This window comes from Tachypleus tridentatus, chromosome 10, assembly GCF_004210375.1.
Source record: "Tachypleus tridentatus isolate NWPU-2018 chromosome 10, ASM421037v1, whole genome shotgun sequence".
NCBI lineage: Eukaryota > Metazoa > Arthropoda > Merostomata > Xiphosura > Limulidae > Tachypleus > Tachypleus tridentatus.
This window is the reverse complement of record NC_134834.1, coordinates 78434377-78578555: the sequence shown is the minus strand read 5'-3', so window position 1 is coordinate 78578555 and position 144179 is coordinate 78434377. Positions and strand designations below refer to the sequence as shown.

At 34.2% G+C, this 144179-nt stretch overlaps 1 protein-coding gene and 5 long non-coding RNA genes across 11 annotated transcripts in view; 3 read left to right on the top strand and 3 right to left on the bottom strand.

Annotated features, from left to right (window-relative positions):
• The window catches only part of LOC143229660 (uncharacterized), a 39698-nt gene extending 9081 nt beyond the window's left edge, over nt 1–30617 (top strand). Inside the window, exons 2-3 of one of the 2 annotated variants that reach the window (XR_013015988.1) lie at nt 22331–22648; nt 30124–30617. This is a non-coding gene — a long non-coding RNA (uncharacterized LOC143229660). Of the gene's footprint in view, nt 1–22330; nt 22649–30022 lie in introns of both variants that reach the window. The other variant, XR_013015987.1, reaches the window with a different exon arrangement.
• A 10537-nt stretch (nt 30618–41154) lies between these two features.
• LOC143229658 (uncharacterized) lies at nt 41155–42694 on the bottom strand. The gene is made up of 2 exons (XR_013015985.1): nt 42052–42694; nt 41155–42004 (listed from the first exon to the last, which is right to left on the bottom strand). It is a non-coding gene; the product is annotated as an uncharacterized LOC143229658 (long non-coding RNA).
• A 197-nt stretch (nt 42695–42891) lies between these two features.
• LOC143229659 (uncharacterized) lies at nt 42892–52279 on the top strand. The gene is made up of 3 exons (XR_013015986.1): nt 42892–43022; nt 51344–51602; nt 51926–52279. It is a non-coding gene; the product is annotated as an uncharacterized LOC143229659 (long non-coding RNA).
• Nucleotides 52280–60714: 8435 nt separating this feature from the next.
• On the bottom strand, nt 60715–134305 carry LOC143229655 (uncharacterized). Of its 2 annotated transcripts, none has more exons than XR_013015981.1 (4): nt 132677–134305; nt 95617–95725; nt 86259–91901; nt 60715–61609 (listed from the first exon to the last, which is right to left on the bottom strand). It is a non-coding gene; the product is annotated as an uncharacterized LOC143229655 (long non-coding RNA). The 2 variants fall into 2 exon arrangements; XR_013015982.1 differs by lacking the exon at nt 60715–61609 and adding an exon at nt 84758–85353.
• Nucleotides 78704–132476, top strand: LOC143229654 (solute carrier family 2, facilitated glucose transporter member 1-like). 3 transcript variants are annotated; one of them, XM_076462264.1, is made up of 11 exons: nt 78704–78985; nt 113922–114020; nt 120737–121022; nt 121372–121542; nt 122436–122543; nt 124748–124836; nt 124962–125060; nt 126010–126222; nt 126888–126963; nt 127433–127560; nt 127960–132476. In XM_076462264.1, exons 1-11 carry the CDS (start codon nt 78836–78838, stop codon nt 128101–128103), a joined length of 1563 nt encoding a protein of 520 aa, XP_076318379.1. In that variant the 5' UTR covers nt 78704–78835; the 3' UTR covers nt 128104–132476. The 3 variants fall into 3 exon arrangements, with proteins under 3 accessions (XP_076318379.1, XP_076318380.1, XP_076318381.1); XM_076462265.1 differs by lacking the exon at nt 78704–78985 and adding an exon at nt 90653–90759; XM_076462266.1 differs by lacking the exon at nt 78704–78985 and adding an exon at nt 110057–110185.
• Nucleotides 134306–138374: 4069 nt separating the features above from the next.
• Nucleotides 138375–141712, bottom strand: LOC143228127 (uncharacterized). 2 transcript variants are annotated; one of them, XR_013015207.1, is made up of 4 exons: nt 141420–141712; nt 141117–141186; nt 140762–140830; nt 138375–138801 (listed from the first exon to the last, which is right to left on the bottom strand). It is a non-coding gene; the product is annotated as an uncharacterized LOC143228127 (long non-coding RNA). The 2 variants fall into 2 exon arrangements; XR_013015206.1 differs by lacking the exon at nt 140762–140830.
• Between the last annotated feature and the right edge of the window lie 2467 nt (nt 141713–144179).

Here is a 144179-nt window from a genome sequence, read left to right as displayed (position 1 = left end):
TTTTGGTCGGTTCTCTACTGACGTTCCATGTCTGTTAATGTTGATATAAATGCAATGTTTATTTTTTTGTTTTTGTTTTTAAAGGGAGAGCAATGATAGATTACATTGTTTGCTTTTTGACAACTGTCCTTCAACTCCTTATGCTTTTGTGTGTTATTTTCAGTTGGGTCTTTTCAATATTCAGTTGTAGTTGTCTTGGCGTTCTCCCAGTGCTCATCGCTTCTACCTTGCTCTTGTCGATTTTCATATTATATATCCTGCATTGCTTTTAGTTTACTGAGACGGTCTTGGAATGTTTTTGATTCTTTGCCGAATACGGCCTGATAGTTTCCATTTAAATAAATTCCGTTTATATATATTTGTTTTCCTCTGAGTACTCAAAAATACACTGTTCGCTTACTGGACCTGTCACAGGTTTGACTGTACGACAGGAATAAACACCTTTTATACCTTTCTATCGCTAAGCCAAAACAAAAACGCCTCATTGGTCACGTGGCAAAGCCATCTTTGGTATTTAGGCTCGAAATATAAAATATCATCTTTAAAATTCTTACAATTTAATACACCTAAATCTATGAAGAATTATCTCATTGCCATCTAACTTGTTGTAAAACAAATGTAGTTTGTCCTTGATACAGTTGAAAAAATCTTCCGATTAATTTATTTTTAATTTGTGCCATGGAAAACTCGGTAATAGTTAAATGATTCAATGTAATTAATTAAGTTAATACTGAAATAAAATAAGATTACTAAATTATTTAACGTGATTTACAGACATCATTATGTAATTATATAATATCATTACCTGAAGAGCAAAATAACCTTCTGTATTCACAAAATAGAATCTTTTTAATTACAATGCCATGAAAGATTCAAATTTATTAGTGTAAAATAAATTACATTATGTATTGCATTATTGTTATAAATATATAATACATAATGACAGTCTATATAAATACAAATTTATAACTTAGAATCTAATCTTATTAAAATATTGGACCTGACCTGTTAGTTGCATTTATTAAAAAATTCTAGTTGACTGGTTCTTTCATAACACTTCCGAGGAGATATCTGAGGTAGACATCTTTATTTATTTTCATATTAAATTTGAGTCTGCAGTCACTAAAACTTTTCATTTTAATCCTCGATTGTTTAAAGCTTTCCAAAAACAAAAGTATTCTATTTCATAAAGAGTTTATTAGATAATTCTGACAGACGTAAAGGAGGGTAGATAATTTTGTTCTTTGAAATGTATAGCCTAACACTATTTAATGGTTCATTAAATCATTTTCGTAATAGAATGTTGTATACGTTATATTAAGACGACTGTGAATATGCAACTCAGCAAGTCATGTGACTACCGCATCCAATAGAAAGTCGCAACGGAAGGGAATGTATCATAAATATATTTTTATATTATTTGCGTTTCTTAAAGAGTGCGTTGCCAGCGACAATTCACCCCCTTTAGAAAGGTGTGTAATAGTTCTTTCTTTTTTTTTTTTTTTTACACTCATGTAATAAATTGGTGCTCAGATCAGGAACATATAATTTCGAAGATGAGGGTATATCTTGTTCTTAATAATATTGAAAAACAAAGAAGGATGGATCAAGTTGTGTAACTGCGATCATCCATACAAAGACTTGCAACGGTTCCTACTCTGGAGTAAGCAGAGTGTAGAATCTTGTAACCCACGAACACAAAAACCAGTATCAGAAACCATTCATGCCACAGTAAATAATACTGTCGTTATCCCATACTAGATTGAAAATTGCGGGGTAGATAGATTTGTTTTCTACATGACACCTTTAAGATGGTTCCTTATGCAATAGAAATTACATTGCAGGGCTATATTGTTCAGATGCTCGTTCGTCGAACAGAGTGAGACTCCGAAATGACTGTAATCGCACCACTCAAAAATATTAATAAGTACTAACAACCGCTGTTGTTTTCTGAGCATAAAATTGCACACTGGGATGTATGCGATATCCTCACGGTGAGAAATTGAACTCTGGATCTCAGCGTTGTAACTCCGTAAACTAACCACTGACCCACTAGAGAACATATTAATGAATTAATTTCTAGGAAAAGTTGTATAGAATACGATTCATAGTTAAGATGCACAGAGTAATTGTACTGGAATGCCCATCTCTCCCTGATTTGTGTGTGCGCGCGCGCGTTATTAGATTATATTTTTAGTTTTTGTTTTTTAGTGATTCCTTTTAATGTGGAAAACACCTAGCTTTCAAACTAGTTATTAATTTAGAGCGTTTGTTTTTATATTATATATAGCAATTATTGGAAAATTAATAGTAACAAGATATACCACAAATTACCACACAAATGATGATTTGTGATTTTAATTATCGTTTGCCTTTCTGGGCTGGAAACTATACTGTCCACTCTACCTTAAACAAGCATGTTCCTTCCTGCTCCACGCCCATCTATCGACAGCTAGAACGATGAAATAGTGGATGAACAAGAGCCGCCCACTAGTTACACAAACTTTGAGCTACCAGATACATCGGAGATTACTTTTGATCCTTTTTGTCTAAAATAAATGCCCCAAGCAGTGGCACAGCGGAATGTCTGCTGGCTTACAAAGCAGGAAACCAGATTTCGATAACCGTGATGAGCAGAGCAGATAGTCCATTGTGTAGCCATGTGTCTAATTTAAAACAAACAAAGTAAAAGAAATAAAAAACAACCAGTATTGCTAGTTTTATAGAATACGAATTATTCGTTTATCTGGAATTAGTTTAATTATTTTAAGATTACTCATTGGTACGTTAATAAATAATAATTAACTTATTTGACTAAATTGTTATTCAAATAAAACAACACGTTTTGGTTTCTCGTGTGAGAATAAGAACCTAATACTTTCATTATCATTTATAGTTGAAATAAATTTAAATAATTAAATTTCCTCTGTAAAGTTTAAACTAATTTAATTGTTGTGTGAATACAGTAAGATTTTTTTCCGATTCCTTGAAGGTCTTTCAAAATTTACTTACTCTCTTGTCGTGGTATGTATTCGGCTGTGTTGAGAAAAAGTTGTTTTTTTTTTTTGTTTAGAATTTCGCGCAAAGCTGCTCGAGGGCTATCTGCGCTAGCCGTCCCTAATTTAGCAGTGTAAGACCACAGGGAAGGCAGCTAGTCATCACCACCCACCGCCAACTCTTGGGCTACTCTTTTACCAACGAATAGTGGGATTGACCGTCACATTATAACGCCCTCACGGCTAAAGGGGCGAGCATGTTTTGGTGTGATCGGGATTCGAACCCGCGATCCTCGGATTACGAGTCGAACACCTTAACACACTTTGCCATGCCGGGCCTATGAGAAAAAGTCAAGTACGATTTAGACATTTTCATTCCTTCTTTACGGTTATGGATGTTTACTGTCAAATACTATATTAATATTAAGAGATTAGAACATATTTTTATACATTGAGCTTTTTTCCCACTTTTCAGGCCATCTCAAATGCAATACCCATATCGGCACTGGGATTTAGATCTTTATAAACCTATGAAGCCTAGGTTTGCCTGGAGTTCTTCCTTCCTGTGCTTTTGTTAGTTTACCACTAAATAATCTTTTAGTTTGTAACATGGGGACCAAAGGTTATGCTATTACATTTACTCATGCCTCTTTCAAGATCATGTCCATGTATGGTAAACAAGAAAATATTCGATACGATGAATGCACTTTTCTTCGTTCGTTATTGCGTAAAAGTCACACCCACTACAAATAGCTATAATTGCGTTTCACATATATATTTTTTCATTAGTTTAATTACTGCGAGAACATTGTACATGAAATACCCTTGTCAATGCTCTCTAAGTTAAATAAACTGAGGATGGATATAGGCTTAGCTAAAGGTGGCCTTAATTTATATTTTATTTTTAATAGAGAAATTAATTGGTTAAAGGTGCCGAAGGCTGATTTTCTCATGTATGTAAAAAACGATAAAATTCACAAAATAGGTAATTTTTATGCCACTTTTTGAAATGTAATTCATAGAACTACACAAGGGTCTGTCAGGCAATGTTTGTATGTTTGAGTAGAAAGGCTGACGATATAGACCTTGGCATGTGGCAGGTTGCTGTTAATATTGCGTTCTTTATTGTTTGTAGCTTTTACACGAATGTGTTTAGTGTAGTCCAAGCTGAGAATGCGTATTATGTAGCTGGACGGATTATGTTTTTGTATACTTTGAGTATATCTTCGGCGGATGTTCCATGATTTTTGGTTGTTAGACACCTTATGTAGTTTGAACATTGCCAAACCTTTGCCTTTATGTTATTAATATGTTTAAGTCACGTTAATTTCTTATCGTAGGTCAGTCCGAGGAATTTATTTGATGTTGTCATTTGAACGAGGGTATCCTTCTTGCAAAGTTCAAGGAATATTTTTTTTTAGTTTTGTAAATAATATCAATTAGTTTTAGAAACCTTTGGTTTGATGCGGTATCTTTGACAGAATTTTACTATTCTATTCAACTGTGGTTGTAGACTGGTGGCAGCTGATTCTGGGATCGGTTCACTCTTCCAAATGGAAACATCGTTTGCAAATTGCGATGCATATCCATAATTTGGGTCGTCTAGAGACATATAATTAACATATATAATTAATAAAATAGAGCTAACTACCCATCCTTGAGAGGCACTTGCTTCAGGAGAGAAATACTCCTAGTAGGTTCTCTCTACATTAATTCAACATTTTGCATTTTCCAGAAAATTGTATAACCATCAAATAATGCCCGTCAGTTCTAAACTTTTGAGCCTGAGAACATTACAGAATTGCAGAACACGAGACAGTGTATTCTATTTTATCGAAGCTTATTACGATGGATTTAGTTAATCTAACTAGGCAATCTGTTATTTGTCTGAATTTTCTGAATCGGTTTTGTATTACCGGTAAGTTCGATGTGACTTCTCGATAAGTAGAGAGACTGTTACTCATTATTCGTTCTAGAATTTTTGGTAAGCAGCTGATCAGGTTGGTCATACGGTAACTACTCGGTCTGTTAATTGACTTTCGCTCGTTAAAGAACATTAATCCATTTGCTTACTTCCAATTGGAGTGTATCCAGAACTTAACTACAAGTTGAGAAGATTCAATGAGTGGCCAAATAGTCTCTGAGTACATATTTTTTGGATTACGGCTTAGCTATTGTCTGTCCCGGAGATTTGTTTGTTGTAACGTTTATATATTTTATCGCTTTTGCTTTTGTTATCTAGCGAGGTGTGTGGTCGTCTTCTGTGCCCTGTACATTTGTTGGGAAGAAAGGGTTATATATACATATCTAAGTTTTGTGCTGTGTGTTCGTTAAATTGGGTGCAGAAGTATATGTTCACGTCTGCATCTGTTTATATTTTAAACGTGTTTTGCAGGTATTGTTTGAATGTTTCCACTTTATTTTTGTTTGAATGTGCTGGTGTGTTGTTTATTGCAAGTACTGAATATCTTCGTGTTGTGTTTTCCACTGTTTCTGAACTGTTTTAGGTGTGTTTATATTGTTTCCATAATTCTTTTCTAAGTTGTTTTACCTCTGTTTTTACTTAGTTTCCGAGGGTGTTGATTCTGGTTTTGCTTGTCGGATCTCTGTTTTCCGTTTATTCTCGGAGTAGTTTTCCTTGTTTTTTAATCATGTTACTCATCGTTTTTTTTTAACTGGGAGTTATGTATGCTTCATTGTGATCGATTATGTTTAGGTATCGAATTACGTGCTGCCACGTGTAGTCACTAAGTGATCCTTTGACAACATGCTTCTTTTTGAAATGTATTCGTAGCATTGTTTGTTTGTTTTGGAATTTCGCACAAAGCTACTCGAGGGCTATCTGTGCTAGCCGTCCCTAATTTAGCAGTGTAAGACTAGAGGGAAGGCAGCTAGTCATCACCACCCACCGCCAACTCTTGGGCTACTCTTTTACCAACGAATAGTGGGATTGACCAAAACATTATACACCCCCACGGTTGGGAGGGCGAGCATGTTTAGCGCGATGCGGGCGCGAACCCGCGACCCTCGGATTACGAGTCGCACGCCTTACGCGCTTGGCCATGCCAGGCCACCGTATTCGTAGCAAGTTACTTTTTTGTAGTTTCAATTTTCTGTTTCAATCTGTTCGTTTCAACGGAGTGAGTTTGAGATTGAAGGCACGTGATTTCTATGTCATATTCAACGTTGAAGGAGGTACATTTACGGCTCATGATATTAGAGCGTATATATGAATGTAATATTTCGCTGGACTTATATTATCCGAATGATGTATGCGTCTGGAACTTCTCGTTGAAAATAACTATATCTGAATTGTTTAGGAAGTGTAGTAACTGTCTTTCATTTTGGTTCGTTTCTCTTCATCCAAAGAAACGGTGCTTACTGTTAAAGATCCCACCCCCCGACTATACCGTTTGTATTATGTTCATATATATTGGTAAACAATTCGTAGGTAATACATTTGTTTGGTGAGCATTATATTACTTGCTACCGTTATATTTTTTTCTTCTGGATATGTATCTATTGCTATAATCTATTCACAGTATATTAATTTAAATCATTTATTGATAAACTATGTTTGTATAATAGGATTATTCCCGTACAACATGTTCCCTCTTTATCCTATTCATATATGAATATCCTGATATTCTAAGTCTATTAGTGTTATAGAACATTATTTCAGCAAAGAACAACAAAACTGGGTTTGTTTCTTTGATAATGCTTTAAATATTATGTTTCTTGAAAGCACGAGCTTCTTGAACTATGAACTTGACACGAGAAAGTGCTCCAAAATGTATATGATTAGTTCAGGAATTTTTTATTTTTTTTTTAATTTCGCGCAAAGCTACACGAAAGCTATCTGCGCCAGCCATCCTTAATTTAGCAGTGTAAGACTACAGAGAAGACAGCTAATCATCACCACCCATCGCTAATTCTTGGGTTACTCTTTTACCAACGAAAAGTGGGATTGATCGTCACATTATAACGCCCCCACGGCTGTACTGTCACGATCAATCCCACTATTCGTTGGTAAAAGAACAGCCAAATGGTTAGAGGTGGATAGTGATGACTCTCTAGTCTTACACTGCTAAATTAGGTATGGCTAGCGCAGCTTTGGGCGAAATTCAAAATCAAACAAATTATACAAGATCAATTTTCTGTAATATAATACTCAGATGCGTCCGTAGCGTATCTCAAAAATATAATGAAACATAGACCATTTCTAAAATAACTTAAATGGTCACTTAGTTGAATATCATAATTTCAAATTAACTTTCTTACGAAAAAAATGTTAACGCCTTTTTTTATTAAAGGATGAAATTCTCAGATATTAATTTTTATGGTATATTTGTAAACTTGTTTGTTCATTCATTCCCAAACTTCTCCTTCAGTGTGAAAACTAGCAGAATCAAACTTAGCAGGTTGATTTGAAGTTGTCTAGGGTAAGGATGTTTTTATTTATATGGAAGGATGAAAGGTCCCATGAAGGTCACTCATCATGATCATGTCTAGGATTACTTTTTTCTGCATCAAATTTCGTGTTCGTGCCTCCCCCTCCACCCGAAAGCTGGTGTGCCATATTTGAAATTGTGTTCATGCCTTCTGTCACGTGCTACTTGGGGCTAAATGCAGCACACGTACTTAAGTACTACTGGCGAGTATCTTGGGGTAGCTGGAGAAGTACCTGGGGATAATGAAGGAACGGTCCTCTGTGAATCCTGAAGGGACTTTAATGCTGGCAACTTACAGGGAGCAGCACTTTATGTTATTTACAGACTGGTTAAGTACCGATCCACTAATACCTTTTCTAACAGCTCATCTTAAGAACTCACTATTAGTGTTGTTGAAAATAAGAAATCAATATATTTAATTTGTCCTTTCTTTTGTTTGTTGTCAAGCGTAAAGCTAAGGGATATATTGTGCCAACCGCAGGGATAGAAAGTCGATGATTACTGTTATAAGTCTTGAAACGTACGGCTGAGACATCAAGAGTTAAAAAGTGGATTTGGAGGATTTAGCTTATAGTGATGTGTACATGTAGATGTCGACTTCCTTTAAAGCTTTTCGTCTATAATAACAGCTTATATAGTTCAAAGTATTATAATAATGATTTTAAAATCAGGTCTTGTTTTCCGAAAAGGTAACACATTAACCATTAAAATTTTAGCAGACTATTTTTTTTTCGTTGGTGTTAGTTTCTTTGTTTCTAAAGTTATCTACCTTCTATGATTTGGTTATAATGTAATAAAGAAATGCAAAAACAAGAATATAGTAGAGAACAAATTAGATTTAGTATTGTTTGCTTTTCCGTGATACCATGATTTGGTAAATATGTGGGTGTGGATATATATATATATATATATATATATATATATATGTATGTAAAATGATTATTCTATTACTTTCTGATGGAGCTAATTCAATTGAAGATCTCAGAACTAGCTGCAAAATAATATTTACTATCTGAGTGGTTAGATTGTTTAGACATGTTTACTTAATACAAAGGACTGTACTGATAGTCGTGCATGTGAACTCAGTTGTTCAATAGCTATTTTACATCATATCCAAAATCAACATAGGTGAAAAATTGCAGTTTTTAGAAGGATTACAAGATTGATTTAAAAAAAAAACAACAACCATCAAGACAACACGAATCCTTTCAGTTTTTTTCTATATAACAACGTGCATTATAGGGATATTTCAGTTTTACCGTAAAGCGATCGATTTCCTTCTCTTGTTTCGCACAAAAACCAAGACGTCAGATGTAAGATGGCCGTCTCTTCACGTGTTTTGTTCATACAACTTTTCTTGAATAAACCTTCTCCTTCGAAAAGAAAGACCAGCAACGTAAATCTTTACGTCTTACGTTGTGCGTAGTACTTACGTCAATTAAGGATTTATGCATTGAGCAGTGTTTTAAAGTTTAGACCATATTTATCGAGCGCATGCTCAGTAACTTCACCTTGAACAGTGATAGAAAGATGTAAACTACAGGGAAATAAATACCTTTCATATATATACATTATATCTGTTAGTAGCTACAAAGTCCTTAGTGACCACCAATAATGATTATTGATAATAGGTAAGGAACGATAGGTACTTAAAGCGTCCATCTTTCTCTAAACACGCCAATGAAAATCACTATTTTTTTTTTATCTTGTCCAGTTTTTGATCCTTAGATATATTGTTGATTTCCCTCCGAAGAAAACTGTAATTTTATTTTCCATTACTTTTAGCTTTATATATTTATTGTTTTTTTTTTTTTCGTTTTTCAGCCATTCATATCCAGTTAACTAATTCGGTAGAAAGTTCTTAAGATTCGATTTTCGTGCCAAGACGACTTCCATTTCATACTGAGATGACACTGACTTAATTATTAATAAAACATGCACGTACATGTCAATAAATCCATGCAATGAATATACATGCAACATCAATTAGTTTTAACATGTATGCCCCTTGTCTTATTGTTGTGATACGCGAAAAGATTAAGTAGAACTGGTCAGAGCATAACCCTCCCAGTTTTACTATGTGTACTAAATTACAAGAAAGAACGTTACAATCTATTAAGGGCATGGAGAGAGTGGTTATGAAAAAGCTGTTTATAGTAAAGACAAGAAAATGTAAAACGAGTGAATTATCCTCTGAGAATGAAGTTCGCTTCTTCTTTGTGGGTATTTGGGTATGTTGAATTTTTGAAACCCAGGAGGTCGGGTGCACAAGACTTCTTCCTCCATCCCTAACTTACATGTCGGCTACTTTTCAGGGTAATGTTCATGTATTGTCTTGAGTTGCCCCTTTAATTAATTAATTTTTTTTATTTTATTTTTAAAATCTACCTATATATACAGGGTGTTCGAAAACTCACTGTGCACCTATATATTTATTAACAGACATGTTTCAATATAGAACACAGGAGGTAAATATGAATGACAATTATAAACAATGTTGAAAGTGACCCCCGTTGGCATCAATACAGGCCTGGATTCTTCTTATTTTGTTTCTGAACGCCACTATCAGTTGCTGGCTTGAAATAAACTGAATAAAATATGATTATAAAACTGCACAGTGACTTTCCGAACACCCTGTATATTTAACGGGAGAAAGAAATAAAAAGGAAAAGAGAAAGACTGAAAATAATAACAAAAATGTAAAAAATGAAGTTAAATAGTTTGGTTTAGGTTGTTTTGGATTTCCGCAAAGCTACACGAGATCCATCTGTGCTAGCCGTCCCTAATGTAATGCGGTGTAAGACCAGAGGAAGGCAGCTAGTTATCACCATCCACCGTCAACTCTTGGGCTACTCTTTCACTAACGAATAGTGGAATTGACCGTCACATTTTAACGCTCCCACGGATGAGTGAACATATTTAGCATAAATAAGTAAAATATAGGTCTGTAAGTTTTTGATGAATGTATCGTTTCTTAAAAGATCGTCAAAGATGCACTACTATCATATGATATTCCATAGAAAGCTGCTTGCGAAATTCTACACCTTGTAATGGTGGTATAGAAGGAAATACCCACGACAACTGTGATTGCCTACGTTGTGCCTTGGAATACGTTATTTCTTAAAATTGCTTGAATCAGCTTTAATCAATAGTGTATCACATTCTATTTAGGTTAAATGTAATAACCAGTGAACAGATCAACTAAAAGTGGCTTTCCTATAAGAATGTATATATTCAATACGGAGTATAATATTGGATATTACTCGTCTAAAAAGTTCTAATTAAAACTAAGTTATTTTATAACCATTCAACATGATTGTTCATTTACAACTACAAATATGTAGTTTTGTCATTTTCGCCTGATAAAGGTTAATCACATTTCATAAAAACGATATACCTGTGCTGATGAAGTGGTGTATCACCACCCACACAAGCTGTGAACGACAGGCGGCGGGTTTCAGATGAACATATTCAATTCACGGTAGATTCCCAATCATTAAGCAGTGTAAGTACTTATGGTCTCAAAAGTATTTCACGGCAATATTCGAGCAAGGATATTCGTATAGCAATATTGTTAAACGATGCATAACTAAAGTGAGGTTTCAGTTTTCTCCGTGTAAGAGGTAAATTTTGTACAGCAGAGCGTTTAGGATACCAAGGGTTTCGAAACGACATCCTAAGCCAATTCAAAGTAATACCCTAATCTGCAAAAAGAGAACTACGTTTACAAATGATAATCCTTTGTCTCGAAAGCCACTGCGGTGAAGGTTGGCATATCTCTTGATACCATTCACAAGACCAGAGGGGATCTTAGTATAGTGCATACTTCCACCATTCATCTCTTATCATATTCGGCCCTAAAGAAAAATCGAAAATATGGCCGTCGTTATCAATCGACACAGACCATCTTTGGGAAGACAGTGACGAATAATACATTACATGTTTCCACCAAATGTCATCAAACTACGACTTATTGTTTTTGATTGAGTTATATAGCAAAAACTAAAATATATGTTTCCCTATTAGAGATGAGAATTTTTTATATTTTAGTTACGTTGCTGAGACCTTGAACTTTGACCATGACCATTAATAAAATAAGCGCTTCTAAGTTGTTCATAGACGAAAGAATATTAACTTTCTTCTAAATCGATTCAGCCGTTGTTTTGTTTAGAAATCTTGCTGACAAAGATGAACACACCTACACACGAACAGAGATGAAAACAAACCTCCGTCACACCTACACACAAACAGGGCTGAAAACAAACCTCCGTCACACCTACACACGAACAGGGGTGAAAACAAACCTCCGTCACACCTACACACGAACAGGGGTGAAAACAAACCTCCGTCACACCTACACACGAAGAGGGGTGGAAAACAAACCTCCGTAACACCTGCGCACGAACAAGGGTGAAAACAAACCACCGTCACACCTACACACGAACAGGGGTGAAAACAAACCTCCGTCACACCTACACACGAACAGGGGTGAAGAAAAACCTCAGTCAGACCTACGCACGAACAAGGGTGAAAAACCCTCCGTCACACCTAAAAACAAACAGGGGTGAAAAACAAACCTCCGTCACACCTACACACGAAGAGGGGTGAAAACAAACCTCCGTCACACTTACACAGGAACAGGGGTGAAAACAAACCTCCGTCACACTTACACAGGAACAGGGGTGAAAACAAACCTACATCACACCTGCACACGAACAGCGTGGAAAACAAGCCTTCGTCACACCTACACACGAACAGAGGTGAAAACAAACCTCCGTCACACCTACACACAAGTAGGGGTGAAAACAAACCTCCGTCACACCTACACAAACTGGGGTGAAAACAAACCTCCATCACACCTACACAAACTGGGTTGAAAACAAAGCTCCGTCACACCTACACACAAATAGGGGTGAAAACAAAGCTCCATCACACCTACACACAAATAGGGGTGAAACATACCTCCGTCACACCTACACACGAACAGGGGTGAAAACAAACCTCCGTCACACCTACACACAAATAGGGGTGAAACATACCTCCGTCACACCCACACACAAATAGGGATGAAAACAAACCTCCGTCACACCTACACACAAACAGGGATGAAAACAAACCTCCGTCACACCTACACACAAATAGGGTGGAAAACAAACATCCGTCACACCTACACACAAACAGAGTGGAAAACAAACCTCCGTCACACCTACAAACAAACAGGGTGGAAAACAAACCTCCGTCACACCTGCACACAAACAGGGGTGAAAACAAACCTCCGTCACACCTGCACACGAACACGGATGAAAAAAACCTCCGTCACACCTACACACAAACAGGGGTGAAAACAAACCTCCGTCACACCTACACACGAATAGGGGTAAAAACAAACCTCCGTCACACCTACACACAAATAGGGGTGAAAACAAACCTCCGTCACACCTACACACAAACAGGGGTGAAAACAAACCTCCGTCACACCTACACACAAATAGGGTGGAAAACAAACCTCCGTCACCCCTACACACGAAGAGGGTGGAAAACAAACCTCCGTCACACCTACACACGAACAGGGGTGAAAACAAACCTCCGTCACACCTACACACGAACAGGGGTGAAAACAAACCTCCGTCACACCTACACACGAACAGGGGTGAAAACAAACCTCCGTCACACCTACACACGAACAGGGGTGAAAACAAACCTCCGTCACACCTACACACGAACAGGGGTGAAAACAAACCTCCGTCACACCTACACACAAACAGGGTGAAAACAAACCTCCGTCACACCTACACAGGAACAGGGGTGAAGAAAAACCTCCGTCAGACCTACGCACGTACAAGGGTGAAAAACCCTCCGTCACACCTAAAAACAAACAGGGGTGAAAACAAACCTCCGTCACACCTGCACACGAACACGGATGAGAGAAAAGCTCCGTCACACCTACTAACAAACGGGGGTGAAAACAAACCTCCGTCACACCTACACACAAACAGGGGTGAAGACAAACCTCCGTCACACCTACACACGAACAGGGGTGAAAACAAACCTCCGTCACACCTACACACGAACAGGGGTGAAAACAAACCTCCGTCACACCTACACACGAACAGGGGTGAAGAAAAACCTCAGTCAGACCTACGCACGAACAAGGGTGAAAAACCCTCCGTCACACCTAAAAACAAACAGGGGTGAAAACAAACCTCCGTCACACCTACACACAAATGGGGTGAAAACAAACCTCCGTCACACCTGCACACGAACACGGATGAGAGAAAAGCTCCGTCACACCTACTAACAAACAGGGTGGAAAACAAACCTCCGTCACACCTACACACAAACAGGGTGGAAAACAAACCTCCGTCACACCTACACACAAACAGGGTGAAAACAAACCTCCATCACATCTACACACAAACTGGGGTGAAAACAAACCTCCGTCACACCTACACACGAACAGGGGTGAAAACAAACCTCCGTCACACCTACACACGAACAGGGGTGAAAACAAACCTCCGTCACACCTACACAAAAATAGGGGTGAAAACAAACCTCCGTCACATCTACACAAAAATAGGGGTGAAAAGAAACCTCCGTCACACCTACACACAAACAGGGTGGAAAACAAACCTCCGTCACCCCTACACACGAACAGGGTGGAAAACAAGCCTCCGTCACACCTACACACGAACAGAGGTGAAAACAAACCTCCCTCACACCTACACACAAACAGGGAGAAAAACAAACCTCCGTCACATCTACAAAAAAAGGGTGAAAACAAACCTCCGTCACCCCTACACACAAACTGGGGTGAAAACAAACCTCCGTCACACCTGCACACGAACAGGGGAAAACAAACCTCCGTCACACCTACACACGAACAGGGGAAAACAAACCTCCGTCACACCTACACACGAACAGGGGGGAAAACAAACCTCCGTCACACCTACACACAAACAGGGGTTAAAACAAACCTCCGTCACACCTACACACAAACAGGGGTGAAACAAACCTCCGTCACACCTACACACGAACAGGGGGAAAACAAACCTCCGTCACACCTGCACACGAACAGGGGAAAACAAACCTCCGTCACACCTACACACAAACAGGGGTTAAAACAAACCTCCGTCACTCCTATACACAAACAGGGGTGAAAACAAAGCTCCGTCGCCTTTGTTGGCGGAAGTAAAAACGAAAAAGAATTTAACGTGAGTGACGAATGACATACTTAAAGCCGCACGTTGAAACCAATGGTTGTTTTCAGGAGAAAGATGGTTAAATAACTTGGAATCACAGAAATTTCATTCAACCAATAACCTGCCAGGTTTCGCGATGTAGCCACAATGGACTCATGGGCCTTTGTCCTGGTTAATTAAAGACGGTTTTGAAAGCCGACATCCACATATGATGAAAAATTGTGATCATAAGACTGAACACAAAAAACAATTAGACTAAAATACTACAGATCAATAGTGGTTGTATTGTTGTCGGAATTTTTAACGTTATAGCTATGACAAGGCAAAAGCCACTATTAAACATACTGTTAAACGTTCATTTCACTTCATTGCTATATGCGAATGAAACAGTCTAATACGAGGCTGAAAACACTTGAAATGGCTTTAAAACTGGAGAGTATGTTTGTTTAAACGAATTTTATTTTTGTACATCTTATGAAATGTTAATTAGGTGCTAAAATTGTACTGCTTTTTTATTACATGTTATGGACACTAAAACAAAGATATTGTTATCTAACAATTTAGGGCCGGTTGTGGCACAGACGTTACCATGTTAGACTTATTTTGAAGCTACTTGAGAGCTATCTGCGCTAGTCGTCCTTAATTTAGCAGCGTAAAACTAGAGGGAAGGCAGCTACACAGTTATCACCATTCACCGCAAACTCTTGAGCTACTCTTTTACCAACGAATAGTGGGATTGACCATATAATTATAACGTCCCCACGGCTGAAAGGGCGAGCATGTTTGGTGCGACCGGGGTTCGAACCCGCGATCCTTGGATTACGAGTCGAACTCATTAACACACTTGGCCATGCCGAACCGCCATGCTAGACACTGAATCTGTGGTTTACGTCTCTTTCCTTCAAAATCGTGCTCTGAAGTTCGTGGTTATGGTATAATAGTGACAGTTAGATCCCACTGTTCAATGAATCTTCCAAGAACGGTATATATTACACAATAAGTGCTTTTTGTTCATTGTCTATCTGTTTATTAATGAGAACGATTGTGTTTTGTGAATCAGGCAAGCCAGCGAAACGAAATCATCCAATAAGAAAGAACAAAAATACAATAAATCAATTATACTGTTTCTTGAATTTTTAACAATGATACAAAAGATGAGTATATGCTTCCTGACTATATAAAAGCTTGGAATAAAGAAAAATATATTGTTTTCTGACTACGTATCAAAGGATTCAGTAATATAAATATATCGTTTCCTGACTATGAAACAAGGACAAAAGAAAGCTTGTGCTGTTACTGATATGTAGCAAATAACTGTAGATAAGAAGATATTGTTTCTTTACTAGAAACAAAGATATAACAAAATATTTAATTCCTGATTATAAGGAAAAGTTAACAAAAACAATAATACTTAATTATGTTTGACCTTTCTAATTTTATAATTTTTACTTTAAATGCTAATTGTAATATATTTATTGTAAATAGTTTTACATTGTTAGCTCAACATATGTATTTAGAATTAATATAAATATTCTAGGTTAGTCTAATCTCGTAATATACTGTTTAGTTTTTCGCCGAAAAATATGATAACAGTGAAGGCATTCAACTGTTGAAACATTGCTTACTAATATTCATATTTAAAAGTGTAAAAAAACATTATCTAATTAGCTGTAGTCTTTATCACGTTCGTTTTTAGTTTTCCTCTATGTAGGTGGATCTGACTTAATATTAACTTGGGATGAATACTAAATAACGATCATTTGTTTACAAGGCTATAACATCTTTTAGCTGATACCAACAGTGGTTAACGTAAGTGCTATAAGAACTGGCCTTTCCATATGAAGATTTAAATATCATACAAACTTACGCCACTGTTAATGAGTTTATGTGAAAATGCAGTAAACGTTCAGTAAAATTTATAATCACAGAAGACAGTTTATATTGGGTTTCATAAAGAGTTAACTGGTTAATTTCAAGCCAGAAAGATAAGGTTCATAAACCCACTCCAGTGGATGAGATTTCCCAATCAGTCTTCAGTTCTCGCACCTTCCAGGCAGATGTAAGCTCGAAATAATCTACAGGTAATTACTACCCATCAGAATTCTGAAGACTCCTGGGACATAAAGCGATATCTTTCGTATGGGCTGCTGTAATCAATAGTTGCGAAAGGATAGCCATTAGTCTGTAGAACAGACTAGAGAAACTTTAGTTGGACGAAGAGATAGAGAAAACCCACGAGGATGGCAGAATGCTACGATAATACTTACTGCGTAAACATGTGAAATAGGAGACATATAACAATGACAGCGATATTAATATGTATACAACTATTAAATATGGCCCGACCAAAGTTGAATTCTAACAGTATATTCGTTGGTACGAAGAATGACTTCTCATTGTAAACTAACCAGTTTTTAACCTTTGGTTATGGTTATTTTGTTATATAAGAATTACGTTTTGTGAGCGTGAACAAAAAGCGTATTTAGATAAAAGCTATAAACGAGTTATGCGTGATGTTTTAATTAATTTTGTAAGGTTGGAAAATAGTCAGTAGATTTAATATTTCGTTGTTTTTTCTAACTAAGAAATCCAAACCCATTTTTTAAATATTTATTTTTTATTTTTTTAACTGATATCATTATTGGAAAGTCACAGTATGTTGTTCCTCTAATTCCCTATAATTTCACACCTATTCTAAAGTGCATATAAAACTAACCTTGGTTTGTTTGTTTGTTTGTTTGTTTGCTTTTGAATTTCGCACAAAGCTACTCGAGGGCTATCTGTGCTAGCCGTCCCTAATTTAGAAGTGTAAGACTAGAGGGAAGGCAGCTAGTCATCACCACCCACCGCCAACTCTTGGGCTACTCTTTTACCAACGAATAGTGGGATTGATCGTCACATTATAACGCTCCCACGGCTGAAAGGGCGAGCATGTTTGGCGCGACGAGGATGCGAACCCGCGACCCTCAGATTACGAGTCGCATGCCTTAACACGCTTGGCCATGCCGTGCCAACTAACCTTGGATAATATTACTATAATATACGTAAATTCATGATTCCTCAAATTATATCTCTTTTATCTCATTGTCCTTCTGTTTTGTTTGTTTGTTTTGAATTTCGCGCAAAGCTACTCGAGGTCTATCTGCGCTAGCCGTCCCTAATTTAGCAGTGTAAAACTAGAGGGAAGGCAGCTAGTCATCACCACCTACCGCCAATTCTTGGGCTACTCTTTTACCAACGAATAGTGGGATTGACCGTAACATTGTAACGCCCCCACGGCTGAAAGGACGAGCATGTTTGGTGTGACTATACAAATGTTACTTATTTTCCTTTTGGTATAAACATTTTTGAACACCTTGTACATGCCTCCAGTGGCACAGCGGTATGTCTGCAGACTTACAACTCTAGAAACTGGGTTCCGATATCAGAGCACATTTAGCCCTTGATTGGAAACGAGCAAAACAAAATTTTAATATATGTGTTTAAACAATGAACGCGAAAATAATACATACCCAATAAAAACTAGGTGAAATATTAGTTAACAAACAAAACTATTAGTAGGCGACCTTTCCACCGACAAATCTTCGTCAAGTTTTACTTATGAGTAAAACCAACCGAAAACATAACGAAAACATGATGAGAGACTATATTTGGGGGCAGGTAGGTGCAAGTGATTTACATTACTGTCGCAATTCTCGAAAAACTACTCGCATCTAAACATTTTTGTATAACTTTAGCATAAATACATGTAAATCTTGATTCATATGTTGTTTTATTCAGACCTCATGTGAATGAAAATGTGCAAATTTGCCCGTTTTTACATAGAAAATGGGTTAATTTCTAAATTTCATTATCCAGGTCACAAAAGCAAAGTTTGAAGGGAATAATGGCCATTTTCTGTACTTTTACAACATAAGCAATTAAGAAATAACACATACTATCCGGGAACAAAATGAGTGTTACATAGTGTAATTAGTTAAGTAATATAAAACTTATAAGCCTTACGAAGACATTTTGTTTTGAATTTTGCTCTTATCTTAAATAATAAAAAATATATCGAACTTTCATTTGGGTACGCGCATTTTGAAATATCCTGTATTAAGTAACATATACATATATATTAATATATACATATGATGTAATATACGTATTTTAAGTCTGAAATGTCTTGTGTGTGTCGTTGTGTATTCGTTACAAAATATGGCTGAAAACAAACTTTACTGCTCATTTTTTTATATCTTCAGGTTTCTTGTTCACCATATAACGTTACGTTTTAGTATTGTATACCAAGGGATACTATATGTACAGTATTATACATTTTAATCTTTAAAATAAAATTTGTCTCTTCAACAACGTTCGAATGATACGGATAAAAAAAATCGCAGCGTTCTGCATATCACGATTTATTTTGCTTCCATATATAATTTCTTCTCGCATTTAATGGTCTTGTTTACACCACAATAAACTGTTAGAGAATGCGATTATATATTCCTGCTATGGATGTGTGTTCCAAGCAGCCCATTAATATTTTCAAGACCCTAGGATAATCCGAGGGATTGGTAATTACCACCTTGGTAAATTAAACGTTGCACCATCAAACCATAAAGTAATGAATCTTTATGGATGCATATATGTACATGTGTATAGAGCACTGGCTTGAAATATATTGGTGTTAACCAAGTATCTTGAGTTATGTCTAGTTCTGCCTGTAATACATTTACTTAGATTGTATACGTGTTTTGAAGAAACGGTAGAAGGAGGTAGACAATTAAAGAACATGGAAATTCCAACTTATAGCTTTAGTTATTGTGTTTTATTTATTTACTTTCTGATTTTTGTTCTATTATTTTACACTTGTTCGTTCGTTCTATGACATTTATTGATTTATTTTATTATATTTATTTGTATAGTTTGTTTCTAAATTTCGCGCAAAGCTACTCGAGGGCTATCTGCGCTAGCCGTCCCTAATTTAGCAGTGTAAGACTAGAGGGAAGGCAGCTACTCATCACCACCCACCGCCAACTCTTGGGCTATTCTTTTACCAACGAATAAGGGGATTGACCGTCACGTTATAACGCCCTCACAGCTGAAAGGGCGAGCATGTTTGATGTGAAGGGGATTTCAACCCGCGACCCTCAGATTACGAGTCGAACGTCTTAACCCACCTGGCCATGCCGGGCCTATATTTATATAGACTGTGTATAGTCTATAATCTCTGTTTGTTTATTCTATAGCTTTTAAAGTTTATTTCAGTTGAATTCCTCTTCTTTTAAGGTGATAAGTAAACAACTTAAAGAAATAGTTATCTACGTTACAAACTCAAACTTAGATAATTATTAAAAGATTTGGTTTTATTATGATCAACGAATAGAACTGTCAGTCTCCCAAGAAGCTGACATATCTAGTTAGACACAAAGTATAGAAACGACTTTATGATATACACTGAATAAATAAATACCCACTTTCCTTAATGACGTTAGAAAATTTCTTTTATTTCCTAAGAAAGGAAAAGTCAAGTAAAAGTGTACATTGTTTCTACAGAACATAAAAAGTTTTACAGTAATACACCTTATTAAACTAATTACTTTTGTGTTTCTCCATTATGTAGCCACCTTATTTTTACTTTCTATCCAGTTAAAGTTGTATTTTGTATAGAACTAATCACTATCACAAACACTGTGTTCATTTGAATTTTTTGTTCTGGGTTTGATTGAAAACACTTGCAGAGCCATATTGTAGATTTTATCTTTAAGTTTTTGAATGTCACTTTGTTGAAGTAAAAACAGCTTTGTGTTTGACCAGTTTTCCGATAATTCTGTGCTAATGGCTCACAAGTTCTATACAACAAAATACCCTTCGCCAGCGTTCTATAACGGCTGCCTTTGTCTTACCTTTTCAATTTCGAATTGAAAAATTAATATACAAGCAATTCCAACATTTACTGTTTGTCAGTAAACTGAATATTTGTTTTAAGCCATTTTAAGAGTGTTGTTGTTTGATATTCAGCACAAAGCTACACAATGGACTATTTGTGCTCTGCCAATTATGGATATCGCAACTCAGTTTCTAGCGTTGCAACACCGCACATATACCGCTGTGCCACTGATGGGCCTTTTAAGAGTGGTACACTGTTCTGTTAAAATTGATTTTTATCCGATTTAGCTTTGTAGCTGATTTTCAACAAATAATCAGTAGCATCCGTCTTTCTTGATTCCAAGGGTACAAATACCACATTTGTTAGTTTAAAACGTTAGCCTGTGGTTTTGGTAAATCAAGTTAATATTATGATCAGTTGGATTATGAATACGGTAAAAAAATATGTTATGCTACTTGTTTCATTCTGAATAGTTTTCTCTCTGTCAATCGAAGCTAGTCTGATAAGTTTGTTTATTTGGGGAAATTTTACAAATATACACAAGAACTATGAGATAACCGTTTCTAATGTTATGCCGATATATTGGAGGAAGGTAACTAACTAGTCGATAGTTCTCATTCTAAATCCTTGTGCCATTCTAATCAAATAATGGGTTTGGACCATCATTCTTGTAACCCACCCACGATCCATAAGTGTGGAGCGAACTTTAGCTGCGGCATGACGGGAACCACACATCGATAGTTCGGTTTGTTGACAAAGGGCTACACTACGCTAATAAAAAGAGAAATCTATCGATTTGTTAAGACAGTTACCTTTTTCTCACATCTTCAATTAATAATATTAGATAACACAATATAAAAGTACCAGTCAAACATTTGAACCATCTTACATTGTTAAACCTTATGATAAAATTAAAACTACGGCATTGTGAAAAGACCAGAAAGAAGGCTTTCACTTCTCACCCAACAGATAGATACATTAACTTGAAATATATTATTTACTTACAAACATCTTTTGAGCTAATTACATTTCGCTAATTAAAAGCATAATTTACAGTTGTCGCTCATTAAGGAAAATCTGTCAGCTCACTTTTTTTTAACAGTTTTCTCATAAGAATGAAAACGACAGTGTTTTATAAAAGAAACCACATTTTAAATTCAAAAAAGTTGAAAAATAAAACTCGTTTTAAGCTCTGTTTTATTAAGATTTGACAAGAATAGAATTGATTCTCGCCAGAAAAGCTGAGAAAAAGTTAGAAGGTTATATATACTATATTATTTCTAAAACAAGCTACTCAAATAACCAGCATAGAATAAGAAATTCAATTTTTATATGAATGTTGTCTTATTTACCCACGCAGTGATTACGACTCCTTTCGGTGATAGTGTATACGTGCTTTTTGACCAGATATCTTTGGTTTTGTTTATTTCCTACGTAGAACCTACAAGTTGTTTTTGTTGTCATTTTCACATGATTGACATACCTTTTAGTTAGATTGTGCTTCACATGTGAAAAATAGCTAAAATCGTGATGTTCAGATAATGCGAAACTTAAGAGTATTTTCCTCTGCTGTGGAAGTTTAAAGCACTGTACGAAACAGTTATTATTCAAAATGTCGGTTTTTAATAACAACACGCACTTTGGAAAGCAGTGACTAATTCAACCTTACATGTTTCTGCTTGGTTCTTATATACGTCTAACAATCATTTTAGATCATGTTGTCTAAGATTAGAAGAAGGAAGAAACGCAGCTGTAGAAAAGAAACAAAATTAAATAACATTACTATGCTTTCTCTCGATTTCCTTTCAGACAGAACTAGCCAATCAGAAATGACAACGTACGTCAAGTATTCAGTGTGATAGTATACAACCTGGTAAGTCGAAAGTTCTAGGGGACACAAGCAGGAAGAAGGTATATATTTATAAAGTTATACAAGATAAAAGAGCCTCAATTTGGAGCTGCTATTCATCGTTCTATGTCTAAAAACTGGAGTCTAGGCTCAAAAGGAAGCGTGCCCTTCGTACTAACTCTTTGGGTTAACAATTCACATTAGCGGCGTTCGATACAGAAAGGAACTAAAAGCTTTCAGTTAACGACTGATGCTACACCGGAACCCTGCACTATAAGGTTGGTAGAACACATGCTACACCGATCATTGTGTGTAAACTGTACAGAAAATGATGCGGAGATAAGAATTGTTATACTATAACGCAATTAAGTTAAAACAGATTTTGGTCGAAGTAATCTTTAATGTTTAATTGAAATATATATATTTTTTAAAAAGTGAATTACTAGACATCAAAACTTTTCTATCTTTGCAAGCTCTAAGCTACTTATCTATTTTGTTATATTCCATCAAAGACTGATATATGTGAAACATGTTTGACTTATTTTATGTGCGGTAGTACTTCATAATAGGGATCGACAAGGATTTCCAAATGATTCATGCGCTGAAAAACAAAAACACCCTGCAGAATTTCCAAGCGAAAGAAGAACATTCAAAGTATTGGTTACTATGTATTATACGCATGTATATTAATAATACTCTAAATATGTCGCTAACGTTTCCAGTATAACAGTAAAAATTTCGAAAGCATCAACTTTTTAATCTACAACCTACGTGATCCCATCAGTGGAGTCAGCGCCTAGACAGAGTATTTCAGTAGTATGTCTTCAAACTTACAACTCTTGAAACCGGGTTTCGATACCTGTGGTTGGCAGAACACAGATAGCCCATCACTACAAGGTTTCTCCATCTTATTTGACTCGTCTATGGGTATACGCTGTTGATATTCCATTAAAAATACATGTATATATATATAAGTATATTATAAATACTAAACGTATCATGCACGTACCTAAGTATATTTTTTCAACCCAACGGATGGGGCTAAATATCGATGTATAGATTGTTTGTTTGTTTCTCAATTTTGCGCAAAACTACTCGAGGGCTATCAGCGCTAGCCGTCCCTAAGTTTGCAGTGTAAGACTAGAGGGAAGGCAACTAGTCATCACCACCCACCGCAAACTCTTGACCGAACGTTATACTGCCCCCACGGCTGAAAGGGCGAGCATGTTTGGTGTGACAAGGATTCGAACCCGCGACCCTCACATTACGAGTCGAGTGCCTTAACCACTTGGCCATGCCGGGCTTCCCGACTTTGACTGGGAAGTTTAGACTTGTTCATTTAGCTATAAGCATCACAATAACAATCAAAGTAGTGATTTAAAAAAAATCTATCCAACTAGTATCACCTAACATGTTTGCTAACTATTTTATTGCATAATCAGTTTTGTTTAGGATACTTTTATAGCAATTCTACTAGCAACCAACAACCTCTACTTTCCATTAAAATGTGAATTTTTTCCCCATTTTGTACTATGATAAAGAAATAAGTAAACATCAGTGAAGTGATTTTGGAAATTCTTAGCATAACCAGATGTGGAAGTGATTCCACAGCAGCTAGAGTAAGCTGGTTTTCACAAACAATATGACCTCTATATAGATCAGGGCTCTTTTTTTCTTATTAAAAAGATAGAAGTTTTTATTCATTAGTTTATTGTGTCGAATTGCACGCATTGATGACGCCTCATAGACAGACTGTGTATTTGCATAGATATGAGAATGTATGCGTTTAATTCAAAGTTATTAATAAGCGCTTCTACTTTCTGAAAAAATCTGAGGTAATCGAATATTTTTGCATGTAGAATTATTTACTTATTGATACATTTTCGTACTTATGGTGACTTTATGATAATAAAAATCGACCTAAATCTACAAACTCAGGCTATATTTTCTAGGCTTTATACCAGAAATGATACACTGCTGGCCAAAATCTTAAGGCCAATGAACATAAAGAAAAAATATGCATTTTGCGTTGTTAGACTCAACCACTTATTTGAGTAGATCTTCGAAAAATGAAAATAAGAAAAGGGAAAATAAAAGTAAAAAAACTTTTTAGCATTTAATAGGGAAAATGTGAACACTATGAAATTAGCTAAATACTAGCTGGTCAAAAGTTTAAGACCATACTGAAACAAAGCGCTAATCGGTAAACACGTAACGAAATTTAGTTATTTGTGTTCAAGCATTAGCGTTGTCAACATCTCCCATTGACATCTCCTGTGTTACATTGGGTAAAAACATGGCAAAGGCTAAAAAGTTGTCAGAGTTTGAACGTGACAGAATTATCGAGCTGCAAAAGCAAGGTATCTCTTAACATGCAATCGCTGGTGAGACTGGGTGTAGTAAAATTGCTGTTACAAATTTCTTAAAAGATCCTGAGGGATACGGAACGAGACTTTTAAGTGGTTGGCTCAAGAAAATTTTGCCGGCGTTGAGCAAGAGGATTCGACGGGTTGTCCGGCAAGACACCAGCCGATCATCGAGCCAGATTAAGGCCCTTATGGACGCAGAATGCAGCTCAAGAACAATAAGACGGCATCTACGAGAGAAAGGCTTTAAAAACTGTAAACGTCTTGAAAGGCCACGCCTCCTTCCACACCACGAAACAGCTCAGTTAAACATTGCTGAGAAGCACTAAACATGGGACGTAGAAAAGTGGAAAAAGATTTTGTTCTCTGATGAGAAAAAAATTAATCTGGATGGTCCAGATGGCTTCCAACGTTACTGGCACGATAAGGATATCCTACCAGAGACATTTTTATACGACACAGTGGAAGAGGTTCCATCATGATCTGGGGTGATTTATCCTTCCATGAAACGCAAACCAACGTGGCAGGGGTTCAGTTTAGAGAGAGAGAAATCGTAAGAGTTCTCTCTCCAACTGGGGTGTTCAGGAACGTTGTGGTTCCTCTGCGTCCCCTTTCGTCGAAGTTTATTGGATTTAGTTGTTTTTTTTTAATTTTCTTTTTCTTTTAAATAATTTTAGACTTTTTTTTTTGGGTGAAGGAGGTCACTTTTAATGTTATCCATTACCGAGGCAAAGGCAGCATCGGAGAAAACGGCCAGGTTCCGTCCCGAAAGGTAGATGTCAAAGTAAATATGAACAAGAACACAAACGACCCGAATCAGTGCCTGCCAATAAAGTTGCCTGGGCTGGGATCTGAAAATCCAACGCCTAAGTTTTTACTATGGGGGGAAACAGGAGTGCCCCGAGAAAAACTCCTTCCATGGAACAATGGAGCTTCAGGTTATAAAGGGGCGTCAAACAGCAGCTGGCTTCATTGGCATGTTGGAGAGAGCATCATTGTTGACTAAAGACTCTCGCTTGTGTGGAAATGACTAGATCTATCAGCAGGACAACGTTGCAATCCACAATGCCCGCAGGACAAAAGACTTTTTCATGGCGAATAACGTGATTCTTTTGGATCATCCAGCGTGTTCGCCCGAACTGAACCCCATTGAAAATGTTTGGGGGTGGATGGCAAGGGAAGTCTTTAAAAATGGACGTCAATTCCAAACAGTGCACGATGTTCGTGAAGCCATCCTCATCACTTGGAAAAACATTCAAGCCAGCCTTCTGCAAACACTTATATCAACCATGCCAAAGCGAATAATTGAAGTTATTTGCAATGACGGCCATGTTACTCACTACTGAGATCTCTTGTTGGACATTTCCTACCCTGTTTAGGACTTCTTTTTGGTATGGTTTTAAACTTTTAACCAGCTAGTATTTAGGCTAATTTCATAGTGTTCACATTTTCCCTATTAAATGCTAAAAAGGTTTTTATTCTCCCTTTTCTTATTTTCATCTTTTGAGACTCTACTCAAATAAGTGTTTAAGTCTAACAACGCAAAATGCATATTTTTTCTTTATGTTCATTGGTCTTAAGGTTTTGGCCAGCAGTGTATGTCTGTGATGTAACTTTGATATTTTACAGAAAACAAAAAGTAACTCTTGATATCAGGTTAAGTAATACCTACATGAAAACCTGTCGAGGGAAGGATGTGTAAGTAAATAGTGGATGGTAATAAATGGTAATAATGTAAAAAATCATAACTAGGTGAATATTAAAAATATCCAGAACTGGTGTGTATTTCAGAATTAAATGTTCGCAGACTTGTTGTCTTAGAGTTATGTTCAATATTTTATATTCTATTGTTAGCCAAAAAAACAACAACAAACTGTTGAGAGAAGTGGAAGACAAGTATATATGAAAGTTATAATGTTCTATTTGCTCTCCTGTTTCGTTAATTAGGTTAGGTTTAGTTTGTTTTTATTTTAAGTTGGGAAGACAGTAATAATAATAATTATGAACAAATGTGATGATATATGTAGTTTGTTTGGTGTGTAGTGTAAGGCTGCATAGTGAATCAACTGTGTTTTGCCCACTGCGGATTATAAGCACTCGTATCTACCGCTGAGCCACAGGGAATCATACAGATCATTACTTAACCATAAATTGATTTTCGGCTTTTAAATATTCATGAACGACTACATATTTCATGAAAATCGTAAATGGTGGAAGTTTTAAACATTACCTCCTTTCATAAAAACAGATTGGGTGTTTTGGTATCTTCAACATGGGTTGCGCATGCGTAGAAACCTTCATATTTTATATAACCGTTCCTACTTTTGAACAGTGAGTTTATCTCAGCGGAATAGGAAGATTGACTGTCATTTTTATAACGCACTCGCAACTAAAGTGCGAAGTGCATTTAGCTGCGTTTTGGGAACGGCTCCAGTTTGACAAGCTAACACAACTACGCCAAAAACAAACGTTTAAAATTTATATATATATATAATTATTTTACTGTCGTGGTAGTTAAATACCAGCTATATTTTATGGTATTGAGTATGAATTACCCTTTATTATACGCATTACGAAATATGATGCTTTAAATTTCTTATGTAAACGGGTCAAGAATACACTAAAAATATTTTTATGACAAATATATTTTAAGTTGTTAATGTGTACATTATTTAGAAGTAATAACTGTTCAAGTAGGACCCTTCTCAAATCTATTTCCATAGTTTTTTTTATTGCTATCTGAAACTAAAATATTCCACTACAGAATTAAAACATTTGTATGTGTATTAGGCAATAAATATAGTTTTTCCATCTTCAAGTTATAATGTGAAATATGGGGTTAACTTATCACTATAGTTTACTACGTATTTTTTCTAGTTAAAGTTGTTGGCCCAGCACGGCCAGGTGGTTAGGGCACTCGACTCGCAATCCGAGGGTCGCGGGTTCGAATCCTCATCACACCAAACATGCTCGCCTTTTCAGCTGTGGGGGCGTTATAATATACGGTTAAACCCACTATTTCTTAGTAAAAGAATAGCCCAAGAATTGGCGGTGGGCGGTGATTACTAGTTGCCTTCCATCTAGTCTTATACTGCTAAATTAAGGGCGGCTAATGCAGCTAGTCTTCATGGAGCTTTGCGCGAAATTCAAAACAAACTAAAGCAGTTAAAGCTGTAATAAAAATCTTTCAAATCATTCTTTGAGAGTTTTGAGGATGTAGCTGTAGTGTTTCTGTATAACATATGAGTACGAAAAGTTGTCAATTTCAGAACGAGTGACATAAAATTTACATATTTTTTGACAACGTTGAAATAAAATTACCATTTTACTAGAGACTAATGTGAAAGCTTTTATTACAGTAATTAGTAGATTATTATATGGTAGAGTTTACTATATTTAACATGTTGAACTGCACTGTACTTACCAAGCACGACTATATTTATTTAGTATTTAGGATTTTATGGTTTTTAAAATTTAGGATTTTACTGCAGTCAAAGTATAGAACTGTGTAGTTTTAGTATATGTAACTGTTTTGAACTTACATCTAGAACTGCGCCAGGTGGTTAAGGCATTCGACTCACAATCTGAAGGACTCGGGTTCTAGTCCCTGCCCCACTCAACATAGCTACTCTTTCAGATGCGGATTGTGATGACTAAGTTCCTTCTCCATAGTGTATGACTGCTAAATTAAGGACGGCTAGCACGGATGTCTTGTATAGCTTTGTGCGAAATTCACAAGAATCAAACATGTAGTACTGTATTGTATTTAACATGTATTCGTGTACTGCATTTAGTGTATAGGATTATTTTGTGTTTGATGCATGGTCCTAAATGAGTACACTGAGATCTAGGATGGTCATAACTTCTTTGCTGAGATGTGTGAAATTTTAACTAAATTTTATTAGAACAATACATAATAATAACAGAACGAACACCGTTATTACTAATTATTAATTTCACGATATGTTGTGTTTTACTTTATTGAATATATTAACACGTTATCATTTTTCCTTCAGCTATATTGAAAAAATGACAACAAAAGCTGTACTGTATTTGCATAACTCTATACATAGTGCATATGGTTATATCAAATATACGAAATAATAGGTTATGAAATTATAGCTTTCACTTAAAATCCATATTCATGATGCCCGTGATTTATAGTCATAAAATGAATTCACGCCTTATCTAGCAATACTGTGATCAGGAACTTCATTTTAAGGCTAATCTCTAAAAGTAACGCTGTCATAAACTTTATTTCGAGACCAATATTCTCTGTCAGTACTTCCAACTAATATCTCCTAATCATCCAAGGAAAGTGATTCTAGAAGGGCACGTGCACTTCTCACGCGGTCAGGGGCGTGGTGATTAAATAGTTGTAATTCAACAGCAATAACGTTTTCGCTAAGTATAATACGAAACTCGTCCATCATTTCTTTTCTACTAACTGAATAACGCTAATATTTTAAAGAAACAAAGAGGGGACACTAAAATGGAAATAATAACTTGTTTCTGTAATGACTTCGATTTCACGAAGTTTCCAAATCACCCAATAAAACCAGGTATATTTAACTGATAAGATTTTTAGCTTTCTACTCTTTGATCGTATAACGATGGAGTTCATAATTCAAGAAAGTTAGCTCCACTGCGTAGCGTTAGAGTTAACGTCTGTTATTAAAGATAAAATATGACAGGTTATTCAGAACGACAGCGCCTTATGGGACTTCTGTATCAAGTTATGACATGTTGTCGCTTTCATAACGACGAAGTTATCCATCACTACTTCTTTGAAACAAAGAGATTCCTCGACAATAATAAGACTACATTGTTGTACAATTATTGAATTGTTAAAAGGATTGTAATCACATTTTATCTTTTAGAAATAATACTCTTTATTTAATAGCAAGCTATCATAGATATTATAGTAATGAAACTTTAACATTCCTAAATTTTAGGGGTAAGTAAAATACTATACATATAACACAAATAAATGTATTCATACGAATGATAAACTATGATGAATAATATGAATACATTTATTTGTGTTTGGTAGCGTATTGCTTGCTATCATTTTTGCTCAGTATATTATAATTGTGATATATAATATGATTTCATTTTAACTTTAATATTACGAAAAACTGAAAACATTAATTTTTTTTCACTCTCTTTGTTGCCGTGTTAAACTGCGTAACCCCTCAAAATAAAAATATCAAAGGCACCTTTACAAATCCGGAACAGCTTAAGCTTTGAAAGTTCGGAAAAAGAAAACTTTTAATCTATTTGCAGAAATTTGAAGTTCCGGTTAATTCTATGACATGACACTTCCCGAATTCAACTTTATGCCTAGTTGAAAATTCTTGACGCCAAATGATATTTATTCATAACAGATGGAGAACACTGGATTTGGACTTTTTGGGTTGCAGTACTTATTGCCTGAAATATAAGGGTGGACGACATTTTGGGCTCTGGGCTGACAAAGGCCTCAACAGATAGACCGGATGTTCTTCCACTCCAATACCTCAAACAAATACAGCACACTACTTTCCCAATCTAGACGTAAAGATTAATGTGACGAAAAAAAAATCAAGCTAAACAATAGTTTCTTAAACATAATCGTATGTCAAAACGTTTCTGTGTGTCTTCTTACCAGTTAAGCTTCATTTAAAAATGAACATACACAGAAGTTTCTGGATTTCAAAATAATAACTCAAGCAGAAGATACTTCACTTGACTGGTTCGTTAAACTCCTTTATTTTGCTGTATTTTGCATGTGAATTAAACCAGTTCATTTGAATTGGACAGTGTCAGACACATATACATAATCTGTTCGTGAAGACATATATTAATTAATATTCATGAAGTTACCACGATTATTAAAACAAATCTTTTCTCAGTTTCGTGACATATCTGTTGAACTCATTCACACATCTTATATGCTTCAGTAATCTATTGCAAGATGGATAACAGAACACTTCACTTAAAGGCTCACGCTACCAAAGGGGTAGAATTTGTGTAGATTATCAAATGCGTTTATTTTTGGTCATCTTTCAGAGGCTCAGCATGGCCGGGTTGGTTAAGGCGTTCGACTCGTAATCTGAGGGTCGTAGGTTCGAATCCCCGTCGCACCAAAGATGCTCGCCTTTTCAACTGTGGGGGTTTTAGAATGTTTCGGTCAATCCCACTATTCGTTGGTAAAAAGTAGCCCAAGAGTGGGCGGTGGGTGGTTATGACTAGTAGCCTTCCCTCTAGTCTTACACTGCTAAATTAGAGATGGCTAGCACAGATAGCCCTCGTGTAGCTTTGCGCGAAATTTAAAACAATACTCTTTCAGAATACGTTTTACATTAAATACATCTATATCTTTTAGTATTCATAATTAACTTTTACATGCATTTGAAGTACAACATTTGTGTTTTCAACAAATCAATGTTAAGGATAATTTCGATACTATTTCCATTACTTTATGTTTCGTTTCAGTTTGTTCTCACAACAAGCACTAATCACATCAAGTGATGCTCTATACTTATACGTCAGCTAAGAGAGGAAAACTCTTGTTGTATTCAAATGAAGGATTGTGAATCACATCTGTTCTTTTGTTTGTACTTTAACTAAGTACAGACACATACTGACAAAATAATAATAATTCCAATCAGATTAAATTGGAGAAATTAGTATTTGCTAATTTTTTCGAAACGCGTGTTTCTACCAGACACTGAGGTTTCGACTTTATGAAAACGTGAAAAACGTAACCCAAAAAATATTCGTAATAAAAAAAAAAGACACAGATGTCCATAGAGGGCATGGATCAATGTGTGTCAAATAGAACACGTAGGTAGGTTCACGTGGTTGGAATTTTTATCATAGTCAATTTAAAGCTTTTTAGTTCAAAAGATGTTAGATCAACATACAAACTATATTAACAGCGTATGTACATAATATTTGAACTTACGTCATAAACGAAGTCAAACAGAAACGGGTAATAATAATAATATGCAATCATATCTTCGAAGAAGGGTATTAGGTTTGAAATAGATGAAAAGAAGCTACATCAGTTATTCTGAATTGAGAAATTAGCATTGGTCAGTACATGATCTATATATATATATAATGACCTCAAAGCTCGTGTTCTTTTGATGAACGGTCTCTTTGTCGTCAACGTTTTTCTCTATTTTCTCGAAACAGTTGACTTTGTGAAACGTTCCCGAAAAACTGTATAAAGTGCCCCTGAAAAGGAAAACGTATATATCCACTGCAGGTTTTATTATAGACCGGCACTCATCAATCAACAACGTTTTCTTAAAATGCACAAGAGAACGCCTTATTTAAAAAAAAAAAAAAAAATCAATAAAATTGTATGAATCTGCCACATTTGATAAAGTTTCTATTTTTAGATAAAACGAGATTCATATTTATTATTTAGGTATTTGATGTCAAAGAAACTAATATATCTTGCTGGTGCCACAGGTCTGCGAATTTAGGCTTCATAAAAGATGGTTTGGTTTTAATAAAAGATTTTTCATAATTCGGCTACGCAGATTCCGAAAATAATATTCTTTGTTTATCACACAAGAACTTTTTTTTAGAAATTAGGAAGAAAGAAAACTTCTTATTTGGACCAACTTATTATTTTTGTTAACAAACGTAATAATAAAAACTGTTCATTGTGGTTAACATCAGGATCAGTGAGGACCCGTATATTTGTTGTTGTCGAATTTATGTCTTTAAGTCTTAAAACTACATGCTGCAGTCTTTCTTTTATTTATTTCGTCTGGAGCATCATGTTTCAATGACCAGCTTACTTTCTCTCTCCCTCTCAGGGTCTTAATGAAACCTTTCCCCTCGTTATTCGCCGATAGCGCACAGACTTTCAGTGAAATAGTTGATATGTGAGGGTAAGAAACGGAGTTTCAAGCTCATGTCATAACTGAACTCTCTGAATTTAACGAGAGTGATATTCACAGTATTTTCGTAATTTGGATACTTATTGTTTTCTAAAAATCTGTTAATAACATCTTTAAGAACAATTCACGCTTCTATATCAAAATTTCTCATTGTCCTTTCGAACTGTACATCCGAAGTCAATTCTCTAATCTTAAGACCAACAAAAATTCCTTCTTTAAGTTTCACTTCTGAAAGAGCTGGGAATTGCCCACATAAACACTTGTCTTTGTCTTAGGCCCTTACAAGCTTCTTCGTCGAGCGAAGTGTTAAGAACAATTACAGAACACGATCTGCTGTGAAATACTCAGAAACTAACTCTTTGTAAACATCCTTCATTTTGAGCCAATAGTCTAGAAGGTAAGCAGCAAGTCAACAAGATCCGTTGCTTATATTCTTGTATGACAGAATAGAGGGATTTGACTCTTACACTTATAACTTACAGATGGCTCCAAAGTACGAAGTGTGAATTTTTCTTCTTCCTCTTCTATTGTTTGTTTGTGTGTGTGTGTGCTAATTGAATCAGAAAAATAGTTCACAAGACACGCAGTTCAATACACTAATGAGCCACGCTCGGCTCATGAAATACAACTAAATATTGTGATTCTTTGATTCTTAAGCTGCAGCAATCAGCTCTCTGTGCAAGGCTCATCACAGAGACAATAGAACCCGAATGTTATAAAACTCTCAGTTTTACCGATATGGCACGAGAGACATGTAAACAATTAAGTATGTAAATATAGTATTGTTTCACTTCAATCTGCAGAACAGAATTAGTTTTAATTGTTTACAGCTGACCGTTCAAAATAACAATAAGTATCTCTGATACATATGGCATTTCTACACACATAGGGTAAAGTAGAACTAATACAACCATCCATAAAGCAATAGATAGCTTCTACAACCGGATCTTGCTACAGATATCAACAAATAGAGTTGACTGGATTTGGAATGTCAAAAATTAAACATTCAAAGTAATTTAGTACCTTTTGTATATAAGGATTATACGCTATGGAAAAATAAAATACTGCTCTATGCATACTTAAAAAAATATATATACTTACACATATTTACCTAACTGAAAATGAAATTGAATATTTATTCTCTCTTGAGGTCCGGCAGAGCCAAGTGGGTTAAGGCGTTCGACTCGTAATCTGAGGATCACGGGTTTGAATTCCGGTCGCACCAAACATGTTCGCCCTTTCAGCCGTGGAGGCATTATATGTGACAGTCAATCCTACTATTCGTTGGTAAAAGAGTAGCCCAAGAGTTGGCGGTGGGTGGTGATGACTAGCTGCCTTCCCTCTAGTCTTACACTGCTAAATTAGGGACGGCTAGCACAGATAGCCCTCGAGTAGCTTTTGCGAAATTTCAAAACAAACAAACAATCTTCTGTTGTTGTTTGTTACAGTAGACCTGCCGTGATTTTTCCATGACATCAGGGCTTCTTCTAAAAACAGTCATGCCACTGCTCCCCATCATTTTGCCCAAGTTTTCATGAACTGATTACCGTCCGCACACTTAAACAGAATGTTGGAACTACAATGGCATATCAGAAATGTATATCGTCAAACTACATATCAGAAACGTATCTAGTCAAACTACATATCAGAAATGTATATCGTCAAACTACATATCAGAAACGTATCTAGTCAAACTACATATCAGAAACGTATATAGTCAAACTACATATCAGAAACGTATATAGTCAAACTACATATCAGAAATGTATGTAGTCAAACTACATATCAGAAATTTATATAGTCAAACTACATATCAGAAATGTATATAGTCAAACTACATATCAGAAATGTATATAGTCAAACTACATATCAGAAATATATAGTCAAACTACATATCAGAAATGTATACAGTCAAACTACATGTCAGAAATGCATATTGTCAAACTACATGTCAGAAATGTATATAGTCAAACTACGTATCAGAAATGTATAGTCAAACTACGTATCAGAAATGTATAGTCAAACTACGTATCAGAAATGTATAGTCAAACTACGTATCAGAAATTTATATAGTCAAACTACGTATCAGAAATGTATATAGTCAAACTACGTATCAGAAATATATAGTCAAACTACATATCAGAAATGTATATAGTTAAACTACATATCAGAAACGTATATAGTCAAACTACATGTCAGAAACGTATATTGTCAAACTACATGTCAGAAACGTATATTGTCAAACTACATGTCAGAAATGTATATAGTCAAACTACGTATCAGAAATGTATAGTCAAACTACGTATCAGAAATGTATAGTCAAACTACGTATCAGAAATGTATAGTCAAACTACGTATCAGAAATGTATATAGTCAAACTACATATCAGAAACGTATAGTCAAACGGAACTGTAATAATTCCAGATTATTTCCGCTATTTTTCTCGTGAAAACAAACGTAAGTAATTGAAGCATGAATCTTCTATGACTTCAAATCGCTCTTTGTTAGATTGTTAAAACTCAGTTCGCTCGGCATGGCCAGGTGGGTTAAGGCGTTCGACTCGTAATCTGAGGGTCGTGGGTTCGAATCGCAGTCGCACCAAACATGCTCGCTCTTTCAGCCGGGGGACATTATAATGTGACGGTCAATCCCACTATTTGTTGATAAAAGAGTAGCCCACGAGTTGGCGGTGGGTGGTGATGACTAGCTGCCTTCCCTCTAGTTTTACACTTCTAAATTAGGGACGGCTAGAGCAGATAGTTCTCGTGTAGCTAGCTTTGCGCGAATTTCCAAAAACAAACAAACAAAACTCAGCACCAGGAGATATGCCAACTTCGTCGAAATGACTGTTGGGGTTGTAGAGTTTCCTTTTGTAAGCACTTTTTGCACTTTTCACATGATGACGCTGGTTCTAGCTATGTGAATATTTTCATCCCATAGAAAACATTGACGTTTCATGTTTTCATAAAGTTGTGTTCCGTGGCTATGCGTTGCTTAAACATTTCGGAAAGATAATCATATACCCTTTCCACCCACTGTTAAGTGTTGGAGGTTTTTTCACAAGTTTATCCTACTCGTGGCAGGTTCTCAACTTGACCAGTGTAGATCGGCCCCTCATACTTTGGCAGGAACTTCGATTTAAACAATTAAACTCTGAACACAATAAAGAGCTCAACGACAAATTAAATTGGCGATGTTCAAAAAAATGAATTTCTCTTTAACCCGCTCGTGATATGGTACAACTAGATTAGCTAAAAATTTAAGCTGCTTTTGATTGGGTAAAGCTTAGTAAAGGTCGTTATATTGTCTTAACTCCTTAATAATAATAATAATTAAAAAAAGAGTGGTCAGCAAGCAAAAACAAAAAACCAAAAGCCCATTTTCTTTAATGGACAGGTGGTTAGGACGCTCGATGCGTAATCTTAGGATCGCGAGTTCGAATTTCCGTCACGCCAAACATGCTCGCTCTTTGAGTCACGTAGCTTTGCCATGGGGGCGTTATATATGAAGATCAATTCCACTATTCTTTGGTAAAAGAGTAGCTCAAGAATTGACAGTGGGTGATGGTGACTAGCTGTCTTCCTTCTAATCTTAAACTGCTAAATTAAAGCCGACTAAGGCGTAATAGCCATCATGTAGCTTTGCGCGAAAATTCAAAACAAACAAACAAAACAGCAAGCAAAAAGTACTTCAAACCAGTGGATCGCACCGTTAGACAAGACATGATGAGATGCAGGCCAGATTCAGTGCTGCTTGCTTCTATATACAGGACAGTTGTAGAATAATCCTCATATTCTAAGGAAAGTATAACTTGTTTACATTTCCTTAATGTATATCTGACCCAATGTAGACTACATGTTTTTAAAACGCATTAAAAATATAAAATTTATGAAAACGTCTTAGTCTCCTTGTAAAGATAAAAAAAACCAGTTTGTTTTCTTTTTTTGATAACCAAGTTTTGTTTCACTCTCGCGCGCCCTCTCCTTTTCTAATTCTTAGATTTCCACCAAACGATTTCTTTATTTCTACAGCATTTTCACATTTAACAAAATGTCTGAACCGATATAATATTCCGCGTGTTAAAGTAGAAACAGAAGAGAGGACCTACCAAATACTACGCTGCACACTGAATATTATTAACATCGTATACTTATAAAAAATAAAGACAAATATTGATTCTTCATATTAACTCGTTGCGTGATTTCAGAGATAAAATCTTTCGCTTCCTTTCACAAAGTACAGTGATAAACAAGCATACTTAGCAGAGAAACGAAAGCTCATAACCAGGGGTGCAGTATGCAAAATAAATTTGAAGGAAACCAGAGCGGTAGCAATTACACTAAGTAAGATCTGTTGGTTTTAGCCTTCTGCGGAATGTTAATTTATTTACTCTACAATAGTTCAAAGTTTTGTGCAAAAACAATTTTAATGTATATATATTACTTCGAATAAATTAGAGTTCAAGCAAGAAAGGCCAGTAAAACATTTTAGCAAAATACTAGATCTAAGTTTGTACCATTCTTTCGAGTCTAATTACTGAATATTCCTGCATAAAACTGAAAATATTACTTTAACAAATATCATTGGAAGCTACGGTATTTAGTGATAAACAATGAAATATGCAAGTCGCGACATCTGTGAGATGTGTCATATTTTCTAACAATATATATTTTAAATATTTACTTATGATTAGTTACCCTAAAAAATAGATATATTTAGTCTTTCTTAAAATGCTTTTAACCATCATGCAACGAGGTATAAGGAAAAGGAAATTGTCTCATAGTTTCAAGAACTTGTAAAACTAAATATCAGAACGGGATAAAAACGATATTAATAAGTTGATTAGGTTATGAAAATAGAAAACTCACCTTTCTGTATGTTTCGTGAATGTTATTATGTATTCTTTAACGAAAGTTACTTCTGTAGCCACCAAAATTCTGATAACAGTTAAGTTAATTAGCCCGAAATATTGCTCTTGTAAAGATTTATTTGTTTGAAATTCAACACGAAGTTACACAATAGGCTATTGGTGCTCTGCTCAGCCCGGTTTCTAGCGTTGTAAGTCTGCAGACATACTGCCGTTCCACCGGAGGAAGCTTTTGTGAAGGATTAATCAACCCATATTAAAATTATTTTAAATTCACTAATCAACAAGTCACTTAGCGACTGTTGCCGATATTAAGTCGCGGTAGAACGGGATGCATTACAACTTGGTTGGTATGAGATAGATAGTGGTGTGATACCACTGGAATTTGATGGCTTTTGGGTAAGTATATAACAGCTATTTTTGATTCAGAATATTCATACACTCAGATCATAAAGATGTATTGAAATCAGGGATATGGAACTTCTAAGAAGGAAATACTTACTGTGGTTAATGGCGTTGGGAAACAGGAATATTAATCAACTTGAGTAGAGAATTATCTAGACAGATCTGCAACAAGTCGTATCCCCACCGTGGTAAACAAAGTGTGGCAATCCGTAACAAGTAAAAATTCATGTATACAAAGGTGACAAAATCCTGCGAACAACAATACAAAATACTCAATAAGGATCTCTGTTTTGAAATGAGCACAATGCAATAGAGGTTCGTTAATACAGGGCTTTCCAGTCATTACCTCCCGTTCAACCTTTTCATACATCAAACATCTGGTGAATGGAACAGGTATTTATGCTACTTCATTTAAAAACATATAACAGCCAGGTTGCTGGACGCAGTGCCTATTGATATTTCTGTGTTATCGGACTGTTAAAATAGGCCCTGAGAAACTGTCCTCCTTATACACTAGATGGATTGTGAGACGTATGCAGGTATTAGTGACTTGCTTTAGACATAAAACCTTTTGACAGAGTATTTTGCAATGGAAAGTACGCTATAGAGATATTGTCAAGATGAACAGTCGTTACATGCATCATGACTGGATGTGGTTACATGGACTGTAACGAAGTGATGAGGCTACAAAATCACAAATCTCTTAATCACTCTTTATAAGAAATGTGAATGAAAACATCTTCGGTTAAAATGATTTTATCAGTATTACAAAGCCTTACAAACAAATCATATTCATAAAGAAACCATTTATTTATTTCTAGGTAAGTCTATAGGGACATTAATTTTACTCACAGTCAAAAAGCACTTTCTTGTGGGTCATTCATATAGGTGGGTGAGCTGAGACATTCAAGTAATACTTTATGTAAACCTATTTAATATTTATTTATTTTCATGTTACTAATTCATGACTTTTTAACCTTTTAATTGTTTTAAATGTAACAAGATAAAGAAAGAACTTGTTTGTTTTAAATTTCGCGCAAAACTACTCGAGGACTATCAGTGCTAGCCATTACTAATTTAGTAGTGTAAGACTAGATGGAAAGCGGATAGTCATCATCACCCACCGCCAACTCTTGGGCTACTCTTTTACCAACGAATAGTGGGATTGACCGTTACATTATAAAGCTCCTACGGCTGAAAGGGCGAGCATGTTTGGCGCGAGCGGGATTCAAACCCGCGACCCTCGGATTACGAGTCGAACGCCTTAACACGCTTGGCCATGCCGGGCCTAAAGAAAGAACTGAGGATTAAAAAAAAACTGTAATAAAGGGATCGTAAAAAGGTGAGTAAACAAAGCAGAAGAAACTGCGAAAATGATTTACTCAAACTAAAGCTACGAGCTGGGACAACGGTAAGTTTGAGGACTCATAACGCTAAAATCAGATGTTAGATTCCCATCGGTTGACACAGCAGATAGTCTGATGTGGCTTTGCTATTTAAAAAAAAACACTTTCACACTACAATAATCTCTCCTTGTTGATTTAGAATTACATTTTGTGGAGTCAAAATAGGGATTTGTATTTAGCGTAAATAATGTCTACAATATCTCCAGCCTTGTTCTCTTACTTTTTGCCCTCCCTATTTGCAGGTTTCTAATTCCCAGTTGTTTTATTTATCTTGTTTCTTGGCTTTGGTTATGCTTGACTACGGGCGAAGGATTACTTGATATGGTAGCTAACCTTGTACATCCTAATGATAATAAACATAGCTAGTAGCTAGGTGATACGGTTCATGATGATTTAGTGCATCTAATCATTAGTTGATCACATTAGTTAGAGATGTAAAATGTTAAGATGCGGTTGTAGATTAACACAGATATTTACTTGAGAATATATTGAGCATTTATAGTTTCAGCGTCTCTAAATTCATTTTATATATACACGTAACGCACAGCAATGTGAAAATATATGTCTGGACTCAGACACAAATCCCACTAAGCGCGTATAAATTATTACTGGTAGAAAAGCAGCTTCTTCCAGTAAAGCTGATACATCTGAAACATTGCTTTAAATAAACATTCGTGTCATTAAAGTGACTATTCTACGAATGTGAGTATTAAAATTCAATATGATTTGTATTGATTTTCTTTAGTCCTTCACTTTATACATATAGTATAGGGGTTGAGTCTCTAAAAACACCGATCATATAGTATACAAAGCATTGAGTATTCTACATATTACAGTTATTTAATGTTCATCTATTATTGGCTGGTAATTCCTGTTTCACCCAGTGCTTTTTTAAATGAACGTTTATGTAAGAATGTTAGCTTCAAGTGGCATTGATAACATTGTTTACACTAGAATTATGATGTTCGTTTTTTATTCAGCTTATACAAATTATGCCACTACCTTATTTAGTATTCTACAAAAGGTATAGATGCAATATACCAAGTTGTTTTTGTTGTAGGCTGGCAACAGAGTAAGATGAATTACAAACGGACCGTTTTGAGAGGATTTTCTTTTCCTTGTAAGTCTAACATGCGTGATTTATTGTGCCTTTTAATGTATGTACAGCCTTAGCAGTCGATAGTAAAGGTTTTAAGGTGTTGCTTGAACTGAATCTTTAATTTTTAAAGTGTTTTTTCCAGAACCTTCTATTAGGGTCACGTGCAATTCCTTGTGATTTCTATTATGAGGCCCGGCACGGCCAAGTGGGATCGCGGGTTCGCATCCTCGTCGCACCAAACATGTTTGCCCTTTCAGCTGTGGGGGTGTTATAATGTGCGGCCAATCCCACTATTCGTTGGTAAAAGAAGTAGCCTAAGAGTTGGCGGTGGGTGGTGATGACTAGCTGTCTTCCCTCTAGTCTTACACTGCTAAATTAGGAACGACTAACACATATATCCCTCGTGTAGCTTTGCGCGAAATTCAAAACAAAACAATTCTATCATGAACCACGGTGGTTAAAGGACTATTGTAAATTTTTTGTTTTAAATCTAATATTAAAGTACTGTCGTGAATTAGGACTCTAAATAATCTTAGAACTGACATACGTTTGTTTAACGCAAACATATAACTATAACGTATGTTAAAGCACGAGGAAACACACACAAACAGTGCTTTTACGTTACAAGTAGTTAATAACAACAACAAACAAAAACGGTCAAATCGACTAGTAACTTGATGAAAATTCGTTTGAAATTTAAGATATCATGGAAAAAAATACTGTCAGTATCTGTCGCTCGAGCTCAAAATAAAATCTTGTTATGTGTACGAATTTTGTTGACATGAATAAGTAAAGAAATTAGTGCGCATACAAATATTGTAGTGCACAGCACAGTCACTTCAGAGTATCTGTCGTTATGCCCTGGCTGTTTACTGAAAGTTTAAGAACTACTTAAAATATTGTAAGTAAACATAATTTCGACATCGAAACATATACACAATCAGAGGCATAGCGGTATGTCTGTGAGCTTACACAGTTAGAAGCCGGGTTTTGATACGCGTGTAATACAGATAGCTCATTATGCTTAACGTGTGTGTGTGTGTTTTTCGTATAGCAAAGCCACAAAGGGCTATCTGCTCAGCCCACCGAGGGGAATCGAACCCCTGATTATAGCGTTGTAAATCCGGAGACATACCGCTGTACTAGCGGGGGGCCATTATGCTTAACAACCAACAAACAAACACAACTAGCATAAACACAACTGTTGCTATGAAATTTTAGAACAAACTGATTTAACCTTGCTCGCGCAAGTTATCTTATACAAATTCTAAGTGAAGGTAGGAAAATCAGACAAATCAATCAGTTACGGTAGATCGATATAATTATTTTGTTAGTGATTCCATAAAGTTGTAAAACTTTATGTACCGAGAACGATACAATAGATAATTCAGAAGTCGAACTGGCATGTTTGTGCACGAATTTAGTATTGTATGACGCGTTTATATGTTTATTTTCAAAAATATATGTTTGGTTTTTCTTTGAGAGTTGTTAAATAAAAAATGTTTAAATTTGGGAGGTAAAAGATAACCGACAAGAAATACGGCACCTTTAATCTGGAAGATAACATATCACTGACAATAAATACGGCACCTTTGATCTGGAAGATAACATATCACTGACAATAAATAATTCGGCACCTTTAATCTGGAAGATAACATATCACTGACAATAAATACGGCACCTTTAATCTGGAAGATAACATATCACTGGCAATAAATACGGCACCTTTGATCTGGAAGATAACATATTACTGACAAGAAATACGGCACCTTTAATCTGGAAGATAACATATCACTGACAATAAATGCAGCACCTTTGATCTGGAACATAACATGTCACTGACAATAAATACAGCACCTTTGATCTGGAAGATAACATATCACTGACAATAAATACAGCACCTTTGATCTGGAAGATTACCGACCAGCGTAACTGTCATTATCGAACAAAAGATATATTCTTTAATGTTGTAATTTTATAAAGTAAGTATTACTGTTTTTATATTGTTCACTTATAAAATTTCTGGTTCAAACTGTTTTCATTTTTCATGAATGTTTAACTGCGTATTTCTTTAATAGCGACAAAAGGAAAAAAAACCTGTTTTTTGACACTTAATGGGTACGAATTTTCACAGCTTACGAATATCTTTAACTTTCATATAGATTGACGAGGATCGTACTTAGTCTTCTCACTGATCACTATGAAAATCAGGGTGGATCTCAGAATTTGTTGAACTCAGTACGTTGCCGAGTAGGGCTGGGCTAGAATTATCGAAGGCTATATGGTAATGTTACGACTAATAAAAACTGGCGAGCATATAAAGCTGACGGGGTCATTCTTTCACTTCATGACTCCATCTCGGATTATTGCTTCTTCGAGTTAGATCAACTGTGAGTCATGCTAACATTTCTTTAGTTATCGACGTTCTGGGTTTATCATCAGTCAGCAGAAGGCTGCTTTGATATTTATTTGACAGCAACTAGATACGTCACCACATCCTAGTAAAGGATTTCTCATAGAAGAAAGCATGGTTCACACTTCCTTCCTGTTCTCCTACCCATTCTGTGACATTAAACAGGCAGCTTGACATCCGAAGTTACAGAAGCTGGTAAGTAGCAAGTTTACAAAAGAATATGTGATACTGGTGATATAGGTTGTGAAATCCTATTGTTATCTGACATTTTACATTCCATATACAATCCAAATTCCTGTTGACTGCCGTTTAACCCGCAGTTCCCTTAATAAAATTTCGTTATATAGAATTACAAAGGTCAGAAGTGCCTTTTTTTTACTTAATTTAACATTATTTTAAATATATCACAAAACTCCGACAACCAATGAGATACGCTTGTTATAGACATTCATACCAATTGTGTCTTGAAACCTGTTATCTCGCCAGTATGTTATTTTATTGTTATAATTATAGTTGAAAAGCCCAACTGTTGGTATATACCATTGTAAACTACGTATTAGAACATTTTATTGTGAATGCCTTCTTTGTAGCACTTTGAGGTAGGTACGTTTCCCCCCTGTATAAATATAATATATTTCATTAAATATTTCACACATTGAAATAACAAGGCTTCACACAGACTAAATACAATTATAAAGAAGAAACGATTACTTCACACATTTCTGCGTTTGAAGATTAATAATATCACTGTGTAAGATTTTGTTTGTTTGTTTTGGAATTTCGCACAAAGCTATTCGAGGGCTATCTGTGCTAGCAGTCCCTAATTTAGCAGTGTAAGACTAGAGGGAAGGCAGCTAGTCATCACCACCCACTGCCAACTCTTGAGCTACTCTTTTACCAACGAATAGTGGGATTGACCGTCACATTATAACGCCCCAACGGCTGAAAGGGCGAGCATGTTTGGCGCGACGTGGATGCGAACCCGCGACCCTCAGAAAACGAATCGCACGCCTTAACGCGCTTGGCCATGCCGGGCCACACTGTGTAAGAACTCATAGAAGTTCATTGCACTCAGTTATATGTGTATAATGATTAATCATATCATTGTATGTAAACTTACAGAAGTTTAGTTCACACATTTTTATTTGTGTACAAATGATATTCATCAGTGTGAGTAAACTTAAAAAGTTCACCTCACATGGTTTTATGTGTATATCTATGTATGTAAACTTACAAGAGTTCACCTCACAATGTTTTATATATGTATATATCTACGTATGTGTATGTTAATATTAACAGAGACAGCGTATGTAGACGTACAATGATTTCTGATGTTTCATATTTCCATAAACTGTAAACTTTATTTCCAAACCACTTATTGAATGGTAGACAGAACACTAATTATATTGTTTACTTATTATCCAATATGAACTAATGTGTTTTATATTAGAAACTCTTTTACCGAAAACGAATAAAAACTACAAGTACATTGAATAAAGAAATAATAATAAATTGGATGAGACACAGTGCTTGAAATAATGAAACACAGTGCTTACTGACTAACCAATCTGCGAATTTTTATTCTCTAAAGTTGTCTGGTCTTTACTATAACGTTACCAGATGGGACAGAGGTAAGTCTACAAATTTATAACACTAAAATCAGGGGTTAGATTCCCTTCGGTGGACACAGCAGATAGCCCTATGTGGCTTTGCTATAAACACACACACACACTTTAATATAAAAAGTTGGGTTCGTTTCTTTCAAATATTTATTCTTGCACCACTGAAACTATCTGCATTATACGTAATTGTAAACAAACATAATGTAGAGAAGGTAGCAAGTCAGAAACACTCACTGACATCTCTTGAATTTCTCTACTTTAATAGTGAGATATGATTTATAATTCACCAACATGCCAAAAATGCGAAGCGCCATTTTTAGCAACGGGATCTAAGCTACAGATCATCAGATTTACAGTCCGGGACCCTAACCACTACGCCACACTCTGTCCACGCTTTTCATTAAAAATATTAATATTGATTATCTACTGAGAAACTAGATAAGAAAGAACAGGTAATCTTCATTTATGTACATTAATTTATTTATTAAACAGAATCAACGGCATTATATGATAATGTAATGATGTTAATTCGACATGAACAACGCGTGTTGTAATTAATTCCCTTGTTCAAGTATGTTATTCATGACAGTGATGTTAGTGAAAATGATAGATTTCATGGCTTTTTACAACATGGGTTTAAAGGCTTATAACATAAACCTTGAGATATAAAAACGCGACAACGTTTTCGAACACCCAAACACATACATAACACGCATAATAGCATCAGTGATGTTTGTTTTGAGTATTATTTTCCATCATGTGGGTATAAAGGGTTAAATGAATCTCTTAAGATAAGCTGGTGTTATATACCGAATAAAAGTAAACACACTTGGTCTCGTAATGAAATGACAACCGAGAACGAAAGATCGATTCTGTTTATGTTGTAAGTTAACCACAAAGCTACACAATGGGCTACCTGTGATGTGTCCATCACGAGTATTGAAACCCGATTTTTAGTGTTATAAGCCTTCTTATTTACTGCTGAACTATTACGAGGGTCTCAAACTGAACAATACTGTTGGTCAAAGTTGTGTTCAACATATATCATAGTTTAATTTAATATTACCTTAAATAGTTATGTATTATCTGTAAATAGTTTTCAGTTTACTTACTGGTTAAAATTAGTATTAGAAGTTATAGCTTTTATACAAAGATAAAACACATTAAGATCATTCTGCAATATACTAGTGTTAACGGTAAAGATTACGCACTGTAAACGGTGTAACTTGTAATAAAATAATTCCCTACAAATGTTGACGGGAATTCGAGATAATTTTTTCCTGCTATGTGTTCAGTTCTTGTTCACTAATCACGAGGACGACACGTGAATTGTATCGAAGGCTAGCTCAATATATAAAATTTTGTTTGTTTGGGAATTTCGCACAAAGCTACTCGAGGGCTATCTGTGCTAGCCGTCCCTAATTTAGCAGTGTAAGACTAGAGGGAAGGCAACTAGTCATCACCACCCACCGCCAACTCTTGGACTACTCTTTTACCAACGAATAGTGGGATTGACCGTCACATTATAACGCCCCCACGGCTGGGAGGGCGAGCATGTTTAGCGCGACGCGGGCGCGAACCCGCGACCCTCGGATTACGAGTCGCACGCCTTACGCGCTTGGCCATGCCAGGCCCAGCATAAAATAAAAATAAAAACTATGTGTAACATATCACAGCTATTTAAATACGTTTTCTGTTAGAATGTTTTCCAATTCTTGAGAAAAACAAATGTAAATATTAATTAAGATTTTTGGAATTGTATATACAAAAAATGTTATAATATATAAAATATAAGAGCACTGTTACTATAATCGCCCTATGAAACTGGCCAAGAAAAATACCTCGATACACCTTAACAAATAGAAATACTATTTTATTTCTTAACCCTACCATTAAGGTACACTATGTATCCCACAAAGGTATTCATGTTCGCGATATTTTCTACTTATACAAGCTTTTTTACATTTTACTTGATTTTTTTATCAATTATAATCATCAGCTCCTTTAAAAACACAGTATTAGATAAATTGCATGTGGTATTTGTACTTTGATTATACTTACGTTTACATAGATTCAGATAAACAAAATGTAATAAATTTATAGCCTTAAAAAAGTCTAAAAAATAAACAAGTGAAACGATGAAAAAAAATAGTTTGAGTTCGTTAAGACTAAATTCATAACCTAAGGTTATAAATTGTTAATGAGACATCTATAGCTATTTAACAATATAGAAGAAAAAATATATTTGGAAAATTTAAAAAATATTTTATTTGAAAAATTTGAATAAATCATTTGCGACGTCATATAGACTGATTGTACGTTATTAAAAATTCGAGACACAAGTCGACTTATATAAAAATACTTTCTAGTACTCTTTGAGTACTAAGATATAAGCCTCATGTATGTGATTATATGTAGCTTTATCAAAGAGTCAGCAGTAATGGGCTTGATATTTAAGACAAAGAAGTGAATTTATTTGTTAATTAAGAGTTCCATAAACAAAGCTTCAGAAGACAGTAACGAATGCAAAAAATAGTATTGACAAAATCTGTTTCCAGACATCGGACATACTTTTATTACATTTTTTTCTTTAGTGCGGGTTAAGTATTGTTTATGGTAAAATATACATTTTTTTTACCCTGAACTTAAAAGAAATCTTAGTTGTCACATTTTGTGCGTAACCACAATACTTAATAATAATATTTATTTCTAATGTCATAAAAATGGTTAACCTTTATACCGTATTGGTATTTCCCCCCATTAATAAACTTAGGTGCTTACAAACACTAGAGTTCTGAGTTCAATACCCGTGGAGAGCACAGTGCAGAGAATCTGTTATGGAGCTTTGAGATCAATCTAAAATACTCATTTTTTAAAATTGATAATGGAAATATTTGAAACAATGTTTTATGTAAATTTCAAGGATTGTAGTGAAATAGTGAGTTACGTTTCTGTAATATAAAGAATTAAAAGTGGAATGAGCGAATAAAACAAAATATGAGGTATATTTCTAGTCTATCTCAAAACGACAACAACGAAAAAGAACTTACCAGTTTTTTTTGTTTCTTAAACTGACTCCAGAACCACGCCAGTCGATAAGCATGTATAAGTTGTGGTTTCTGGAATAATCAAGAGTGAAAGAGACAGTCTCATTTGATAATACTTTGTATGGTTTCGTTGTAGTTCACGAAACGTGAGTCTGGTGAATTGTTTGTTCTGTAATTTCTGGGGTAGCTACACAAAGGCTGCCTGAGTCATACCCAAATTTGAACTAATATACGAGGTGCAATCAAAAAGTTCTAAGACTTCACTTTTATTCTGAAGAATAATGTGCATACATCAGTATTATATGCTATCACCTTCAAAGTAATCTCCTCCAGCTGATACACACTTGTTCCAACGTTCCTGCCATTTTCGGAAGTAGTGCTGAGTCTTCAACTGTTATGTGACTAAGTTTTGGTTTCACATTATCATGGATGGTTGGAATGTCATCAAATATCTTTCCTTTGAAATTAATTTTGATTTTTGAGAACAGAAAATATCACAGGGGGCAAGATCTGGAGAATACGGGGTGTGTGGTGTCAAATGAATGTTTTTTTTTTTTTCTGCCACACATTCTTAAACAGACACAGCAGTGTTTGTGAAGGCACGTTGTCATGGTGAAGAAACCAGTAACCACTCTCCCACAGCTCGTGGTGATTTTTCTAACTTTCTCCCTCAAGCGAATTAAGACCTCTTTATAAAAGGCCTGGCTAACTGTCTTTCACCTTAGAGATTTTTTAATCAGTGGACGAAGTCGACGGTCGCCCAGAACATGGGTCATCTTTAACCGATTCCCGGCCATCTTGGAAACGTTGTATCCACTCATAAACGACAATTTTACTTACGCAATCATCACCAAAGGCAGTTCTTAAGATTTAGAGGATTTCTGTTCCTCATTGTTCACACAAAACTTGATGCAAACAGGTTGATCTTCTTTTCTGTCCGTTTTTATTACGACAGGGCTAGAGATACGTTTATCTAGGGTATGAGGTCTGGAGAAATGACTTGTTCGTGAGGTAGATCACTATTTGCACTTTGTACACATCTCAGTGAACCTCACTGCCTCTGTACTGTCACCTGTAACAGAAGAAGTCTTAAAACTTTTTTATCAAACCTCGTATTAGAGGGTAGGCATATGGCCAATAGCCCAAATCTTGAGCTACTCTAAACGAAGAGAGGGATTTGGTTATTACTTTTGTAATACACTCACAGTACATAATGCATTTTCTCGGCAATGGGACACGAATCATGGTCCATTAGATACACAGTCAGGAACAACAGTAGCATAAAGAAATTCTAGGACCGAGTAAAATGAGAAAATAAGGCTTAGTAAAGGCTATTAATTCATTTGGTTAGTTGGTTGTCATAAACCTCTAGAAATAGAATCTAATCACAAATATTCACTTTTAACTTTGCATTGTCTCTTAAAAACTTACTTTCCAGAAAGTATGTATAAGTATTCACATTATGTATTGGCAGTGCTATTTACAGAGAACAGAAAAACAATTATCGACCAAATTTTACTGAAATTGTTATATGAAATTCGATATAGCTACAATACTTTACCCAGCTCTTAAACTGAAATTACAATTATAAAAAAAAGCAAATATAAAGTTTGCGCCATCTATCGATAATAATGAGTAATACACTGTTTGTTCATATTCTCGCTCACTAACGTTTTGTGGGATTGAAAAGTTTTGTTACGAGAAGACTAGTTTGGATTTTCACTACTCATAATAAAACAAAATACAAAGAAAACTTCAAATATAAAAAGCTGAAGAGGAGAATTTAATAAAATAAAAAAATTAGACGTGTTAGTATCATAAATAACATGTATAAGTTTACTGCTAAGTTTGAAACATAACCAAATAATCTGATTTACAACAATTTTTATACTTTAGTGTCTCAGTTGATCCTATAAATAAATTATGTTGGTTTTAGGCAAAAATATGACTTATGCAAATTGATATAATTTTATCCTGATACCAGCTCTAGTCATTATGAAGTTGTGTTCATGTACGGGATGATAGGTATGGAAGATATTTGCAATACCAGTAATACACCAACTTATAACTTACACACAACTCCTTAACCTCAAACAAAAACATAACATCAAATTTTCTTTATCATTTTTAACTGGATACTCAATGCTTCGCTTTACAGCTTCTTCAGAAAGTATAAAAGATACTTTTCTTCTTCGTTCATTAAACAATAAAAATTTGACTGTATGGCAGTGATTAGTTCAACATTTTAATTGCAACATTAAAATTCAAGTGAATTAATATACATTTCAAGCGTTAAAAAATCAAACACATAAAACACCGAATTTATTATTATGTAATTAACCATACTGAATTATAAGTATTTTCCAAGTGTAGTTTTAAAAAAAAAAAAACATAAGTAAGTTAACAACTGCAAACTGCAAAAATGTAAACCAGTTTGTGTTTGAGTATAGAAAAAAATCGCCTTCACAACCTTCCTGAAATTCTTATAGAGATATCACTACAGTTGCAATGTTCTACCTGAACGTAACCCGGAAACTGCAGAAAAATGAGTGTTATCTATCTGGTAGAAATGAAAACTATTTTTAAAAGCTAAATTTCTTTCTTAAAGTTTTACCGTTAGGTGAGTGTTAAGTTTACTGGCTTTGAAACACTAAAATCCGGGTTTAGTTCGTCTCGGTGGACAGAGCACAGATATAATGAAAACAGTTTATCGTGGCATATGGAATTTTTTTTAAGTTTCTATTCCAAAATAATTCGCAAATAAAGTAATATTCATATCGCATATCTTGACATGTAAGTCGATTTTGTTAAGGCATTACATTCTTTTAAGATAGGAGATTTGACAAACCGAGTATAGGTTTTTCTGTTTTCAAATTTGGGGAAATTACCTCATAAGGGTTGTAGTGTTGTCTTCTCGGTAACATATTCAACAACTGAAGGTTCAAATATACGATATACGAGTCAAAATTCAAGATTCAGTCGTGAAATATGTCGAAATAAAAAAAAATGTCTGTGCTACGAGTTGAGAATTCAGTGTAAATGAAAACATTTTCCACGACTGGCGAAAACAGATATAGAACAAAGTATGCTGCTGGATGTAGAAAAACTACTTTCTGGCCTGAACTGGAAACGGCCTCGCGAAAGGACGCAAACCGCAAATGTGGTCCGATTGCAACAAGAAATAAAATTATTCTATAAGTCATGGCGTGAGCCAAGAAGAGAAATATCTCTGCTGCTCATCAGAGTTGGTGTTGCTGTTTCATGGAGCGACACAACTTGTTCTTACGACACAAAATCATGCTTGCCCAACAATGGAGGAAAGCGTCTTCGACCATCAAATAAGTCAAAATTTTAATTCAAAAAACCTTTTGGCAGCTCAGATTCTGAAGATGAGAACACTATGGGTTTTAAAGATCCCTGTAATACTGCTATATAAGTTTCCTGTAAGTATTCATCTGTTTTTAGAAATACGTATATAATGTATAGGCTTTCCGTATAATATTTGGTTTTTTGGGGAGAGGGCTAGAATTGTATTACGGTGACCAGAAAATTACACAATTTTTTTTGCCCAGATTTGGTGCAGTCCATTTAAACGCCGCTATACATGGTATTATATTTAGTTTTGATAGAAGTTGCTTTACGCTGCCTATAGAAACACACATATATCACTGTAAAGTAAATATTGATATTCTGTATAGTAAAAAGAAGTTGACATTCATTGTTCGTTTGTTACACAATGGAATAAACGTAATTGATTGCGTTGATCGAGTTTGAAGAGTTTTAGTTTTTAAAGAGTATTAATTCTTTAAGTACCTCAAAACCTTGTTGGTTTTTTTTTTTTTGCAAGTGAAAAACTACATAACGGACCATCTGCTCTGCGTCCATCGCGGGGAAAGGAACCTCGAACATTAATGTTACAACGGTTAGGTGGTTGTTTTATTGTTAAGCGCAAAGCTACACAATAAGCTAGCTGTGGTCTGCCAACCAAAAGTATCAAAACTCGATTTTTGGCGTTGTCAGCTGTCACTAATACCACTGAGCCAATGAAAGGAAAACCACATAAAAAGAATCAGATGAAATTCTGTCCTCGAGGGGTCGTTTCATAGGTAAACTAGCCAGTTGAAAATATTGTGAACATTTTACTGTTGTTTTTTATATGCCTTACAGTTGTGAGATACAACACACATTTGTTTGTATGAAAATTGTCTCAGTTTAATAAGTAAGGTAAATATGAAAGATAGAACTAATATAAGTGAAATTATACGAATTAAATATATGTATCAGTCTCACAACAGTGATTATATTTCCTTCGTGGATTTAGCTTTTGAGGATCTACTAATGTATACCCTGTACTTGTACCATAATAAAATGTATTCATATAAATGTATATATATATTTCTATTTGTAACATATTCTTATATGTTTACAGCTATTTGTTTTACATCAGAGCCATAAAGCCAGCCTTGGATGGGATGTACTATCACTGGTTAACCTCCAGCAATCTGCTGGTACTCATGATACATCAGAGAAGGTTCAACCAATTAAAGGAAAGTTTCCTATATAATGACACAACAAAATGCTCTAGACAACTCTCGAATCCGCAACCTTTGAACTATACTAGCTTAAAGCACTAAATACTGTAGACATCTGCACACATACACATATGTGTATGTCTAAAACATTAGAAAGAGACTCAAAAAATCAAAATTATTATTATTTATTACTGTTATTGTCATCATTTTTGTAAAGTTTGCATTACTTTCATCATTGCTGTTTTATAGTGTTGATTAAAACGTTGCTACTTACAATTAACATGTTTGATAGCTTTATAACTATTTATTTGTGTATGTAGATCATGTTGTCTCATACCCTGAATATGACCCAATGGACGTAAGTATCATCAAAGAACAGGGAAAAGTCTAGCGGCCTATCATGTCTATGTGTAAGTGATGGATGGATTCGACGCATATATTTTCAAACTGCACTAGTTTAATACTTGTTTTCAATATCGTAAGGACTAAAAACGGGTTTTTGCAAAACGACTTTATATTAAAGCAGGCTAATATCGATGCTTAATGTTGGTAATATATTACATTATACAAGCTTAAACACACATTAGATGTCAGTGTTACTAAAATTTTGTTTGTTTGAAGTTAGGCACGAAGCTACACCAAAGAGAATAATATTAATTACTTACATACGTTGACCGAACTAGAACAGCTGTTTTCGTCGGAGTGAAACTCTATAATTTTTTGTTAAGAGTGTTTTATATACAACATGTCTTCTACCATTAGGAGACTTTCCGTGTATGAGGTCAAGCCAGCTGCAACAATACTGCAAAGGGGTTGGCTGAAATCTGAAAAATAACTACCATAGTTCCAGAATTGTCTTCCAGTTTAAAAGTGTTGCGTTCAAATCCACACACACCAAATATAAGACATTTATCCTCAAAACGAAACTGTAACCAAAAAGTACAGATAAAATTAGCTGTTGTAATGTTGTCCTTGTTTTCGTAATAAGACGAGGAAAAGCATGTTTGCTTGTTTTTCAATTTTGCGAAAAGCTACACGAGGACTATTCCTAATTTAGCAGTGTAAGACTAAAGAGAAGGCAGCTAGTCATCACCACCTACCGCCAACTCTTGGGCTGCTCTTTTACCAACGAATAGTGGGATTGACCGTCACATATAACGCTTCCACGGCTGAAAGGGCAAGTGTGTTTGGTGTGATGGGAATTCGAACCTGAGGCCTTTAGATTACGAATCGAACATTCTGATCACGTGGCTGTGCTAGGCCTTAGTGCACGTTAAGAGTCATGCGTTACGTTTTAATTTAGTCATGTTTTATGTTATAATTTATGATCGAGTTTTTGAACAATGCAAAACTAGAACAACTCTGATCATTATGTTTGAAAATGGAACCATTATCTCTGACATTTTTAACACTCCCATAATTCATAATTTTAGTATCGGCAAATGCACGTGAGCTATATTTCCACATACATGTAGAGTTATTTCTCTAAGAAAACCGATTTAAATATAAACATTTCTAGAGAGGAGTTCTATATGTAAATATATATACTAACAGAAACAACTTTGAGAAATGAAACCTACTTTACATGCAACATGAGAAAAGTTGTACACTGCTCGTGGTGTGGTTTTCTTATGAACATTCCCCAATAAGTTGATTAATGATATAGTGATCTTATGATAATCTGATATATTTTTAGAAACTGAGAAATGCTTTATAAAGAAAATTATAGCAGTGCTTTAGAAAGTTTAGACACAATAATAGTGCTATTCGAAGCTACTTCATACAGCAAGATTATAATAACTAGATTATAACACGCACACATTAGTTAAAGTTCAGATTAAGAAAACTGTTAAAAAGTAACATGTTAATCTAAATTAATGATTTGCAGCGTTTGAGATGCACAAAGACGTTTATTCACTTCTATGTACGATGAATATGTTTCATATTACAAAGTAAACAAAAATAAGTAAAGCTGGCATTTTATTATCTGTGGTTCAACAAATTTATTTCCTTTCTACCAGCCTTTGTTGTTTGTCCCACGTGTGATGTTTAGAACCAAAGTTGTAAACAAGGCTATGATCAATCACGAAGAAATTGAAAAAACAAAAATTCGGCTAATAAGAATAACAGATAACTTACTGTACATATCTGTATGGTTAGATAAAGCAGAGAACTAAGTGAATCATGTGAAACAAGCACTTGAAAACACTGAAACCATTCTTTAACAAGCTGCAAATGACATTTAAATCATGTTTCTCTGTTTGTGATAACACCAAAATCAAGTATATGACATATTATAAACACTCTTCTTCCTGCTTGTAACGACACTAAAACCAAATGTATGACGACACCGAAATCATATTTCTTCCTGCTTGTGATTTTGATTTGGTTTGTTTCGAATTTCGTGCAAAGCTACACGAGGGCTTATTTGCGCTAGCCATCCCTAATTTAGCAGTGGAAGACTAAAGAGGAGGCAGCTAAGCTAGTCATCAACGTTTGGGCGACTCTTTTACCAACGAATAGTGGGATCCAATGTCACATTATAATGTTCCCACGGCTGCAAAGGCGAGCACGTTTGGTGTGACGGGGATTCGAACCCGCGATCCTCGGATTACGAATGGAGTGCCTTAACAACCTGGCCATGCCGGGCCTCCTACTTGTGATAACATCATTTGTAACCAAGTATATGAAAACACTGAAATGATACTTCTCTGTGCTTGTGATAACACCCGAGTCTTTATATTTTTGTATTCTAGTGTATTATGATGGTTTTATACCGAAAGCAAAATTCAGCCCTTTGGATAAAACATAGAGAGCACCAGATGCATGGTCAACACCATCACTGACGACTGATTAAACTTATTGTTGAGTAACGTAAGATTGCTAATCATTTGTTGTATTAGCATATTTATCCTTGTTAAATATTTCATTTGTTGTTCTAAGAGAGAACTATTTCTTGTTACTTCTGCACTGTTTCTTACCCATTCTAATACTAAAAGGTCAACTTGAGTAATTAATACTAATAACATGTTCGCTTGATTCCCTTGATTGCACTGTTTATAAAGTGAATATCTTATCATTTTCAAGTTAGTTCTTTATGAAGACATTTAAGCCTACGTTAATAACAACAATTACGTTAATTATAGGCTAGTGTTAAGCTTGCTGAATATGTTTGTATTGTTGTCAACAATACCACTATATCAGAATTACCCTCTCTTTAAGCATCCACAATATTTAATATCAGAATCAACACGAAGCGATCATTTTCGTAGAAGCTTGTGACTGAACTTAAAAAATGAATTATTATAATATGATTAAGGAAAAAATAACAATAAAAAACGAGTCTCAGAGTTATTTGTTTCCAATCAAATTTAACTTTTATAGAGAAATATATAACTTTCAATGATATAATGACTCGGGACATTGTTGTACCAATACGGTATTGTATTACCTTAGTAACTAACTGTTTGGGTTAACTTTAAATAAGGTGTAAATGCCTTCCCGAAGACTAAACACCGAACAACGTCAAAAATATTAACAATTGTCACAGTTTAGGTTCAAAGTATCGCTAACTTGTCTGTCATCGTGTGACAGCCTACGTGTTTTTGATATTGAACTACAGTGATACTTGATCTTAAAATAATGAGCATAACATATGATTTATGTTATTCAGAAGAGGACACACAATGTTCGAGCAAATCGTTTAGCACAAACTTAAAATGTTCAGAATCATCCGAGCTTAGTCTTGTATATGCGGTAAATGCCATCTTTCTCTCTTATAGTTGAACGGTAAACTTAGTCCACAAATGCTTAAATATGGGATTGAAGTTCAGCTACGTTTAGGCTATCTTATGTAAAAATATTAAATTCTATAATGTCTACAAAAGTAGAGAAACAAAAAATAACGAAAACGTGTAAAATAAAGGTATTTATATAAACAATTCTCTTTTGAGTTAATAATGAGAAAAGGTTACTTATCAAATAATCAAAGGCCATATTCCTAGATACTCATAATCAAGATTTTTAAATTTGAAAGATTCACGTTCGAACCCATATAATTTTATAGATTGGTAATCGCAACAAAAATCATTCTCATATGAATACAATAAACTTAGATTCTACAAATTATGCAATTACACGCTTTTTTCAAACTAATTTTGATAACTGTTTTGATTTAAATTTAGAATCAGAAATAAATAAATTGTTAGGGATATGGAAATAAGACATCTTTAGTTAAAGTTATTTTTTACCTACATTTATTTTCCTTTACTTTCTAATGTTTTGCCAGCTTTTGACGTTTAAACTGCAGCTTTTAAATCGTTTTATATCCTGGTTAATTCTGTCATTACATTCTGCGTTTTATATCCTGGGTAATTCTGTCATTACATTCTGCGTTTTATATCCTGGGTAATTCTGTCGTTACATTCTACCAAAATTATGTTGTCTGAAGACATCTATTACGGAAACACGTGAAACGTCTTCCAGTTTTTTTATGAATAGACTTTATTCCCCAATATTGATCAGATACTAATATTCTGATTAAATAAGCCACCATGGGGTCAAAGAAGGATAATGAAAGCAGCAAACCAAAAAGAAAAGTTGTTAGAGCCACAATAGAGGTGAAAAAAGATCTCATAGCGAAGTATGAGAGTGGTGTTTGCGTGTCTCACCTTGCTACACAGTTTGGTATGGCGAAGTCTACAGTCTGCACCATACTGAAAAATAAAGAGGTCATCAAAGTAGCTAATGTTGCAAAAGGAGTGACAGTGCTTACGAAACAAAGATCACAAACAATGGAAGAGGAAGAAGAACTGTTGTTGATTTGGGTAAACGAAAAACGAAAAAAGGGGTAGTTTGAAAAATTTAGGAAGAGAAGTGGCATACATAGTGTGGTGAGACATGGGGAGGGTGCCAGTTCTAACAAATACGCTGCTGATAAAGTTGTTAGGGAATTTAAGGACGATGTAGAAGCTGAGGGTTTTTTTCCCCAACAAATGTTCAACTGTGATGAGACAGGCCTCTTTTAGAAGAAAATGTCAAAAAGGACCGACATCACCAAGGAGGAAAAGTCACTTCTAGGACACAAGCTAATGAAGGACAGGCTAACTCTATTGTTATGTAGTAATGCAAGTGGGTATTTAAAACTTAAGCCTTCGCTTGTGTACCATTCTGAAAACCCGAGGGTTTTTAAGAAAAATAATGTCCTGAAAAGTAAACTAAATGTCATGTGGAGGGCTAATAGTAAAGTATGGGTCACCAGGCAATTTTTTATGGAGTGGGTCCATGAAGTGTTTGCCCCAAGTGTAAAGAATTACCTCGTGGAAAAACAGTTGCCACTCAAGGCCCTTCTTGTGATGGACAATACATCTGCTCACCTACCAGGCTTGGAGGACGGGTTGGTGGAGGAGTACAGTTTCATTGCGGTGAAGCTCTTGCTCCCTAACACGACTCCTCTCATTCAGCCCATGGACCAGCAGGTCATATCGAACTTTAAGAAACTCTACACTAAAGCACTGTTTCAAAGGTGCTTTGAAGTGACCTCTGACACAGAGTTAACCCTCAGAATTCTGGAAAAATCACTATAATATCCTCCATTGCTTGAAAATCATAGACAAAGCCTGGAGGGAAGCGCCTTTGAGGACCATGAACTCAGCCTGGAAGAAATTGTGGCCAGACTCAGTAGCAGATAGAGACTTTGAAGGCTTTGAGGCTGAGCCTGTTGTCGAGGATATTGTCTCACTAGGCAGATGTAGAAAGACCTTCAAAAGCAGCAGCAACAGAAAGCAACAGAGGAAGTGTCTTCAGGTGAGGAGGAGGGAAGGGAGGATGTTTCTAGTTCACTAATCAAGGAAATGTGTGGAAAATGGGGAGAGTTACAAAGTTTTGTGGAAAAATTTCACCCTGACAAAGCTGTAACAAACCGCAGCATAAACCTTTTCAATGACAATGCCATATCTTACTTCAGAAACATTTTAAAATGCAGGCAGAAACAAACTTAGTTTTTAGTGAGAAATAGGTCCAGTGAGTCTCAAGGTTGTAGCGGTGCAAAGAGACAGAAAAGAGAAATAACCCCAGAAGGAGAGTTACCTGACGTTTTTATGGAAAGTGACTCTCCTTCCAAACAATAATAACCCTCCTACTCTTCTCTCCACGTTACTCATCCACCTTTCACTTACGCCATCAACTCTTCTTAGCACAGGTAAAGTGCAGTTAAATTTTCATTAATTTTTTTATTGTGTTTATAGTTTTTGTGGTTGACTTTATGCATATAAGTACGAGGTCTGTTTAAAAAATACGCGGACTGACGTCATAAAACAAAATGTACTTTATTTAGAAGTTACAGGTCTGGGACCCCTTTAAAGTACTCTCCTCCCCAACGCACACACTTATCCCAACGGTGTTTCCACTTGTTGAAACAGTCCTGGTACGCTTCTTTTGTAATGTCCTCCAGCTCCTTCGTTGCATTTACCTTAATCTCGGGAATCGTCTCAAATCTTCTTCCTTTCAAGGGTCTTTTGAGTTTGGGGAACAAGAAAAAAATCGCAAGGAGCAAGGTCAGGTGAGTAGGGGGGTGGGGAAGAACAGTGATCGAGTGTTTGGCCACAACGCACGAGTTCTGACGGCTGAATTTCGTAGCAATGCGGTGCATCTTCAATTTTTCGGTCAAAATCTCGTAACAAGATCCAAGTGATATCCCACACTCTTTAGCAAGCTCCCTGACAGTCAGACGTCGATTTGCCCGCACCAGGGTGTTGATTTTGTCGACGTCAGTTGACGTGGAAGGACGTCCACGACGCTCATCATCTTCAATAGACTGTCGACCATCCTTAAAACGTTCATGCCACTTGAAACATGCCGTACGCTTCATAGCAACATCACCGTAAGCCGTGTTAAGCATAGCAAAAGTTTCAGTCGCAGATTTTCCAAGTTTAACACAAAATGTCACAGCAAGTCGTTGCTCCTACAGGTCATTCATTCTGAAATCCGCCAAACGAAAAACTCGCACTTCACTTAAAACCGCGTAGCTAATACACAAATGAAGATATCTGCAATCGGGAAATGGCGACGTAATCAGTTGATCTGTGCAAACCTAGCGACACCAAGCGGATTCCCCTGGAACCAACTGGAGCCGCGCAATTCAAATAGTCCGCGTATTTTTTGAACAGCCCTCGTATTATTATACAGGTATAAATAAGCAATATTTTTACTTAAAATGCTTCATAATACGTAATTTTTGGAGGTCTGTAATGGATTAATTTAATTTACAGTATTTCTTATGGGAAAAATTGATTCGGTTTTCGAACAGCCTTCTGGAACGGATTATGTTCGAGAACCGAGGTTCCACTGTATTTTAAAGTACATAGTTTATGCTTTGGCCAGATTCAAAAGCAGAGTAATTATTAAGCAAGAAATACTTCTATGACTGACAAATCCATAACCACGCTTACATATATTAATAGCATAAATCCAAGTGTTGGATATCTTTGTTGTTTGAAAAGTTAGAAAATGTTTATTTATCACATGTACTTATAATTGTCAAACGTAAATACAATATCTTTATTGTTTGAGATATCTTTGTGGATTATTATTCTGTTTCGTTGTAAATAATACATATGTTTCCAGTAAACAAGTTTATCAGCAGGCTTACTTTCTAACAACATCACATAAGAGTACAAAAAAGTACAATAAATTTCGTAATAGAGTAGAAACAAGGAAATCGTATTGATATTATATTTGTTGCATAAGATAGTTCATATTAAATTAACACTAGGCCAAAGGATATTAATTAGGCTTCGTCTATTATATGGCAGCGAACACAATTTGAAGAGATGAGATGGCTGTGATACTCTAATACAAAGTGATCATTGAAATAAATGGTATAATAAAAATAAATAAAGAAACGAGAATAGGATAGCAAGATGAATTTGCCATAGAAATCAACAAAATTAGTAAAGTGATTTAAGATATTTTCCAGTTCAAAGTAGAGTTCATTTTCGCCTAAACCATATTTAAGCGTGAAGTGATCATAAGGATAAAACGCAAGAATGATATATCACAATGCCCCTGGCGGTTCAGCAATCAGCCTGCAGGCTTATAATGTTAAATATTGTGATTCATTATCTGCGAAACGCAGATCATAGACAGCCTGTTGTGTAGCTTTGTACTTAAGATCAAAAGCATACCAAATATAACTTGAACATAGATTAGGAAAGATCAATAAATTGATTTGTGAGTGAAATCTTAGACTTCACTCTGATCAACAAACTCGTATGTTGTCATAATTTATTAAAGCGCTTGAAGGAAAAATGTTTCATACCCTTAGGAATAATCAATTATTTACTGATTTACAAGAATCTAACGCTATAACTTTACAACCTTACTGTACCAAACGTAAGTTTTTTAAATTTTATGGATAATTTTTCAATGCTTCATCACAAGACCCAAACATTTTTCATTTTAAAGATGTTACGTAGCAAATAAGGACATTGTTTGAAACCTGATTATCGTGTTTTATTTGTTTTTAATTTTGCTTAGACATGACAAATGGCCTGGCATGGCCAAGCCCGTAAGGCGTGCGACTCGTAATCCGACGGTCGCGGGTTCGCGCCCGCGTCGCGCTGAACATTCTCGCCCTCCCAGCTGTGGGGGGTGTATAATGTGACGGTCAATCCCACTATCCGTTGGTAAAAGAGTAGCCCAAGAGTTGGCGGTGGGTGGTGATGACTAGCTGCCTTCCCTCTAGTCTTACACTGCTAAATTAGGGACGGCTAGCGCAGATAGCCCTCGAGTAGCTTTGTGTGAAATTCAAAAACAAAAAAGACATGACAAATATAACATTTTCTTGTGAATATATTCTATTAACATCCAACTTTTGTTACAGAATACAAAATCTGAGAGAGATAAGAAAATATTCAAAGACCAATTTCAAAATGGGAGACTGGAGCGCCAAAGGAATAAGCAACTTTCTAAACTGAGTAAGATGTATTCATGCATTCAAACCACGTATTGACCGCAATTCAATCCCTTTTAAGTATTACACACATAGATATGCATATAACATACATCCTAACGTTGGTATAGGCAACCTTGTTCCATTTCATTTATGGTAAGGTCGTATGCTGATAATGAAGGTTAGCTACGTTATATTATAACGATACTGAATGTGCAAATCAGCAAGTCACGTAGTAACCATAGCTGATAAATATTCATGGTGGTTAGATGTGTATCAGAACTACGTTTCAACATTTGGGTATGGTATGAAATATTCCTTTCCGAAACAAAATATTCATACACTCAGATAATAAAGATGTGTTCAGACTGGAATTTTAAAATTTCCAAAATGGTAATTTTCTTGTTTTTAATGACATTGGAAAACACAATAATATGAATCATGTTAGAGACTCGGATTATCCAGAAAGAGGTCATATCGTGTCCTGGCCATGGTAAGCAAAGTGTAACGTCTTGTAGTAGGTGATCCGGGCCGGATTAAGGGCAACTGATGCCCTACGGGTAGCCCAACAATGATGCCCCACTCGGCTCCTCCACTTCTTAACTGACAAGACATTAAGTCTCAATAAGTGCTGAAATTGAAATAAAAGTTTGAAAATTTATAACCCTTCTTCAGTTTTCTTCCAGAACAGACCCTACAATTCTATTAAATAAAACCTTTTTCATTTTATGTATTTAACAGATTAGGTATAGATCAAAATCAATCAATGACTGAGGCCTTTTGTTTAGAAATGATGAGGGAAATCACTTCTTTATTAATGATAATTAAAAAAATTAATTTTACTCTATATTTGTTTTCACCCTGAGTTAACAATTCACACCTCGATGATAAAAATGTTCATTTGATGTTAATAAAAATGAAAAATTTACTCAAAATCCTTATATTAAAAAATTCTCACTTTGATGTTAACAATTTCTCACTTTGAACTTAAAACCCTGTAAGCAACTTATTTACCTATACCTTAATATTTATTTAAATTAAAAAAGGTTTCTTCTAGATTTTTTAATTGTGAAGTCCTTGATCAAGTCCTGAAAAACTAATTCGGCGTAACAAATGTGCTTTTATATTCAGCAGAGACAAGACATCCAACATGTCTTGTCGCATTATTGTTCTGTTGGGATTTTTAATGTGCTTGAGTTGAGAAAATGAACGCTCAGCTGTGCAATCTGTGACCATTAATGTTAAAAATATATGCAATGCAATGTCTACGTTTGGAAACGCACACTCACTTTTCTCATCTGAAATTATTTTATAAAGTTCAGCATAACTGAATTTGGATTTTACAGTTTTTGTTGCACTGAACTTATGGCGCACGTATGAGTGAAACCGATGAAGCTCAGCAGAAAGATTAGTGTTCAAGTCCTCTGGGTAAGCATAAGTTAGCTTTTGGGAACACTGAGAGTACCTTTCAGTTTCAGCAGATGAAATGACGTCATTTAGCATATCACTTAGGAAAGGAAATCTGTTTGCTATTTCTTTGTACACCTCTCCTCTTCTTCTCATCTGGGTTTCTAGTTTGTCAACAATTGTGTAGAAGGTGGTGATACGAAATTTATCTCTAGCATTCAGATCTACTTCTTGTCCATCTCCATCATTGAGTATCTTCTTTTTGACCCGTTTGCGAGTTTGAGATGCATTGTAATCAACATCTGGTAGTATTTCCTTTGCAACTGCTTCAAATCTTTCAAAGTCATCCATTAAAGTGCGTAGCTGGTCACTAATGACCCGTACAGATCTGCACATGTTTTTAAGTTCACATGCTCGTTTTGCAGAACTTGACTTGCTTTGTGAAACTTTTGCAAAATCTCATCCACATGATCAACATAAAAACAAATTTTAGCTCTTGCATCTTATTTGTAATATTGTCTGCTTCTCTTCTAGTGTCTCCCTTTTGTGACTGGTCTTCAACTAAACATTCTAAAGCTTCCAAAATCTTAAAGAAAGACTTCAAAATTGCTGTTGTTGCCATAGCATGTGCCTCCAATCTGGTATCAGAGAAGGATTTTAACACACTTTCATTTTCAAGACAAGCTTTAAGAATTTTCCACTGGCTGGTTGAGGCTGGAGAAAATGTGTATGGAGAAAAGGAATTGCAAAGAAAAATTAACTGCCACTCGACAGCAGTTAACAGCACTTCGTTCTACCAAACATAGTGAATGGGCTACACAGGGCACATATATGGCAAACTTATTTTCTTCTAAAATCTTTCGCTGCATCTCCTTATAATGCCCAGACATGTTAACAGTATTGTCGTAAGACTGACCTCAACATTTTGAAAAATTAAGTTTGCAAACTTCACGAAAGTACTGTAATACCTGATTTGTCATTTCCTAAACGGTATGGCTTTTTAGTTCCAGAAAGATTAAAAGCGTTCAATAGGCTGTACATCTTTTAAATATTGAAGTACAACACTTAACTGATCTGTATGTGATAGATCTTGTGTCAAGTCAACTGACAAGCTAAAATAACCAGAATAATTTACTTCATCAACAATGAATGCGTGGAACATCCGAGCCATTGGTTCAATGAGTCCTTCACAAGTGGCCTTGGACAAGTAAGAAGGATTTCCTTTTTCAGAATTTTCGTATTTCGAAATGTGCCCTTCTAGAAATGGATCAACCTGACTTATGAGCTCAAGCAGCCCTAAAAAATTCCCATTTTGCAGTGAACTAAACTGTTCCTCGAAAGGCCAGGCCATATTCAGCTAACGTACGAATAACAGCTATTACACGCTCCATGACATGTTCCCAGTAAATGTACTCTTCTTTAATTTGTTCTTCCAACTCTTGTCGCAAGGCTAAACCTTGTCTGCGAGTTAAGTATGTTAACATAGAGTCTCGGTGAGTTGTGCTTCTTTCATGATGATTAAATACAATAGTATTTCACCAGTCACTAAATCCTTCTCTTCCAACAAAACGCGAGGAAAATTTAGGGGTAAAAAGTTTATAAGCAAAGCAGTAAACTGACCCTGTTGATGGGGAATACAATAAACACTCTCGCTTGTATTGCTCACCATTGGCTTTTTCCCCAAAGAAAAGTTTTTGCGAACAATATTTCTTTGACTTGCCACTATTGAATGTCCGGCAAAATTTGCCAAACAGCCCATTGTGGTGTTGACTCTCAGTGAGTCCATAAACAATCCAATAAGCCACATCATCAGCAGAGAAATCGAGCCACAACCCTGGATCTTTTGCTTCAGTTTCTTCATCTTTGTAGACTGAAGCATTTTATCATAGTCCAGTAGATATTCATTTTCAGCAATTATTTCAACTTCAGACTGTCTTGTAAAACAACTTGCATCAGCATTAACACAAGAGATATCAGGAAAATTTACAGACAAAGTGAGATCAGTTGTGAGACTTGTGCCAGTTGCGCCAGCCTGTGACACCTCAACGTCATCATGATGTTCATACCTTGAAGTGGACAAAGTGGTATTTGTAAGTGTGAAGCTTGGTTCAACTTCAATCTTGTTAGAGTCTAATGCAGTACAAGTGACTTCTGATGGCGGAGATGGGTTTTGATTTCGAAAATCATGTTGTGTAAATTGAGTGAAAAAAATTAGTCAGCTTTCTATCCTTGGCCACTAAATCCAAATCCTTTTGTTGGTTATTATTTACTAGTTTTCTCTTTTGTGCACCACTTAACTGAACTCGTTTCATCTAGCAGTCTGAAAAAACACAGAAACAAAAATAAAATAAAAAACACAAAAGAATATGGATCATATATAGTTATAATGATTAGAAAAGCACTGAAATTCATAAAGAAAACCTTTGGTAAGACAGCTAAACATACTAATCTTTAGGTCTTACATTTAGACAAAGATTGTTAGAAAGTTATCCTAGGACTTAGTTCCATCAGCACATGAACATGAATTCATAAATACCTTTATTGATTTGCTGCAATCTAATTGGTTGAAAACCATCTGAGAATTACTTTTCAGCCATTGCAAAAGTTTCATTAAGGTTATTGCTATGGTAGCCGTATGCAAGAAGCAATGTCAGTGGTGATATGCAAATCCATTGTGAGCCAGAAAGTGTTCCAAAACAATTTGTGATCAACAACACACACTGCAGTAGCCTATATACACAGTGATCATTCTGTACTGGTACATATGCATAACATATAATAAATTTTAAACTGTACTGCACATTGAACTACTAAATACTGGGTTAAGCCTAGGCTAGAATACCCTAATCTTAATCAAACATCTGAAAAACGAATTGTAATCTGAACTTTGAGCTCTGTTTAGACCTAGGGACTTGAGATGAGCCAACAAACTGCCACTTGACAGCAGTTAACAGCACTTCGTTCTACCAAACTTAGTGAATGGGCTACACAGACAAAATAGGCATATGTCTGAAACTTTATCTGCATGCCTGGATGCGAAGATAAATTCAAAACGACGGCCTTAAATTGGGAATAGTCCACTTCATTATTTCAGACTACAGTGGCGTTCCCAGTGTACTTACACTAAAGTAGTTACAGTATTTAGGCCTAACGTTATTCTCACTCAATTCTCAGATAACAACACTAACGTTAGGCCTAATACCAATACATTGCAACCAAGGCCACTAACGTTAAGCCTAGTAGTCAGTACTAACCTTGCTCACATGAACTTAGTTCAATTCATGCACATTTTCAGACAATCCTAAATTGATTTTGTTGATTTGTCGGTTCTTTACAGTTTCTTTGTATGACCACGATGTCATAGTACTGTACTAGTACTAGTAGTATAGTGTGTACATAACAACGTTAAGAATCATGTTGTCATGCACGTCGAAGTCTTACGTAGTTCGCCTTTGGACTGCTCCGAACAGTTAATTGTTTTCCCAGCTTTTCAGAAATGTAAAAGGATACATATTGATCTGAATTCATAGTCGCAACACCTAAAAATTTGTTGTCGTTGTCTCTGTGTTTCTGTCTCGGATTGTTCGTTCGTCTCATTAAAAATTTCACCAGAGGGCCGGGCAGGGTCGGGGCATTATGACGTCAGGATAGGATCAAGAAAGAAGTAAAGAGAATATAACTGTGATCTGCAGTTTGAGGTCTAAAAATGGCATATTTGACAAAATCTTGTTGGCTATTTATGAACGGGAATAAAAACAAGGGTGCCTGGTATTAAATCAGATTAAGACCAGGCACCCTTGTAGTTATCCCCAAAGTAAATCTCAGCTTCAAATCTGTTTATATTATTATATAATCACAAGGGAATACATGCATGCCCAAATACTCTTATAGGTTACATGTAATCTATGAACGGTGGCATTCCTTTCTAAATTTTTTCTTGGTATGATAAATTTTAAAACATGTACTCAGAAAGGAGTTTTTGTTGTTTTTTTACAGCAAGTTTGAAGAAAAAAATTATGGCTCAAAAAAGCTTCAGTGAGAAACACACTTATAAACATATTACAAAACACACTTAATTTATGCAATACTAACGCAAATAAAACTAAAACATACGAGATAATAACACAAATATAACGTAGGAAAACAGAAGCCGAAAAAAAGACTAGTCACGTCTCTGTACACATCTGTCACCATTTCGTTTGACTTGTGTTTCTATGGTATTATACTCTTATTTTTCTGTAGATGTGACTGAATAAAGCAGTAAAAGGTAAAACAAAACAGTTCCACTGCCGATAATTTCTTATAAATAGCCACGATAGAAGGGATGATTGAGAAAAATATTTTGTTTTCAAGGTCAGACATCATAACACACGATCATCTTTTACCTGGAACTTTATCAACATTTTGTACTGTTCTTTACAGTAATATTTCGCAAATCAATGACTGTTTACTTCAGATATATGGTTAGTAGTTTCTCGAAACTTCAGTCACTCACGAGCCAAAGAAAACGTTTTTTTAATAATGCAGAGTAAAGTCGAACACGGCAAATAAGGACAATTACAAAAAAAATCGACTAAAGTTGAGTGTGGCATTGAAAGAGTTAAGGGTATGACAGCTGAGGGAAAATCTGTGTGGTGTTTCCCTTCCCTTGGTACCCTAAGCTTAATGGTTATTCCATGGCTGTAAGTGATAATGCACAAATACAAATATTAGTGGCAAAAGCAGTCAACGTTTACAAGACAACAATGTTTTACATAATCAAGAAGCTGCGTTTGTAAAAGTGATACAAGCGACGTGTACATAGTTTGCTTTCATGACATATTTTTAACGTTGAATGAAACAGGTATTTATGTTATTCCATACGGATACATACTCATCGGTCTCCAGACACAGCACCAATACATTTCTGTATGATGAGACGGATACTGAGAAACTGTACTTCTCTTGTATTAAATGGTTGATAGAAAGCAAGCACGGAACAGTGGTACGTTTCTCGCATGACAGTCTTACGAAGAAACGTTTTTCAGGAAAAACTACACTGAAAGGCTATTGTCGAGATGCATAGTTATAAGATTGAACATGTAAATACTTGGTGACATGGACTTCTGTATTATACGTTGGCTGATCTGAGATACGCTGCTATAAAACTGGCACTGCACTCACGTGGTTAGAGGTTTAGAAATAAATATTAAACCTAAATTATTAAAAAGGATGTAAAAATGCCAGGAATCACAGTTTTTATGGATAAACGCAAATAAAAATAAATAAAGGAAAAACATAGTGAAATTGTAGGACGTATTAGCATGAATATAAGCACAAATTTTGCGAAATACTCTGAAGCATATTTTGTTAAGTCTCAGTTTACTGTTCTAGTTAATTTAGGAGATATAGTTTTAAAATATATATACGTTGTAGTTCAGGAGTTGTTCGAATTAAATAAAATTTCATAAATTATTAAAATAAATACAAAAGTATGAGTGTGTGTGTGTGTTATAGCTAAGCCTCATGTAGCTCTCTACTGTGTACTCTGAGAATTGAACCATGGATTTTAGCATTGCAAGTTCGTAGGTTTACTGCTGTCCCACGGGGGAACATAAATATAAAAACAACTTAGAATCGAGTTACTCTACACGGAGTGAGCCGAAAAAAAGGGGAGGATTACTTATGTAACCTAAACTGTAGTTGTTTTTTACACATTTCTCATAATTTATGCATTTTGGATTCTAAGTTAAAGGAGAATAAAAAATATATGCTCAAATCTAATTTTTGTCTGCCATGTGTCTCTTCTCAAGCAGCTTATTCTCAAATATTAGAACTTCTCTGTTGGTCTGAACAACGAGAGATAAAAGGTTTTGTTTCTTGATTTTAAGTAAACTTTTCATTTCAATCAAACGGAATAACGGAGAGTACAGGAAAATAAAATACATGTAATATTAAAGTTATTTTAAAGATTACCTTATTCCAGTCTCTTAAAAGGACTAGTGGCAAAACAGCAGAAAGTTGCGCCCTCAAGTGACTGAACCTCGGCCATGCCGGGCCAGTACTATAGGAGAAATGAACTAATTTATTATCATCCAGTTGTCTAGACTTGATATTATTGTTTACCACATTTATCCCCAAAACCCTACAACTTATAGCTATTTTATTCACTACTTTCTTAAGAAAGATCCTAATTCCTGTTAAACACATTATTAATTTATAATCCATGTGTTATTACGATGGGATCGTTGCTTATCTCTTCACATTTCTCTTTTCTGAACTTGGTTACTCTAACGTGTGAAAACTACATTCGACATTCCTCTTATATTCGCCTTCTTCACTCTTCGTTATTTCTTATACCATGAGATACTCCTGTTTGATCATTTTTTTTGTCATACCTAACAATTGCGTGCACAATCAACAATTACCTAAGTTCTCTGATGGCTGGAGAGAGGACGTTAGAACAAAAAGTATTCTAATCAAATTTTTGAGACCAACTGTGTATTCGCACAACGTTCAATTTCAGAAGATGATTATGTTATTTCTCCTTAGCCTACCACAAATTTTAAATAAAAATACAAAAAAGTAAAACTGTTTCTGAATTTATTTAATGTTATTAGATTTTCATCATCACGCTGAGAAAATATATTAAAGTCACGATATAATCGATTTCTATGTTTTATTCAAACTTTATCACAGTACGATAATTAACTGACACCAGTATTTTTATTTTTGTTGTTTTACGATATTATTATAATGTAATTTAAGTGGAAAAGTAAAAAGAATAATAACTAAAGAGGCCAACATTCCCGGACGAGTGCAATGTGTCTCTGCCACGCAATCCCAACATGGACAATTTTGATGCAATGTGTCTCTGCCACGCAATCCCAACATGGACAATTTTGATGCAATGTGTCTCTGCTACGCAATCCCAACATGGACAATTTTGATGCAATGTGTCTCTGCCACGCAATCCCAACGTGAACAACTTTGATGCAATGTGTCTCTGCCACGCAATCCCAACGTGGACAACTTTGATGCAATGTGTCTCTGCCACGCAATCCCAACGTGGACAATTTTGACACAAGAAAAATCATGACAAACACATAGAAATAAAAATAGCCTATTGCTTCAAATGTGCAAGAATGTATCTTTGTATCAAATCCCATGCAAGTTGGTTGAGATACAAATGAATAGCTCCCGATAACTCCAAATTATGCTTTGATCGCAGAAATAATGTTCAAACGATAAAAACATTCTAAACCCTCTATATGTCTGTTTGGGACCTGTAAAATATATACAAAATTTCCTTAAATTGTCCAAATTAAATTATGCCTTTTATAACATATTGACCCCATATAATTACTGAAAAAAGGCAAAGCTAACATTTTTGTTTTTCAATGTGTATTGCCTATAAAAAAAGTATCTTTGTATCAAATTACATGCAAATTTGTCGAAACAAGGCTACCTTATTGACCGAAAGTCGTAAAATTATGGATTTATTTAACTTTTGCCCCCCAAATGACCAAAAATGTACATATCGACATTTTGGTAGCCATATATCATGGGATCTGTAAAATGTATCTTTGTACCAAATACCAAGTAAATTATTCAAAATACAGCGGAGTATTGATGACTAGTTGCCTTCCCTGTAGTCTTACACTGCTAAATTATGGACGACTAGCGCAGATAGCCCTCGTGTAGCTTTGCGCGAAATTCAAAACAAATAAATCAACACATAAAATGAATTCACAAGAACTGAAATTGTGTTTTGAATATTAGATTTTTATCCTAGGCTATGGCATTATTCAGGACAAAGGCATTGTAAAACTAAGTACCAAGAAGTTAAGTAAAGAAAAATTAAATTGCCTTGTAATGAAACTTCTTTTTAGCTAGTGGTGATGTAAAGAAAGCTGAATACATGACAAATAATGTTACAAACATATTTAAATGAGTAATATAAGAGCACGTAATCCTTACCATATTTAAGTGAATCACATAAGAGCGTGTAAGTCTATATTAAGATAGTAAAAATATTAACAATAGGCTTAACTACAATTTTCAGCTGATATTAATTTTGTTTTAAAGTTTATTTACTTGTTGTTTCAACCTACTTATAAAATTAAGTGAAGTTTTAAATGATATATAAGGTTTTAAGAGCAATTTATTTAATAACTATATTTTTAATTTTTATTTCGTTCTATCAGTTCACAAGGCTAATCCAGACGACACTCCTCAGGTACGGAACGACACTACAGGGACTTTTCAAAGCAACACTTTGAGTAAAGTTTCCGAACACTTCCAGTATCCAGATGAATTCGGTGAAAGTTACTCTGACGAGGTTGTTTACCAATATACTAAACATGATGTTTCAAATTCTAGTTCATCATTCTGTACAAAATATTGCTGTGCGTGTTTTAGGAACTTAAAACATTGAGAAGTACACGGGGAAAATTATAAGATAGTCAAAAACTTTTACACTGTAAACACTGAAGTGTGCAATGCTAATATATTGGATAATCCTAAAAGGCAGAAAACAAAAGCGACATTTAATGACAGCAACATTGGCGAAGAAATTTACGAAATCAAAGAGGGTTTTGACAAACAAAACGTCAAATGTAAGTTAGTGGATAGTGGAAAAAATATGAGCGGTAAGGAAGTCACAGGTGATCCAAACGTTTACACAACTATGTCTTTAGTTTCAATTGAGTCAAATAACAATCTAAAGTACTACAACACATTTTCTGAAGACAAGATTAGCCTTAGTGTTAAATCGTGGGGAAAAAATGGATGATTCAGGTTTGTGTAAAAAAACTAATTTTGATACTTCAATCTGAAAAAACGAAACAAAATCTCCATATAAAGTTTCTGAAATATCTTTGAAGGAAGAAAGTGATATAATGGTTTCTCAAGGTTTTGGAGATTATGATGTAGATAAACAAATGTCTTCTGAAACAACGTCCATAAGTAGTGATGGCAGTGAGACTGATGGTTCAGATATTACAGACGTTAGTAGTGAAGAATTCCTCTGTTTAGAATATTCTCAAAACCGAGAACGTGATCTTACATGTTCTGAAATTTGAGTGATAATAATACACTTGAAGCTATACCTAGGAAGACAAGCAATCAAGTTTCAACGAATTGCACTGACAAAAGTTCTCTTGTAAAATCCTATTGCTTCTGTTGCTCGAAACGTGATGGAAATGAAATAAGAGATTATGAAACGTACTGTGAGAAAAATTGTTTTTCGTGTTAAAAAGACTGTAGTCAAGGCCGATATACAGAATACATTTGTAACAGTACAACAAATCAAAACAGCAACGTGAGTGATAGCAAGACAGCTTCATCAGACAAGTCATATTCAGTGAAAAACGTTAAGGATTGTTATAAGACGAGAAAAAGAAAATTAATAAACAAAGAAAATATTATAGACTGTTATAATAAAAAACACACGTTCCATAACAGGAACCACAATAAAAAATATTACGATTAGATCTTCCACTTTGTGTTCAAAAACAAACTCGGGATGATACTGTTCGAGAATTATTTCCTTCACACCAATGGAATGGTAGTCAAAACCCTACCGTTGTTGATTTCACTTGTCAAATGAACAGTCTTAAACTTAGGGCAACAGAAAAATTCAAACTGTGGCTTAGTGGGAAACCATATCAAGATGCCAGTGATACATATAATTTAGTTTATAGTGTAAAAAGTCAACCAGAGCTATCATCTAAAAATATTTATTCCAAAAGACAGAAGGAATGCTGTCATAGGAAACAAAAAATTGTCGAACAAAATCTTATTATTGGCTCTTCTTTTAAGCATTTCGAGGCTTTAATAGAAACTAATTCTATGTATTTTGTCACTGAAAAGGCGATAAAAAAGTTTTATAATCGGGTAAAGAAAAGCTTAATGTTGTGGAAGATGTCTTCATGTTCTCTACCAGAAGTATGTCGCCCTGCCATCCGCCTAATCACAAACATGGAATCTAGCCTGGAAAGTTTTGGAAAATCAAGTGTGTTGATCGAATTTATTTTCAGTTTATTTGTTATGAACTTAACTGTAGATAAAATGTATATATTCAAAATAATCTTAAGTAATTATCAATTTGGCTTTGTGTTAGTAATATGTAGTCTTTGATTTCTATCCCCAGGAGTTTTGTTCTCAGACCTTCTAGGCCTATTACTACCTGTTATCTTAGAGATTATCTCCTCGTACCCTACGAAATCATTGAAAGGAATTATGGGTATGTTAATTCGTTTATTATGTAGTGGTGTTTTAATTTAAAAGTCATTTAGTAAAAAAGTAATGCAAGTTTATTAGTTTAATCAAGTTTGGCAGTATACAGGATAATGGAAACAAAGTGTTTCAGATTTTCATGTATTAATTTTATGTAAGCCTGTCCTCCCAAATTCTAATTTTAAGATAAAGATTGTATTTATACTTGAAGTTTAAAAACATATTTCAGTTTCCTGGATTCCTTGGGGAAATGCCTATTTTTTTGGAGCTTGAAAATAGATCTACAAGAAGATGGACAGAACCTTGGTCTACAAGTCTAAGTGTAGCCAGAGAAATCCTCAGACGTTTTCTAAACTACTTTAATACGACAGACGACCAAACTCAGGAAGAGTTGAGCTGTAAAATAACATTCATTTCATTTTCCTTGTATAATGCACTGTTGTGGCTATGTCAGCAGATGACTTGGTCAACCTCTAAGTCTCCAGCCTCCTGTACACCAGATTACTCAAATCACGTAGTAAACCCTTCTGATTGTTCTGGACATACAGTTAAAAATATGTGTACCAGGTTCGCTGAGCTCAGAAGTCTTCGTAAGATCTTACCAAATTTTGATAAGATTGACTTTACCACAAACTTGTTGAACATTTGTTTATTAGTTTCATACACTACAGCAGTTCTGACAGTTTACGAACATTTTCAAGTAAGTGAATATGTTTGTATTATACGTAACTTTTGCAGCTTCTATGTATTTTCACTTTAAAACTTATTAAAACAATTGGAGTAAATTTCTAACATGCTTTGGAAACATATGTGAATACAATCCTAAAATTCGAAATGTTATTAGACGTGTGCATATTTTGTGTTATATTGTCAAAATGTGTGCTACTTTGACGTAGTTTGCACATGCTAACTGTTCAGAAAATACTATACCTCATTTTAGCTTCATATATGATCACCTGCTAATTCCTTAATTAGTTATCTTTATTTTTTTATTATTGTGTCAGTACAACTGTATGATAACGTTACTTACTAATAGTGAATGGAAGGCAGCTCAGACTTTCAGTATTCAAACGCAGGAAGCTAAAACATAAGCACGTAGAAAAGTGATATGTCATTGTAGATAGATCGTTGAGGCATTACCAGACAATTATAGTGTGTTCTAGACAGATTGGACAAAGTCGTGAAAGGTTAAGTAGGGGACGGCTAGCGCAGATAGCCCTCGAGTAGCTTTGCGCGAAATTCAAAAACAAAACAAAAAATTAAACATTATAGAGATGAACTGTAAATGTGTAAAACATTAGTTTCATTATATGTGTTTCAGATAAATTTAAGGCATAAAAAATATGGCAGTCTAGTAGTAGTTTAATATGATACTACCAATTGTTCATCTTAAACAAATACGATATTCTAGCAACTGGAAAAAAGGTTATACTTGTGAGTTTTAACATTTGTTTTTAATTTAGACAATCAGGTAAAAAAAAAGCGAAACTGTAAATTTTGCATGTTTTTCTCAACCTTCTTAAAGAACTGACATGTATGACTAGACTCTGTTTAGTTCAGTAAAATTAAAACTGGAAAAGCCAAAATTAACGATTGCTCCTAGCTTTTCATGTATGACTAGGCTCTGTTTAGTTTAGTAAAATTAACGCCAAAATGGCTCCTAGCTTTTAAGGATTATCAATACCACCTTTCATCGAGAAAGTGGTTTCAAGTTTAGTTCACACACACATAGTTCATTTTCACACTTTTTGAGTACAAAAGAAGGATAAGAATATTGAGGGATAAAAGTAAGTTGGATATACCCTTATGTCCTTATGTTTTTACAAATGGTCATTGTGATAGAAATATGGGTCATATTTCCTCATATTTCGAGGCTTTTACATGGTTTTTACTGTTCGGCTCCAACGAACATCTGAATTAATCTTTATGATGTCACTTTCTTGCTTATCCAGAAGAGTTTATTTATTGAAACTTACGTTTCCTTGCTTAAGTTAAACTAACTTATGACGTTTGAATTTGAAAAGTCTGTAAGGAATATTAAATAGAAATATGTTTTTGATTGATACCAGTTTTGTTCCATACTAATTTACAAGTAACAACTATATTGAGATGTAATTCGCATGCATAAATTAATGTTGAGATAAAAGTTAGTTCGAATGTCCCTTGCATGGAGTGAGGAAGAAATTTCATGATGTGAAGACTTGTTGAGAGATGTGTTTGTATCTCTGTAATTCACTACATCATACTGTTATAATTTATTTGTCTTCCCCCCAAAAAAAATTGTAAAGGTTCATGTTTAAGAATTTAATATAATCACAGAACAAGATTTATGTTTAGGATTTACACGTAGTATTACATAATAGAGGAATAATCATATTATAGTTTCTGTTGTGTGGTTTCTAATTACTAAATATTTCATAGGAATTTTAAAAAAACAACAAATTATATTTGTAAATAACTTTGACTCATATATGTGCCTCTTACGTTCAATCCTCTGTTTCATTTTCTATTTTTTCCAAAATCTTTTCTTCGTAAATTTTGTACAGGTGTTCAGTCTAACACTTCGGTTGTCCTCAAACTTACAACTCGAACTTGTCATCCGAAGTCAGTTTATGACAGCTGCCACTCAGTTATAAGTAATGCTAATTGACGAAGACAATTAATAATTTAAAACTTTTGGTTGTTCGAAATTTTGTATTTTTAAAGATTTTAGAGTAAAGTCAGATTCCTTAAAATATTTATTACATGAAAAGCTTTTAGAATGAATATTGGGCTAATTATCAACTCGTAACTATACAATCGGAAATTAAACTTGCAAACTATATTTATTAGGTCATTCATTTTTAGTCAGTCATTTGTATTTTTAACACATTTATAAAAGAACTACTATTAGACATAAATCAATATTATTTTCATCCAATTTTGTAACTGTCAAAGATAAATCACAAGTGTTTAAGTCAGTCTCTCGTAAAAGCTGAAAGTTCATTACCAAACACGTTAATTATCTACAGATATATAAATACATTGTAACAAAATACTTTACACTTATTAAATACCTGGACAATTTCCACGTGCAGTGATATATTTCAAAAGGTAGCTATTATTTATTTCCATTCAAAGAAATACTAAACAGGAAAATCACACAATACTGACAACGAGTATTTAAAAATCTCAAATCAAAGCTAACGATATTTAGACTAGCAACAGTAACAGTCTTGCCAACAAAAAAAAATTCGACGATACTTGAATGGTTTTAGTTATATATTTTTTAATAACTTATTCGTATGAATATGTTAGTAAATTATAAAAAAATATCTACCATACCTATGATAAAAATTACCTTTACTACATATGGTGATTGGTTTGAATTTCGCACAAATATACACGAGGGCTATTTGCGTTAGCTGTCCGTAATTTAGCAGTGTAAGACTAAAGAGAAAATAGCTAGTCATCACCACCCATTGCTAATTCTTGAACTACTCTTTTATCAAAGAATAGCGGGATTGGCCGTCATATTATAAAGCCCTCACGGCTGAAAGACAAGCACATTTAGTGCGACGGGGATTCGAACCCGCCACTCTCAGATTACGAGTTGAAGGTCTTAACCAACTGACCGTGCCGCACCTGTAGGTGTTAGATCATAGAGGAAGATACTTCCTATCATCATTAATTAACTTAAAACATGTTATTAAACACTAACAGATATAACCATTCGTTCGATTCATTTCTTTTATCCGACTAAAAATATATTATTATTATTATTTACTTGCAACCCTCGAAGTCATCATGCTTAACAGAAAATGATTTTCTTCAGTGGTGTTTCGTGATTTAATCAAGTTTAGATATATTGATAACATTATGAATTTTGAAACTAAACATAAATGAATAAAGGCATCTTCACTGAAGTTCACATATTATTAGGAGTTATTATGTCAAAAATATCTGTCTAAATTAAAGTTGTCTTTCATAACTTTTCTAGTAAATAAAGCAACTCTGAAATGTTTCTAAAATACTTTAAATATTCTTACAAATACTCTAAAAATATAATTTGAAATATTCTCTTAGAACTCTGCATGTGGACATCACAGAGAGAGAATGTTATAAATTACTTATTGTTTGTTTTTTTAATTTTGCGCAAAGCTACACAAGGACTATCTGCGTAAGCTGTCCCTAATTTTGCAGTGTACGACGAGAGGGAAGGCAGCTAGTCATGACCATCCACTCTTTCACCAACAAATAATGGGATTAACCGTAACGTTATAACGCCCCCACAGTTGAAAGGGCGAGCAAGTTTGGTACAACAGGGATTCGACCCCTCGACCCGAAGATTACGAGTCGAGCGCCTTAACTACCTGACCATGCCGGGCTTGAACCAGTGTATTTGAATCTTCATTCATTCAAAACATTTAAGTTATTTTTACCTAGATACAATTTGATAACTTCGCAAAATATTTTTATAAAAATTTTGGTGTTTTTTTTCGCACCGTACGAAAGTCCTAAAAAGACCATAGTATATATAATTAAGAGACAGAGTTAAGACAGGTTAGATCAAATAGATCGATCCGAATCTGCATGTTTATTATTAAAATCGATTGTGATAGATATATGTCTATAAAAAAGTGTGTGAAAGTGTTCTGGTAATCTAAATGTTAATATGCTACAGTATTTGATACAATATACATTACATTCTCATTCATTTTTCTTTACATATTCGTCTTCGAATATTCAAATTTTGAATTACAAGTGTCACACGAAGGAAAATGCTTTCAACACGATGAATTTACATATGTTCATTCAGCATACGAATTTGTTTTTTTGTAATTATTGTGTTTTTTCACCGTTCAAGCAGAAGTAAATATACTGCTAATGAATGTCAAATATTAGATAAATCTCATTGTGTTCAAGTTTTAGCTCATTGATACAAATATTACAGGTTACTATTTAGATTGATTCTTCGCATATTTCCGTGAAAATAAAAACTTGATTAAAAGAAAAAAATCTCGTTGGTAATATATGTTAACATTAGAATAAAATAAAAACTATCTTTAGGCTTGCCGTATATACCTAACATTTTCAGTTAATTTATTGAAAGTACTTTGGATGAGTTCCAAGACACTAGTTGGTTGACGGGGTCGACACCCGGCATGACCAAGTGGTTAAGTCACTCGAGTCCTAATCTGAAAGTCGCGGGTTTGAATCCCAGTCACACCCAACATACTCGCCCTTTCATCTGTAGGGGCGCTATAATGTGACGGTTAATCCCAATATTCATTGGTAAAAGAGTAGTCCAAGAGTTAACGGTGGGTGGTGATGACTAACTGCCATACATCTAGTCTGATACTGCTAAATTAGGGACAGATAGCGCTCGTGTAGCTTTGCACGAAATTCAAAAACAAACAAAGTGAGTGGAACACACGCGTGAAATAATATAAATATATTTTCTTTTTCATCAAACCTAAGGTTTATTGAGCACGGGGAATAAAGTAAAAATCCTTGGTGAGTTATTTCTAATAGTATAAACTATTACTCATACGAAACAAAACAAGCGTAGCTAACTTCGTTTATAGTTGTGGCCTAAATATACAAAATATAAGAGGCCATACGATACAGGTTAAGAATAGCCGCGCCCACGTTAAAGTATTCATGTTATATACAGAAAAAGCATTACGGACTTTTGACATTTATAAAAATCATGCCAAGTCGGCAAAAACTTGGCGCTCAGAAAGTGGTACTATTTTTACATCTCTTCTTTTCCAGACGAACTAATGAGTCAACGTCTGTTAAGTTATTTGGCTTCCATTCCTGAGCTTCGACTGTTATTTTTCTGCAAAGAAAGGTTGGGCCGCAAAACGTCACTCTGAAGATTTCACAATGTCTTACATTACTAAGTATTAGTATTGTTTTTTATATAATTTCTTGTGAGTTTTCTGAAGTCATTCTTGTCTTTGCTTTGCGTAATCTTTTTACACTATGTTTTCAATATATAGTCTGAGGCACTATTGGGAAACACCAAGATATTTTGGGCATGCGAATTATCTTGAATGCGCATGCGTTAGTGGAACCGTCCTTAGACCGGTAGGTGAGTGTATTGCATCACAAACCCAGTAATTCAAAGCTCAAAAGTCGTGTCTGGTGTATAGTACATAGTTCAACGAGCCACCAGGTGTCTATACAGGCAAGAGAAATATCTAGAAAACTTCAACAAAAAGCTGCGTCTCCTTAAACAACCAAGATGTACGACCACTTCCGGCTGAATGAAACAGAATCTCTTAATGTTCCTGACAAAGAACGATCCAAAAGTCCATCGTCAGTAGAGTCCTTGAGCTCCACTACAGATATGATTGCTCCTATAACACATTTCGCTAAGCATCAACAACAAACGGTAATCTATGACTTCAGTATTTTTGACATTTTATTTATTGTAGTCAATTCAAAAGTTTTAAATATATTTAACTTTTGTAATCTTTTGAGTAACGAATATTTGAGGAGGTAACAAATAGAGTAGATGAGCTTGTAGCGGTCCTAAAGGTTGGTAGATTTTTTTAGATTCGATTTTTTAGTTCAAAACAGAAAGTATCCAATCGTAAGATCACTATTACGCAATTATTTAACTCCAGAGCGTAAAACGACAAGTATATTGACATAATTAGTAATATTTCTTGTTCTCTCAATGTAATGCACTGAGCTCCCTCTGGAGGTAAACGAGAACAAAAAGCAGCAACAAAGGCTTACAGAGGAGTTGTTGAGTCAACAGAGAGCGAATAAAAATGTTGGTAAAGACTTGAGGATTTAGAAGAGGATGGTAAGATAAGACTGATGTAAGGTGTCGTAGTCGTTTCAGGTAGAAGACTAAACAAATACACTACCGTGAAATAATCTTATGTTTGAAGAGTTAGCTTTTACCTCAGGCTTAGAACAAAAGACAAACTTAGAAATTTGTTATGTAACCTCTCAAGCGAAGAAAAAACCAGTAACTGAACAGAAAAAAAATGTTATTTAAGATAGCAAAGGGTAATAAGAAGGCACAATAGAAGGTTACAACGCAGATAATAGTGGATAAAAGCATCAGATTATGGCCAAACACCACAATATAAAGTGACCAAATAAAGCTTAGTAGATTACTATCATCTTCTATATTTCAATAATTGTGTGTTTGTTGCTTTTAATTTCGCGCAAAGCTACTCGAGGGCTATCTGTGCTAGCCGTCCCTAATTTAGCAGTGTAAGACTAGAGGGAAGGCAGCTAGTCATCACCACCCACCGCTAACTTTTGGGCTATTTTTTTACCAACGAATAGTGGGATCGACCATCACATTATAACGCCCCCACGGCTGTAAGGGCGAGCATGTTTGGCGCGACGAGGATCTTGCAATCAAGAAAATTGAGGTATAACATTATTATATTCCTGCATTTAATGTCGTAAGTTTTGTTTCTTAGTTAATAAGCACAACTCTACACAATGGACTGTCTTTGAAGTGCCCACCACGGATACCTAAATCAAATAATAGCGTTATAGGTCTTTAAACTTATCGCTGAGCCAATAGCGGGTTCGATATCATAAAACAAGTCAATATGTGAATAGTGCGAAATCATTACACTAGGTGGCACCACTATAAGTAAAAGTTGTGTTAAGTTCTGCATTTAGTGCAATCTTTAATCAAAGTTTTCGACTTGTAATTATGTAATGAAACTTAACAATTGTATTGATTGCTCTGCATATCTTCATTGACGCAAAATGTTTTATATATGTAGCTTTTAAAATCGACTACAAAATTTGATTAAGATAAGACGTTTAGAAAGGAATATCACGTTGTATTGTCAAACAAAATGATTGTGCTGTTAGGCCAGTTGCGTAGTCTATTTAAAACAAGGCTAGCCAAAGTGTTAGCTCGTCATACTACGAAGGGGATTAAAAGCGAGCTTTTAGCACTGTAACCTATCAGTGAATATAGTAATTTATATTATTCTTAAATGTTACCAGAAATTAGGAATTGTGGGTTTTCATTTCTGTTGAACTTCACAGCTATAGTTCGAACTTGTTTTTATCCAAAATTGTTTAATAAAGCCTCTAAAACAAATTACCATGAAACCAAATGTATTCCACGTATTTTGTAGTTGATATGACGCACTGCTCCTACAATACGTTAACTTCATTTTAAATAAAGCGCTTAAATATATGGCCGAAAATAAAAATACTATTCTCCAAAATTGTTACTGCCGAAACAATTAAGTTTTAATTATTTTTCTTGTGCGTGCAATGAATAAATTAGCCAATTAAGAATCTTAATTAACTCTTTTGTAAATTAAAACTATCGCTTAGAAGGGTTAAACTTTAGTTTGTTCTCTAATTTTAGTTGAAAACATTTATAACTAATTCGTGATGTCGAGAAAACCCACTTGTAGGGAAATATATATGTAAAAACGGCTCGTTTGGGTTGAGAAAATATTTTACGTGGAGGAACGAACAGCGTCGAAGAAGGTCGAAACGTTGCTCACTCCTCTACGCAAAGTATTTTTTCTCAACCCAAAAGAGCAGTTTTTACATATATATAACTAATTCGCTTAATATGGATGTAGGTTAATTTTATAATTAGCTTGTGATATGTTACAGCTAGCCTTCCGATAAACATAAGAAAAAGAGAGCAACACGTCGAAACTTGGGGAATTCGTGAACAGCGTTTTGTTTTAGCAAAGCCCTATTGGGCTCTTTGCTGACCCCATCAAGGTGAATCGAGCCCCTGATTTTAGGGTTGTAAATCCGTAGACTTACCGCTGTACTAGCTTTGGGGCGTTTTATGTGAAGAGTTCTAAGAATCTAATCCTAAATTAATCGAATGTTAAATAGAGTTGTAACATTGATAAAGAATTATAGAAGGAAAAAAAAACATGGAAAAGTAAAAATGTTTCGAAAGTTTTATTGAAGGTGAAACTAGAAACAATATTGGAAGTTTACGTGATACTTTAGCAGTGTAGCCACTACATGGCTAAGTTGTGCAGTGTAACTCATGTACTTCAGATTGTGCTCTCAGGATCGGTACACCAGTCACTGTTCTGTAATCTCCATATCCGTTATTGTCATAGAAGCAATGTACAAAGAAGACTGAAATATTATAGAGGCGATAGACCCTACACATATAAATGTCCAAAGTACTCAGTAGGCAGTTTTACATTTAAAGATGATTGCCACTCTCTTTAATTTGTTTCTATACCCAACAAGCCTATAAACAACGCTAAGATACCAAATCAGAAAATCCATCACATTTTTCATTTTTATACTTCATGTTTCAGTTGAAATAATTCTACATCTACTTTATCACTAAAGTTAGTTTAAACATAAGTCCACTTTATGAGTTTCTGAGCAGTGTAGATGTCATTGCTTAGTAGTAATAAGTAATAACAATTAAAAACAATTATAATTCTAGTGTAACCTATTGAAATAACTTTATTTTATAGAAACCTGGTGTTACTTTAAAGAACTTAAGAGTAAGGTGAAGCAAGAATCATCAGCCAATAATAGGTGAGCTTTAGATGACTGTAACATGTAGAATGTTCAACGCTTTGTACACTGTACAATTGTTGTCTTTAGGGAGCCAATCCTTATATCATACACGAAGTGAAAGCGTATAAAACATCAGTACACATAATATTAAACTTTATGACATATTCATAGAAAACACTAAATTTTACTCACAGGAAAAAACACAACATTACCAAACAAGTAATAGAAAGCATTTTGTAAGTGTAAAATGATGTAGGTGTGGTAGTGACAAAAAGAATACAAACAACAATATATGAATGATACATAGATCGTCCCTACATGAGTCTTAAATACTACACTTTAATGTTGTTACAGTGTAAAATGCATACTTAACTTTAATATTACTTCAGTTGGAAGTTATACATTCCTGAATGTTGGTATGAAATTTGTCATAATATCACGGTTATGTCAGAATTGGTATCAATGCAGTATAACTAAGAGACCGGCCAAGTGTGTCAAGGCGTGCGACTCGTAATCTGAGGGTCACGACTTCGCATCCCCGTCGCGCCAAAGATTTTTGCCCTTTCAACCGTGGGGGCGTTATAATGTAACGGTCAATCCCACTATTCGTTGGTAAAAGAGTAGCCCAAGAGTTGGCGGTGGGTAGTTATGACTAGCTGCCTTCCCTCTAGTCTTACAATACTAAATTAGGGACGGCTAGCACAGATAGCCCTCGAGTAGCTTGGTGCGAAATTAAAAACAAACAAACAAACTAAGAGCCTACGACTACGAGAAGAAAAACTAATTGAAATGAAACATATTCTGATTATTACAGACTTTCGCTACGAGGTCATTCAATTGTATTTGTATATTTTATAATAAAAATTAGATTTTCATGTTGAAAGGGATAATCTTTATATAGCTACATTATCCCTATATTCTAGTTTGCATTATTTATGGCACAGTAATCTCTACATAATTTTACATTTACTAATGTTCTTATTATTTGAATACAATAACATCAATAATTATATGTCTGGATATATTTTATATCGTAATTTGTTTTCGAAACCCAAACCAACTACTTTCATTTCAAAGAACACCAGTTAGCTAATATTCCATCTCAGAAAAAAAAATATCTAAGCTTTATAAAATATAAGGAGATTAAATAATATGTATTTGATTTCGGAGTATCGCATATAGCTTTAAAGATATAAATTATATAGTTGTAGGGGTTTTTAATATAATTTTGTCATTTACTATACTTAACGTACATACAATACTGACATTATAGCCAATAAAAATTATAATAAACTATCACGTGCATTTTTCAAACAGTGAAATGTCCTTATTTAATACAAGTTACAGATTTTACAGTAAGGAAATTTATGTTTTAGAACTTTTGTACTTGAAAATAATCACACCATTGATCAAAACTTCGTACCTGTAATAAAAAATAATCTTCCTTAATGTAAAAGCTGTAAATTGTAATAAAATAATGTTTACTTAATAAGCAAACCATAAGTGAAATTATCAGGCGAAATGTGTTGCATAAATGTACTGGTCATTAGTCGTGATAAAGTGTTTCTTCCTTCTCGACATATGGAGCTTAGTCTGACGAAAAACTTTGAAAAGGCTTTAAATAAAGAAGAATCCAGATTAAAGAATCTGAAGCTTATATAATAAAGGTTATATAATCTAATAAAGAATAATCCAAATTAAATAATCTGAAGGTTACATAATCTAATAAAGAAGAATCCAGATTAAACAATCTGAATGTTATGTTTCTCCAAATTTGTGATACTAAATCGAAAGAAACATTTGATAAATCACAAATTCGGGAAGTTTTGAAGGATCCAGTTTGATGAAGAACTGGCTGATCATAAAGTTGCTTCAAGGTTACAAAATCATGGGAAGAAGAATGTCTCTGAAAATGTAATTTTTTTTCAGTCTCACCTGGACTATTTTCTTGCCAATATGAGAGTTGTTAGTGATGAATATAGGGAAAGTTTTTACAGGAATATTTCTGTAATGGGAAATCGGTACCAGAACTGGTTAAACACAGGAATAATGGGAGATAACTACTGGTTTCTACAAGAAATTCTAAAACTGAGTACAAAGAATCCACCCATTTGTTTTCACAAGAACCTTTAACTATTGCTGGTTGTAATAATGTGGATTTTTGACACCAAATTATTTTCTTCCAGCTTGATTTTGATAAAACGAACTGTTTGCCAAAGATTGATTTGCTTGTAATTTGGTTTCACTACAATCATAATAGCCCTACCGCGTGACTTGCTTCGCAGTTAGAACTAAATGTTTAGTCTTTGTGAATCTAGACACGGTAGAAAACTTTCAGTTAAATGTCTAAATTCGGGTTTGTAAATGCAATAAACTTCACTATATCTTTATAGGAGACAGAAAAATAGAAAATTTATAATCAATGTAATCATTCAATGTAAAAGTCTTTGATGAAGCTTCAAGGATTCATCAGTAACTTATTTGTTTTACACAGAAAATATTCTTGTTTTCGGAAGATGTCAACTCCCAAGTGAGCAACAACGATCTAGAAATATAACTGATCATGCTACTCTTTGAACTAATGATCTGAAGTAAACTTTCGTATAATAAAGATATAGTTTCAGACTAATATAAAGGTTAAAGTCTCTCCAATGAAGTTTTAAAAAATTCCAAAAATGTCTTTACATAACTGATATACTCAGATACTTGTTTATTATCTAAAAACATTATGTTGATTCTTATAACATAATTTTTTTTTTTTATGTGGCAAACGTTTTACTGAGAAAGCATTTGAAGCCATACATGCCAGCTATAAAATACACCTGAGGTATAGTAGAAACAGTGGGATAATATTTGGTTATATTTTAGTTACTTGTGATTGGCTATCATTATTTTTTAAAATAATTCTATGTTCCTGTACTTAGAGCTCCTTTAACCTAGTGTTATTCACTAATGTAACACTGAATGGTAAAATACTGTAATATATTTTATGTCAAAATATCGATTCACGTCGTTACTACCCACTGAGTGATATAAATTTTACGATGGATATAATCCCATTCTGGATCATAATCCATCTTTCCTGACTGCATTACTACTCGTACTAAGTTTAAACGACTGAACCCAAGTAAACTGCAAAACGTACTTAAACCCCAGTTGAAGTACATGAAAATCTTTCGCTGAAATGTGATACACAATCATGTCTGTTTCTCGTCATCAGCTGGTTTCTACTGGGGGTCAGCTAGAGCTTCTCTGAAAGAAGATTAATGAACATATATGGTTGTTAACAAACACGTTTTAATTTTTTGTGAGATCTCTGTTTTAATACATAGGCGTTTAGCATAGCAAAATTAATTTTAAGTATTTCTTTCCTTGTGCGGATTAACTTGTTGACATTTCATTATACAGCAAACACTTTTATTACATCGGAGCAACTTAAATTTACTCACAGTTTTCTTAAGAGGTACTATTTCATGATAACATTTCTGTTTAGTAACTGTAAATTCAGGATTTTATGAAGCGGAAAATAATGTAAGATACTTCTCTCACATCGAGTACCTTTTATTGTATGGTTTCATTTTGGATATATGAAGAAAAATGTCATATTTGTTTGGATAAAAATCAATAGACAAAGTACGGTTGTAAAGACCAAACAATAAGTATTTTAAAGAATTAAAAACAACAATGATTACGTACAGGAGCCACAACTAAAAAAGACAGGTTAATTTCAACTGAATTTTAAATCAGTTGTGTAAATACTTCTACGTCACTAATAACTGTTCTGCACTTCATTTTATCTGATTCAGTACAGAGAGATGTAAAATCAGCTACCTTTTAACATACCGCAATCTTTATTTCCATTAGTAGCACTTTCACATCAGTACATCTACACGAAATTTGCAATTATTCAAACGTAGGAGGTTACTGTTTAAATCAACTGATTCTTTATAATAAGGAAATCTCACATTCTAAGTAACAGATACACAATTTAGTTGACACACTTGTTTATTCATCACAATGACTAGGTGTAAGAAATTAAGTTTCGTAAAACTAGACATAACATATACAATAAAATCACCTTTCACACAACAAATACTACTTCATAACACTTTCATTCCTCAGAGTCTTCTATCTGAAAAAATAGCTCCGAACTTTACCTTTCTGCGTTCTAAGCTACATCATCCTCTTCAGGTCAATATTTTAATAAACTCTGTGGAATGGAGTAAAATGAACTTTGGAAGAAAGGTTCATTCATAATGTTTATCAAAAGTGGAAAAACTTGTTCCAGAATGTCGATCACTGGTTTCTGAAATATAAAAATATCTCATTCTGTGCTCTGGCAAGGGACTTGAAGCGATGATTGGTCAGTGAGCTGTCGTTACAGTTCAGTATGTGTTTTGCTTCTTGTTCGCGAAACATATTTGAAGTTAGATGCGCACTGATTCGTTCTTCTCCTTTCTCTCGGTTCTGTGTACTCTTGTTTACAGATCAAGCACTGATACACGACCTTGGAGTTACGTAAATAGATGATTTGATCTTTGAACGGAAAGAGGAAGTATTTTAGCATGTGCTAAAATATATAAACACGGTGGAGTTGAATGTACGGAGAGGCTCTCTTCACCATGATCGATGCACTTTCCAGCTGTAACTCATAATGTACCGAATAAAAGGAAGCGAACCATATTTAGTATGTATGCCTCCTAGTATAAAGTGTAAACATATCTTCGCAGTCTCCTTCCCCAGAAGACAATCTCTACTATTAGCACAATAAGGCTTGGTTTGTTTTCAATTTCGCGCAATGCTACACGAGAGTTATCTGAGCTAGCCGTCCCTAATTTAGCAGTGTAGAACTAGAGGGACAATAGCTAGTCATCACCACCCATCGCTAATTCTTGAGCTACTCTTTTACCAACCAATAATGGGATTGACAGTCACATTATAATGCCCCATGGCTGAAAGGGCAAGCTGGTTGCGGGTTCGACGGAGATTCGAGTGCCTTAACCAACTGGCCATGCTGGGCCTAGCATGATAAAGATTTACTTCTGAAAACAGAAATGTAATGTCCATTAACACTGTTATTTTGCCGGTTTTCGTGATTTGAATATCCACTGGTTACAAAACGTACAGCAGTAAATTTATGGATATAAAACGCTAAAATCAGGGGTTCGATTCCCCTTGGTAGACTCAGCAGATAGCCCAATGCGGCTTTGCTATAAGACAAACACACACACAAAACAATGGAAGCTCGCCTAGTCCGAGATTATGTTGACCCTCGTGTACATGCACAGTTCAAATATTCGTGTATTTTTATTTAATTAACTAAAGAAGGTCGTATACTAGAATGAGTCAGTTCTGTAGATATATATTTGAGTTGTTGGATAAGTGGTTGATAACACAATATTAAAAATTTAGGCTTACCGAGGTAGCTGTAATGATTACGATTCCTATGCTACAAAATCTGTAATCAGGATATTTTATTATTCAACTGGTTTAAAAAAATAGTTATTATGTCCAACCAGTGTTGAAGAAGGATTAATGACGATCTCATATGACGACACCATTCGATGATTGGGCTAAATGAAGTTACTTGGCAACAGTCACTTAGTGTACAACATCACATCTGTTTAAACGAGTGTTATCAATTAGTCAGCAGTTTTATAGGTTTTTTTCATTATATATTTTGTAATATGTTCGTACTGTGGCTTCTGCTCTACTCACACAATTTGAAGATCTAGATCAAAAACAAAAAGTTGTGTGATGGCAAATAAAATTCACTAAGCTAAAAAGGTTTGTTCCACCAAGTTTTATTAATACAGTGTGAAAGATGACATCAACCAAGCTTTATTAACGTAGTGTGAAAGATGGTGTCGCTACGAAATAAACTTTGAAGCACTTCCCGCGTGAACATGTCACTACAACACAGTAATTGGAACGAACTCCGCCTACATAAATGTGTTTTTCTTTTATAATGTATGTTATGATAGCGAAAACACCTCTATTTAAACACAACTATCAAACTTTAAAAGTTAATGTAAATATAGAACTATCCATAGTATAAAAATAAAAACCTCCCACCTTTACACGAAAAAAGTTTCGCACATCATCTATCAAATACATCGTTAAAAAATAAATTAGAAAGAGCATTAACAATTATTTACTATAAAAATAAAACTTGATTGGTTGGTTTGGTGTTTTATGGCACAAAGCAGCTAGGCTATCTGTGCCAAACAATAAAACTTGATTGGTTGGTCTGGTGTTTTATGGCACAAAGCAGCTAGGCTATCTGTGCCAAACAATAAAACTTGATTGGTTGGTTTGGTGTTTTATGGCACAAAGCAGCTAGGCTATCTGTGCCAAACAATAAAACTTGATTGGTTGGTTTGGTGTTTTATGGCACAAAGCAGCTAGGCTATCTGTGCCAAACAATAAAACTTGATTGGCTGGTTTGGTGTTTTATGGCACAAAGCAGCTAGGCTATCTGTGCCAAACAATAAAACTTGATTGGTTGGTTTGGTGTTTTATGGCACAAAGCAGCTAGGCTATCTGTGCCAAACAATAAAACTTGATTGGTTGGTTTGGTGTTTTATGGCACAAAGCAGCTAGGCTATCTGTGCCAAACAATAAAACTTGATTGGTTGGTTTGGTGTTTTATGGCACAAAGCAGCTAGGCTATCTGTGCCAAACAATAAAACTTGATTGGTTGGTTTGGTGTTTTATGGCACAAAGCAGCTAGGCTATCTGTGCCAAACAATAAAACTTGATTGGTTGGTTTGGTGTTTTATGGCACAAAGCAGCTAGGCTATCTGTGCCAAACAATAAAACTTGATTGGCTGGTTTGGTGTTTTATGGCACAAAGCAGCTAGGCTATCTGTGCCAAACAATAAAACTTGATTGGTTGGTTTGGTGTTTTATGGCACAAAGCAGCTAGGCTATCTGTGCCAAACAATAAAACTTGATTGGTTGGTTTGGTGTTTTATGGCACAAAGCAGCTAGGCTATCTGTGCCAAACAATAAAACTTGATTGGTTGGTTTGGTGTTTTATGGCACAAAGCAGCTAGGCTATCTGTGCCAAACAATAAAACTTGATTGGTTGGTTTGGTGTTTTATGGCACAAAGCAGCTAGGCTATCTGTGCCAAACAATAAAACTTGATTGGTTGGTCTGGTGTTTTATGGCACAAAGCAGCTAGGCTATCTGTGCCAAACAATAAAACTTGATTGGTTGGTTTGGTGTTTTATGGCACAAAGCAGCTAGGCTATCTGTGCCAAACAATAAAACTTGAACAAACAAGAACCCCTCCCCTTTCATGAAATTGGGAGCTATGCTATGCTTTGTTGTTAAGCGTGAGACTACACTTGTAACACAATAAGAAATCCAGACTATGACTATCACAGGCTTCAAAACCCGGTTTTTAGTGTTATAGGCCACTATATGGAGATATAGGGCTACGGACGTAACACAGTGTAGGTTTCCTGCCATATATAACTTAACGGTTTGTGGTTTGTCAGTGTTGAATATTATAAATAGTCTAATTACGGACAAAGTTTATAAAATCAAAACCAGCAAAGTAAATATTAAAAGGTGGAAGGAACTGAACTGTACTGTTCTTGTGTTTCGTAGGTTCATCTACAACAATACAAGTGTGTATTAAATATTTAGTGTTGTTCCTAGTAATATTCTGTTGTCTAGTTTCCGTCTATTAGAAACAGTTCTCATCTTTCCACGAGCTTTCAAGATGCTCAGCTATTTATATTTATCAGTAACCTTATCATCCTTACTTTTAATTATATCAAAATAATAATACTAGGTCACCGATAGGGGTAAAGTTTATTACCCAAAACCAAGACCAGGGTTGCTGTTAAGCACAAAAATACACAATGGGCCATCTTTGTTCCGTTTACTACGAGTATCGAAACCCGGTTTTTAGTGTTATACTTACAGATTACAGATTTACTGTTGTACCACTGAAGACTTAAACCATCACGGAAATAAAAAATGTCTCAGTCAACTTACATTAAAAAACTTTAAATTGTAAGTCCATCAATGAACCAGATAAATGTGTGAATACATACTTTAAAAAGGTTAAGTAATGAGAACCGGTCTGCCATATATACCTGTACATTAGAATGTTTTTATTATTATTTATTTAGATAGAGCATTCATACTATAGTCTGTTTGTTTGAAATTAAGCACAAAGCTGTGCTACAGGGGGTCAATATATTAAAGATAGGAGCTATTCCTCAAACCCTTTGTGTATTCTTGAGTAATTTGTTTCCTCAATTATGTTAAATCTTAGGTTAAGTAAGTTATATACGTCACGTATATTAATAAATATCCATTTCATACAATACCAAGATCAATATTAATGGTTTGTATTAGATCTAACATTCATTTACAAAATGATTCTCTAAAGTTCCTTAGTTTTCAATGCATGTTATCTAAGAGAATAAGGATTGAGAGAAATATATATGACTGGTCTGCTAAAACTTACTGATCGAAATAACTCGAGCCTCGTTTTCAATGTTAAACGGCGTCACGGGGCAAAAATAAAAATAAAGTCGACCACATGAGCAAGTGCGAGGCCACTTTGAGTAGAACCTAATACCCCCTTACAACTAAGAGAATCATGCCTGCCAACGACTACACTTCTTTCTGTCGGGTAAGATCAGTTTTGAAATAGAGCTTTCATTTATTACAATAGCGCTGTACTTGTAGTGTGGTGAATTTATGCGTGTAACGACTGAAAGGTTTAGTACAATCATATTGGCGATATGTAGATGTTAGAAAAATAAAACTGTCACGCGACAGTATAAATCAAGAACAGTGAAGTGTAAAAATTTGACCTTCTACGGTTTGGTTTGAATTTCGCGCAAAGCTACACGAGGGCTATCTGCGCTAACCGTCCCTAGTTTAGCAATGTAAGACTAGAGGGAAGGCAACTATTCATCACCACCCACCGTCAACTCTTGGGCTACTCTTTTACCAACGAATAGTGAGATTTACCGTGACATTATAATGCCTCCACAGCCGAAAGGGCGAGCATGTTTGGTACAACGGAGACTCGAACTCACGACCCTCAGATTGCGAGTCGAGTGCCTTAACCATTTGGCCTTGCCATGCCGATCTTCTATGAAAAACAAAAATAATTTAAGGTCTATACGCATAAAACGGATATTTCTAAGTATGATACTTCTTTCATTTTTATATAAGATAATGATACTCGTGGTGGGCAGAGCACAGATAGCCCATTGTGTAGCTTTGTGCTCAAATTCAAACGAATAAAAATAAGATAAGGTAAAAGAATATGAAAAGTGTTTTGAAGGCCATAGAAGAAACAGAACTGATTAAAATATACAGATATTAAAGTAACTAAACTTATTATGTGCCCAACAAAAATCAAGCTGTTCGTTGTTTTAAGAGCATTTTAGGTAATGTAGACATAGTGAAGTTTTGACTTTAATGTCCCACTCTAAAAACAAGCAGAAGCAATATATTACAACCAAAACTCTACAACAGTGCTAACTGTATTATACTAACCTAAAGAAATAGATTTAGTGCTAAAGGAAACTATAAATTTACATATACGTAAATTAGAGAATGATTAGAATATTCAGTCTTTCCCTAATTTTCGATGGGGTTTTTTTAAACGAGTTTCCCGTGCCAAACAGTTGCCTTGACAGAATATTTGCTGGCTGAATTGTTTTTGTTTGTCTTCCACATGGGAGTTAAGCTCTCGACCACTTTGTCAACCCAATGTCTGTCTGTCTTCCACACTGTGTTCTTTCTAGTTTGAGTAGTTATCTGAAAAAATATTATCCAGTGTAATAATGATAAACATGCTTATTTATAATATCCAAACAATTATTTTTCAGTTATAATGATCAAATTTCAAATTTTTCATGTAGGTATCAGTCACATCTGTTTTATTGGTAAGATTTAATATATTTATTCAAGTATCTGGATGAAGGAATCTTCCTTAAATAGCATGAATATTAATTATATAATTATGAAACTAACGTTCAAACTTCATTGTATGCTAAAACAAAATCTTATAGTTTTAATTAATCAGACCGAGAAGTTGATCCTGTCGAGATAAAAGGTGGAATTTGTTTAGAAACTTATTTCGATTCCACAGCAAATGTATCTATTTTTTAAAAAAGCTTATAATTCGCGTTGCTATCTTTCTCGACATGATATAAATTGTTAATAATTTTATAAATCAATTCCCATATGTGAAAACATGTAACATTTAAACAAAATAGTCGAATGGTGGAAAAAAACGTTTCGTAAATGTTAAAGTTATTTATTCAAATATGGTTTCCTTGACTTCCACATGAATTATTGAAACTGAATGATCAAACTGGACAGATGAATTTTAAGCTTATAATGTGTAACAGCAACTGTGACTAGATTACCTCTAATGAAGTGTATGACTAGGTATTCCTGGTGCAAACGTTAATACGAGTTATCACAGGCAGTAGAGCAAAACTGAAAGTGTTTATGTAGAATTTCACGTACATATAAATACTGAGTGTATGTGTGAGGGGCTGTACAGGATTACATGTACATATAAATACTGAGTGTATATGTGAGGGGCTGTATAGGATTGCGTGTACATATAAATACTGAGTGTATGTGTGAGTGGCTGTACAGGATTACACGTACATATAAATACTGAGTGTATGTATGAGGGGCTGTACAGGATTACACGTACATATAAATACTGAGTGTATGTGTGAGGGGCTGTACAGGATTACATGTACATATAAATACTGAGTGTATGTGTAAGTGGCTGTACAGGATTGCGTGTACATATAAATACTCAGTGTTTGCATGAGGGGCTGTACAGGATTACACGTACATATAACTACTGAGTGTATGTGTGAGGGGCTGTACAGGATTACATGTACATATAAATACTGAGTGTATGTGTAAGGGGCTTTACAGGATTGCGTGTACATATAAATACTGAGTGTTTGTATGAGGGGTTATTTTGGATTACGTGTACATATAAATGCTGAGTGTATATGTGGGTGAGAAGACGTATACATACTGATAATCAATACATGTGGTAATGACGTTTCGAGGACGGAAAGTAAGAGGGCTGCGCTCAGTGTTAATATCTTTGAGTGGGAGACCCGCCCGGCCTCCTCGTTTAGTGATATATTAGACTGATACACACAACAACGCAGTTTTTGTGAGCGACAAAATTGACCTGTTACCAGGAACAGTATTCCAAACAGAAGGTACGCAGTATTCAGTGGTACGCTTCACAGCAAGTTGTGTCTCAGTTCCTATTTCACACAGATGTGACTTTAACTGGAAATTGACGTCGTTAACATTAAGTTAGAATTATTCATTCAACTGCACTCCCACTTATCCTTATAGTCACCCGCTAATCTTCATTCCACACTTTAATACAGACTTATATGTATTGCACTCCACCGCCTATAGTTAGCACAACACGGATTTGAATTGGACAGAGATACCGTGTAATAATTGTTGTTCTATGTACCCGAGAAATCTGAATGTTAAAACAATTACAGTAAAATTAGGGACGATCTAAGACTCTTTGAGCAGAAGTTACTTTTATCATGATTATTGAGATACCATTATCCAGATATATTGTTCGTTGTTAAGCACAAAGTTACACAATGGGCTATTTGAGCTGTGCCCACCATGGGTATCAAAACGGAAATTTAGTGTTATAAGCGTTAAAGCTTTTCGTTAAGCCAGTAGGTAGGAGCATCCAGAAATAAGTCATTAAAATATGAAATTATTTTATCTTAAGTGAAAAAAAACAAAACAGTGAGGAATTTTAAAATCGTGTCGAATAATACAACATGTGTCTGCGCATGTTTTTTTACCCTTAGTGACCCTCACATTGCAGATAAAATATTGGACTATCCCTCCTTTAGGCGGTAGTTTTAGCAAACTACGCAGCCATCCATTAAAAAGTTAAACAGCTACGAGGGAAAATAAATAAAGAAGGAAGAAGCATAAGACTTAAATAATTTTAAGTAAATCTTGTAACTTCCATCACCATCTGCTCTTGTAACATAAACTACTGATGATGGCGATACAATATAACAGTTTTATTAACAGATTTCCACGATATGGATGTTTGGCACAAGTTAATTTAAGAAAAGTACCTAAAATGTTTTCGACAAAAAAGTAAAAACGAGTCTATAGTCAGTTTGTCTCACAGATAGTAATAATTAAAAAAAACATATGACTGTTTATTTTAAGTATAACAAGTGAGTATTATTTAGCTTATATTGCGCGAGTGTTAAAATTAGTTATTTTTAGACACGGTAGTCATGTCAAAGTTGCTAATAACTCTTTGTGAATCATTCCTTGGGTAGTTCAGTTATTATAAATTGATGTCACGTAACTCGCAGCTTCTGAATTTTTCTCATTGTTTTATTTTTTTAATTTCGTGCAAAGATACTCGAGGCCTATCTGCGCTAGCTGTCCCTGATTTAGTAGTGTAAGATTAGAGGAAAGGCAGCTTGTCATCACCACCCACCGCCAACTCTTCGGCTACTCTTTTACCAACGAATAGTTGGATTGACCATCACATTATAACGCCCCCACGGCTGAAAGAGCGAGCATGTTTGGTGCGACCGGAATTCAAACCTGCGACTCTCAGATTACGAGTCGAGTACCTTATTCACCTGGCCATGCCGGGACAGGTTTGTGGATAGTTCTAGATCTCAGTTAGGCAATATATGCAGGTGATGTAATGAATGCAAGTTAGTGAAAGTCAAAGTGAGACAAAGTTAATGAGAGATATAGTCAAAAAGGTCTAGACTGTGTTTGTATGTTTAGCCATAAAGAATGTATAGTGACGACTTTTAAAATGCAATAATCACAAATTATATTGTAATAACAGAGTAGAGAAGAATAATTCGTGTTGTCAATTAGGTTCTAATGTAACTGAACCAGTAACAAAAAAGAGACGATTATTTAAAGCTCTGGATACATCTTTGGTAATTAAATGTGTAATTTCAAATGGTAATTTCAAATACATTATTTTAAAACAAGTGAACTTTGTGCTGCCCACTTATCGTTGAAATTTATCGCTAATAACTCAGAGATATCTACTTTAAAAAATCTTGCCCATATACATTCATAAAAACCTGACACGAATAAATGAATTGGTGAGTCTGAACAAATTTCTAAACATTTCTGAAAATTTCGCTAATAAAGCATGTTTTAACCCCTAATTATTATTATACCTTGAAATCATTGTGAATCCCTCAAGCACAAGTTGGTCATTAGTTATATTGTAAAAATAATTTAAAATTTACAAAAAATATTCTGGATCTCATTGCTTCGTATATTTTTAACAGAAATGGGAAAAGGGGATACAAAATACAGGAGTTCCAGTCCTGATCATTACTTGGTTTATTCAGTGCTGTTGAGCCAATAACATTTCTAGAATTTTTCCAATCACAACAAAGTACAATTTTCAAGCATTTTATCGAATAATAACGCAGAATTTTTTACATACCCAAAAATCTCCAAGTTCCTCTGGTGGAATAGCGGCAAGTTTATGGACTAATAATGCTAAAATAACAAGTTCGATTTCTCGCGGTATAGGCCATAGATGTGGCTTTGTTCTAGAACAAGAAAACAAACAATTCATATTCCATTTAATATTACCGTTTCTTAATACAAGTAGAACTCATACATAAATAACAAAGAATAGTTGAAGTCATCATTTTACTTGGAAAATCTTCAGTTTTCAAAACAATACCACTTACTGCATCTGCTGGTGGATTTACTATTATTATATTTGAAACTCTCATGTCTAACTTTCAATAAAACAAGAAAGTACAGTTCACTTTTTGAGTCCTTAAAATAATTTATTTTATGTGAAATTTTGCAACGATAATAGCTGCTTAGCAGATAGATTCAGTTTATACCTTCCTTCTATTCACCTCAATACGAATAATCTGGATAAAAAGTAAATGAAACTATATTCATTCAAATGTAGGAATGGGTTAAAACCGTATGGTTATATTATAACATAGATTTGACTTTTAGAACTAAATTCCACCTGTAGAATGTCATTCGATTACTCCAATACTCCCCTTCAATAATTAAAGAATTATCTCCAAAAATCTCTCTGGACTAACGTGTATTTGCCCAGACGAGACGGTTAATTGGCATCAAATTACTCCAGTACCTCCCTATGCCGATCATAAATAATTTCTTCCACATCATTTGTCCTTTCTATGTAATAACAACATAAAATAACTCTCTCAGTGTACTTTATGTCCGGATATAAACATTCAACTCAAATGGGCTCCCAGTGGTTCAGCAGTAAAGTTGAAGGCTTATAACACTAAAAATCATGTGGATGTAGCACAGTTAGCCCAGTATGCAACTTTGTGATTAACAAAGGAACAGAAATTAATCAAAACACTTTATTTCCAAATAAAAAACATAAAACATTTTTCTTCTAATTTTACTATTCTTCAGATAAACAATGAACTCATATTTTTTTATCTTACGTGCTTACAAAATTGTTACGTTATAGTAAAAAACTTATTTAATATTATGTATAATAAGTTGTATTTTAGAACTTTTGCTTTAAACAGGTTATTACTAGTAAGTCTTGAAATTAGCTCTGGCTGAATTAATTTAAAATACCACATAACCTGAATACTATATACAACTGAAATTTTACTAGTGCTGTCTGATATATCGGATATTTTGAGACATTGGTTGCCATATTTGTAGTAAGCTTTAAAAATGTTCGAAAATTAATTTTTTTATCAAACACGCACTTTTTGTCTGTGACACCATCATTACTACAATACTATGCCTGAATAATTTACATGTAAATTTTCAATCTTTATTGAGTTTTTATGTTGGTCATCAGTTTTTCTTTAATAACAGAAGCTGGTCTTCACGCATTTGATTTGTTCCACACAGGTGTTTAGTCTTTGTTACTATTCGTAGACACATACAGGGTTACTAAACTGAAATAAAATGATTTAATGAAATTAATAATAATTTATATGCAGCTTACAATCAACAGAAGAGGTGTGAAAGGACTGTTTTAAGTGTATTTTTTAGAATTGGCTTATTGCAAGAAGGATATAAACGGCCTATTCAAGGCAACTTCTGAAATCTGATGTCCTCAATTTATTTATTATCATTTTGTATAATAGATTATGTGAAATATATATTGTACCTGAATGATTTCAAATATTCGATAAAGAAACATTGAATAATCAAAAGAAAACAATTCAAATTCGAGCCGGAAATTCATTATTACATTTTCAACAGCATGATGCTTTCATTTATATATTATTGGAGTTGTTTCGTAAATGATTGTCTCCAATAAGCACCTATTCGGTTAACAATAATTTACTATGAAGTGCTGACTGGAGCAACTTAGAAATTTTGTTTTAAAGTTTATGGTTATTTTTTATCATACAAAAATGTAAGTTATGCTTACGAAATATAATTTAGATTCTATGTCTTTAACTTTTCCAAATATCTCTCAATCGGTTCTGAAGATTCCTACAATGTATTCTCAGAATGCTTTAGCAACAATTTTAATTTATTTTGAGAGTAATGTTGACAGGTAACCTTAAAAAAAGTATGTTATTTAATGTAATTGAAACAGTGCAATATACTGAAAATTATTACGGATTAATCTGTTTATGTGTCTTTTATCAAGTTATGAATTTAATACTCAGTGTTCATGGTCATTTCACGACCATTTTTTAAATCTAATATCATACGTTTGATTTCAAATGTGATTTTTAATCGATTTTTCAACTTATATAACATTTTAAAGGAAAGTTTAGTGTACATAATAATGACTAAACGTGTTTGTTTGTTTGTTTGGAATTAAGCACAAAACTACACAATGGGCTATTTGTGCTCTGCCCACCACGCTATCGAAATCCGGTTTCTACTAGCTGTGTGAGTCTGCACACAAATCGCTGTACCATTGGGAGGACTAAAAGTGACCATCAATATCTGTATTGGCATCCCAAATAACTGGATATATGGCACATGCAATTACGATCCTTGGAGGTATCATACACCTATATTTTCAAAATCACCAGTACAATCGCACTGATGTGTTGAAAATGATACACTGATGGCTGGGATTGTTCATACATTCTATTTATTTACAAACATCTTAACTGAAGGAAATGCTGCAGAATGGCACATTCTGCTTAAAATATTCCAGCATAGAGGTAACCATTGACGAAATTAATTCTTTCCGATACATAATTAAAGTGAATTAAAGACACATACTAAACACAAAATACTCAGAACTTTACATAGATAGGCAGAAATTATTATAGAGAATAATCGAATTACCCACTACACACAATTATTCAAATTTATTTGTAAAGTATTGAGATAAAAGGATCACGTAGTGAGTTTTTCCCGCCAGGAGATCTCCTCGCGCAACAGTACTCACGCATGCTTGCATATTGTTGCTGTAGTCGGGAGGAATCTGGATTACAAGAAAGCCTACAGTTTAATGGAATTTGAATTTCGTTACCAACAATTCAAATCAGAAAGGAAGCTACCACGTCTTGCAATGGCTTGCTTTTATACTCATTAAGCGAAATTTTCGAAAGTTAAACAATATTTGAAGATGCGCTAGTGTTTTCGTAATACAAGTATTGTTGATTCTTACTCTCAAGAATCTCCTACAAATTTAGAGAACAGGCAGGACTTGCGCAATACGAATCCAACAATATACGTCACTTGCATAAAAAAAAATATACTGAAACAAACGTAGGCACTAAACTAAATGTACAACAGTAAATCTGTTACACCACCAAAAATGCTTGTAGTAAGAAGCAGGTGTATACCTAGAAGAAATATTACTAACAAGTATACTCAAACAATTTAACCAAACAACAAACGACAAGTCCAGAACATCCAGAATTTAAAGCTACGAAACTGGAAAATATCGTGATTGGTGTGACAGATAAAATGTTCCTATTGGACAATAGTTACTTGACTAGTGGTCTCATCGATTGATTTTCATTAGCTAAAACATGAATGGATGATATTAAAAAGAATGATGTGGATATCTGTGTTGTTCTCCTCATGGATATCTGTGTTGTTCTCCTCATGGATATCTGTGTTGTTCTCCTTATGGATATCTGTGTTGTTCTCCTTATGGATATCTGTGTTGTTCTCCTCATGGATATCTGTGTTGTTCTCCTCATCGATATCTGTGTTGTTCTCCTCATGGATATCTGTGTTGTTCTCCTCATGGATATCTGTGTTGTTCTCCTCATGGATATCTGTGTTGTTCTTCTCATGGATATCTGTGTTGTTCTCCTTATGGATATCCGTGTTGTTCTCCTCATGGATATTTGTGTTGTTCTCCTCATGGATATCTGTGTTGTTCTCCTCATGGATATCTGTGTTGTTCTCCTCATGGATATTTGTGTTGTTCTTCTTATGGATATCTGTGTTGTTCTCCTCATGGATATCTGTGTTGTTCTCCTTATGGATATTTGTGTTGTTCTCCTCATGGATATTTGTGTTGTTCTTCTCACTTGACAGAATCCATTGAAATGTACATCATAAGAAATTAAATTTAAATCAAACACAATAATTGGATGCGATGGGTAAAAATATGTGGATTGTTCCAATGCAAATACATGGCAATCATTGAGTATTATAATTGTATTTAGGAAATGATAATGATATTTGATGACTGATCTAACTAACTGCAGAATACAAAGTTTCATGCGCTATTATCATCGTCGGAAGAGATGTAAAAGGATGAATGATTCGACTCAATTGGAAATTCATCCACTATGAAATATTTCACCACAGGTGGTCTCTTGAATCTGCAGTGTTCATGTATGTCTCTCTGTACATCTATCATGTTGTAGATGAGTTATAGCTTCAGTGATAAGAAAATATTTACTGGTCTAGATTTTTTTTTTTTTTTTTTTTACAGAACAACCACAATAGATTTGGACACAATTCTTTCGGATCAGTGTGAACCGATTGCCATACGAAACGTGCCATTCAGTAATAAATTACAACCCAGTCCGAGAAGATATATGATGATACAGAAATGTTTTGGCTTTTACAAAAAAAAAAAAAGATATTTGGATATAATTCTTTAGATTATTGGAAGAAAGAACTGGTGTAATGGAGTTACATGTGAAATATATCATTCAATGTTAATTAACTGTCTGCTTTGGCAAACATATGCTGGTCTGGAAAAATTTTATTTGAAGTGTTATAAAAAAGTTAAAACAAATTATTTGGAAATTTCCTTTTTTATTAATTAATGCAATACAGAGTTGGAGTAATCTCCTAACATACGATAGGCGGCATCAAAAGCTACTTAAGTGTCTCCTTCGGGGCAGAAATATGCTGGTTATACTGGTTTTGGATGCATTTTTTTTCATATATCACATAAAAACAATAATGCGAAAATGATTTTTTCTGTTTAGTGCACAGGAGTTGGAGCAGTTATATGATATATAAAATGAATCATTCATGGTTAACTAAATACCCCCTACGTTGAAATATACAACTGATCCGGTGAGGCTATCCGATATTGCAGAAAAAAATGTAATAGATTTTTAAATAATTTCTCTTATTCATTTTAGTTCGTGTAATCAACTAACGCATGATTTTAATATTATTTAAATGTCTCGTCCGGTCAATAATCAGTGATTTTTCTGCTTTCAAAGGAAAGGTAGGATTGCCTTTTTTTTTTCCCAGGAAATGTTAAATACCAGTTTTGCAAAAGCCTATCAACTTTTGAGAATCTGAATAAGGATACGTGGCGGAGGTCTGCTAGAAATCCACGAATACTCATCTTATTGAACTTCACAGTTAATGTCAAAATTACGTCTTTTAATTTCACGTACGGTACGCGAAGTTAAGGTACAATAACTGTTAAAAGTTCATACTGACTTCAAACTGGTCGTAATCCGAGGGCCACGGGTGCGAATCCCGGTTGCACCAAACATGCTCGCCCTTCCAGCCGTGGGGGCATTATAATGTCACGGTCAATCCCACTATTCGTTGGTAAAAGAGTAGCCCAAGAGTTGGTGGTGGGTGGTGATGACTAGCTGCCTTCCCTCTGTTCTTACACTGCTAAATTAGGGACGGCTAGCGCAGATAACCCTCGAGCAGCTTTGCGCGAAATTCAAAAATCAAACAAACAAACAGTCAAACTGGTCACACACTAACGTGATAGTTTCCTGTATATGGTAACTACGTTATGTACAGACAGTGTGTTTTATCTTCTCTTGTTTTCACTGGTCGAGTTTCACTAACAGGAAGGGAAGTGATTATTTTATCTTTACAGGAAATTATAAATGTATACGTGACAAATATATATATGTGTAAGAATCCTACTGTAAAAAATAGTTTATAATAATACTAGGACTTCTTGTTGTTGGTGGTGTTTTAGGGCAAAGATACACAATATGCTGTCATCGCTCTATTTATCACGATGAATTTATCCCCACATTTTAGCGTAATATATCTGGAGATTTAGAGCTAACCTACTAGGAGATATCAAAATTTCTAAGGAAAAGCACACAATGATTTCAAACTCACCTGTTTCAGTAGTGATGTGTAAACGTGATTTAAAACTTAAACGTGTTGATTAGATGTTCGTGTGAGTGGTTATAATTAATTACCGTGGTTCCTTCATAAACTTCAGCTACTTTAAGCATTCGTTCCTCAGTAGGTGTGGCTAGTGTTCTACTTCTTTTATTTGAAGTTGTTTTGGCAGCAATAATGAAAATAATTCTAGTCAGTTTTATTTTATATACAATACAGCTTATGTAATCTTTTCTCATCAGGGTGTTAACAACTATTCCTCATAGTATAGTATAGTATAGTCCAAATGCTTTCAGGAATATAAAGATTAGATGCTTTGTTAAAATAGAAAATTTGGAGCTAGTGTTAAATAACGCAGACTTTATGTTTGAGACCCTAGTAACAGTGTTAGTCTTAGTCCTACAGTCGTGTTTACTTTCTCAGGGTTCTGAGTGCCCTTAACAGTTCACCTTTACTTATCTAATATCTCTGAGACTTCTATGTCTTGTTTATGTTCGGGCGGTTTCCTAATTTGCTTGACATTTACGTTATATCTTAGTTAATGTTTTTACTGCAAGTCTGCTATAAAGTTACGAATTGAACCTTGGAATAGCTAATCATTCATGTACACGTTATTTGTGATTTATAGTTGTGAAAATTACTGTTTATGTTTTTATTTCTTTTTGAACGTCCAAAGGCACGTTCTTTTGATTGGTGAGACAATGACAAGATTCCTAATGATGTTGGCCTGGCATGGCCAAGTATGTTAAGGCGTTCGACTCGTAATCCGAGGGTCGTGGGTTAGAATCCCGGTAACACCAAGCATGCTCGCCCTTTCAGCCGTGGGGGCGTTATAATGTTACGATCAATTCCACTAGTGGTTGGTAAAAGAGTAGTCCAAGAGTTGGCGGTAGGTAGTGATGACTAGCTGCTTTCTCTCTAGTCTTACACTGCTAAATTAGGGACGGCTAGCGCAGATAACCCTCGAGTAGCTTTGCGCGAAATTCAAAACAAATTCCTAATAATGTTGTACAAAGAACTACGTTTTATTAATTACTATTTATGAGTTTATAGTATTTTTATCACTTTAGTTAATAGATTGAAATTAATGGACAATTTTCATGATGTTATAAAAATTATGTAATGTAACCCAAATATTTCGATAATTTCAATTAAAGGATTTAACCTATCGTTTTTAGATCGCGAACACGACTGTAAATATTATTTTAGTATCGTAAAATTCGTAGATGTTGAACCTTTGTAGTAAGTGTGTATTTAAATAATGAAAACTTAGATGTATATATATTTTTATACTTGTGTCTCAGAATCTATTTCCTTCTATTAGGCTAGCAATGATATTTTTTTCAAGTATCAAATAAAGTATTATGCTAGTTTCATAACCTGTTCATAGATGGGGCGCCTCCCAATAAGTGTTCATACAGTCATGGAACCACAAGACATGAATGTTTATTTTCTTCATAGGTGGTAGCACCAACAGAAGTAATAAATGTAAATTGACTAGTTTATAATGCAGTAATGCGCGTAGTAAACAAATACTGTACAGCGTGTCAACAACCGAAATTATAAAGAAATGTTCAGAGTCATTTTAAAACAGCCGAATGCTCTAGTTTTTTTTAGTTTTTTTTTACTTTCACACCATGCACTTGTACAGATGCGAACAAATTATTAGAACGACAGATCGCTGTCAGGAAGAAAGAAATTACATGAATAACGAATCAAGAAAACGACCTCTTTCATGACTAACGAAATATCTTTTGTTCAAATGTCGATCTCATATTTCTTTCCCTTAATTACAAACAAAAAAATCTACATACAGACGAAAACGATGTCAAATCAAAGAAGGCCATTCATCACAAATTCGGATCAAGCGTGGCCTACTGGTTAGTGTGTCATATTATTGATATGAGGGTCAGCGATTTGCGTTTTTTAGTTACAAAATCACGTTCCGCATCAGTGGCTGCTGAAACGTTATAAGAGTTAGGGTGAAACCGCATTATTTGAAAAAAAAAAAACCTCGTGGCCAAAGAGTCGGTGGTATGTGCTGTTGACTTCAATTAAGTCAATCAATTGAAAATTAGAGACAGTTAACCCTTTCGGGTAACTTTACAAACACAAACATGACCGAGGTATATCTTCTAGTAAACTTTTAAACTTCAGAAACAAACAAATATTTACCGAAACTCCCTCTGACGGATATATGTATACACGTATGTGCGTGTGTGATGAGTTGTATAGGTGTAAGTTAAATAAATAGTTTGCTTGTTTTTAAATTACAGCGACTGTGGGAGAACAAGTGGCATGGCAAAAGTGTATCTTAGAATAGTCTGTTTGTTGTGAAACACAGATCAATACAATGGCCTATCGGTGTACTATCAACCATGGGTAGTGAAATTAATGTAATAAAAAGGTACAGTTTATGGCAGCCTTTTCACCAGATGAATTGTGTATTTTTATGAGATAGAAGTGCACTATAGAAACGTACCCATTGTTGCTCATCGTATTGATATGATAACGATAAACAACAAAAACGTACAGTGTTGTAATAACAAATACTGTGTTGGCACAGAATCGAGTATCCAGTTTTTTTTGTACAACGTTTTATAATTAATGATATGGTAAGTCTGGAAGAAACGTTTTACTCTGGCAAAATTCCAGGGCAAGTTCGTAACATTTTTGGTTAATGCTGGTTATTACTTCAGTATGTCCGGGTACAAAGGTTTAGGCGAAATTTATTTTGAGCTCGCATTTAGAAAGGTTCAGATTTAAAGATTTATACAATAAAATAGAAAAAAAAAAAGATCTAGTTCAGGATTAAAGAAACAGTTGCAAACTGACTTTGTTAACCTGAAGATGACCTAAGAAGGTCGAAACGTTGTTCTGTTCTTTATTTTAATTAAAGTTTTAATACCCATACCAACCGTTTTGAGAGTACATTATTACTTTAAGTGGGTTTCTCGTCATCACAAAAATTGATAATATCCTAAAAGAAGCACAAAACGCATAGTCATAATATTGACAGTTACTATCCTTGTAAGCAAACTAAACAGATAGATTAACAGACAGAAATAGTCATCAGATGACAGCTACGTTCTAGCTGAGTGTCTAGAGTTGCCTTTCAGACAGTTGACCTGCAGACGTTGTTCTTCCACTCTTTGCCCCAGAAATATGTATCCGACACTAGAGACACCTAGTGGTCTGTCTGCGTTGTTAGTACACTTATGATGTTTTACTTGATTATTCAGTTGACCGAAATGTACGCTAATCTAATTAAGTATGTAAAAAATATCATGACCTCAAACAATTATATTAACAGTTGAAAACTGCATTAACAAATAACAAAAGGACGTTATATGCCGTTTGAAAATAATGGATATTACATTACAATTTTAAAATAACGTTTATTTTGAAATGGATAAGTGTGTAAGTTAGCTTAGAAGTAAAAAGTTATTCTCTATCCTTAAAATAAAGTACTGAAATTGAAAGATTGGTTTGTTTTTGTTTGTTTCTTTCGAATTTCGCTCAAAGCTACATGAGAGCTATCTGTGTTAGCCGTCCCTAATTTAGCAGTGTAAGACCAGAGAAAAAGTAGCTAGCTATTCATCACCTACTGCCAACTGACATGAAAATAGGTTAATAAATATCATATTATATATAATTGCAACCCAAGAAAATGTTAGAAACTTATAAAAATTCAAAATATAAATGATATTCACGACACAACATTCGTCATAAGCTGAGAGAATAAATTGTTTGTTTGTTTTTGAATTTCCCTCAAAGCTACACGAGGGCTATCTGTGATAGACGTCCCTAATTTAGCAATGTAGGAGTACAGGAAAGGCAGCTAGCCATTATCACTCACCGCCAACTCTTGGGCTACTCTTTTACCAACGAATATTGGGATTGATCGTAACATTATCACGCCCCCCACGGCTGAAAGGGCGAGCATGTTTGGTGAGACGATGATTCGAACCCGCGACCCTCATTCGAACGCCCTAACCTCCTGGCTATGCCAAGCACCCAGAAGTCCTGTCTCTTCAGTAGTAAGCAGTATGTTTCCGAATTTACGAAACTAAAATCTTGGGTTCGATTCTTCGCGGTAGAAAAAGAACAGACAGCCCATTGTTTAGTTTTACTTTAAAAAAATCAATAACAATCTAAATTAGCCATTGTATTCTCAAAAGAGCTCGAAAATCATTACAATATGTATAAGAAATTAGAACGTATATTAATCTTTTTTATTACAGCCAATCAAAACAAAACTATAAAGGGTTAACTAAGAAGCCACATTTTGCTTCTATTTTTTAATTAAATATAATAAATATGATTTAAAGTGATATATATTTTAAGTGTGTGTTTGTTTTAGAGCAACGCCGCATTGGACTATCTGCGTATTCACCACCGAAAATCAAACCCTGGATTTTAGCATTGTAGATTAGTAAACATATAGCTGCATTTTTAAAACGTGGAATAAAATGTTTTGTTTAGTAATAATCGAACTTTAAAATATCCACTTTGTTTTTTTTACTTGCTGAGAATACAAATATAAGAATCGTAATTCGAGGGTCGCGGATTCGAATCCCGTTCGCACCAAACATGCTCGCCCTTTCAGCCGTGGGGGCGTTATAATGTGACGGTCAATCCCACTATTCGTTGGTAAAAGAGTAGCCCAAGAGTTGGCGGTAGGTGGTGATGATAAGCCTCTAGTCTTACACTGCTAAATTAGGGACGGCTAACGCAGATAGCCCTCGAGTAGCTTTGCGCGAAATTCAAGAACAAACAAACAAACAAGTATAAGAAAGTGACACCTAGTAGAATATACTATTATTTTGAATTATAATAATATAAACTTATTGCCACTCTTGGCAGACCTTAGTTAATTTTAAAATTTAAAGGATCATGTCATGTTCTAACTATTATGTTTGCGCGCTGGATGGATTACGTCATTGTGCAGTAATAGAGTGAAACAGAAAGATGACGCACTTGAAAGTTAGTGTGTGTAAAAGATCACGTACTTCGAGTTGAGAAAGATGAAGTAACAGGGATGCTATTCAAAGACATCATGGAAGCAGTTCTCTTGTGCATGCACATGTCTTCGTAGTTCAAATACAGCTTTGATAATCACTGTATACATAAGTTACTGGGGAGAAATGATCCCGTTTATATTGTGCTTACATCAAAAGGAGACAGAATACATAGTGGTTAATCAGCTTCCTCCTTGGAATATGGTTGGAAATTAATTGCGTAAAGTTAACTATCCATAAAAACTGCTAAGAAAATTAATTTGTTGTTAAATATTTAAAGAAGATGCTGTATTTATTGGAAGCTTAAATTGTTAAGGCAAATGCTATTTTCTTTACGTCCCGAGATATTCTAAAATAAACGCATTTGTTCAGGAATTTTTTTTTACCAAATGAAAATACCCTACACTTTTCTAAGATGCTCTCATGACAAAAACTCACCATGCCGTCGGTAGATTTAAAACTACAGAATTTAAAAATTTTAAACTCGTCTCACAACTTTAATTACTGTTTTCATTACAGGGCGAAGTTATATTTTTAAACTGTCATTTTCTAGCATGTTTACCATTGTAAACGCAATAGTTGTACCCAACTAGTTTTATTGAAATCTAAAACACTTTTGATATTGTCAAGTATTGCATCCTATTTTCAATGGCAAGACATGGCCAAGTGGTTAAGGCACTAGGCTCGTAATCCGAGGGTCACGGATTCGAATTCCCGTTGCACCGACCATGCTCGCTCTTTTACCCGTGGGGGCGTTATAATGTTACGGTGAATCCGACTATTCATTGGTAAAAGAGTAGCCCAAGAGTTGGCGGTGATTGGTGATAACTAGCTGCCTTCTCTGTAGTCTTACACTGCTAATTTAGGGACGGCTAGCGCATATAGCCCTTCTGTAGCTTTGCGTGAAATTCAAAACAAATAAACAAATCCTATTTTCAAAATTTTAACAAGTTAAGTTGATAACTGTATGACTTCAATTCGCACACACACACAGCTGTTTGATGCATTGCATATTAGGAGCATTTCACGCAGTGGTTGTATTAGTGTCCCTCATCAGAAGCGTTCTAGGAATTTTTTTTTTAATTACTCCAAGAACGTAATTACAGAAGCATATGGAATAACCAACATATACTTACAGTGATGATTATCTGCGGTGCATTACAGACCACAGTGTCGTCTGTATTTTCCTGTTTCTTGCCTGCACGACACATATTCTCAGAAATCATCCATTGTCCTCTTTCACAACCATCTTCGAACACTCACGTCATTATCACGAAACCTAATAAGTAACCTAAGTAATTCACTAGTACTATTTAGAGCAAGCCAGTACTTACTACAACTGTACTCGAAGTACCACACGCTGAAGAATATTGAGTAGAGTTTATATTTCTAAAGGTTATTAAATTTGTTCTAGTTTTTGTCACTTTGATCCCATCTTAGTAATTTCAATGTTCTAAAAGCATGTGTCTTATCTGTACGATTATCTGTTTCTTACTACGACCCCACTATAGCTACTAACTTATCTCTTGTCTTTTTAACTGCTTCCTGATTTGAAAGAAGTACAGATATTATACTGATAGATTAGGTCTCACAGTTAAATAACAAAACTGCAGATATGTAAAGCGGCCAATGGACACATTATTTATATGATTTAGCGGTTGTTTTAATATTATTATGTTTACAATAGTGAGCAGTGAAAACACATTACACATCACCCAATAAAGAAAATCGTAGAATATTTTGTTTTAAAAAAATCTGTGTTTTTATTGTTGTTATTCCTTTAAGTTAAGGACACTAAAAGTACGTGTTTTTTTAATCTAATTTCAAAACTGTTGTCGGAAATGCGAATAAAAGATCATTAGTGCACTACGTATGACATCAAAGTCTTATTGATTATATTCTTATAGAGTAATTTCCGAGATCCATCAGGCGTTACTGAAAGTGACGTGACTTATATCTGTAGTGTGGAAGCATAATTTTTGAATTATTCTTCGAGAATATTTAATTAGTTTTATTCTCTAAGTGTTCCTATATTTCATTTCATGACATTTTCTTCTCTCCAAGTCTATAACTGGCATCTCATACACCTAGTGTTGAAAGTTTTAGAACAGAACTCGTATTTCATTAACTTTTTTTTAATTGAAGAAACTTAAGAAAAACATTGTTATTATTGTGTTTTTAACGCTAAGCTACAAAATACCCTATCTACTGTATGTCTAGCGGGAGAAATCGAACCCTAGATTTTAACATTATAAATCCGTAAACTTACCGCTTACTCAGTGAAAAACTACGTAGAAGATTTAGTATGATAATATAGTCGAAAGTTTATTTTAATTGTATGTGTAGTACAATAACGTTTTATTAATATACAGCGAGGACGTACAATAATTACATACATTTTATTACTCACAAATAGCTCAAAATATTCTAACAACAAAATTTAAAGGTTGTTTTGTGATAGAAATTTACTTTTCTGGTGGTCAAACATTGATTTTATTTGTTCAAAGAAATGACATGTATGCACGTATGTAGTTTCTATGCTACCAGTACGCTTAAACCCTTTAATCGTAGAACTAGAACAAAGCGTTGTCCTGATAACATAATTGCCAGTTGTTGTTTTTTAAATCAGATACTGTATAATCTATATTTATGTGCATCTGACTTCATGTAAGTATATAGATTAATGGCAAAGTTATTTGACTAAGCACCTTTCCTATGCGATGGATATTTCATGAGAGTATTTTTATTAGACTGAAACATGCGTTTCACTTCTAAATACATTCGATGTTTCCTTCAAGATCTGTTTTGATGTAAAGGATATTACCCCTTAGGATGGGATACAATCATTTTATTACAAAATTTAACAAAGTTTATTACAAAATTTGATTTAACTGTAGAACTCGAATATAAGGTCTTTGTAGACTATTTTGGTGTGTTTCTATAACTGAGGTCAATGAATCTAAAAGAATGGGACCAGGAGAAAACAGAAGACAAAGTTAAGAGATTTTACTACTCGGCTAGCATCGCCGAGGTTGACAGCACCCAAAGTCACTGCTCCTAACAGCCGCACTAACATCTGCGTGCTTCGAAGTGATTTTCTCTAGAACAGAATACTCATTTCCTCAAGAGCCTATACTTATTTTTATCTTGCCTCCTCTGTAGACTAGGATGTGTCTGCATTTTAAGATAAAGCCGTACCGCACGTTTAATCCATCAAGCACCAAATCTAAAAACACATCAGTGCTGTTTCCTAAAGAGGGAGTGTCTAAATTCGATGAAGTAAGCTTCATTTCTACTGGCTGTGACGTCAATGGGTGTGCGATCACGTGAGTATGTGTACAAGTAAGCCGTGTTTTGTCAGAATTCAGCATAACTTCTGCAGATACCACATTTATACGTGTGAATATAAATATAAGTTTTTATTCGCAGACTTAAGAAGTAACCATGCCTTACATTAGAACACCTGTAAGTAATACAATTTGTTTGTTTAATTACATTCCAATTTTTGTTATTCGCCAATAAATATACTATAGTACGTATATATCATTTGTTTTTAACTTTCACTTAATTATGGTCACAGGAAGTGTTTCTTTCGAGATTCGAGCTCTGCAATCAATGTTTAGTTTGTTTGCTTTCTTGCAAAGTTACTCATTGGTTATCTATGGTGTATCAGCTACGAGGATCGAACACCACATTTTAGAGTTATAAAATTCTAAGCTCACTACAAGATCGCCGGAGAAGTTTTTTTCAATGCTGTTATAATTATACTGCATTAATTAGATTGATTGTTAATTAAAGTTTATATTTTGTACTTTAGTTAAAATAAACCACAAATGGAAGAAATGGAGAGGAATGTTGTGGTCCCCTCAAAATTATGACCCTATGGCAGAGTGCCCTTTTGAGTAGGGAATAGAGACGTGTATGGAAAGTTGCTAGCTATTTTCAAATAAATGGCCAAAGTTAACATAGCAAATAACGTGCGCCCCCCCCCCCAATTTGTTCCGCTGCCTTTAAATTAAACTTACTTTTCCAAAATAGATCTTTATTTTTATAAACTTTTTTCCCATTCATAGATATTCTGTATGTAAATCATTTAATAATAATGTCAGTTCATTTTAACGTTCACACCTTTAGAACATTTTAATTATGTATTATCTAATGTGCCAAATCGAAATTATTGTTATTAACGAATCTTTATATAAAGCTCTACTAGAACTAATGACAAAGCATTATATTCTAAACATACCCGTTACTAACTGTACATATAAATAAGTGTAATTAGTGGCGTAACTACCAGCTTAGGGTCCTCCTGCGAAAGGCCCGGCATGGCCAAGCGCGTTAAGGCGTGCGACTTGTAATCTGAGGGTCGCGGGTTCGCATCCCGGTCGCGCCAAACATGCTCGCCCTTTCAGCCGTGGGGGCGTTATAATGTGACGATCAATTCCACTATTCGTTGGTAAAAGAGTAGCCCAAGAGTTGGCGGTGGGTGGTGATGACTAGCTGCCTTCCCTCTAGTCTTACACTGCTAAATTAGGGACGGCTAGCGCAGATAGCCCTTGAGTAGGTTTGTGCGAAATTCCAAAACAAACAAACCTCCTGCAAAGATTTATAAAGGTTGAGAAACCGTAGTATGAACATTATTTGCTCTTCCCACCCTCACCACTGGTTATAACATAGAATTATTCATCAATATATTATTATACCATTTATTTATTATTTCACACAACCATAATGTTTATAAGGTCATTAAATAACACTGACTAAAGTTGTAAAATAATTCACAGATTCACGAAAACGTAGCGTCTTTGCTACTGACTTTATTGAAATTTATTACAGTTGTGTAACTGTACATGTACTGCCACCATCGACATAGCTTATTCTACTAGCTAAAGCAACCACATTGTAAAAAAAAGAAACAACAACAAAATCTGGAATGTGTTGCGTGAAAATCAGGCCCCCACATTCTGGTACTTCTATTGGTTGAGGAATCATTGTTCCAAGAGTTTGGCCTCCAGCCAAAGTTGCATTTAACATAATCATTGCTTAACCCGTTTCTGTGGCTGTTAAGTGGTTACATTTTTTTTTTTAAAATTAATACTATTATCTTCTTTCTCGGACATACATAATTTTCATCTTGACGTCACAACTGGCTTTCCTTAAACTGTTTTTATGAGTGTAATTTAATAGACTTATCCCTGATGAAGAAATGTACATTTTCTTTTCTGATACAAATTTATTATTCCACACCACGAGACAACTTGTAAAAACTAAAATAACATATAAACATATGAAATGTTTAAAATCTACACAAACACCCTTCTTCAGTTCTTTTGAGTAATAAGTAAATTTATTCGATAAAATTATATTTAATATATAACGTTAAAATAAATACAGTAATATACTGTTAAATAATCCTTATCTATTTCATATTTGTAATGGCGTAAATGATTGTTGATTTGCGGTTTACTAATATAAATAGTTTCCCAACTAATACTGCGTTTATCGTGTCCCACTAGGCCTTGTTGGCACTAGATATAGTAAATAAATTGAGATTGATTTATTCAAACTTACTAAGTTTAACGCGAGAGATCTTATTGAAAATATGTAAATGAAAGAGCTTGAACATTCAGGCAAAATATTATAACTTATAATTAGTAATAGAAGAAACCAACATATCAATAAATTGAAATGAAAGTGTTAATAGACTTGTTTGTGTCAATGATAGAAATACTTAAAATGTACCTTTATTACAAATGAGAAAAAAAGGAAAATACGTGTTATCTTTCTTTTGTAGTGGACTAAACCTTCCATCAACTTTCCATTTTTCAACCCTATTAATGACACTCGTGCTCTTCGTGCAAGTTCTGGACGATTTAGTTTTTGTGTATATGGGTAATCTTCAAAATGGAAATATTATTGATAAAACCTAAATATAATAAGAAGTTTCAAGGTATCAAGTTACAACGAATTAATATACACGTTAACAAGATAAGTTACACTGTTGTTACCAGTTAAACAAGTATCAATAATCAATCTGTTTCCTTCACATTAATACAGTTTATCAAAGTGATTGAAATTACCTTCAAATGAATACACGTTAACAAGATAAGTTACACTGTTGTTACCAGTTAAACAAATATCAATAATCAAACATTAATACAGTTTATCAAAGTGATTGAAATTACCTTCAAATGAATACACGTTAACAAGATAAGTTACACTGTTGTTACCAGTTAAACAAATATCAATAATCAATCTGTTTCCTTCACATTAATACAGTTTATCAAAGTGATTGAAATTACCTTCAAATGAATACACGTTAACAAGATAAGTTACACTGTTGTTACCAGTTAAACAAATATCAATAATCAATCTGTTTCCTTCACATTAATACAGTTTATCAAAGTGATTGAAATTACCTTCAAATGAATACATGTTAACAATGACCGTTTCCAATGTTTCAAATAAATCAAACTGAAACTATAGAAAGTTAATTTTCACATCAGAAAACAATTAGCTCAGCATAGAGTATTGTTTTGTCATGATTATGAGAAACCCACTTGAAGTAAATATACATTCAAAAGACTACTGGTACGGGTATTAAGGCCTTAATTAACATAGAATACAGAACAACGTTTCGACCTTCTTAGGTCATCTCTCCAGATTAACAAAGACAGTTTGCAACTGACCGTTGCTGGGCAGGTCTTAGAGTATTATTAGACAGTCTTTTGAGATTTATTTTATAATTGTCAGATTTTAATTACATTAGTGATTGCCTGAATTCGATTAAAATATTAAAATAGATATTTTTTTACATTATACTAAGTGTATTCATATTAAATAAAATAGCTTAACTTGATCGTAGTACTCGTGTGCAGCCTCTTTAAAATATGTAATAGAATCTTTGATAAACAATTCATATATATTGTTTCCAAGAATGAATATGTTTTACAGGAACAAATATACATCTATATGATAATTTATACCTTTCATTCGACAAAAGATGCATTAATTTAGTCGTTGTCTAAGCAGTATTAATCACTGCTATATTTTACACAGTTATTGACTGTATAAAACGGTGATAGAAATAAGTTACGCACCAGTTCTTTTGTTTATGAAATGATATGCGTATATGTGTGTATTAGATTAGGTAGTGATCCTAAACAAAAAAAATTAATGTTTTTTTTTTTTATCTTTCCAGGGTCTGACAGGCCGCCTGTCGTTTGCTATTGTTGCAGCAGCCTTCGGTTCAGCTTTTCAACATGGCTACAACACCGGTGTTGTCAATGCTCCCCAAGATGTAAGTTTCTTACCAAAATATTATCGCCATTAATCACGTACTAGGCTGGTTTATGGAAATATCTTAGTGAATGAGTAAACAATGGCTAAACAATTAAGAACAAGCCTCGTTTCAAACTACTGAATTAGAACAATAAACAACAGTGTTATGTATTTTTGTAATATAAAGGTGTTCCTTTGTATTGGTTTATTTTGGGCTTAAATTGTTGTGTAAGTAAGGCTTCTTTACTTATACAACAACTTAAGCCCAAAATAAACCAATACAAAGGAACACCTTTATATCTTTATTAAAAAATAATATAATAAATATAATAAAAAAGTGTTATGTATTGATTACACAGTACTCATAATATAATATCTGTATTTTGATAACCGGTTCCTTATACCAAATGTCTATTTTAGAACAGAAAGTGAAGTCAGTATTTCAGTAATACTTTGCTGAAAAACTGTGAAATGTTATTAAAACCAAATGGTTTTACATATGAAACATCACATCAGGTGAATCGTCAGTGGTAATACTAATAAGGTTTACATCGTCACTTTATCAATAACATAATTTGTGTGTGTTTTTATAAAGAAGTTTGTATTTGTGCCATGGCAATCAGGTTACTTCGATGCAATCTAGAAGGTACTTGTAATACAAGTACAACAGGGACAACTTACAGAAAAAATCTAGAGCACATTTAGTAGCCATTCTGTTACGAGTAATTCTGCTACAGAGTTGAAGGTATCTTTAATTAATTATTTATCCAGACTCAATGCATTTTTATCTAATTGTCAATGTCAAAAGTGTAGAATTAATATTCCATTTCAATAAACAACTATGCAACGATTTATTTCTGGGTACAAACGACAGATATTTATAAGAATCTTGGACACACAAGTTTTGTGTCTGGTAAACATATCGTAATTCAATATTAGTTATCGGTGAGAAGATGTAAATAGACTATTGGTGAGATGATGTAAATAGACTATTGGTGAGATGATGTAAATAGACTATCGGTGAGAAGATGTAAATAGACTATTGGTGAGAAGATGTAAATAGACTATCGGTGAGATGATGTAAATGGACTATTGGTGAGATGATGTAAATAGACTATCGGTGAGAAGATGTAAATAGACTATTGGTGAGAAGATGTAAATAGACTATTGGTGAGATGATGTAAATAGACTATCGGTGAGAAGATGTCAATAGACTATCGGTGAGATGATGTAAATAGACTATTGGTGAGATGATGTAAATAGACTATCGGTGAGAAGATGTAAATAGACTATTGGTGAGAAGATGTAAATAGACTATTGGTGAGAAGATGTAAATAGATTATTTTCCTTTTCTCTGCTTCCTGATATCACTATTTATTTATGCATCATTTTATATTTATGATAGAAAGTATTAACTGTAATAATTCAACTTGATGGAGAACTCGTAATAATCGTAAAATATAATAAACAGGCATCAACGTCTCTACTTTTAATAATAGGCTCGAATTTTTGTCACAACAAACATGCTCGCCCTTTTAGCTGTGGTAGCATTATAATGTGACGGTCAATCCCACTATTCGTTGGTTAAAGAGTAGCCCAAGAATTGGCGGTGGGTAGTGATGACTAGCTGCCTTCCCTCTAGTCTTACACTGCTAAATTAAGGACGGCTAACGCAGATAGCTCTCGAGTAGCTTTGCGCGAAATTCAAAAACAAACAAACAGAACAAACTTTTGATAATGTTGTTCTTAATGGTAAAGATGCGACTTACGTTAATTTAACATGTAAAGAAAACAGTATAACACCGTTAATAATAATAAAGTACTTTACATAATTACTAACAAACCACCAGGGAAATGTTATTACCATTAAAGAAACTTTTTAATTATATTTTCCCCAACTGGATAGGCCGTTTCTTTGGACGTAAGGAAGGAAATAAATCCAAAAGGCTGTTGCTTTTTCCCATCAAGTCCTCAAAGTAAATAACAGGAAATTGCGCTTTTATTGCAAGGAAACAGAGATTAAGATTAGTAATCACTGAGCGATACTATAGCAACACGGAAAACGCAGTCTAAGCCTAACGTGGTAAATGCTCGCAAGGATGTTAACCATTTCATATTTACGAAGTAACTCGAAATTTATTAGAATATGAAAAATTCAGCGTATTATTCAGTACAGTAATTAAAAATAAAAGATATACAAGCTTAACTAACTAAATCAAGAGCCACTAATCTTTTTGATTTAATAAAATATAATTATTTAATATATATATGCAGACCCCGCAAGGGAGATTTCTCAACAAAAATAAGAACTTAGCTTTCAGTTGTCTTTACTTCCCTAAGATCCTCTCTTTTTAAGAGTGGTATGTCTTAGGACTAGACACAGGGTTTCGATACCGCGATGGGTAAAGCACGGATAGCCTATTGTGTAACTTCGAGCTTAATTACAAACAATAAACAAACGAATTATTTAATGTAGCGAAATTCACTTATGAGTGATAAATGTTAAGGTAGCACACTAGCTTAATCAGCATATGTTTTAATATTTTCTTTATATTTGTGAGACCTCAGGTTCTCTATGACCTCTTCCTCCTTCCCGTACTTATGTTCTTGACGGATTGGTATTTATAATTGTAGAACTGAATATTAGTTTGATCCTTTTCAGGGCAATGTACATGTATTGTGGCTCATATATAGTGATTATTTTATTCTATCAGCAGAATGTCAAGTTTGTTGGTGGCATTTTTTTTATTGTTTAATACATATATACATATATGTATATATATTTTTTATTATTATTTATATATATTTTTTATTTATTTTTATATTTAAAATATAAATTAACTGGGGAGAGATATTTAGGACTAGCTTCATCATGTATGAGATACCTGTCTAGTTCGCATAGTAATTCGTTTTTCATCCAATTCTTATTAAAGTACATTATTGTACAATGTAGGAGTCTATCGGGTATGGTTGGTATGTTCGAACTGAGATGATATAGTTCTTGGAACTCTGTATGCAGTTGTGAGGAGTGTGTTTTGGATTGTTTGTAGTTTGGTATTAATTATCTCATTGCTTACAATTATCCATGCTGGAGCTGCATAATCTATTACAGGTCTAATATATGTTTTATAGATTTTTAGTATGTTATCTGTAGATGCTCCACTGTTTTTACCAGTTAGACTCCTAGCATAGTTAGTTCTTCGCCAGACTTTATTTTTAATTTCGTTCACATGATTGATCCAAGTTAGTTTTGAATCATAGGTCAGACCTAACAATTTTGCCGATGGGACAGTCTGAAGTAGTGTGCCATTCATATATAATTCTGGCTGTTGTTTTTTGTGTTTTGTCAATTTTCATAAAGACTACGAGTTGTGTTTTTGCTGTGTTTATTTTTATTCTGTATTTTTGACAGTATTCACTTATACTATTTAGTTGTGGTTGTATGTTAGTGGCTGCTATCGTGGGTGTTGCGGCACTTTTCCAGACTGCCACATCATCTGCGAACTGTGAAGAGAATCCATGATTCGGATCCTTCAGTGGCATATTGTTTACATACATGATGAAGAGTATAGGGCTAACCACCCCTCCCTGAGTGACACCAACTTGTGGAGTAAAGTACTCAGAAAACGTTCCTTCAACATTTACTCTACATTTTCTATTTTACAAAAAGTTAGATAACCAGCGAATAATTCCTCGCGGTAGTTCCATTTCATTCATTCGGAACCTTAGACCATTGTGCTATACAGTGTCGAATGCTTTCTCGATATCAAGGAAGCAAGCGACAGTACATTCCTTTTTATTGAAGCTATCTATTATGGTTTCGGTTAATCTGATTAGGTGGTCTGTCGTTTGTCTAAATTTCCTGAATCCATTTTGTTCTTTTGGTAATTTTGATGTTATCTCCAAGAATTTGGAGAGTCTATTACTGATTATTTTTTCAAGAATTTTGCCTACACAGCTGGTCAGGCTGATTGGTCGGAAGCTATTAGGTTTATTTGCTGGCTTTCCTTTCTCATGGAACATTAATATATTTGCAAGCTTCCAAGAAACTGCGATGTATCTTGAGGGTAGAGATAGGTTAAAAAGTAAATTTAGGTGGTCAAACAATTTCGGAGTGCCCTTTTTTAGAAGGATAGCTTGTATTCCATCTTCACCTGGTGCTTTGTTTTTTGTGTTTTTTATTGCTTCGAGTAGTTCTTGAAGGTATATTTCATTTGTTAGTAACGTGCTTACATAATCTATGTTGGAACTTGTATTTGTATCAGTTATGTTTATTGGAAAAATTGGTTCAAATTGATGTTTATTGTTTAATATGTGATTAGTGACTTTATTGAAGAAATATGTATCCATATCTGGATCAGTGTGAGTTTTAAAAGTATTTTGGAGTTGATCTTTGAAAGCTTCGGCCATTTCTTTATTTGTGTGTGCTATAGTATAATTATGTTCAAGTGAAGGATATTTCTTTGTTACTGTATTTTTATTGGTGAGTCTTTTAAGATGTGACCAGAATTTTTTCGGATCAGTTTTATCATTTAGTTTTGAGCAGTAGTTGCCCCTTTATCTTGTTTTTGTTGTTTTATTTGTGTTCTGATGTTTATTTGCATTGTTTCTATAAGTTCGTGTCTAGTGTTTCGTTTGAATTTCGCGCAAAACTACACGATGGACACGACCATTAGATTACGAGTCGAGTGCCTTAACCACCTGCCCCTCATGTCTCGCGAGTTCTTGATTAACAAATCGTTGTAGAACGCAAGAACTCTAAGGATATTTCAGGACAAAGTTCGTTAAATGTGAACAGCTACAAAAATTGTGATTACACTAAATTTTACACACAAAAAAGTCGTTATCGTTACACACACATACTACTGTGATACATATATATGGTTGTGTATTGAGCATGTGAGTTAGTGTGTGTGTGTGTGTGTGCGTCCCAATTTCATTTTATGAGTACTTTATATATGTAAAAACCACTCGTTTGGGTTGAGAACATTTTTTACGTGTTATGAGTACTTTATTTATGAATAAAGTTATGTGCTACCGTGGATTAATTAAAAGGTGCCTTAAAGAAGTAATATGGTTGTTGTTGTTTGGTTCAGAGCTAAGCCACATCTGGCTTATTTACTGTGTAAGTACATAAAGTTACCGGAGGACTTTTCAGTTGATCAAAATTTTGTTGCGTAGCGCTTACAGATACCGTCCCCTCCCAGTAACATTCAATCAGCTAATTATCGTCTTCTTCCTGTCTAAAGTATTGCGTAATATTTGAACGACCCCTTTAAAACTTGTAATGAAGTTCAACGCTATAGGACAGATGTGAAATTTAGTTAACTAGTATTGCGTGAAGGGCTCTTTGGCACTGTATATAGCACAATTAGGGTTGTTGATATACTATTACATTCGTTTAGTTTTGTTTGGGGCCCCCAGTGGCTCAGTAGTATGTCTGCGGACGTAAAACGCTAAAAACCGGGTTTCGATACCCGTGGTGGGCAGAGCACACATAGCTCTTTGTGTAGCTTTGTGCTTAATTCAAAAGAACAACAACAAGTTTTGGTTTGTTTTGAATTTCGCGCGAGGCTACACGAGGGCTATCTGCACTAGCCGTCTCTAATTTAGCAGTGTAAGACTAAAGGGAAGACAGCTAGTCATCACCACCCACCGCCAACTCTTGGACTATTCTTTTACCAACGAACAGTTGGATTGACTGAAACGTTATAATGCCTCCACGGCTGAAAGGGCGAGCATGTTTAGTGTGACAGGGATTCGAACCCACGACCCTAGGATTACTAGTCGAGTGCCTTAACTACAGTGTGAAATTATTTGTATTTTAGCGCAGTTGCACACCAGTCCATCTGCACACTTTACACAGTGGATAATTGAATCCCAGATTTTAGTATTATAACTTCATAAAATTATCAATGAACTATTGAGAGAATTTTCGCATTACATAGCTTATTACTGTGACACGGGCAAATTATTTTAAATTATTTCGTGAAAATAATGCAAAATAATGCTTACGAAACGGAAACTTTAGATATTTGACCAGGAATGTTTATAAATTTTAAACATTACAAACCACTTAACTTCAGTGGATTCACATTGAACATTAATATTTTTACGAAGACGTAAAATAACTTCAGCTGTAAAAAACTCGTGTGCGATCAACAAAGAACGCAAAGCTAGCTAGCTCCTCGTTAAATGAAATGTATCTGTATCAATTCAAAATTAATTCGCTCATCATGAACCCTCGATGAGATATCTAGTTTCAGACAAGATAAAAGACTCAGTATTGTTTGTAAAACTTTTATATATAAATAAATATTTGTAATAATCATTATTGTAAATTGTATTATCGTTTGTATATTGAACTATATTTGTATTAAAAAAGAAGAAACTGTGCGTATCAGTCTTGTTGGCCAATATTATAAATTGGATACATTACGAAATTTTATTAACTTCTAATTTTTTAACTCAGTTTTAGGCTATTTGAAACTGTAATACCTAAGAATAGATATTTCATTTACTTTTTTTATTAAATTGGTGGAAATGTATTATCAACTGTGAAGATAAATATTGCAAAAACATTTTTTGTCGTCACTGAACATAGTAGATATAGTATGGTTCACATGTTATTATACATTCTTCTCTGTTTTCGGTTATTAGTTCTTAGAATTAAATGTGTTTATTGCATCATTTAAATATGACCAATGATTATAAATAACCTGTTTGTATTTGCAGGTTGTTATGGAGTTCATAAATACAACTTATTTTGAACGTTTCAATGAAGTACCTGGAAAGCAAACAGTCACACTTATATTCTCAATCATGGTGTCTATCTTCTGCATAGGCGGGATGGTGGGTGCTTTGGGTACTGCATATGTTGCTGAAACATTTGGACGAAAGAGGTCGTTGCTGTTGAACAATATTTTCGTTTTCATTGCAGCAGCTCTAATGGGTTTTTCAAAAATGGCCCAATCGTATGAAATGCTCATAATAGGTCGATTCTTCATTGGTATAAACGCAGGTTTGACAAGCTTTTATTTTTAGAAATTTGAACAGAAATATTTGTGATTTAAAAATATTTGGATTTAAAGAGTTATTTCTTTCTGCAAATTATGTTACGTAATGTGCGTTCTTTAAACATCGTAACACTAATAACAATACATAATCAGCCATTTTACGTTCAACACAAATAATGCTGTAAAGAATTTCCATAATTAATTTTAAATTCTTAGTTTAAGAAAATACGTTAGTCTGTTCTATTCAGTATATCAAAGCTTAAACAAGTAATTAGTTTTTTTCTATTTTCAAAACAAAGATATACACATAAACATGGAACGACTAGTTATTACTGTTTTATATTTTCTTTATAGGTCTAAACGCTGGATTAGCACCCATGTATCTCACCGAAGTCTCCCCTACTCATCTACGAGGGGCTGTGGGAACAATCTACCAGTTAGTGATTACAATCACTATCTTAATATCCCAGATTATAGGACTCCCACAAGTTTTAGGAACGGAAGAACACTGGCCATACGTTTTTGGTAAATTTTTAGTTTTGACTGGATATGTCTCCAGATATGGTCATTTTGTTTCATATATTATATAATCATTTAAGTGTACGAATACATTTAATCATTATTAATTTTTATTATGCCATAACATTTTCTATTTTCACGACAAACCAATAGGCATTATGTTTCAATACTTAGTAGTTATCAATAAAACGTCGCCCAACAAGGCCAGGCGATTAGGGGGCTCAACTCGTAATCTGAGGGTCGCGGGTTCGAATCCCCATCATATCAAACATGCTCGCTTTTTCAGTCGTAGAAGCGTTATAAACTTACAATCAATCCCACTATTCGTTGGTAAAAGAGCAGCCCAAGAGTTGGCTTTCACTTTAGTAATACACTGCTAAATTAGGGACGGCTAGCGCAAATAACCCTCGTGTAGCTTTGCGCGAAATTCTGAAACAAAAACGAAATGTTTTGCCTTTGTCTAAGGATGATAAGCACAGTACAACTAATTTAACAAACACGAATGTTCAATTAATTATTTTAAATTTTACAGTTTGTACTTGTAACAATTGGATAAACTTGAATCAAATGTCGGTTTTTCTGTTTGATCAACTTGTTTTAAATGTCTTTGTTTTTAATCATTGTCATGCCTGCTGAAATGTTTCAAAACATAATTAGTTACTTTAGTATATATATACACACAATTTAAAATGAATTTTGATATTAAAACTATTTTTATTTCATGGGTTTGTGTAAGAACATTATTGTTACAATTTTGTAACAGGATTTAAAAGGAGTGACTGAAAATGATTTAGCACATTGTATTAAATGACCTTCATTACAAGAATTTCATTAAACATATATTTGAACATGGTTAAGAATTTGTAATCGAACAATAAGTGAATTACGTAATTTTTCAGGTATGACACTGATTCCAGCAATTTTTATGTTGGCTACAATGCCACTATGCCCTGAATCTCCCAGGTATATCTTAATATTTCAAGGTAAAGAACTGGCTGCCCAAAAAGGTAAGTTATTGATCTGGTAAATTTTGTTCATTTGGTAAACACTGATATTATACCTGTTGCATGAATTATGTGGTATTCAGGTCCACTATCTCTAAATCATTCAATAAATACGGAATCAGTAAACGTAAACGGAAAATAATTTATAACTTTAAACAGCAAAGAAAATATGCAAACAAAAGTGAATAAGCAAAATCTATTCATATACATTTACTTGTGTAACACAGAGACTATAACTACAGAAATGCAGTTGTATTAGAGCTAGTATACAATACAATTGGCAAGTGCATAAGCCTTTAAGGGGAACATGCTAGTGGGTCTCAACTCAGCAGGAAAATCATTATTAAGAACTATTGTTACAACTAGTTGTTCAAAGACATTTATTATTGAAGTCTATTTAGAGTATTAATCAAAATGAAAGATATCCGGTATTTAAAGAACTGTGTCTGTAAACCATTTGTAGCTAGCCGAGACAAAAAATATCTCCCCAAGTTGTTAAGTGAACAGACAGTAAACTATAACTTGTTATGTGATATACTCGGACAAGTCTTTGATTATTATGTTACGTATACTATGAATTAATATTTAAAATGGCCGAAAACTTTAATTTTTAATTTGGAAGTTAATTAATTCAATATCAATATGTATCAAATTTATGATATTTGCTAGCAAGAGTGATACACACGATTTTATTTCTTAACACAAATATACAAACAACAGTACAATTTATAATAATGGTTATTGCATGTAATGATTTATGTACAACGGTTTCTACAAATTTGTAGACGATATTGTGTCTTATATCTGATCTAGAACTGAATGTTTTATTGATGATCCAGGTCCACAATAAGCAAATTAATTCTGAATTCATACTGTCACACCTTGTTTGAGCTAGTGTGCTCGGTTGGCCTAACGCTGCTTAAAAGCTGGCTTTTACTGCAGAAGATATTTAATGTCCTCCTAGAAATTATTAACATCCGAAGTTAAACGAGCTGTAATGTTCGAAATGTATAAACGTTCCTGGTCAAATTATATAGTTTTCCGATTAATAAACGTTAACGATAATTATAGCTTTTAAAGCTTATAGTATACTGACTCTAGCTGACTAATAATAGTCTCTCGGCACGTCCGTTTTATATACCAATCACGCCAAATTCTCGAACTTTCAACACCGTTCGAAAACACGCCAGTGTTTTCGTAAAACAAACATTGTTGATTCTTACTCTCAAGAATTTTCTACAAATTTAGAGAACAGACGGAACTTGCGCTATACATATTCAACAATATACATCACATGCATCAAACTGAAACAGTAGTCGGTGTTAAAATAAACATATAATGGTAAATTATTTACAGACTCAGTTAATTTATCTTACTTAAATTGATCAGGTTTCAACTATACTCGTCAAAGAACATTATAAGTGTCATATGGCACTTAAAACATGTTTGGAAACTGTTCTGTTCAAATGCAAGCAGGAATTAATATCTGTAGCAGTACAAACTGTTGACATTGAATGAGTGGAAATATGTAAGGTGGTCTTCTGATTATATTTGTCTTTATTTTTTAGTATCTATAATATATGTGACACAAGGAAAAATAAAGAGAAAACCATGTGACACATCTGAATTCATATGTATTGTTTCAACAGTGCAAGGTGCTACATAATACATATGACTTTACATGTGTTGTTCCAGCTATGCAAGTTACTAGAGGTGCAATAGTATAGGAAATGCTCTTCCATTTTGTGTGTTTTTCTTTTTAATTTAGCTCAAAGCCACTTGATTAAATCTTTGCCAATTGTCTTTATTTTTGAAGTGATATGTAAGAAGTAAGGATCTTTCAAGATGATATTAAGACAATCCATGGTACTCTTCTTTTATGGAATTATTTCTATGATAACTACTTCAGTTTTTCCTTTACCCATATAATCATTCGATCTCAATCCAATTGATTATGATAAAGTGGTCAATCAGTTTATCTGCAGCTCAGTATGTTTACCTAAACATTTTTATCATTCGTTACTTTGGAGTTTAATATTTGATTTTAAATACAACTGTTTCAAAATAAATATAAATAATTTGTAATCTTTACTGAAATATAAGATACAATGGTTTTGAAATGTTGAATTGAATCACATACATGCATACTCAAATGATATATTTAAAAAAAAACTTTATAACATTTGTTTGGGTTGTTTGTGTGATAGCTTTGACTTGGTTCAGGGGGACAGTAGAAGTCCATGAAGAAATGGATGAAATGCGTTCTGAGTACGAAGCCTCAAAACTTGTACCAAAGGTAAGAAAAATATGTTTGTCACCTTTCTTGTATAATGTAGTTATTGAAGATTCTAATGTGTCAACAACATGCAACTCTAATGTTTTTATTATCATTATTACAATACTATAATTCTATGTTAACAGGTAACTCTTCGTGAAATGTGGACCAACCGTGTTTTACGCACTCCACTGATTATCTCAATGGTAGTTATGTTATCTCAGCAGCTTTCTGGAATTAATGCTGTAAGTGCTTCTTTGTGGTGTACAATTATGTATATTTTATTGGGGAAATACTTTTTTCTTTTACATATGATAATAAGAAGCATGAAATATTTTTCATATCTGACATAAATATATTGAACTTTTTTGTATTTAGTATCAGGCAAGAAGCAAGATACATGAAAAATTTCAAATAATTAAAAGCTCTACTAACTGATGTAAAATTAATTTTTTTACACTTATTTATTTTACTCACAACTAAAGAGATAATATCTTAGATAAAATATATATGTAAAAACGGCTTGTTTGGGTCAAGAAAATATTTTATGTAGAGGAGCGAACAACATTTCGACCTTCTTCGGTCATCGTCAGGGTCACAAAGAAAGAAAGAGGTAACTGACTGGAAGCTGACCACATGTTTGAAAGGGGTTGTGTAACTGATAATAATTAATGAATATTTGAAATCCTAATATATTCAATTTTGTTTATAAGAAACAAGTTGTATGTCTAACTTATACTTGGCAACTGCATCTGTTTCAGAAACAATGTATCAGTGCAGTCTAGTTGCTCTAAGATTCTGAATGTCAACTGGTTTACATTTCCTACCAAAAATCATTATACTTTCAGCTTGATTTACAACTAATCAGTATTAATTAAATTACATCTACACTTACATGTCTTGTTATGCATTATGACTTGTAATTAGTAGTCTGTAATGGATCTTACTGTCTCTAATGTATTATTGTCTCACATATGTACATGTAACTCTTATAAGAATTAACATTTACTTCAACCTGAACATAAAATAAATTTTACACATGTTGTACACGTTTTTATTTATGTATTTTAACATGTATATATTAAGTTGTAGATCTGTTTTTTTCATAATTATTCATAAATATATATAGCTTTAATTTAACATTTCTTGTTTTAAAAGCACTTGATAGATCTGCAAAATTATTTCAACTTTTAGGCTATCTTCTTCTCTACTAAAATCTTTGAAAGTGCTGGACTAGACAAAGAAACTGCTTTGTATGCTACCCTAGGTATGGGCAGCATCAACGTCCTGATGACAATTGTTTCTTTAGTCTTAGTAGAAAAAGCAGGACGTCGAACCCTACATTTAGTGGGCCTTGGTGGCATGGGAATTATTACTGTCTTGCTTACCATTTGTATGGCTTTGAAGGTAGGTTTAATGGTTACTACCTTGTTATGAATTTTTAATATTTATAAATTGGTGATTATAATGTTGAAAACATATTAGGCATACTAATTGTTTTATTATAGACAAGAAATAATGGTTATATTTGTGTTTTAGATTAGAGGTTAAAGTTTGATACTTAGAATTGAAATATTAAATGTAAATATTTCTTTGTTGTTAAGTGCAAAGCAACACATTGTGCCCTTTTTGTTTGATCCACCATGCACATTAAAACCTAAGTTTTAGTATAAGAAACCTTCAACTCACCAAAGCAACTGGGTGAAATTGTAAATGAAACTAAATGTTTTATTTTCATAATCCAACAAGCATTTTTTCATGATTTCATTTGTGTCATGTAATTGTTTCTTAGATCTGTTTTGTGCAATGAAAAAAAAGCTATTTGATTTTAAGTTCACCTGTATAACTACAAATAGAATATAAAGAAAAAAGCTTAAAATATAATCAAATTCTTTCTCAATTGTTCATCTGTATAGCCTAATATCACCAGTTTGCTATAAGAGAATTGTATATATGGTTATGAGATTTGTTGAAATATTTGAAGCATAGAGCATGTAGATACAAGGTATAAGCTGTTAGATCAGTCAATTATTTTTAGTTATAAAAATCCTTCTTCAAATTTTATCTTCCAGACATCCGTACCATGGCTGTCATATCTGAGTATTATCTGGGTGATTGGATTTGTTATAATGTTTGCTACTGGTCCAGGTATGAAATTTTAATTTTATAGTAGTCTAATTAACACAATATTCAAAGTTTACTAGTGTTAATTATTTGTAAACACACAGGGAAATTTAATTTATAATAATTTTGAAGCACTAACGTTTAGTCTTTATAGTTAACACATTAAAATCATAAAAAAAGTTTAAAACCTTAACACTAATGAGTTAGAACAAGCACAAAGTAAAGTAAACATTGATTTTTTTATTATTACTTGTATAAACCAAAATGAGACAATGTGTCATCCTTATTCATATACAGGTGAAGTAAACATAATCATATATATGTGAAGTAAATATTGATAATGTTAGTCCATTGACCACAAATGTGAATATGTTACACTGATTCGATTAGCTTTTATGCTACTTTTGTCAGTAATTTTTAACATTTTGCACTTATTTCTGTTATCAGTCAGAAGACTTGACATTTGTTCTGGATGTTTTGTTTTTATAAAAAGGTTCAATTCCATGGTTTCTGGTTACTGAGCTTTTTGGTCAAGGTGCACGTGCAATAGCCACCAGTATTGCAGTAGCAGTGAACTGGAGTGCCAACTTTGTAGTAGGATTAAGTTTCTTGCCTTTAAAAGTAAGTGTTTGCACTACTTATTAACATATAATATTGAAATTACTACTTCAAGATATGCAATGTGTCACATGTGATGTTTTGCACAAAATTTTTTCACATCAAATCTACTTTTAAGTTGGAAGTTTGATTTTTTTAACTCAAATTTTTAATTATTTTAATGTAAAATAATCACTACAGTCAGCAAGTTTGTCAAACAGTAACAGTTACTGTCATCAGAATGTGTATGTATTAATGCTTAACGTAGAGTACTGAACATAATTAAGTCTAATTGTAATAAATTAGTTATATTATTCATGGGCAACTAGAAAGTACTGATTACTTTCAGATTATTAATAATAACATCAATTATTTTAGTTTCTTAATAGAATTTTAAAACAATGTTTTTCTCCTATCTTACAGACTATTCTGGGAGACTACACATTTCTTCTCTTTACAGTTCTTCTGGCTATTTTCTGGATTTTTACTTACAAAAGGGTTCCTGAAACTAAAAACAAAACAATTGAGGAAATTACTTCAATGTTTAGGCAACAGGCCTATCAATGAGATAATTGCTGCAAATATACTGGTTGGAGCAAGTTAAACATCCTACAAGATGAAATTTAGCACATCTAGAAATATTTCCAGTCATTTCACTTGAATTATAAAGTAAATCTTAGAAACACAACACATTTTTTGCCACAAATTGCAGTTGTTCCTATCACAAATTGTACCAAACTATGCTTTGATGTTTCTTTTATTAGAATAGTAACACGGACGAACAAGAATGGTAGCTTTTTTATGTACAAAATGGTCTGCAAAGGTCATCATTAAGAGTCTCAAAAATTTATATTTCTTCCATAGAAGATGGTTGTCTACACTAAAAATAATAAATACATTAATTATTTACTTTTGGCTTTTAGTTTTTAGACTAAATACAAGTTTATTAAAACTAAATTCACTAACTATGCCATTTTTTAAAAAATTAGTAATTTTAAACATATTTTTTTAAAAAAAGATGGCTGGGTTTCAGTTATTTTTGTAGTGGAATCAAGTCTTGTAAAATAAATGAATGAACATCAAAATAAGTTTTTTTTATTATATTTTCTGGTACACTTTGGGATATTGAAAATGTTTAATGTATCATATATGTTTGCAAAGCATACTTTAAACATGCCATAGTCATTCTGTATTAGCATTGGTACTTTACCACAATCATTTTATCAAATTTAACATAATAGCTCCCTAAGAGACTTTGGTATAAGTGTGGTTGCAAAAGCTTAAAGGAAGTTATACAAAATAAATACATATTTAGTGAATGTGAATGATGATAAATAATTATACCATAAAAATACTCGGTAAATGTGTCAAAAATGCCCACAAAGCGAACTAAACATACTAATATGTGGAAAATAAAAATGTTTTGAGTATAATTCATCCATAAATGTATTTCACAGTTTTTCAACTTGTTATATATAATGCATCAAACTTATTTCTTTTCATAAAATCTATGCGTTTTAAGAAATGGTCCCTCACTGGGATAGCAGTAAGTCTTTGGATTTACAATGCTAAAATCAGAGGTTCAATTCCCCTTGGTAGACACAGTAGATGGCTCAATGTGACTTTGCTTTGAGAAAACACACTCCTAAAATTTTTTTCTTGAAGTAATTTTGTTCTTTTAAATGTTTACAACAAGTTGCACTAATTAAATAGTCTACCAATTTTATATCACTATAATTACAATTATTCACTGAATTATTTTTGCCACTAGAATAACTTTCACCCCCACTGGATAATTACTGATTTAAGACCCATGAGCATACAAATTTTACAGCTAAATGTTGTAAGCATTTTGCACAATATTTCCCCTTGTACATCTTTAGAATGGATGCAACCAATGCATATGACCCAAAATATTAGGCTTTAAGTTATTATAAATTAATGCAAGAAAATTAAAAAAATTTTTTTTATGTTACTTTGATTTCAAGCACTGAAAGTAATACTTGATTTAAAATTTGTTTGAACCTCATGTCAAGATTGTGTTAAAAATTGTTGTTGTTGAACTATATAATATATACCTTTTACCCCTGTTTTCTGTAGTTTGGAACTAATTATATTTTTATATATATATCACCTTTGGTGTGTAATAGAATTCATTACAAGTTAAAAAAAATAGTGACATTAAGATCACTAACATTAGAAATTGAGATTAAATGTTTTGTTAATAATAAATCTTAAACTTGTTGCATACATTTGTACATATCACAATCAGTAATTAATAAAAATTAATTAGTCATGCATTTTGATAAAATAATAAAATTTTGACATTAGAGAATATGAAATGGTTATTTCATTATATCAACACAAAATATAAATGATGTGTATTTGTTCTTTGTTTTTATACTAATTAGAACTTTGGAAAATGCTTCATTCTGAAACCTTGTGTACTGATTTTAGGTGTATTTATGATGATTTTATACAGTAAATGCTGTCCTATTAACTTTATCTTTTTATGGCTGAAAGGAATAAAAAGATGACATAATTTTTTTAGTCCATCTATACTTTTCTAAAATCTTACACTACAATATGTTAGGTAACCATCACAAACATAGTTAGGAGGTACATAATTCATTGGGAAACAACTGTTCTGATGGAAAGATTCATCTTAGTGTGCCAAAATGTCATTGGCGCTAACACATTTCAGTAGCAGGTTACATATATATAATTGTTGTTCTTAGTGTTGAGGAGTACGTTTGTAGTACTTGGATTGCTATTATTAAAGTTTAACGTTAATAGAGTAAATATTCTCTATATTCAAATGTATACAGTAAACTTATAAAGACAAAAGTTATAACACAACTATGGGACAAATAGTAGTTTATGTTGGATATTGGGTTTTGAATATCAGACTACTGACATCTGATTAGATTTTGATATTTTTGGATAGGATAACAGATGTAGCCTTATTCATGAATTACAACTTCATTATAATATAGTATTAAACTTGTTACTTAAAGGGCAAATTGAAGAAGAAAGGTCCACCTTTTGAAAGTACTCAGATTATGATTTTTATTCATTTCTATCAAGACTTCTTGAATCTCCAAGTTTTCTAACATTATGAAACTTATTACTTAGCAATTATCCTTTGAAAATTTAATAAGTATCTACACGGAGGTGTTCAGTTCCAGGAGTGTTACAGTGTTTTACACTCCCAGTTTCTTGTTGAGAATATAAAACTGAACTGTGCTTGGTGTTTGTGCTGCTGCAGGTGTGGTTTTGATCTTTGACAAAATAGTTGTAATAAAATAAAATAGTGTTTATGTGACACCTATCTGTATTACAACCACAAGGGCCTCCAGTCCTTAATACCAAAAAAAAATGCTACTATGCTATATTAATTCATACTGTGTGTTTGTGAATTTGTCTTTGAACTCCTCTTACAGTTTTGGAGATAGCAGGATTGAACTTAGCAGATAGATTGAGGGTGCCTTATCTGTATGATATTGTTCCTTGTCCACTCTTATTAATTTTGAGTATGGGGGTGGGCTAAAATATGCCTGCAAGATCACCCCTAAAGGATGTTTGCCTAGGAGTAAGTTTGCAGAGTCATTGAACTAAACTTTGACTTTGGAACTGTTGTTCTTGGCCTTTCCTCCAAATCTCAAGGACAATATTTTAAAATGATATTCATACCTTTACCAATGGGACCAAAAAAACAACAACTTAGATACATGTGTTTTAACAGGTCAGCTTTTATGAGTGGTAAGGTAAGTTATAGAAGTAAGTGGAAGCTTGATCAGTGTACTGGAATCTCTGTGAATTAAAATATAGCTTTTGAACCCTGCAGAGGCATGTAAATATTTTGTATGAGGCAAGTTGATGTAGAATCTCTTACCTTTGACACACGTGCAAGTAACTTTACGTTTATGTAAAATTGTGAAACTATATGTAGATGGAAATGCTATTTGTTTATTTCATTCACCACAAAATTATTAATATCTGTTTGAACTGCATCAGATATTTGACCCATTCCTAACAAGTAACCATCTCACCCATTTTTATCATTGTAAAAAAGGAAGTGTGAAACATTCACAAACATCCACTAAGTAGAAAGTGTTGTTTTTGAAATAAACACAAAGGGGTTTATTGTTAATACTGTTTTACTCTTTACTGAATAAAGAAAACGTTCCCATGTTAGTGATGGCATTTTATTATTTTGAAAATTTTCTTCCAAAACAATGTTTGACCTTTTTAATACTATAGAATTCCACTTATAAAACTTAGCTTTTGATTTACAAATAGGGAATGCAGAACACATGATTACTGTTTCAAAACAAACGTAGTTTTGTACTGAAAATATTTTTTATTCTAATGTGTAAAACAATTTTACAAATTTTCTTTTGCTTCAATGATTGATTTTTTAGGTAAAATGATTAAAAAATCTTAAGAACAGTGAAAATTGGGTTAAACTTTTGTCTGCTATACAGTGTAATTCATGTTTATTAAAAAAAAAAGAAGTAACCATGATATTCAGATTGTTCACTGATGGGTGTCAGCAGTCTGTTATGTGAGAGATTCACTTGAAAAAGATAACTCTTTATACAAGATATATGTGTATGCAATCATTCATAAGAAGTTTTTCCATCATTACATATCAATAGATTTATGGTTTACTTCACTGAGCATGGATTAGTTTTTAGAAGCAGGTCTTAAAGGATTTTTTTTCATTTTGTTTAGAACAAATATGATGTTTTCTATGTTTATTTTAACAGATTGTTTACAACGTTTATTTTATGTGAAATGTTGATATATTTCTTAAGTATTTAGTTTTCTGTATTAATTGCTTGTTAATAAACTAGAAGACTTTTGTACCACAGGTTTTAAAATAAATAAATGAATGAAAGTGTGAGCTTTCAAATTACAGTTTGCTCTTTTAGAAAGTCTTGATGTTTTTTTTAATTATTTGGTAAAAATAATGAGAAATCCAGTCCATGTAATGATAAAAAATTAATTAATTTTTTTCTATAATATTTTATACAGATTATGTTCACTTTAACACAAGATGTAGGCCTAATTTTATAAACATTTCAGCAAATATTTATCATTAATGGTACCTACACCAAACAAAGATATAACTTACCTTTTATACATGAATAGTAGATGATATACCTTTCACTGTTTAACATAAAACTGATACACTCCACGAGTTCTCTTCAACTTGTTTATAAGTCATTATCTGTAATTGTATTGACCTTGTTTTTAGATATTTTATAATACTTCTTCATTCTTAACATTCAGAACATTCTAGCTATTGCATCTCATCATGATAAGCAGCTCCATCTATCACATAAATATTTCAACCAAAATTTTGAAACTATACCTTACACCACTGCACTGCTCTCTTCTGGACTGTGAAATTACTTCAACAATCCTAATACAAAAAACAAAACAACACTACACTGTTCATTCACCAGGGGTTATAGTATACAGACGTGGTGGCTTCTTGCCCTTGTTCTCATTTTCTGCACTGTTATCTGGGGAACTGTCCCTGAGTAGATGTTTGACCAAGTCTCTTCATGGTCCTGTAGAATTGATCTCAATAAGAACCTTAGTATCTTCAGCAGGTTGACTTTTCACTAGCAAATTTTCTGAAGCCACCTAGATTGCACTTCTCTTAATGGGGTGCTTTCAAAAACAATCATGGTGTATGACCTTTGGCTTAGAATGCCTGTTCTTTTGTAAACCACGCTATTAGTCACTTTCAGTGCAACACTTATCCCTTTACAACATCTGCTTAATTTTTCAGTTCATCCTTTTTTAAGGGCAGGACTTGTACAGCCATACCATATCGTTATGAACATCATAGTGGCTTTTATTTTACCATAAATTGATTTAAATCTTTACTAGTTAATGCCATGTATGTCATCTCTATTTTTAAGATCCACAAAAGCTGTTCCAACCATGAATCTTTAAAACATATCAAGCCAAGCATGAACAGGTGGTTACATGTTTGAAACCATGTACAACCAAACATATTCACCTTTTTAGCCATGGGGATGCTTTAATGCTATGGTTAGTCTTACTATTCGTTGGTAAAAGAGTATCCCAAGAGTTTATGGTGGGTGGTGATGACTTTAGCTGCCTTCCCTCTAGTCTTTCACTTGTAAATTAGTGATGCTAGTGCAGATAGCTCTTGGATAGCCTTGCACAAAATTCAAAACAAACAAATAGAACATACCAGAATGTTTGATTCCACTATCTAAATAAGCATTTGATTTAGATTTATTCTTAACAATGCTTGGTGTGAGTATTTCACTTCTTGGTGAAACAATGACCTTCTTCCCAGTTGTCACTGGAAGTTCAACTCCCTCGTATCGTAATTATCAGGTAGTGCACAGGAGATTTCTTGCTCATGGACTGAGAACCTGTCTGGAACTAGCTTAATCACCTATTCATCTTCTTGGCTGAAATCAGTTCTTAGTATGCACTTTTCTTTAGTATAAATCATCCACACCTTATGAGGTATAGAGAAGTTCTCTACAGTGTGTGTAATTTCAGATTATCTCTTACTTCAACTATATTTCCACTTGCTGTTAAGACCAATTACCTCTTCTGTTCATTACCAAATCAGGTCGAACTGGTATTGTTGTATAACCGATTTCAATCAACATAATGCAGCAATTTAGTAAGTAGCCTTAGCTGTATCTATATAGATAATTAATCAAATTTCATTTGTTCGAAGCTGATCTAATCTATACGTTTGCACGCACACACATCTTCTCTCATAGTTACGGGTATGACTACTCAGTGCTGCCCTCTATATGCAAACATTTTTCATATGCCACAAGCCTTGAGCTCGCACATATCTCACCATCAATGTGGTTTAACTGTGTCTCACATGTAAATCATTATGCAATAACCCTCCACCAAAAGGAATGCAATAAACTAATCTCACATATGTGAATTCTTCTATTCAATTTTACCAAATATCACTGCGAATTTTGGCGGAAAATGGAAGTATTGGCTTTTAGTGGGGAGAAAGGATGAGAGGTAAGAACCTGTTGGAAATATATTTTTAGTGTATGAAAATTATAACATCTAATACAGTAACTTATCTTCTTTTAAAGATATAACTAGAATCCCAAACTGAATGGGTAAAGGAACTGGTCTGAGCACTAAAAACAAGGAGATTATTGTAGTAAAGTATTCTATATGTAAGACTGCACTACATTTATACCAGTGAAGAAGGGAGTGTTGCAAGCATGGATAGAAAATGAAAGGAACAAAGGAGAGAAAACGACATGATATTGGAACCTCAATCCCGTTGAAAATAGCAGTGTGAGTGAAAGTAAAAGTATGTACCCAAAGGTGTAAGGTGTAATGGACCATACATGACAAGTCAGTTGCATCCAAAACCCATCTAGTGGGAACTGACATCCATGTAGGGTATAAGAAAGGACTACGTTATCTTCACTTCATGTTTGGCAGACCGGATTGCAATATCACCCCCTCAATCTGTGAACATGGCACATGATTAAAAGTTATATCAATCCAGTAATGTGACATTCAGATGGCCATAAAGAAAAAAGATGTACATGTATAGTGTAACATTTCGCCCAAAATGAATCAGACAGGAACCAACCCAAGTGCATTGAAATTTTTGGTATATTAAACGTTTTGAGAAAGAGCAAAAGGAAGGATTGTAGGAACTGGCATGTTCATTCATTATGACCCACAATAAGGTAACAGTGAATATTAGTCCAAATAAATGAGAGAACAGAAACACTTGTGTGAGGACTCATGTGGAATTTATTAACTGACTTTCTTCTGTGATCCAATTAAAACGTTTATTCTACTAACGTCTATTTCAAAATATTTAAACGGAATGTTTGTTGTTTGATGAGAAACTTTGGGCTTATCAATAGTGGCTAATGATAACCCCATTACTGCTAATTGTCATTCGATATAGGGGAGGCCGTAACATCAGAAATACTCAAGTCTACCACTGGTGGACATTAGCTGTCGACCTTCTCACAAAACATCCTGCATTACAACCACTCCACCCATGGACAGTACAAATGTGACCTCAATAGAATGACAAGGAGCAAAGATATCCTGAATTATAACAAGCAAAACATTTTGAAAAATTCTGCATTAAAGCAAAAATTTAAAAGAGAACTCATGGCATGCTTGCATACCACATTTATAAAATATCAGTTTTTAAGTTTATCATTTTAGTAAAAAAACGATAACTTTCACACTTGCGTTGCTACAACCTGAGCTAGTAATACATAAGTGCCTGTAACGTTGACACATTTCTGGCTGCCTATCTTGTAGCTTCTGGGGTGGAGAATTAAACTAAAGAAAGACGAAACTGATTAAAGTCACAAGCCTGTTACAAGGAAAGGCAGAGTGAGATAACCAGTTTATTTCTGAGTGCGGCTTCACTAACTGAAATAAATGTCATGAAATCGCATGCATTTCGTAACCTTAAGATCACAAGAACCGATACACAATTCAAAATAAAAAAATCACAGAAAAATCACTCATACTGGAGTAATACTCATTTCCTGGGACTCAGCACATGAAATAAAACAAAAACTCAACATATCAAGAAACCAAACAAACACAGTCACAAAACTATACTCACCAGATGAAACTAACAATGAAATCAATAAAACAAAACTTCATGAACATCAACAAATTAACTTTCGGCACCTGTCTTGTAAAAGTTGGTTTTCCCGAGGTACTCCCGTTTTCCTCCACAATCAAATTTCAGGCATTGGATCTTTCGATCCCAGCCAAAGCAACACTCTTGTCCAGCCCTGAATCGGGTCGTTTTCGAACTTCGGGCTTCAGCATGACTCTTTGTGATCTTTGTTTCGTAAGCACTGTCACTCCTTTTGCAACATCAGCTCCTTTGATGACCTCTTTATTTTTCAGTATGGTGCAGACTGTAGACTTCGCCATACCAAACTGTGTACCAAGGTCAGACACACGAACACCACTCTCATACTTCGCTATGAGATCTTTTTTCACCTCTATTGTGGCTCTAACAACTTTTCTTTTTGGTTTGCTGCTTTCATTATCCTTCTTTGACTCCAAGGTGGCTTATTTAATCAGAATATTTAGAAAAACAAAACACAAACAAACAAAAAGGAAAACGAGAACGTTCACAGCAGATTTTAGCGAGGGTGTGGACTGAGCTACAGGTGCGGGTAAAATGTTTTGGGCAAGCTTGGCGTGGAGCCGAAAATGGTCGAAGGGTCGTTCGGATTATCAGTCGGGTTATTTCGGGGGTTCGGGCCACGACAGCTTGGTTCGGAAACTGAGTTTATGTTCGTCAACCGAGACATTTTTTTCTCAAACAATATGTTCGAAAACCGATTTGTTCGAGAAGGGAGTCGTTCGAGAACCGAGGTACCACTGCAGATCTTTTGATTGAAACCTGGTAGGGACACAATATGTTTCTTAAAAATTGCAAAACGTAAGTTTTGCTTACGTATTGAATCGTTCATCTAACAGTCTGAGTATTATGTTTAGTATCGTGGTAAAAACCCCGAACAGAATTATTAATCACAATGAAGGTTTTGGTGACAAGGCTAGTGAATACGCTATTACAAGTTATTTTGTTATAAGAAAGCTTTCTATCTTTATGCTTGGTCCGGCATGTCCAGGTGGTTAAGGCACTCGACTCGTAATCTGAAGGTCGCGGGTTTGAATCCCCGTCACCCTAAACATGCTCGCCGTTTCAGTCGTGGGGGCGTTATAATGGGACTGTCAATCCCACTATTCGTTGGTTAAAGAGTAGCCCAAGAGTCAGCGGTGGATGGTGATGACTAGCTGCCTTCCTTCTAGTCTTACACTGATAAATTAGGGACGGCTAGCGCAGACAGCCCTCGTGTAGCTTTGCGCGAAATTCACACAAACCAATGTTCATGCTTCTTTACCCTTGATTCTTATCACGTGAATAGCTACCACTAGCTGGAGCTAAGACAAGACATTCGAAATATGTTAATAAAACGTCATTCTGCAGTGGGTCAGTGCCATAAGTTCACGAACTTAAAACCTTTAAATCCGAGGTACGATCCCCTGTGATGGACAGAACACACGTATCCCATTTTGTGGCATTGTTGTTGTTTTGAGTTAGGCACAAAGCTACACAAGGGGCTATCTGTGCTCTGCCCACCACGGGTATCGAAACCCGTGTTTTAGCGTTGTAAGTCCGCAAACATACTGCTGAGCCACTGGGGAGCTTGTGGCTTTGTGCTAAAACAAATAAAACTCTAACATGGTAAAATTTTTAAAATATACTTATATTTTTAGTCTTTAATGGAACTCGAAAGAAAACAAAAAGTACACCTTCTCTAATAAACGACAATTCTCATTATAAGTTTGAGAGTCATTAGGTTTTATTATTAAAGAACAAATGCAAAATTATCCACTTAAATCCATCGCTTATTGGTCCCTAAAAACCAGTGAGCATTCTAAAGGGAATGTGACAGTAAAAACCCAATTTCCTTATTTTTGTTTTAAAAAAGAAAATAAAACGATAGAACATTAACCTTTTTATTTACGTCTGTACATGTTTCATACACCGTGGGATAACGTTTTGCTTGCAGACGTATTTGAGTACGTAGTTTACGAATTTGTCTACGTTTCGTGAAGAGGTCCATGAGAATAATAACAGAGAACTACTGTATTAAGAAGTAGTTCATGAACAGGCTAAACGACTTTTTTAAAAGTCGGAATAAAAGTCTTTAACTCTCTAACAATTAACAAGATAAATATTCATTTTACAAATACTTTATTACCATGTATTTTAACAATATTGGATATACAGTATGGAAATCTTATTTATGGTGTTGTTAACGATAAAGGAGATTGATATGTAATAGAGAAAAGATATGAAATTATTATTTAAATTATAACTAGCTATAAATATATACGTGAGTGTGTGTATATATACACACTGCAACATGTCCCGTTCCTTCAGTCGCACAGCGGCATGTCTGCTGACTTACATTAGTAGAAACCGGGTTTCGATACCTGTGGTGTGTAGAGCGAGGTAACTCGTGCGTCTTTGTGCTTGAGTACAAACAACCAAATCCCTCTCATGTATTTCTGCTTCCTTTTTCTTTTGTCTACTGGTATACTTTATATACCATTATACGTTTCGTAGGCACGTACATTTTGATAAAATCCGTGGTCTAGTTGGACTGGCACAGCGATTATAAAGCTTTAATTAGATCAACACAATGGTCCCTGTCAGAGAAAAAAGGAACAAATGTAAATGTGAAACACGAAAATTATTTAAAAATATATCACGTTTTTTTAAAGTTAAATCATTGTTCTAACTGAATTACCTAGAATCTTATACCGTAAAAACAATAGAAAAAACTAAATATATTCGTTGTTTTAAACTTCCGTCTAAAGATGAAACATACAACAAACATATAGGAAAAGAAGTAATGGGGTATGTATGACTTTCATTAAATTATAAGATAATATGTTTTATGTAAAGAGAAAATTATCATACGTGACGAACTAAAATCACCTGGGATACCATCAGGTGATGTTTACAATAATTTATTTTGAGTTAACTTGCATAAATATATGTTGTTGTTTTTTTCAAAACTTGCGGATTGTCTATTCTAGGCAATACTAAACACTGAACTTAGAAACCTTCACGTTGTTTAGGTCTTTGTGAGGGATGATGAAGGGCTTCTAAATAGGCATAGGGCATAGTTACATATCAAGCTGAAAGGAATCAGTTCCTGCAGTTCTACATGCATATTGAAATGAAAGTTAAACATCCAATTTATTTGTTGATATGGAGCACAAAGAAAAACAGAACGTATCTAAGGTTATTTTAATACGAAATAGAAATGTGTTTATTTACTCAGACAAAAGGACTATCTGTGCTTTCTAAGTAATTATTTCGTAACTATATGAAACGCAGGTCAGAAATGTGAAATAATTCTTCAAACTCAGAGGACAGTTATTAGTTACTTAAAGGGCCAACTAATGACCTTAGGCTAAGTGGTCATAGAGGAAAATTGTGGTTTGTATGTCACACATAATTAAGTTTAATTACTATTATTTGGTAATAGATATTACATAATTAATATTTTATATTAAATAGCATTTAACAGTTTAATTTAATTTAGTAATAATGAAAAAGGTATATTAGCATACATTTGTGTTATAGGGAACTAGTATAGTACCTACTATTTAAATACAGTGATAACAACAACAGAATAATAATAAGCAACAGTAAATTTGCTATTTTAATAGTATAAATAAACAAAACTTTCATTATCAAAGAAAGTTACGAGAAGGTATAGACAAACGTAGGTTGTGTTCACTAGGCAGTAAATGTTTTAACCACTGTCTTTGTTTGGAAGCCGCAACACATTGATGAAGCAGATTAGTGAATCGACAGTTGATTCATATACTATTTGAATACTTGAAACGGTGTCAAGTAAACAAAAAGTAATTCACTTTTAATTACAGATTTTCATCACACTGATTTTTGCCAAAAACCAATGGATAAGCCAAATCAAAGCTGTCACCTTCCCCACACCAAACAATGTATCACATTCTGTTAAGCACTTATATTAAAGAAGACATGCTCTGACAGTAAAAACATGACAGTCATATTATTTCACTGAAACAGACTATGACTGAAAGAAGTTATAAACAAAACACTATCATCCAACAACGATATATCACGTGAATCTCCCTTGAAACAATCGCCAAAAACCAATTCTTTTCGTGTTCTTGTTTTTTTTTTTTTTTTTTTATCTTGAATTTCGCGCAAAGCTACTCGATGGCTATCTGCGTAGCCGTTCCTAATTTAGCAGTGTAAGACTACAGGGAAGGCAACTAGTCATCACCACCCACTACCGACTCTTGGGTTACTCTTTTACCAACGAATAGTGGGATTGACTGTCACATTATGACGCATCTAGGCTGAAAGGGTGAGCATGTTTGGTGTGACCGGGATTCGAATCCGCGACCCTCGAATTACGAGTCGAACGCCTTAACACACTAGGCCATGCCGGGCCCTTTTCGTGTTCTACTGGTTCTTACCTATCGCCCAAAACTAAAAGCCCTACCCTGGATACTTAAAAAACAACTTTCGTTTCCTTCAATCTATTTTTACGAACATTTCTGTCATTTCTTTCAGAAAATAAAATAAAATAAAACTTTGTGTTCATACTTAGTTCAACATCAGATGGAGCCAAATGATGCCAAATTGGTAAGATCTTGCAGAAAACGGATACAGGTTCTGATAAAGATAAACAAAACCAGTTCAAAATCATTAAAACCATAACCTGCTATACAAAAATTATTGTGTACTTTAGGCAGTGCTGAAAATTCAATTTCCCGGATGTAGGTCAAAGCAAAACAACTATACGTAACGTTTTAATAACCACAAATCAACCATGAAAAGAAAGAACGTCCGATAATAAAACACTTTAACATGACTGGATATTCTAATGAAGATATTAAACTGACAGGTATAGAGAGAGATTTTATATCTAACAGAAACAGAGAAATTAAACAAAGCATACTGTATAGCACTGTTAAATGTTGTGACATCAAATGGCAATCTCGATCCCGGGATTGTTGACTTTCGCATGTCTGTGAAAGGATTTTCAAATATAAATTCATAATTAAACTTACTTTACATTATCAGTATTATTCGTGCTTTAATCTATCTATGTTGACATTATTTCATAATACTGCGTCAAGTTATTACTTTCTCTACTTTCCACCACTTCTGGCCGTTGTTTCATTTTAATCTTAATAATAATAGTAAGTTAACATTTCTCATAAGTGTTATGACACTTAAGTCTCTTATATACTGTACACACCTACTTGACACTAAATCTGACAGCAACAACTCTAGGGTCCGGTATGGCCAAGCGCGTAAGGCGTGCGACTCGTAATCCGAGGGTCGCGGGTTCGCGCCCGCGTAGCGCCAAACATGCTCACCCTCCCAGCCGTGGGGGCGTTATAATGTGACGGTCAATCCCACTATTCGTTGGTAAAAGAGTAGCCCAAGCGTTGGCGGTGGGTGGTGATGACTAGCTGCCTTCCCTCTAGTCTTACACTGCTAAATTAGGGACGGCTAGCACAGATAGCCCTCGAGTAGCTTTGTGCGAAAAACAAACAGATAAACAACAACTCTAGATTATGACTGGCTGGTTCTCAAGGCTAGATATAGCATATTGGATATCCGGTTTACATGGCATCGACTTCCGTGATTACACATTTCATAACACTCATTCAACTTAACACTTGATTCTCCTGAAGAAAAATAGTGAACTATTGAAAAGCACTCGAGTTTTGAGTCTCACTTGAAAAACATGTAATATAACTTTAATCAATTAAAGTGAATCATTTTCTGCACGCCTCCCGCTAGTACAGTGGTAAGTCTACGGGTTTACAACGCTAAAATCAGGGGTTCGATTTCCCTCGGTGGGCTCAGCAGATAGCCCAATGTGGCTTTACTATAAGAAAGCACTTAACACTCATTTTCTGAAAGGACTCCCCACCTCCACAAACACATATGTACGAGTCAGTCTAAAAGTCACATTTATAGATTTTTGTACTTAACGCATTTACACGATAATTATTATGGAAATGAAATCTCTAATATCGATCTCCGTTAACTTTTGTTTCTTATAGGTGTTGGGTTTCTGTATTAAATTTAATTATATGGTGTATGTCTTATTTATAAAGATATGAATTTGTGACATTATATCTTTCTGATAACTTAACTGTACAGAAATGTTCGTGATATAATAATTAATTGCCGTGCTCTTGAAATTGTTAATACAGAGCCATAATGCGTTCATGAGAGTTTTCATATTTCTAGGTGTTTATTTTGTTATAATTACTGCAAGTGTTCACTTGAGAATGACAATTATTAATACAAACTAACCGCAAAATAATAAAATAATAATAAACGTAATAATATACAACAATAAAGTTAAACATATCGCTTGCATAAATGGAAAAAAATAAAATTAACAATAATTTTTTTCATCGAGAAAAGTTAGTATCTTCATCAATAGATGGTGCTTGTTCGTTATTTTATTTCGATCTGAATTTAAACACTATCCATAAGACAGGAAATTTTCTCATCCGAAATGAGAAAGGGGATTTGTTACTTTTAAAGATAAGTCGCTTTATTTAATAATGTTAAAAAATATAGTGAATTCGTTTACCTTTCTTGAGTTCTACAACTTGTATCTGTATTAAATGAAAGACACAGGTCATGCTATACAGGATCAAACTACACTTGCTACTACAGCGCTATGTCTACGGATTTACAACGCTCCAATCAGCGGTTCGATTCCCCGCGGTGAGCTCAGCAGGTAGCCTGATGTGGCTTTGCTATAAGAAAACACACATACACTTACTAATATATCGCGAAATACTTTTCACATAAATAAAATATTTAATTTTTCGTTAGTTCTATAGTGTACCAAACAATTACGTCACTATCAATGGACATAATTACATCACGATAGAGATTAATATGTTCTAAACGTGAATATTATTTCAGCGAAACTGAAACCCAAACTAACTAATTATTTGGAAAATTGTTGGGGAAGTTGTATCAATATAGTTTTGGGGAAAACGACAACTATATATTATATATAGCATCGTGCGGTAAAAAACATCATCTCAGATTCTATAAAACCACAGTTTGGTAAACCGTAAAACTTTGCGTCTCTTTTAATTTGTGTAAAATACCAAATGAGAAAGGAGCCAGCCTGAGAGATTTGTAACACAACTAGTAGTTAGGAGAAGGACGTTCAATAATTTTAATTGAGGGATAGTGGATTGTATCGTTTAAAATTATTGATACAAAAACAGACAATTTTTGTATGTTTAGTATTTGTAAAAATCACAATTATTTACCAACATCATATGTATTATAATTATTGTACTGTAATCCGTTTTTAAAATCATAATGGTGTGGAATAGAAGAACTTCAAAGTTAAAATAATACGCATGTTTTACTTGGATTAGTGAGTGCCTTATCAAATAAATTTGTTTGTTTGCAATTAAGCATAAAGCTACACACAAATGGTCATCTGTGCTCTGACTACCACGTATATCGAAACCCAATTTCGAGCGTTGTAAGTTCGCAGATGTATAGTTGTGCCACTAGGTAGAGGGGGCTGAATAACGTAGATCAAAATCATGCTACCTTTGTAACACTTTGTAGATTTAGTAAGCTTGCCTTTAATTATAGAGAAAAGGCTACTTGGTAAAAAATAGTGGCTGTCTTACCGAGGGGACCTCCCCCTTGAATTCGCCTCTTCGCTCTTGTTAAAGGGACAGCTTATTATTAGTATTCCTTCTGTATTTAATCAGTGATTGCACACTGGAAATTAAATATGAAATATGTGCATTACTTTGCTTGGATAAATTAATTTTAAAGGAAATTCAAGAATTAACACGTAATTTCATACCCTAAAAATGTTAATTACAGTTGTACATTACCCCCGTCTTTTACTAGACTCATACTGCATACTTAAAATATGTGCGTTACGTTTACAGTTAAATTGATAAAGCTATCCTGAACAGATAGAGGAAACGAAGTGCGCATACGCGAA

Coding starts and splice junctions, on each gene's coding strand:
- LOC143229654 (XM_076462264.1), top strand. CDS start 78,836: ATGTACGACCACTTCCGGCTGAATGAAACAGAATCTCTTAATGTTCCT. Junction 121,543..122,435: donor ACACTGGCCATACGTTTTTG/GTAAATTTTTAG, acceptor GTAATTTTTCAG/GTATGACACTGATTCCAGCA. Junction 124,837..124,961: donor CCTCAAAACTTGTACCAAAG/GTAAGAAAAATA, acceptor CTATGTTAACAG/GTAACTCTTCGTGAAATGTG.